At 42.1% G+C, this 131826-nt stretch overlaps 4 protein-coding genes and 2 long non-coding RNA genes across 10 annotated transcripts in view; 4 read left to right on the forward strand and 2 right to left on the reverse strand.

The window, feature by feature from the left end:
• LOC123774778 (uncharacterized) overlaps window positions 1-12217 on the forward strand; it is a 285909-nt gene extending 273692 nt beyond the window's left edge. For both annotated transcript variants that reach the window (XM_045769374.2, XM_045769373.2), the window contains 7 exons: window positions 4949-5126; window positions 6012-6628; window positions 7012-7273; window positions 7863-7934; window positions 8583-8712; window positions 10027-10283; window positions 11180-12217. In XM_045769374.2, the coding sequence (XP_045625330.2) occupies window positions 4949-5126; window positions 6012-6628; window positions 7012-7273; window positions 7863-7934; window positions 8583-8712; window positions 10027-10283; window positions 11180-12139 (2476 nt within the window). In that variant the 3' untranslated portion in view covers window positions 12140-12217. The remainder of the gene's footprint in view (window positions 1-4948; window positions 5127-6011; window positions 6629-7011; window positions 7274-7862; window positions 7935-8582; window positions 8713-10026; window positions 10284-11179) is intronic.
• Window positions 12218-24502: 12285 nt separating this feature from the next.
• LOC123774777 (uncharacterized) lies at window positions 24503-61808 on the forward strand. 4 transcript variants are annotated; one of them, XM_069310806.1, is made up of 10 exons: window positions 24503-24786; window positions 55388-55582; window positions 56134-56250; window positions 56462-56594; window positions 56860-57064; window positions 57261-57452; window positions 57574-57770; window positions 58358-58492; window positions 58687-58819; window positions 59278-61808. In XM_069310806.1, the coding sequence occupies exons 2-10, from the start codon at window positions 55390-55392 to the stop codon at window positions 61531-61533; spliced, it is 3561 nt and encodes a 1186-aa protein (XP_069166907.1). In that variant the 5' UTR covers window positions 24503-24786; window positions 55388-55389; the 3' UTR covers window positions 61534-61808. The 4 variants fall into 4 exon arrangements, with proteins under 4 accessions (XP_069166907.1, XP_069166906.1, XP_069166905.1 ...); XM_069310805.1 differs by lacking the exon at window positions 24503-24786 and adding an exon at window positions 45607-45725; XM_069310804.1 differs by lacking the exon at window positions 24503-24786 and adding an exon at window positions 47771-47919 and having other exon boundaries at window positions 56137-56250.
• Window positions 61809-65602: 3794 nt separating this feature from the next.
• On the forward strand, window positions 65603-85918 carry LOC123774776 (godzilla E3 ubiquitin protein ligase). The gene is made up of 11 exons (XM_045769371.2): window positions 65603-65951; window positions 68170-68328; window positions 68960-69112; window positions 70786-70978; window positions 73274-73385; window positions 75850-75955; window positions 77919-78093; window positions 79524-79708; window positions 81359-81560; window positions 82299-82439; window positions 83169-85918. The coding sequence occupies exons 2-11, from the start codon at window positions 68305-68307 to the stop codon at window positions 83336-83338; spliced, it is 1461 nt and encodes a 486-aa protein (XP_045625327.2). The 5' UTR covers window positions 65603-65951; window positions 68170-68304; the 3' UTR covers window positions 83339-85918.
• Window positions 85919-87745: 1827 nt separating this feature from the next.
• LOC138355556 (uncharacterized) lies at window positions 87746-101108 on the forward strand. The gene is made up of 4 exons (XR_011223966.1): window positions 87746-88083; window positions 90971-91134; window positions 92384-92482; window positions 101010-101108. It is a non-coding gene; the product is annotated as an uncharacterized lncRNA (long non-coding RNA).
• LOC138355557 (uncharacterized) lies at window positions 100934-104016 on the reverse strand. Its single transcript, XR_011223967.1, has 5 exons — window positions 103854-104016; window positions 102582-102802; window positions 102377-102430; window positions 101639-101700; window positions 100934-101077 (listed from the first exon to the last, which is right to left on the reverse strand). It is a non-coding gene; the product is annotated as an uncharacterized lncRNA (long non-coding RNA).
• A 3997-nt stretch (window positions 104017-108013) lies between these two features.
• Window positions 108014-124189, reverse strand: LOC123774775 (replication factor C subunit 4). Its single transcript, XM_045769369.2, has 10 exons — window positions 123997-124189; window positions 122473-122597; window positions 121230-121308; window positions 118919-119016; window positions 117567-117665; window positions 115030-115226; window positions 114475-114666; window positions 113110-113225; window positions 111281-111364; window positions 108014-109710 (listed from the first exon to the last, which is right to left on the reverse strand). Exons 2-10 carry the CDS (start codon window positions 122580-122582, stop codon window positions 109615-109617), a joined length of 1071 nt encoding a protein of 356 aa, XP_045625325.2. The 5' UTR covers window positions 122583-122597; window positions 123997-124189; the 3' UTR covers window positions 108014-109614.
• Window positions 124190-131826: the final 7637 nt, after the last annotated feature.

The following is a 131826-nucleotide window of genomic DNA, read 5'->3' on the forward strand; positions in this document are numbered from 1 at the left end:
GACCTGACAACAGGCAGACTGGACAAGGAGCAGGCAACAAGGAAAGCTATCGCAAAAAAATTCTTTCGATTGAATAAGCAAGAAATTAACTTCTCTTCTAAAAGTGTTGTAGAGCAGCCGGTCCATCAGCAGGAGGACCACACAAGCCGGGATCATCTGGACCAGCAAAAGGGCGCGGGATGCAGTATAGATGACTGGTGGCGGGGTATATATAGCGTTGAAGGTTCCCGGGCCACCCAGCGCTGTGAGGGGCGCCGCTCCACCAGACTCCCGCCATGCCCACACACTGCCCCGTCATCCCCCGCCATGCCCCGTCATGCCCACACACTGCCCCGCCATGCCCACACACTGCCAAATCGTCCAAAAATTACATTCTTGAATGCCCTGCCATCTATACATTCCCTTCGATATTATATTGTACAATGTACTTGTTTGACTAATTTCCAGTCCACTGATTTAAGAGAGTTGGTGAACCCCATAAACATTCTGCATTCTGGAACATTTGAATGACACCTGACCTGAGTTTGAGTCATAATAAAAGCGTCACTTATATAATAATTAAAGAGTTTCCACGCTGTGAGAGGGGGGGAGGGAGGGGCTCATGTTGCAAGTTTGTACCCAAGTACGAAACTACGCCTGTTTGTACGTAGTTATCTAACTTATCAAGTCTGATGACCATTATGTCACTAAAAACATACATTTCCTAATTGTGATATATTCATTAAATACCAATTATCTTTTACGCGTGTATCCCTTAGCGTGCAAAAATAGATAACCTTTTGTAATTATGCATGATTACCTGCACTCGCTCCCAGGATATTTGTACAGGAGAATGTCTGCGAGGCTCACTGTGTATTTTATATCCTGCTGTATCAGCATCTCTTTGTATCCAGCTGACTCAGCATCTCTTGTATTCAGCTGGCTCAGCATCTCTTGTACTCAGCTGGTTCAGCATCTCTTGTATTCAGCTGGCTCAGCATCTCTTGTATTCAGCTAGCTAAGCATTTCTGTTGATACGAAGCTGCCAGGCAGTCTAGTGGTTAAGCTTAAGATTAGCAAACTACAGCATCTTTCAGTATTCTTACAGCCCAAGCTGCTGCTACTACTCGCAGCAGCAGTTTGGTACAGACGAGTACTACACTGTGAGTACAGCCGAGTACCCGTCTGTACTCATATTGTGGGACAAGCTCTTACGACCTTTGGCCATTTCCATGACCTTTAAAAGTATTAACTATCCCCCCCACACCCCCCAAAAAAACTACTTTGGGGTTGCTTAAACTAGAGACCAAGGTTAGGCTATATTTGGCCTCATTTTAAATACTCTATGATCATGCAGCCCGTTCTCCTAAGGTTTCTCAACGTCTAGAAAACGGTCAATGTAAAGTGACCTCTCGTAATCTACCAGAGGACCCAAAACAGAAAACGGGACAGTACGTCACTTTCGCGAACCGCTTCCATTTTAGAGTACGACCATTTTTGGCCTCGTGTAACGCATACGAGCGAAAAGCGACGTTCTTTGTAGGAGGACAGGTTGTAGGAGGACAGGTTTTGGGAGGAGAGGTTGGATCATAATACACTAGAAATGGAAGGGACGACGACGTTTCGGTCCGTCCTGGACCATTCTCAAGTCGATTGTGATGAGGACAGGTAGGGACAGGCATTAAATAGGCAAGAGAGAGCTGAGGAGGAAAGTCAAGTGTAGGGGATAGTAGTAATGAGAACTGCAGCAGGCCTATTGGCCCATACGAGGCAGCTCCTATTATAACCACCGAAGGAGATAGTAATAGGAATAAGAAGAGGATAGCAAGGGGGCGTAGAAGACAAAGAACAGAAAAAGGGAGAAGAGAGAAAGAAAGGGAAAGAGAAAGAAAGAAATGGAAGGGGGAAAGCTTATGTTAAATCACGTTTGTTAGAAAGATTAGAGCATTTGAGTATATACTGTGAAAGGGAAGAGTCCACAGCAACAAAGCCAGGACTCAAGTTCATGTTGGGTACATTGTTAATAAGAGCCGATTCTACAAGTTTCTAGTGTGTGGTCTGGTCAACATACTTCAGCCACGTTATTGTGACTCATCGCCTGCATATGGATCATAATATACAATATGATGAGGAGAATGAATGAATAAGCTTCTTCAAATTTAGAGAAAGCAGCACAAGAGGACACAGATGGACGCTGGAAACGCAAATTAATCGAAGGAATATAAGGAAATACGCGTATCCCGTTCAGGGAAAGTAGAAAGTAGAATGCACTGAGAAAAAGAAGCTGTGATAGCCACCTCCATCCTCAACTTTAATGCCAGATTCGGCAAAAAATCAGAATGTCAGAATGGTTAAACTGTAACCCAGTATGCCCCCTTGCCTACTAGTACAAGGCTAGTACGCGGGCAGCATGAGGAGCTAGACTTGACTTCCCCCATAGACATTCTTAGGTAAGTACACCACACACCACTACACCCCAACGCCACACACCACTACCACCACCACCAACAACAACAACAACAACAACAACAACAACACTACACTACTCCAGCGCAATCAAATAAATCAAAATACAAGTACTAAGAGGTCGGGAAGTGGGTCAGATAGAGTTGTGGTGAATGTTGTGAAGGAGGGGGAGGGGGGGGAGGGGGAGGGGTAGACGGGGAGGGGGGGTGGAAGGGGGGAAGAGGATGGAACAGAAGAAATAAATGGGTGGATGAAGGAGAGCCGATAACATAAAGAGGAAGGACAAAGTGAGAGTAGGTTAAAGGAAGAATGAATGGGGGGACGACGAGAGAGAGAGAGAGAGAGAGAGAGAGAGAGAGAGAGAGAGAGAGAGAGAGAGAGGGAGAGAGAGAGAGAGAGAGAGAGAGAGAGAGAGAGAGAGAGAGAGAGAGAGAGAGAGAGAGAGAGAGAGAGAGAGAGAGAGAGAGAGAGAGAGAGAGGAGAGGGCAAAGAGAGCAAAGAGAATGGGAGAATAACAGAGAAGAGTGAATGGCAGGGAAGGGAAGGGAGCTATTAAAAAAACTGTCCCTATATTGTTTTTCCTGTTGTTGTTGCTTACCATTCAGTAACTACGGGGAAGTGAGGTGTAGCTCTGCATGCCCCGCCTTCTATACTCTTGATGTACCTGATCTGTTATAGCTTAACTAGTTAATGCTGTAGTTCCGTTAACTAGGAATAGCAACAGAATTCCTTCTGTTGCTATTGCTAAGCAACAGAAGACAGCGAGTCACTGTAAGGGGTGAGGTCTCAAAGTGGCGTGACGTCACCAGTGGAGTCCCACAGGGATCAGTCCTTGGACCTATCCTGTTTCTCATATATAAACGATCTTCTTGAAAGTCGACTCATTCCTCTCAATAATTGCAAATGATATGAAAATTATGAGGAGGATTAAGACGGGAAGACACCAAGAGACTATAAGATGACCTGGACAAACTGAAAAAAATAGTCAAACAAATGGCTTGAGTTTAGCTCAAGTATATGTAAGGTAATGAAGATAGGTGGAGGGAGCAGGAAGTCAGTCGTAAGGGACCAAATAGGGAAAGAAATCATATAATAACGAATAGAGAGAAGAATCTTGGGGTTAGTTATCACATCGAACCTGTCCCCCTGAAGCCCACATAAAAAGGTTATCATCAGCGAGGTATGCGATGCTGGCTAACATCAGAACTACCTTTAGAAATTTGTGTTAGGATTCATTTAGGGCTTGGGGAGTAGAAGACCTCCCAGAACCCCATCCAGGAACAATCAAGGTACAGGTCCACAAGAGACGCACAGGAATATCTGAGCCGGCCGGCAGTGCGAACACCATCCTCCTGCCCTCGGAACACATCTCTGAAAATACCCGAGTACGAACTGGATATAAAAGTCTAAAATATGCATTAGTAGCTGACACATTGACGTCTGGGGCTGACGCACCCGGCCCTCGTCGGGTCGAACACCCACTTCAAGATGACTTCTCAGTATTCCCCACTGTTACCTGTTTCTTCTGTAACACTGTATTTGGCGTCCTGCGGCCTGTAGTGACCCCCATCCCCTGAGAAAGGGGCCAAACGGGGTGTTATATATATATATTGACTGGTAATATTGTTATTGTTGTGGGTGATGTTGGAGTGCAGCGGCGAGGGGTGATGATAGCGAGGCGCAGGGGGAGGCGGGGTGCAGAGATGACTGTGATAGAACACGACTGTCGTTAAGGCACTGTGGCCTGTTGGCGCCGCAGTGCCTGCGTCGTGGCTTGCTGACGCCGTAGTGCCTGCGTCGTGGCTTGCTGACGCCCCAGTGCCTGCGTCGTAGCCTGCTGACGCCGCAGTGCCTGCGTCGTAGCCTGCTGACGCCGCGGTGCCTGCGTCGTGGCTTGCTGACGCCGCAGTGCCTGCGTCGTAGCCTGCTGACGCCGCAGTGGCTGCGTCGTAGCCTGCTGACGCCGCAGTGCCCATAGGACCATAGAAAAAACTGATGGCTTCAAATTAGAGCTGAGGTTTAAATTGGCAAAAAAAGTAGAATAAAATTAGGGGGGGGGATAAGAATATCTAAGACAGTTTGAAGGATAACGACATGAGTGTCCCGTGAGTATGAGGAAGACACATGAGTGTCCCTGAGTATGAGGAAGACATATGAGTGTCCCGTGAGTATGAGGAAGACACATGAGTGTCCCGTGAGTATGAAGAAGACACATGAGTGTCCCTGAGTATGAGGAAGACATATGAGTGTCCCGTGAGTATGAGGAAGACACATGAGTGTCCCTGAGTATGAGGAAGACATATGAGTGTCCCGTGAGTATGAGGAAGACACATGAGTGTCCCGTGAGTATGAAGAAGACACATGAGTGTCCCTGAGTATGAGGAAGACACATGAGTGTCCCGTGAGTATAAGGGAGACATGAAGGTCAGGTCATCATTCCCCGGAGTCACCATAATAGCACCTCATCATTCCCAGCCTGAGTGTGGTGTTGTGTCTCCTGCAGGAGTGGACGCGGCAGCAAGAGGAGTCTGAGGTCGCCGCCCGTCCAGCGTCAGCGGTGTGTGCAGCTGGAGGGCGGTGAGGAGGAGGGGGCGGCGGCCACTCAGCAGGGCCGCGCCGCCCCCCGCCCGCACGCCCCTCCACCCGACCACAGAACCCACTCCAGGGACATTGTCCTTGAGGTAAGCATTCTCTCTCTCTCTGTCTCTGTCTCTCTCTCTCTCTCTCTCTCTCTCTCTCTCTCTCTCTCTCTCTCTCTCTCTCTCTCTCTCTCTCTCTCTCTCTCTCTCTCTCTCTCTCTCTCTCTCTCTCTCTCTCTCTCTCTCTCTCTCTCTCTCTCTCCTCTCTCTCTCTCTCTCTCTCCTCTCTCTCTCTCTCCTCTCTCTCTCTCTCTCTCTCTCTCTCTCTCTCTCTCTCTCTCTCTCTCTCTCTCTCTCTCCTCTCTCTCTCTCTCTCTCTCTCTCTCTCTCTCTCTCTCTCTCTCTCTCTCTCTCTCTCTCTCTCTCTCTCTCTCTCTCTCTCTCTCTCTCTCTCTCTCTCTCTCTCTCCTCTCTCTCTCTCTCTCTCTCTCTCTCTCTCTCTCTCTCTCTCTCTCTCTCTCTCTCTCTCTCCTCTCTCTCTCTCTCTCTCTCTCTCTCTCTCTCTCTCTCTCTCTCTCTCTCTCTCTCTCTCTCTCTCTCTCTCTCTCTCTCTCTCTCCTCTCTCTCTCTCTCTCTCTCTCTCTCTCTCTCTCTCTCTCTCTCTCTCTCTCTCTCTCTCTCTCTCTCTCTCTCTCTCTCTCTCTCTCTCTCTCTCTCTCTCTCTCTCTCTCTCTCTCTCTCTCTCTCTCTCTCTCTCCTCTCTCTCTCTCTCTCTCTCTCTCTCTCTCTCTCTCTCTCTCTCTCTCTCTCTCTCTCTCTCTCTCTCTCTCTCTCTCTCTCTCTCTCTCTCCCTCTCTCTCCCTCTCTCTCTCTCTCTCTCTCTCTCTCTCTCTCTCTCTCTCTCTCTCTCTCTCTCTCTCTCTCTCTCTCTCTCTCTCTCAGAGGTTGATGTAGGAGTTTCTACTAAGCTTGGCTTCGTTCCCGCAGCTTGACGCCATCCGCGGGACAACGGGCGCCTCGTCAGAAGTGCCGCTGGTGGTGGTAGCGACGGCTGAGGGCGGCACCCGCACGCACGCCCTCAGCCGCACGCGGAGCCGCCCCGCCCACCCGCCCACCTACGCCCACAGTGCCTCACCCGGGGACCCTTTGCCCAGGACCCACACATATCACAAATACGGCAGCGCCAGCTTCGACCTGGCCAAGCCCTACGAGGGAGCCCGCGCCGCCTTCCACACCTCCCGCAGCAGCTTCGAAGGAGACCGCCGGCTCTCTATGAGTGCCGCAGGCGGCAGAGGAGGGTGCGAGAGTGTCCTGCCGCCGCCCACTTGCGACAAGAGTCCCGGGTCAGCGCGGCGGCTGCCCGCCATGGAGGCGGGGTCGCCGCCCTGCAGCAGCAGCAGCAACAGCGACAGGACGCTGCAGGAGAACCTCCCTCGGGGAGGCTTCCGCCGCAGCAGGAGTGAGAGGGCGGGAGGCTCCTCGGTAGGAGCCTCTCCCGCCCGCAGCGAGTCTCTCAGAGTGAGCAGGAGCCGCGCCCGCCACCAGGATGTGGAGATGACGGAACTCTGCTCTCCCAGAAGACTCCACTCTTACGACGAGTACAGGTGAGTGTCTGCTGGCAGGCGCAGACTTCCCTCCCTCCTGCAGCCCTCCTCAGTGTCTCGGGGTCATGCTGTGTACAAAGTTAATATTGTTATTGTTACATTAGTGTATATATTGTATTAACATACGGCAAGATGGAGTCTGAGTGTCTCCCACACTATTCTCCCACAGTGTATGTCTGTCTCCCACATTCCCATACAGTATCCTTCAACCATCCCTCTTTCCCCACCCTACACCCCCTTCCCAGTAAACTCCTCCCCTCCCACCCCTCTCCCACCCAATCTTCAGTCCCCCAAGTCCCCCAACCACAACAGAACCTTTCCCCACACTCACAGTTACCTCACAAACAGCACAGCGCTCCCACACTCCCACATTTCTCCTGCAGCAGCAGACTAGCGCCGGAGGGGAGCGTCAGCCCTGTGGGCGTACCTGTGGGCGTGACGTCTGCGGCGAGGTGGAGATCGGGCGGCCTGGCGGGGCGGAGGCAATCTTCCCTGGAGAGTTGTGAGCTGGAGGACCTCATGGAGAACAGGAGAAATGTGGAGCAGCGGCGTCTCCTCCTACAGGCGGACTCCACCACGCCTTCTGACGAGGACGAGGAGCCCAGGAGCAAGGTCCGCTACAACGACATGGGCTCCCTCGAGCAGGTGAGGCGCCTGCACCCTGTCTCACACTGATACAGCGCTACATCACACTGAACCATAACATCACACTGGTCTAACTCTTCATCACACTGGACTAACTCTTCCTCACACTGAACTATAACATCACACTGGTCTAACTCTTCATCACACTAGACTAACTCTTCCTCACACTGAACTAACTCCTCATCACACTGTACTAACTCCTCATCACACTGTATTAACTCTTCATCACACTGAACCATTTAGAAACCCTTCGATCCATTAATTCACATACTTGATCAATTTAAAATTGAATGTATATTATTTTATATTATTTCAAATAGCTTTTTTGTTGTTAATATATTGAGCGCTTCGTCTTAAAACACTGAATTAAATATTTTGTTCAATTTCTGTATTAAAATGTTCTTTATAGTGTGATCAAAATTATATATTGAAGGATTATACTTTCAAAGGGTATCGTTCATTATATAAATTGAATGTTCAAACAAATTTTGATAGTGAAGGAAGTTGATGAATATTGCCGTTGTAGAGAAGCAAAGGTGTCATAGGTGTTTGTGAAGAGTTGTAAGGTGATAGTGGCGTGTCCCACCAGGTGAACGAGGAGATGGCAGACCTCCTTGACGACTCTAGCGTCGCATCTTCAGACAACCAGGAGAAGATCAAGGTAAATTGATCCCATTGCCACATCCTCCCCCTCCCCCTTCCCCACACGGGTCAACATCTTCACAACTCCCACCCGGGCCAGCACCCTCACACCCCCACCTGGGCCAGCACCCTCACCTGGGCCAGCATCTTCACATCCCCACCTGGGCCACTTAAAGCTGTACCTTAGACACCTTCCGCCCATCGCTTCATCCCTCTCCTTTACGCACCTCATCTCACATCACATCCCTCATGTCACACACCTCATATCACTTCCTCACACACCTCATCACCAGCCGCTTTCTTGAGGAAATAGCAAATATTACATCTTTATAACGTTAGACAATCAAACCCCAAACTCGTTCTTGAGGTGAAGTTGATGAAGGTCACTGAACACTTTCCCCTTCAGAGCTGATCTGCTCAGCAGTGTGTGTAGGCCAACGACTGGGTGGAGCGAGATCTGTACATTGTAGTGCTGTAGAACACTACTCCATCACACCCCCCGCCCCCTACAACACCCCCACAACACCCCCACAACACCCCCTACAACACCCCCTACAACACCCCTCGGACACAGAGGGGACACTACCTTCTGCTCGCTCCTTCCCCTGCTACTTCAGCACTAACTGCAGCTACTCGCCTCAGCCACTAAGTGCCACTCTTTCCTCAGGTGCAGTGCCGCGCCTTGTGGCAGCTGAGAGCCACGCTGGAGGAGGAGGACCCCGAGGAGCCAGACTCTGACTCCACCAGGATGGAGATCCACAGTTCACCGGACCATCACTCCCCGGGAAGAACGTCTGGTGGGTGGCTCTCTGTGGGTGCCTGTGGCACTGGTTGTCATGTGGCACTGGTTGTCACGGGGCACTGGTTGTCATGTGGCACTAGTTGTCATGTGGCACTGGTTGTCATGTGGCACTGGTTGTCACGGGGCACTGGTTGTCATGTGGCACTAGTTGTCATGTGGCACTGGTTGTCATGTGGCACTGGTTGTCATGTGGCACTGGTTGTCACGGGGCACTGGTTGTCATGTGGCACTAGTTGTCATGTGGCACTGGTTGTCATGTGGCACTGGTTGTCATGTGGCACTGGTTGTCACGGGGCACTGGTTGTCATGTGGCACTAGTTGTCATGTGGCACTGGTTGTCATGTGGCACTGGTTGTCATGTGGCACTGGTTGTCATGTGGCACTGGTTGTCATGTGGCACTGGTTGTCATGTGGCACTGGTTGTCATGTGGCACTGGTTGTCATGTGGCACTGGTACTTCACAATCAATGAGTGTACCTTGTACATTCATGCCATTATCAAGTGTTATTGTGATATATATACTCCATAAGATAGTAATATACGAGAAATCCTTAGGAGCCGTGAGGAGGGATCGAACCTATGCACTGGGTACTCCCAAGCACGCTCTAGACCACTACACCACCACCACATGGTCAAAGGTATTGCAACCTGAGATTCTACCGAATCCTCTAGGGGTACTCGAGTCTTCCATTGAAGCCTTAAGGGTTTCACACAATGCCCCACATGCTCTCTGGCCTGGGGTCTAGGGATGCTACCTCCTACGCTTCTCTTCAAATACAGAAAGAAATCGTGTTGCAGTGGGGGAAAGTGTGTCTGGGAGTAACCTAGAGCACAAGTTCGAAACCCTCCTGATGACTCCTACACATTTTCTCAGTGATTCATCACGTTAATGTGATTTCTTTGTGTAATAATCATTTATATAAAAATAAATTTAAAAATATACTTTTCCAAACTAATCATCATATCAAATATAACTTTTTATGTCATTCTAAATGTGAGAGAAATCGTTCCCAATTTTGCCTGTGTTTGTAATGAAATATTTCCGCCTAGATCCATGACCATTTCAGATGCTTAGACATTAATTTCAAACACAACAGTAGCCCGGGCCAGCACACCGCTGGAGTCTGGACACTCGGGGCCCAACACGACACTCCCTAAAAATGACGTGAAAGTTACCTTCTTGTAGGCGATGAGTCACAATAACGTGACTGAAGTATGTAGTATATTTGGTCCAGGACGGACCGAAACGTCGTCATCCCTTCACCTTCTAGTGTGTGGTCTGGTCAACTTACCTTCTTGCCTCTTACAGACCTCGAGAACGCCACCAGCGCCACCAGCCACACCACCTCCTTCGAGAGCAACACAGAGGCTACCGTGGGCGGCGAGACGGGCGTGGGCGGCGAGGCGGGAGAGACCGAGGAGGCCGAGGCTGAGGAGGAGGAGGAGGAGGTGGAAGTAGTGCAGGACAGAGGCCAGGAGGCGGAGCCCCTGAACTCAAGCCTCACTCTGCCGTCGTCGGAGTCTAGACGAACCTCGTACAGGGCCATCCTTGCTAATAGGCTGAAGGTAAGACATTTTTTCATAGTTTTGATTAATGTGAGGTTATTATTATTAGTATTATTTTGACGTTTCTGAGTTGCAAGATTGAGCAATGTGCCTAGCAACATCCTGGCCTGGTGGGTAGAGCGACGGCATCGTGTCCACACACTTCAGCTCAGTCGCCGAAAATCCAGATGAATTCAATGTGATTCCCTGTGATTGTTGATGAAGGGAATCACAAAATTGTCTTGTTATAAAAGACAGTGCACCCATCCCCGGGGAAAGAATTGCCCAGAAACAGGTATAGATTAGCTTAGAATGGTCTGAAGAATTAAACGGTCAGAGAATAAGTATGAAAGATCAAAGAAAAAGCCTCATTGATCACACACATAATATATGATTATAATATTGTAATGAGATATTGTCATCTTTTCCGATGTCATTTCGGAAAGGACATCTTTCTTTTCCGTTATATATATATATATATATATATATATATATATATATATATATATATATATATATATATAAATATATATATATATATATATATATATATATATATATATATATATATATATATATATATATATATATATATATATATATATATATATATATATATGCAAATAACCTCAAAAATTATAACAAATCTCTGAGCATTTTTGTGTTCTTCAATTAACCATCAGAGGCTTACTGTAAAATATTAATATGTAACAGTAAGTATAAGAGAAAATAAATTTATATATTGTTATTTAATTGTTTACCAACTTTACATGTAAAGAAAGTATGTTTCATTTTACTTTTTTTTTTTTTTTGAGATATATACAATAGTTGTTACATTCTTGTACAGCCACTTATATTAGGAATTTGTAACTATATATATATGACTGGCCATGACTTAGTGTTTCCTTACTCCACAGCACCTGGATGCCTCCTCGCGGCCGCCGTTGTCGGCAGAAAACAGCTTCGACTCTGTGGACACTGAGTGTTCCTCCACAACGGACCTGAGCCGTCCCGAAGGTCTCACCACCAGCTTCGACTCAACCACGGACTGCCCCACTGACTCCACTAGTGACACCCACTCCAACCGCCTCCAGCAAATGAAGGCAGACAGCGGCTATCGAAGTCTGGAAGTCAACAACAGTCGTCCTCCCAAGTTGAGCAAAAAGCAAATTCACTTCGTAGAAGATAGTTTAGAAGTAACAGACGTGAACATTGAGCGAGATCGCAGTCGGGAGAGACACAGAGACCCCGACTACTTGTTTGACTCCCAGGATGATGTCTGTGATCCACAGAGCAAGAGAGAGAGGCTTCGAAAGAGTGTCGCACAATTCGAGAGACGCTGGGGGAAGTCTCACAGCAAAAAGCGAAGAGAAGCCCTTCGGGAAAGACATGCTTCACTTGACACTGTACTGGGAGGTTCGTTGAGCGGTCCATTCATCGGTATTGGAGGATCGCTGGAAACCGATGCCACCACTACCGACGAAATAAGCGGGAAACGCTCCGTTCTGGCAAGATTCCTCCGCACTCACCGATACCCAGCTGCTCATTACCGCCTGCTTCAGCGAGATTACTCTATTGACGAGAAATCGGATCGTTTATTTAAAGAATTCAGTCGCACAGAGATTCCACTTGAGTGGGAATCGGCGAGTAGGAGATGTGGTCGCCTGTACACTGGGCGTCGTCTCCACCGTCACCTGGAGGCGGAGGGCTCGCCCAGATCACACCGCCGCAAACTTTCCCCCCAGGACTCTATCGAGGAGGAAGACCAGGTGGCAGCGGCGCTGTGGGAGAGTGAAGTGTCGAGACCAGAGTCTCTCGCTGGGTCCATCGGTGGCGAGGACGTCCCTGCCTTTGCTCTCACCGAAGAAGTTGAATGAATATGTGACTCCCTTTACTCACGTTAAACATTAATCTCGATGATTCTGAGCCAAGGGTACCGCAAAATAATAATCAAATGGAATAATATACATATATATATAAATATATATATATATAAATATATATATATATATATATATATATATATATATATATATATATATATATATATATATATATAATATATATACTGTACAGTGAAAACTGAACACTTTTATTTCTTACGTAAAGGTTAAATAAACCATGTTATAAAGTAATGGACCCAGCCTCAAGAGAATGTCCTAATTGTTGCGACCGCTGGTGAGGGACAGCGTGTGAGTGGTTGTGAATCCTCTTTGTATTACTGAAAGATATACAGCATATCCTTCTCCTAAGAATCTCGTCGACTAGCCTATTATCATTAGTTCTTCTTCTTTACGATTTATGAAAATGTATGAATGGAGGAGTAAATATGTCAAATGCCTAGAAGAGAAAGCCACAAATAAAACAGTGTATCGCACAAAGGGACTTTCTCTTTTGGTAATATGAATCGCTGCTTTCGAAAAGGACGAAAGAAGTAGAAAAAGGAGTGAACATTGTTCTTCGAGTGAGTGTTATTCATAAGGCTTATGACCCTTGCTAAGATAACATTACCTTAGCTCTGACTCCCACTCTCTAAACCTTCAAGTGTGTTCTTGTTGTCTCGAACATTGTTAATGAGATGGTAAACAATAATGCAAAGTAAGTATTACGACGCACTGCTGACCACAGTAGACGGAAGCAAAATAGTAAATGTAAAAAAAAAGTTAGATATCAGTAGACTTAGAATTAGCGTATGGAATCTGGGGGCGGAAAAAAAATAGGTTCAAGAATGTACAGATTCAGCCTTTTGACTTCGAGAAACAAATCATTACTTATAAGTCTAATTAGTACACATAGAAAAGTACTGCATAGGTCCCAATTGTAATTTTAACCATACAAACTGCATCTGATAGACCTTATGAGAGTACATGCGCCGCGGGACCGCAGGAGTAGAGTAGTCCTCCTTCAGGTGAGGTACAGGTGTACTCGGCAATACACATTTGTGATCAATTATAGGGTTAAGAGTCTGTTTTAAGCGATAGATTTTTAACCTATTTTTAGGCCTATATGTAGTGAGAAGAGAGTATAGAGAATCTAAGGCCGAGATTGTACAGAGTCTTATTAGCAAGTTGAACAGCATCCGCCTCATCGTGACACCTACATTTTTTTTTTTTTGAAGTTAGGAATTGTTGGTAAATTGGTTGAGTATCGTGGGTTACATCACCTCGCAGTAGTTCTCTTAAAACAAATCGTATTTTTGTTTAGTGTGTTAGTTCTGCACCATCAGACCCATCTTATTTTATAGACAAAACTGTGATTGCTCAAACTCTACTTTGTATGCGTTCGAAAAGTCCCATATTTTGTATTTTTTTTTTTTTTAAAGATTAGGATGTTGATGTTCTAACCCAAATTTACAATTCCCAATTTGCTCACTCACTTTAGATTACTTTATTGATCAGAGACCTGCGACTGCACAAAACATTATTCACCGAGCTCAGTCGAGTGCGTGTTCTGCCTCGCTCAGACCCATCCACAAGTCTGGCAGCAACACGGGACTTTGAGTGCAGACTCACACATCTCTGATCAATCGGCTGCTGTCTCTTGCGTAAGATCCAATTGAAGAATTGAGGCCTTTATGCTGCAGTTAATTTGTTCTGGTTAAAGAAAAATGTATCTCAAAAACTCTAGATTTATAATAGGAGTGTGTAGAAAGGTGAGGGTGTTGACAGCTCGCAAGTGTGAGAGGTTTGTTACAAGTGCAACATGTATGGAAGAGCTCTGCAGGAAATGCATTATGTGAAATTTCATCTGCAAGAGCCATATTGGTATGAAAATTGTTAACAATTCGTTGCAGTTTATATGTAATTTATATGGAACGAAGATGTGTTTTCTTGGTTTTCAACAGTCAGAAGTGTAGAACAAGTAGTTCCTGAATGTTCCATATATAATGTTAACTGTATTGAGGTATTCGTCGGCAACTGGTACGATAACAGAAAAGTAAGGAAGATATAAAATGAGACGTAAATGGGGAAACTTTTGGGAAATACATCACAAAAAAGCAGCAAGTAGTATCTGTGTCTCAAGCGATTGTAGTTAAACACTTCCTTAAGTCGGGTGTGGTTCATAGCAGCACAACAACTCCATAGTCATTACACTCTGGACATTCTTAAGCAGAACAAGTTAGTCTACAGTATGCTAACTAAGATATGTTAGAGAAGGTTAGGTAAGATGCCTGAATTATTGATGGCTCCTTGACGCTCGCTACAGCTGTGTGGTGGACATAACCACGGAGTTCTATTTTTGCCTGTTGTCTGAATTAGTCATTTACAATAGAAGAACTTTTCTTAACTATTCATAATAATTCTGCTCATGTTTCATTAAGAAAAGAAAGGCATTACTAAATAAGTGACCAAGCAATAGAATTCCTTGGTTGTGTTGACTTTAGTTAGATGTAAGGAACAAAGCCTATCCGAAACAGTAGGTCAAAAGTCATCCACAAAGTAACACTAAGTCGAGTATTTTACTTACATGGCGGAACAAAAGTAAAGCTTGAAGAGCTTGCTGGGTGACGTCAAGCGGTTCATTTACGTAGCAAGAATCCTGAGGATTTACGGGTTTATTCTATAGCAACCTTGTCAGTCCCACCTGTAGATGGCACCACAACATTGCTTACATCTCCCACAAACGACCTTATATAAAGTCTCCGGGTTGTGCATGTAAGGTTTATATGTGCGGACACTACGTCTCTCCGAGTTCCAACACTTTGTTGTTGTTGGTTGAGGGGCGACGACGATCGAGGGATCGGCTGCGCCCCGGCTTCCCGATCAACACTTAGTTTAATGACTCGTTTAGAGGTGCGTCTCCTTGTCAGAAATTAGAATAAGCATGCACCGTAACCTATTTTATTTGAATAACTCAAAGTGTAGGTAATTAGATTTGGAAGGCCTGCCTTCCCCTCCTCCCCCCCCCCCCCCCTCCTCGTGAACCCAGCAAACAACGGACGACTGTGAGTAACGGACCTTAGGTAACGTCTCGCCCTTGACCAAAGCCGTCCTCCTAAAAATGATAGTACTTATAGCAACTCTTTGATCAGAGGTGAAAAAATGTACCATGGAACCCCCAATTCCCAAACGTGTTGTATTAATGAATTTGTCAAAATTGGTTAAAATGACATTCTCAGAAAATAGAAACGTAACTAATGAACCTAATCTGTCCAAATTATCTTAGGCCTAACGCGCGCTATCTTAGATCTAATATAGTACATGTGATATACTAGTCCTAAGAATATTTAAATTAGTTTTTTCGTGCACTCAGAAAAATTAAAGGTGCAAAAGGGGCTTTTGGGGGATCCAATAGTTCATTTTTGTATGTTTGACTAAATAGTTGCTGCAAGTACTGCCATTTTTGGTGGATGAGTTGTTGACAGTGTTATGTATGTGGCACTGGTCAGGCGACTGTGAAGCACAAGTCAGGCGACTGTGAAGCACCAGTCAGGCGACTGTGAAGCACAAGTCAGGCGACTGTGAAGCACAAGTCAGGCGACTGTGAAGCACAAGTCAGGCGACTGTGAAGCACAAGTCAGGCGACTGTGAAGCACAAGTCAGGCGACTGTGAAGCACAAGTCAGGCGACTGTGAAGCACAAGTCAGGCGACTGTGAAGCACAAGTCAGGCGACTGTGAAGCACCAGTCAGTCGTTCCTTTCGTGTCAGGCTTGGTACCACTCTCTCTGCCTCTTTTCAGCAATACGAAGGTGTGCCCCAAGATAGTGTTCTGAGCACTACTCTTTTTCTGGTTGCCCTCAATGGTCTTCTTTCCTCCCTTTCTTCTGACATCTTCTCCGCTCTTTATGTCGACGATCTTAGTCTTTGCTGTCGAGATGATGATTCGCCTTTCCTTCAACGACAGCTTCAACTTGCGATTGATGCCGTGTCATCTTGAGCCACCAATCATGGCTTCAGGTTCTCTACAACTAAGACTTGTGCTATGACTTTTACTCGAAAGCATGTCGTCCTCCGTCCTTCTTTGTCACTTTATGGTCATCTCCTTGTGTATAAAGATTCCGCGAAGCTTTCTGGGGTTAATCTTTGACACTCGTTTGTCTTGGTCGCCCCATATCTCTTACCTCCGTGTTAAATGTTCTAAGCTCCTTAACCTACTTAAGGTTCTGTCACATACTTCTTGGGGAGCGGATAGGTGAATGCTCCTCTTTTTGCACTCCTCTCTCGTCCTGTCTAAAATCGATTATGGCTGCCCTGCTTACTCTTTTGCTTTTCCTTCTACTCTCCGCCGTCTTGATCCTTAGCACCATACTGGGTTGAGCCTCACTCTGGTGTCTTTCGTTGTACTCCTTCCCTCAGCTTGTACGCTGACACTGGCTTCCTGTCTCTCTAGGACCGCCGAGATCGCTACTGTCTTCGTTACTTTGCGCGATCCTTACAGCATCCTCACTCTCGCCTGAGTCGTGCTTTGACTTTTCCCCTTCCTGTAGTTCCTGTTCCCCCTTCATCACCTCCCTCTTTCTGTCTGGTTGTCTTGCCTGCAACATTCTCTTTCGGTTAGTATTACTAATATTTCTCCTCGTGTTGTTCCGTCCTTGCCCCTGTGGAGGGTCCCCCTTCCTGAATATTGCAAATCCCTGACCCACATCATTGAAGCTTTTACCCCTCCTACAGTTTTGAAACGCCTTTTCCTTGAACACTTTTCTTCACATTCCCGCTCAGTTTCCATCTTCACCGATGGGTCTAGGTCTGTGGACGGTGTAGGCTACTGTGTTGTTTTTCTTGACCACAACAATATGTGTCGTCTGCCTCCGGAGACTAGCATCTTCACGGCATATCTTTATGCTATTATCTATGCTCTTCGTCTCCTGCTTTCTCGCTGTCAAACCTCCTTTGTGGTTGTAGTAGACTCTCGCAGTGCCCTCATGGCTCTGGAGTCCTTTAATCCAGTCCATCCGGTGGTCGTCGAGATTCAACATTTGGTTGTTTCTTATCTCCAGTAGATTTAAGACAGTCGAGTTTTGCTGGGTTCCCAGCCATATTGGTGTCTCTTTAAATGAGCGTGTGGATGCTGCCACTAAGGAAGCTATCCGCACTTGTCCCATCTCCCGTAAAGGTATTCCTTACTCCGACTTTTACCCAGTTATTCATTTCTCCATCCTTACCCGTTGGCAGGGTTGGTTGTATTCTGTTACTGGTAACAAACTTAAGAGTAGTGTGTCCCCGCAGCCTTCCTCCTATCATCGTAACCGGCGGTGGGAAACAGCTCTGGCAAGGCTGTGTATTGGTAATACACGCTTAACTCACGGACATTTAATGGAGCGCCGCCCTGCTCCTTATTGTCCTAACTGTATTGTCCCTCTTACAGTTGTGCATATCCTTGTCGAATGTCCTGATTTCCAGGACGAGCGTGTATCTTGTTTTCCGATCGTCACCCGCGGTCATTTTTCCCTCAATAGAATTCTTGGTGAATCGGATACTTTTGATATCGTTCGCCTTATGCGTTTCTGTTCTCATATTGGCATCCTTGGTGATATTTAGCGCCCTCTGATTATTCCGCACATTTGATGGTGCTACATAGCCTTCCCGGCTTGGTGCCTTCTTTGATAATTACTTACCAGTCAGGCGACTACGAAGCACTAGTCAGGGTACTGTGAAGCACTAGTCAGGGTACTGTGAAGCACTAGTCTGGTACTGTGAAGCACTAGTCAGGGTACTGTGAAGCACTAGTCAGGGGACTGTGAAGCACTAGTCAGGAGACTGTGAAGCACTAGTCAGGGGACTGTGAAGCACTAGTCAGGGAACTGTGAAGCACTAGTCAGGGGACTATGTAGCACCAATGCACTTCAGTATCATTCAGTTCTATAACACGTAGTTCTAATTGATAGTAAGATCCAGGTGATATCAATGACTTAATGGAGAGTAGAGTAGAGCTACAGCTCGCCCTGAATTTTCGCACTAGGCTCTGGCCAAGCTCCCAGTAGGTCGTCTCTGCCAAGCTCCCAGTAGGTCGTCTCTGCCAAGCTCCCAGTAGGTCGTCTCGGCCAAGCTCCCAGTAGGTCGTCTCTGCCAAGCTCCCAGTAGGTCGTCTCGGCCAAGCTCCCAGTAGGTCGTCCCGGCCAAGCTCCCAGTAGGTCGTCCCGGCCAAGCTCCCAGTAGGTCGTCTCTGCCAAGCTCCCAGTAGGTCGTCTCTGCCAAGCTCCCAGTAGGTCGTCTCTGCCAAGCTCCCAGTAGGTCGTCTCTGCCAAGCTCCCAGTAGGTCGTCTCGGCCAAGCTCCCAGTAGGTCGTCCCGGCCAACCTCCCAGTAGGTCGTCCCGGCCAAGCTCCCAGTAGGTCGTCCCGGCCAACCTCCCAGTAGGTCGTCTCTGCCAAGCTCCCAGTAGGTCGTCTCTGCCAAGCTCCCAGTAGGTCGTCTCTGCCAAGCTCCCAGTAGGTCGTCCCGGCCAAGCTCCCAGTAGGTCGTCCCGGCCAACCTCCCAGTAGGTCGTCCCGGCCAAGCTCCCAGTAGGTCGTCCCGGCCAAGCTCCCAGTAGGTCGTCCCGGCCAACCTCCCAGTAGGTCGTCCCGGCCAAGCTCCCAGTAGGTCGTCCCGGCCAAGCTCCCAGTAGGTCGTCCCGGCCAAGCTCCCAGTAGGTCGTCCCGGCCAACCTCCCAGTAGGTCGTCCCGGCCAAGCTCCCAGTAGGTCGTCCCGGCCAACCTCCCAGTAGGTCGTCCCGGCCACATCTTTCTTCTCTGGTTATTTACTTTATGAATTATAACAGATTTTCGCTTATTGCTGCCATAAATATTTAATTAGGGCTGCCATATTTATTACATAATAAATAATTTACAGTATGCAATAGCCAGATTTACCTCACAATCCGAATTTTGTTTTATATACAACTTTTCCAATACTTTATTTCATTATAATATATATTTTTTTCTTATTTAGTGTGTGTGTGTGTGTGTGTGTGTGTGTGTGTGTGTGTGTGTGTGTGTGTGTGTGTGTGTGTGTGCGTGCGTGCAGAAGCACCACATTTCCAATGGTGAAAATATTGCAATATTTTCACCTTTACAGATGTGGTTATTCTGCATTAATGTAATAGGTGTAACGTAATGTAGTAAATCATACATAATTGTGTACCGTTACATATTAACTAGTCATATACTACGCAAAATACCCATGGAGATGTGGAGACTGGTGTAGAGGTGGGGCTGAAAAGTGTTACTGTACTTGCTTATTAGGTCGGGATTCTCACATACAGAAGTTTAGGTATACACACATGTGATCACTTCAAGCTGGAGAGAATGAGACGTTGAGTACAACACCTCAACCGGACAGCTTCTTCACCGTGTTCGTCTTTCCCTTCAACATCTCCGAGTTTACATCAAAGACATCATTTTATCATTCAACTCCCAGTGCATGTGATTATCATGTTTGTGTTTGTGTGTTCTAGTCATTCAAAGAATTCTTCAGTTTAGAGGGGCATTCCGAGTCGCATCTAGAGTCAGATTCAGCAGTAGGCTCTGTTCGCGTCTGCCACTATATACACAAAACTCTTGCATCCCTATAGATTCTCCCCCGCATGGTTTTCGTATTCCCTCGACTCTCTTCAGTGGCGGTAATAGCGGATCAGAAACCCTATTGAATGCGGCAGAGCAGCTGGAAACAGCTTCAAAAACTTTCCCAGTGGGCTCAATATCCAAGAGCAACTCCGATTCATCATCATCAATGTTGAGTCGACGTTGATTTAGCGTGGAGCCTACGCCACTCTTGGATATTGTGCCACCGGGTAGAAGCTCATTTGTACAGCTATTGATATGATCGCCTGTTGCGAGGAGAAAACATTATGCAAAGTGCAAACACAACGTTTATCTCAGCTTGGCCAATATTGAAGCTCATTGTCAATTGCGTCTACAAATTAAGATGAAGCACTTAAAAATATAGAACAAATAATTGTTGTGTGTAATTATAAAAATTATTATTCATTTAAATGCTGTGTTTTACAAAGCAAAAACCTTTTTGTCATTCATTACGAGGACCACCTTCATGAGGAGTAGATTTGAGATCGTAAAGGCAGCCTCTTGTGACTAGGCTGTGGGGCCGTTATGAGATTCTCAAACGCTTCAATATTATTGGTTTCTCTCGTTTGCTTAAAAAAAGTACCGTCTGAGTATTGATCCACAAATGTTATCAGTCGTGCTGTAAGTATCCCACAGATCTGATTTAACACCAAGACGCTAAAACGACAATAAATACATAAGAGCTCAGACTAAAAACATTTAAAAGGTCGGACATTTAGCCCGACCCAAGTTTATTAGGCGAGTGTAAGTGTCTTCTCTAGACCCAGTGACTTGCCTATACGTGCCAAAAAATATCGGGTCTTAAACTTCCTCTTCAGTACATTCATGTGCCAGTTATGAAAACTATAATTTATTTTATATTTCCATGTTAATTATCATTTTTCCTAGAAAACTAGTCATAAATCAACTCAAATCCTCACCATGCATGATAGTCCGAACCCCTCAATCTAGCAGCTTTAGCGGTTGTCATAAGCAAATATTCTTATACTGATATATACATATATATAGATATATAAATATACAATGTAATACACCCACTTCAGAATACCTGTATACCACATACTCACACAGGTTAATCTTTCCCATTACGTTTTCATTCCAAAGGAAACGTGACGACTCGTTCATGAGGAAACAGGGGTTAATGTGCGCGAACCGGATTTTTTGTTTTTTTATTCTTTATTGGATATTTAATAAGGAAAGTGAAATTCAGCATCTTTCCGTGATCCTCTGCTTTCTCCTGAGCGAGGACGGTCAGCATCACCAGGGATGACGAGGAAAGGTTACAAATAAAATGTGTAACATAGCAATCATGTCTTTCAGCGTAAGTTAAAGCCTATAGTCTCCAGTGACGGTCTGTTATAAAGAGATTTAAGGTAACGTAGTTCTCGACTCTCACCATTACGACGCCTTAAAAACTTCATCTCTGTTTTAGGTCTTTCCGGTAGCCTCCTTACCCCATCTCACTTGTCAGTCTCTGTGAGGCTCGTCTCTTGCCACCTTCAATACATTATGCATCTATTCGCGTAGTTTATTATGTAGAATCATCTTCCATGCAAAGATAGAACAAATCATATATAAGAGTTTTTTAATAAATGTTCCAAATGTATTATATATCCCTCCTGTTTTCTGATAGGCCTTCAGCAGCAATATTTTATTGGTTTGAAATGTTAATGTAACACGTACAGAAGTCTAATAGGCTTAAATTTTCATTTATGCAATGAGACATGTTTTTATTTTACTGAACATAATGAAACATTGAATATTACTGTGATATGTTTCATATTTCCAGCTTTTCTCATTGTTTCTAGAAGGAAACTTTTCTAGAATGATCTCTCTCGTTTGAAATTTTGTTCCATTGTTCTCGGTAGATAATAAAGACAAAATACTATACAATCAAACACAACCTGTATCTAGGGGGAAAAGCCAGAGGCATCAAGCTTGGTTCACGGCAATGGCCATAGTGCAGACGTTCACGTGATAAAATCATACGAACTTCAGCCTTATAGACCAATGTGCGTGTCGGCTTTATTATTTTTGTTTTTACCTGCCTCGACCTCCGTATCTCTCCTGCCTTGATTGTTGAACTACCTTGTTAGTACCTTGGAGCAGATGTTTATATATAGATTTATAGTGAATTGATTCTCTGGTGAAATTGCATTCATTTGAAATAGCAGAAGCGAATGAGGTAGTGTAGTATGAGCCCTAAGTCGACTTAGCTCTGCCCCTTAGAGGTGGGGTGATGTCGCACCTCAGCCCATCCCTGTATCCCTTGTGACCGCTTGACAACATCACTCGCAGGCATACACTACCATTCAGTAATACTTGTATTCACATTTTATATGCACGATTTACCCTTCATTTTCTGTTACGTTTGTATATCGAGTCATATCTTAGGTGTTCACCTTCCTCGATTGGTTGTTGACTCCCAGCGTCATTTTAGGTATTAATACAACGTGTCCACCATGTAACCTTTTCGAAGTTTTAAATCGCAGCATAATATTTATATAAAAAAAATTATAAATGAACTCGTGTCACTCAAGAGAAACAAATATGCATAATACGCACACTACGTATACTGAATGTTTGCTTCTGATGATTTGTTTTCAATTTATCCTAATGCTCGTATACAAGTAATGTTGTGATTCCAAGCTTCTTAAAGATTTCGTCTGACGGTTTATTATTATTATTATCAACTGCCTCGAGAACTGTTGTTAGCGGTCATATGTGCAATCAAACTACAAACATTTATATTTTGGATCCTTTTTGTACCTTTGTTGTATAGCCAAACAAAAAAGGGTGAAATAGGATTAGATTTGTTTGTTTGTTTACTTGAAGCCTAAGTTCGGGGATACGATGACATAAGAATTGAAACTTGAGCAGTTGGATTCTTCTCGCTGTGTGACAATACATATAAATCGTGTATTCTCTCTTTTTCAAGATATTTATGTATATGTATTCACTGAATGCTCATATACATGTATATATTCACTAAGTGATTTGTATGCATAAATGAATAACGAGTGGATTTGGATTATACACATGTATTCACTAGATATTAGTCAATGTGTTCGCTGAATAGTGATATGCATGAGCTGTATATACTGGTGATACATGATATATGTATTCTCCCATTACTGATGAAGAAATGTGTTCACAATGATGAATGATATACATAAATATGCATTGATTTTATAATACATATTAAGTGTGGTTATACACATTAATTAAATGATTGATTGGTTTTATACATGTACATATACTACAAACCTAAATGGTGGTGATTTGCAAAAAAGTATTCGTTCACTGGAGGTAATATACATCATATATGTGTTCACTCAACTTCCTAAGCCACTATTGTATCGGCATTTATTCTGTTGGGCTGATAAGACTTGCTAATTCTCCGCCACATTCCTCAAGCTGTCTTCTGTTTATTCCCCCCCCCCCCCCCCCATAAAAAATCCTTCCCCACTCATCTCAAAAACTATGCGGAGAAATAAACCCAACCGTTGAGTACTCTCTTGTTTTATTGGACCAGCCTGAGAAGTCTGTAACAGTGACTGGAAAACAGTTATTGGACAACCACATCTGAAATGAAAGTGGCGAGGTACTGAAGCGTCCTGGGCCGTTACCATGTCACATGTGTGGACTGAAAGTGATTAGGTATCGGGGGCCCCCTTGGTGCCTTATTAAGTCACATGTATTTGTTTTTCTTTCGCTCTTTATTGAGTAATATGCAATATGTCATATATACAACAATTTAAAAGGGAAATACTACAATTATATGAATGTATATAATAAGTTGGTGGATTGGCAGGCCTAATATATAGATTCGTTTTGAATCTGTTGGGAATTAATAACAAAATTATTCCTCCATTGTTCTTCAGTGCGTTTGTGCCATGTTGTAGTGCAGCTAATTTTGCATGTGTGGAGCAAAGCGAGTTATTCAGTCTTACACACTTGTGGTCTGTGTACATATGTTGTCTTTGTATATTCTACAGGCTGCTGCAGTGCTCCCGTGACTCGAATGGGACGTGAGCGAATCACTACTCCAGGAAAATTAGAATGTCATCAGTGAGTCGTGTGTAAGGTTTTTCATTCATGAACAGAGGAATTGGATGGATGAATAACCATTTAGTCATTGTTTGAGGTCGAGTTGCATGAACACTGGCCAAATGCTCGTTAATCAAACCGCCTGTTTATGAATTAAAAACGTTTTACACACGACTCGCTGATGACGTTGGAACATTGCTTCTATTTCGTTCTATATTTGAATCACACTTCTATAAGTGCTTCACCCACGTACTACAAATACAAATAATTGCCAGTTGAACCTAAACATCTAACCTCACCTACGCTTAACTATACTGAAATATAATAGTAGATACGAATATGTTGTCAAATGGGAAATTAACTATTTTAGAAGGCTGTAATAATCACTTGTAAAAAATTGTCTAAAGTGTGTTATTTGCCTCACAGTTTTCGTATTGATAAGAAAATTGCTATGGAGAGCTATACACAAAATTCTAGTATATAATAATATTAATTACTATTTGAGAAAAAATATATTGATACCCAGTACGTTAAAATTGCAGTGTGTTTATTGTATTTTATTGTATGTTGGTCGTTGTTTGTACGAGCCTAATGAGCGGAATTAACGACCATTTGATCAATGTTTATGGGGAAACGAGGTGGCGTAGGCTAAAGTTTAGACGAACAAGAACAGTCTGAGGACGGGTTCTGTGACGTGAAGACGTCATTGTGGTGAGTCCCGCCGAATAACAGGTTGACAGGTGCTTATGATAACATTACTTATATCTAGAAACCTATTGTTTGTGATTAGTGACATGATAATTTATCACTAGAAATTTATTGTTCGTGCTCATGTCTGCTAGAGCAAAACAATTTTGTTCTGGTGCGCATTGTGAAGTGTGAACTCACAAGTGAAATGTGAACATAGAGGAAGAAACGGAGCTTCAATAAGCAGAGTTGAACCAGCAACCCATCCTGGAATGGGGGGAGGGGTAAGTGAACATTTACAGTATTGCGCCAAAATTGGTATTGATTTGAGCTTCATGATTAGGGATCAAAACCATACATAAACCCAGTGTTCTAATATATGTCGAAACCGCAGTATTTGTAAGAATAAATGCACTATTGACTGGCTAGTGACTGGTAGCCTCAATTCAAGGCCAAGTTGAAAGGACTTGACGAGGGTTAAAAGGTAATGGTAAACTTTAGGCTATAGGGATAAAGGGTAGGCTATAGACCACTGTTTGGAACCTGGGTGTCAGCTGGTCTTAGCGCTTTATTAATAGTATTATTATTTATTAATATATTCATAATAATAAATGCATACTAAGTACGACACATATATTGAGGCTACGAGCGTAGCGTCATCCTGTAACTACACTTGAGTGAATACTTGAAAGGAAGACACTACTGCGCAAAGTGTTTCGGGCAGAACTTTCTGGTTCGGTTGAGTCTCTGTGAATATAAAAAATTATTTAGAAGGCACTACTTTGGTCTACTATGCAAGGCCCGATCACTGCGGCTATCAACCGTAACTAACTGTAAATTGTAAATTATATCACTCCAGCTAAAACGTATTGAGGGGAAGAGACAAGGGAGGGAGAGAGAGAGAGGAGGGATAGGGAAGAAAGAAGGGAAAGAGAGGGAGAGATGGGGGGGAGAGAGAGGTCTACATGACCAAGCTGACCGTTACACTCTCACCCGTCCACTCGCCTTCCCCAGCCCCACTCACCTTCCCCAGCCACCCCCCCCCCCCCCCCCTCACCCGTCCACTCACCTCCCCCAGCCCCTTCACCCGTCCACTCACCTTCCCCAGCCCCACGCACCTTCCCCAGCCACCCCCACCCCCTCACCCGTCCACTCACCTCCCCCAGCCCCTTCACCCGTCCACTCGCCTTCCCCAGCCCCACTCACCTTCCCCAGCCACCCCCCCCCCTCACCCGTCCACTCACCTCCCCCAGCCCCTTCACCCGTCCACTCACCTTCCCCAGCCCCACGCACCTTCCCCAGCCACCCCCCCCCTCACCCGTCCACTCACCTCCCCCAGCCCCTTCACCCGTCCACTCACCTTCCCCAGCCCCACGCACCTTCCCCAGCCACCCCCCCCCCTCACCCGTCCACTCACCTCCCCCAGCCCCTTCACCCGTCCACTCACCTCCCCCAGCCCCTTCACCCGTCCACTCACCTCCCCCCCCCCATCACCCGTCCACTCACCTTCCCCAGCCCCCCTCACCCGTTCACTCACCTCACCCGTCCACTCAACTTCCCCAGCCCCCCCCCCTCACCCGTCCACTCGCCTCCCCCCTCACCCATCAGCGAGCCACACCTGCGAGTGCGTTAACATGTGTGCTGAGCCTAGCTGCGCCCCGGTGTGGTGAGCACTGAGCGCCGGTGAAACGCTCAGGCGACCTTTACGGCCATATCTTATTCATGCGACTGTGGCTGGTGGTGGCGGGAGCGGTCACCCGTCCAGCCAGCCTTCATTACCCGCACGTGGCCGCGGTATTTACATATAGCAGGTGCCTGGTCCGGGAGAGAGGGAGAGGGAGAGGAAAGAGTAGTTTAAATGGCAACGGAAGTGGAAAGGTGGATTGAAGAGTCTTGGAGGTAGTAGAATAAGTTCTATGAGCAAGGAACAAAAGTAGTGGTAGAGGCAGCCTTCGATGTGATGATGAGGGTCAGGGGGTAGATGGTGAGGGAGGTAGATACCTCGGGAGGCAAGGTTTGGGTCAGCAGTTGTAGGATCAGTAGAGGTGAGCTGATAGATTCACTACATTCTCTGGCCCCCATGCCAAAGAGATCAGTGACGATGTATAGCTACAATATCCATCTATACTTTGCTTTAGTTGTAAGTGTCGACTGTAATCCCCAGCAGGAAGAGCCAACCCGGGGCGGACACGGATCTCCGGCCCACCAGGTCACCAGGGTTCATCCTTAGAGGATAGGGCATGCTTTGCCTTCAATCCACTGATTAGTAAAGGTCTTTTACCAGTCACTTTCGACTGTTGCATCAGAGCAAGCACTCCGCCGCCCTGGTAAAGAGGTGTTCCAACAAGAGGGAAGACTGAAAGAGCCAAAGTCAATAAGGTGGAAAGAGCTAGAGTTGAAGAGAAAATATTGTTGATTAATCCCGTGTCCAAATGGTTTATATGTCTGGCAAATAACCCAAGTCCATTACGGGCTATTCATGCCCGTGCCACCTCTTAGGTGGCTTAATCTTTATCAATCACAAGTCCAACAACACAACCTTGGAACACCACTGTTAATGGGGTCCCACTCGGACTTAGCTCCATTAATGCTTGATTCTGATTTCCATTAGCAACACCATAATCCAAATTACGATAATTTCCACTAATACCATGTGGCTTTAACTCGCTAATGAGTCTCTCGTAAGCCAAAGTATCGTAGACTTTGCTATAGACAAGATATAAAATGTCACAATCCTTCTCACTATCAACTGCTTGAAATATACTGGGAAAGAATAAGTTTTTTAAACAAGAACGGCCCTTAGTAAAACCACATTGTAAAATCTTTATTAATCTACTATATGTTTGTCAAGATGTAAACGAATGATTTTGCGATTATCGATTCAAGTAATTTTCCTAAAATATACGTAAAGGTAATTGCATGATAATTTGACTTAAATGATCTCTCTCGATTCTTAAAAATCGGCACCACATTAGCAACCCTCCATGATTCCGGTACTCTGATCGACTCTAATAACATTGTGTAAAAAGTTTTTTAGTCCTTGGGTAGTAAATGTTCTTTTCCAATCGATTCTACCTTCAAAGTGTTGAAAATGGTTATTATTTCCCCTCAAACTTTGCTTTGACCTTTCCTAAAGACACCTTAGGGAAGATGTATTGTAGGTTCTTAAAAGCTGTCGACTTACGAAACTGTAACAGCTCTAGGTAAGGGGTCAAGAGGCTTCAATTACCTTAAAAATGTCTACACTAAGCAGTCTTAGGCAAAATTCCCAGCAATGTTTGGGAGAAATAATAGCCATATTTTATACTTAGGGTGCGAAAGTAATCAGAAAAGCACATTTACTACTTGAGAGCAAAAAAAATTTCATTGTGTAGTTTATTTAATATGCAAAATAAGGGGTCACTACTATTTGCTTTGCATTCTTTAAGAAACTTTGCAAATACTTCACCTGACCCCTGGGGATTTGTTTGTCTTTATTTTTCTATTTAAGAACTTCCTCCCTGGTAAACAATAAATAAGCCAACTTGTACTCCTCACCACCTGCAGAGATGTGTTCAGTTGCAGGGATAATATCACATTCTTCTCTAATAAATATAGTCAAAGTACCTGTTTAAAATGCAATTAATTTCCTTGTCATTATCAATTACCTGTCTCCATTTTTCAATGGCCCGGTCTTCTCCCAATTCTTTCTCTCTTTATATATCTAGAAAAAACTTAAGAATTTGCCTTTGCTTGCCCTGCTATACAACACAAACACTCGTACACAAACATTCCAGAGGCAGAGAACGATACGGATTAAGAAAGATCAAAACCAAAAATCAGAATCTTTAAGCTAAGAGATAAGAGCACGCTACCTCTGCGAAAGCAGCAAATGCCATCTAGGAAACTTAATCGGAAAGGCAACGTACACTTACTTTTGGGTGCAGGACCACTAGGTTCCTGGCTATACTTACCCGTAAAGCAACCCTTTCCGCGCCTGCCTACCGCAATGTGCTCGTCGTGAGGAACAACAGGTCCTGCTTCTGGAAAGAGAGAGAGAGAGAGGAGGATTGTGGTATTGCTTAGAGGTTAAGGCTGTAAATAGGAGAGGCGTCGCAATCGTCGGCTAGCGGCGGATAACTAGCGTAGTCACAGCAGGACCTCACCAGATGATAATCACCATGTAAACATGTGGGTGCCAGGCCAGCAATTAAGACGCCAACGTTCTGCACGAGGGGTCGCAGCCAAGATGGATGGCGACACCTGCATCCTTGTTGGATAATTAGTACCAGTCTTTTTACTGCTACTGACCCACCCAGCCAGCCTCTATTGTACTCAAGCTCCTGTTGAGAGTGAGTGTTGCCGCACTAGTACCAGTGTTCAGAACGGAAAATACGCGCATACAACAATCTCGTCTAGTTTTCCGATAATGAGGTGTTCAAGTTGCAAGTCAGATATTTACAAGGTGGGTACAGTACTTGTAGCGTGGCCAGCCCGATGCCCCCGCATCCGCCGGGGGGAGACGACGCACGTCCTGGGAGGAAAGGACACAACCAAGGCAAGATATGGACTCCCCGCTGGGACTGGGAAGGACATACCCATGGAAAGGAAAGGACGCACACACATGGGATAGGGACGGACATGGTGCAGACGGACGGACATGGAAGTTTATAGCATTACCAAAACATCTAACCTATCCTTGGCCTAACTATACACAGACTTATAATATACATTAACCTTTGTTCCCATAGCGTCTGAGACGCATGGCCCCTGGGGTAAGAGTGCCTTGGGATTTCTCAAGTAATTGGGCTCCAGGCTCATTGACGTCATCAGAGACCCAAGAGCTGCCGGTTTTTTGTTTCAGCGCCTCAGTGTGGCGATCCAGCGGGGAAACGCCTCGCCTGCGAAGCTCCTCCGCGTTCCTGTCCGGAAACGGAGGAACTTCAAGAGATTCATAACCTTTAAGCACTCATTGTATTATTAATGTACATCTTGTAACCTTTAAATATATAATAAAGCGCAAAAAACACAAAAGGAAGGGGGTGGTTGGAGAAAATCATACAGAAACTGTATTGGAGGGGACCTAAACATTCCCTCTAATGCGTTATGTGTGGTTTCCTCCGAGGCTAAGGGTCCCCTTCTTCTAGCCAGAGGTAGAAGGTCCCCTTCCCTATTTAAAAAAATAATAATATTAATATATATTGGAGAAAATATAGTTTTGGTTACACAGTATGTAAAAAATGTGTGATTGCATCTTCGAAGTTCCAAGCAGCTTGTAAGAGCACAGTGTGAGGATGTTTTGAGCGGGTCTTCAAGCTGGGGTGTCATAAGTGGAAGCCGGCTACTGGAGTAACTAAAATTTGAACAATGTTTTGAGGAAATAACTCTAAGAGGTAAGAGTTTGGACTCCGAGAATGGAAGTATAAAACAAAGTTCAAAGTCTCGCTTTCCTCTTAAAAATTTATTTGTAGTTACAGGCCATTGTGAGCTTCAGTTTGACGTTTCATCCCGAAAACTATTTTCGTATTTTTCTCGTTAAACGGACGTTCGATGGTATCGTCGAACTCTGATGATACCATCGAACTCGAGCATGACCGGTGACTGTGTTTACTCTTGCCATTTCCTCTCCTGCTTGGTGATATTCACGATGGAGCTTCCAACGTTGTGATAGTGGAGTAGACCAGATGCCCGAGTCGAGACACGGGAGCAACAACGCCGACATTTGAGACGGTGTCACAAGTAACACTAAGAAGTGTGTGAGAGAAATTCGCCGTGTCGTTAGCCTAGGATATGTTGAGTAAATATTATAATATTAAGCTACAACTTTGCACGACTGGAGTGCTGTGGGCGACTGCATTTTTCTCTGGTTGCTCTCCCATGATCAATACACTGCAGTTGGGCTCCCCAGAAAAAACAAACGTTTCTATTATCTTTAAGCAAAACGATTGTATTTTAACGGAGTTGCAAATGAAGAGAACGGTGTGCCACTTCTTATATGACCAGAGCTGCAGTGTGGCTTTAGGCAGTGCACTTTGCTTCAAGTTTAGGCGAGGAGTGATTTAAAGTATCAGCTTGTGTTGTAAATCTTTTACGTATTCTAGTCAAGTTGTATTGTGTACTATTCCAGTCAAGTTGTATTGTGTCTTTGCTTATTCTTGGTGGATTTTCTAGTGGAAATTATTTATAGTTTTATTATTTTGTGTTAATATTTTGTTTTGTTAACGTTATTTTATGTAGATCGGATCATTTGTTTCTCTGAAAACAGCATTTTGAAATGTCTCCCTTATTATTTACTTATTTAAATAATTTTTGAAGTCACTGGTAATCTTTTTTCATGTTCTTAATTAAAATCCTGAAAAGGCATGTTCACACCAACACTGTTCTCAGTTAACTGCGGCAGTGTTCAGACTGGACAACAATACCAAACTTGTGTTCGAAACAATGGTCAAAACATTGGAACAAATAATAAATAAACGCAAATGAAAAGCAAGTCGAAACTTCGTTGCAAATTGGCTTTAAATTTTCATAAAGACAAAAAAGAATTAGAACTTAGTTATAGAGCGATCAACGAGGCTCTGCGAACAACATCTGAGGTGCCTGTCGCGAGGTGCGCCTGGCGTGAATACTGAGGAACCCATGAATACCGAGGATATGAAACTGTCGGGTCTTTAAGATTATACGGCGGGCTGTGTCATACATATTCAAGACGATTCGGCAGAGATACTTGACGTACCGGAGCTCAAAGAAGCGTGTCTCCCGTCTGGCGGCCGGCCCCAGGTGCAACTGAATATTGTAAATTATGAGTCTAGTCAACCCAACTGCAGGGGCCCCCCTATGAGGGAAGGAGACACTGACTCTGGTGGCAACCACAGGGTACTGTTGGTACAAGGGAGGGGTCCACGGGCGTGCTGCTGGTGTTGGTACAAGGAACGAGTCCGAGGACGTGCTGCTGATGTTGGGACGAGTCCGAGGGCATGCTGCTGGTGTTGGGACGAGTCCGAGGGCGTGCTGCTGGTGTTGGTACAAGGAACGAATCCAAGGGCGTGCTGCTGGTGTTGGGACGAGTCCGAGGGCATGCTGCACAGAAGCAGGAACAGAAGCAGCCAGAAGAACTTAAGCTGCCAACGTGTCACACTCTATGTTGATACATTTAATACCTTATTAATATCCCCCATGTAATGTCATTCATCCATTTGTCACCTAACCACCTCACCATAAGAGGATATAACCAGGTGCTAACACAGTAGAATTCTGTTTACGGGCTCGCAATAGCCCGTGTTACATGGACACTTCGTTTTGAGTAGCTAAATCTGAAACAACAACAAACAGTAGAATTTCTAACTAACTAAAATTGCTAACACAGCTGTAATTTCAAGTTACAGCCCCGCTCCTGTGCCAGGTAAGTCCACTACGGGATCACCATAGCCCGTGTTACTTGGAACGTTTTGTTCCCAGTAACTGAATCTTAAACAACAGTAGAATCTGTCTTTGAGAATGTGAGGTGAGACCTTACGAAACGCATCACTAGACGTCAGACCCAAGTAAAAAGTAAAAATGAGCTTTGGAGAGTTAATATTTCAACTTCCTGTTTCAATGTAGAAAAACATAAGGAATATCGAGAAGATTCGTGCCTGAATCATAAATCTGAAATTTTCTGTCGTTTTTAACGAAATATGTTCAAAAGAAAGACTGCAACCAAAATATAATATATATATATATATAAATATATATATATATATATATATATATATATATATATATATATACATATATATATATATATATATATATATATATATATATATATATATATATATATATATATATATATATATATAATATACAGGCCTTGGTTAACAAATTGAATTAAAGAATCATTTAAGGAAAGCCGAACACTTTATAGAAGGTACTTTAAGAGGCCCATCACTCAGAGCACGATGAAGAATGTCAATTCAATTTCTTCTTTATTATGCACCCCATACCCATCCCGTGGGCGGTGGTGTAAAGGATTACAGAGGCACATAATCGGTTCAGGAACTGAACAAAGAAATATTTAGGGATTATACACCCGCTTCTGGACACATTAAAAAGGCATGGAAATAAGTTAATGAATATCTCGTAAAGAAGCCAGGTGACACCATGAAGGGTTGTTTGTTGACAGAGTTGCACCAACAGCTGCTAACTTTCACCATCTCTTGCAGTTAGTTCTGTGGCAACCACGCTGTTGCCACAGGCAGTTTGCCTGGGAGCGCCTGGGACACTCGCCCACGTAAAGCATCATCTTCTTTGTAACATTGGCATCACCATGGGGTCAATTATAGGACATTTTATTACCACTGTGCAGAACCAGAATTGACAAAGTCTGTACAGAAGCAAAACTCATAGTTTTGCTGATATAATTTTATATATCACAGTCTATGGAAGACTATGGCTTCCATAAAATGCTAAAAGCAGAGTTAAACAGCATCAGTGGTCTCGCGCCATGAGACTTTCTCTTAACAGTAACAATACTTAGTGATAGGTAATGTGCAGACGTTGCTACAACTTCCCAGGGAGCAACTTAACAACGAGGCCGCCGTTACTATTGTCCTCGCACACGTTCCCTGTTTGACGCCCACCTCAACTGGAAGCTTTCCCTAACCATCTTACAGGCTAAACTGTTACAATTGTGCGCCGCGTGTTACATGACTGCTCCTTGACTCCTCGCCTTTGTTCACGCAGCAGTGGGAAGTGAGAGCTGTAATCCTACTCAGTCAGAAGTCGTCTAATCCTGTACTAACTAATGGGGAGAGAGAGAGAGAGAGCACCAGCTAAACACGTTGAAAACAGCATGGGGGGGGCGCTCTCGCTCCTGCTTGGGCGCCGCCATTTTGTTCAGCTGCCGTGGGCCGTGGGCTCCCCGCATGCTGTACCTGAGCTCTTTACTACCGCATGATCCCGCCGGCCTTCACCACCGGCGACGCCTTCCCCTTCACCATTGGCGACGCCTTCCCCTTCACCACCGGCGACCCCTCCCCCCTTCACCACCTGCTGTTCTTCTAGGTCTACGGGCTGCTGTTGTCTCCAGGACGCCCTTAACGCGCTCCCTGCTCCTCTGAATCGGTCCTCATCTACCTCCACGACACCAGGTAACACGTTTCTGCGCTCCCATGCCCATCCAGTGGGCGGTAGTGGGCCCGCATGCCTATCCTGTAGGCGGTAGTGGGCCGCATGCCCATTCTGTGAGTGATCATGGGCTCGATTCCTAATCCAGTAAGTGATAATGGGCCCCACGCCCATCCTGTGAGCGATAGTGGCCTTAATTATTTATATTGTATATGGTTGTATGTTGTATATAATCGTGTACGTGTGTATCAGAGCCCGTCCTCAGGATGAAGTGATTACCAAGAGACACCAAACCCATTCTCAAATCACCTGGAGAGTTATCTAGATATTTGTGATGATCTGAAAGCATATTACGGTTCCAGGGATAATCTTCTTGTAAATTGGCAAGAAAAGCTTTGTCCTAACAGATAATATTCTCAAGTTATAACTATATTGTATTATAAATCGTTCCCTTAAAATATAAAAAGTCACGTGTTTCCAAAGAACGTCCAGGAAGTGATTTTGCAGGTGGAGACAAATTATAAACGATTTGACTTAAAAATTAAATATAATGACTAAATCTAATAAATAAATATAATAAAACGTACAAATAAATCTAATAAAACCCCATAGCTGTACACGTCTTCCCCTTTGTCGAATTTTGTCGAGAACACCATATTCTTCCCATATAAATATTTCATCAATTGTCAGGTTTTGTGCTTGTATTCCTTGCGTACAAATACGGGGGAATTAACGTTTCATTTAGAGCTGTAATGCGGTAATCTAAAACATAATTGAAACTTACCCAGATCAACTTGGAATTAATAGCAATGTTTCGTATCTCTTGAGAAGGAGAGAAATATATAAACTTTGTTTTGGCTTCTTTCCCCCCCCCCCCCCCCATTAAACTTTTAGTATTGGCAACAAATGCGTCTTGTTTTGTGTATTACAACGAACTGTTCTGTGTTATAGCGAAGTGTTCTATAACGAAGTGTTCTGTGTTAAAATGAAGTGTTATATACCATAACGATCAAACCGCGTGAAAAATGGCTTTAAAAATGTCGCTACTTCAAGACTTCTTCACTCCTTAAAGACAAACTTTCTACACATTGAAACTACTACGAAATGCGAGAAAAGATGAAATCCTTTAATATATATATATATTTATTAGACTAATTTATTTTTTGTTTGCATTTGGCCTTTAATTCACGAGTATAGAATTGATTTATGAAATAATCAGTGTTTGTTTAAACTGTTTACAAAAAAAATAACACTTGAGAACACAGGATGACGCATGTACACCTGAGATGTACACCTGAGATGTACACCTGAGATGTACTTAGTGTTGCAAGAATAATCACAACAAACACGTGATTCAGTTATGCCTAAGTATCCGCTAGGAAAATGAAACAAAAATTCCGGACGTTTTCGTTTCATTTTCTTAGCACCAAGTATGCCTAAGTATTCACTATCGGGCAGAGAAGATCCCGAGGTCGATGCTCGGGCAGGACGAGACATATGGCCGTATTGTCGAACACCTGATACCTCTGTTCACCTAGCAGGTGAGTAGGTTCTGAGAAATTAAATAACAGATTTGGCTTGCACCCCGGGTAAGGTCGGGCGCTCTCCTAAGGGGCGGAGGGAGGGCCTCGATAAGCCTTGTAATGAGGGTGGGATGTAAGGATGTATCAACCAATCAACCAGGGGAAGGGGGGGGTTATGGACGGGGTCTGGAGGAGGAGGAGGGGGAGGGGGTCATGTGTCTGGTCCCGTGCCTGTTGGGTGATCACCGCTCACACAAGCAGAACAGGGACACTTCCTCTGGGAATCAGTAATCAGGCCCCGCGGAAGGCCCCACCTCCCGCGTCTCCCTAATTAAGCTGCAGGTGTCATCGCCCCCGACCCAGGTGTGGAGGCGACCACCAGCACCCCTGCAGGGCGGCTACCAGGTGAAGCGGGGGGCGCAGTGGACATCTCCAATGGACCTTCATGGCATGGGCGGGGGGTATGCGTGTCAAAAAGCCGCCCGTGGCTTGGGCACAGAGAGGAGGGTGGGTGTGGGCGTGTCTAGTAGCTACACCCCGCCCATGACACGGGAGGGATTGTAGTGGGGGGGGGCGCCCCCCGTCTCCACCTGCACAAACATGCACGTGGTCACACACATTAACAAAGTGGTCCTGCCCAGCGTGCATAGTTGATCACCTCAGCCCTGGCTTCTATATTCCATTCCTCAGCCACCTGTGTTCTGCACGGCGACCAGCCTGACGCGGCGAGCTTCCTGCAGCCCCCGGCGCACCGATGGTACCCAGCTGGTGGTTCCAGTACACAGGAGCCATCCAGACGAAGGGCTCTGGTGGTAGAACCAGGTGGCAGCCAGCCGTAGTGCTCTCCTGATAATATAGGTTTTAGGCCGGTGTTACTGCGCCAGGAACGCCCACGTTCGAGCGATGGATCAGAGGAGAGTTGGGAGGAACCAAAGGGCAGGTGGGAGGGATTAGAACCAGAGAGGAAGGTGTAAGGGGGACCAGGACCAGAAGACAGATAGAAAGGGACCAGGGGACAGATGGGAAGGGACCAGGACATGTTGCAGGTGGGAGGGGGAACTAGGGTGTAGATGGGAGGGATCGGGACCCATAATTCAGGTAATCTAGAGCAAATATTGCTTGAACCTCGGCATAATTACTTCAGAAACGTTCCAAAGAGTTTCCAGCTCAGGAACCATTACGGAATAACGTCTGCGAAATCTGACAAAAATCACATCGTGGGAACACCCTTAAAATTGATTTCAAAATGGCGGACGGGCTCTTTCCTGCGAGACAACACAAGATCTGATTTAGGCTTTGTAACGAGAGACGATGATATAGTTGCAGGTTAAATGGTTTACAACAAATTATCTTGCTTTAAATAACTTACATGACACTACAACTTGAAGTTATGCTGCGAGTAGTCGACTGTGACTGATAATTTTGTGTTTGAAATTTCTGCTGGGCGCTCGCTGGCCGTTTTGCGCAGCTGCGCTTGAAATTATATTTCAAATTCTTCTTATTGGTCATTTCCAACCATGCAACACAAGGTTTTCTTTCCGTGTTTCACACTGGAAAGTTCGCCTTTAAGAATGCTGACCTCTGAAGAATTGTGGGTGATTTGTAAGTAGAAACTGGGCAGCTGACAGGAAGTGGTTAACCTCTCACAAGAAGGAGCAGATGGTAGAGATGAAGCTACAGCCGTGGAAGCCAAGATGATGCAGCAGCAGCAGCTGGAATAAGTGATCACGGTGTATGTCGGAAAAGGTCAGCGTATAAGATTATCCACTTTCAAACAAATACCGAAATCAGAGCATGTAATGGAACTTCGGAGGGAGGGAATTATCAGGAGAAATCGCGAAGTTCTTACGACTATATAGCACTTAGAAGGGGACAGGACAAGGATTTGGGAAGGGACGGGGTGGAAAGGAATGGTACCCAACCACTTGGACGGTCGGGGATTGAACGCCAACCTGCATGAAGCGAGACCGTCGCTCTGCCGTCCGTCCTGTGAAAGCCGTTGTTCTGACTGGTCGTTTAAGGTAAGAAGCCGTATGAAGTATTACCTGGATGTTCTTTATGCTGCGGACTGCGTCTACCACCACACCGGCAGCGGTAATCTTCGAAGCGGACAAAAACATTCGTCGCCAATACTCTTCCGTCGCGCAGGGCTCCATGACGGGGACCAAGTAATGCCGAGAAACACCAAGAATTCCTTCACACATGTACTTGGAGGAGCATGACGACACTCCCGCTGATTGGTAACTTAAGTTCGAAACTGGAGGAATATCTTCAAGAAAGTCAGAGCATCTACAAACGCAGGCACACGAAGAGAAAGATTTGAGAACATTACGGCGAGAATACCATAATACCGGGTGAGAGTGGGAAGGCGGGTGTAACAACGCCAGACGCTGATGAAGTTCTTCCAGCGGCAGGCGATGAGTCACAATAACGTGGCTAAAGTAAGTTGACAAGTCGATCACAATCGACTTGAGAATGGTCCAGGACGGACCGAAACGTCGTCGTCCCTTCACCTTCTAGTGTGTGGTCTGGTCAACAAAGTTCTTCCAGCTTATCACCGTAGGTCGGGACAAATGTGATATTGAGCTGGAGAAGATTTACCTTGTAGCTGGGCAAGAAAAGGTTTTTTTAATCGGAATTATTTAAAGAAACACGAAGGATGTGGTGGAAGGTCACTTCTTACACAGATTCACTGATTATCAACATGATTTAGAAAAACTGTCACCAGTCAATCTAAGCTTGGATGTCGGGACGCAAGAGCTGAAGCTCAACTACCTCAAGTCTAAATTGATGAGAACACACTAACACCGGCGGCCCAGCCCGTCCTCCTAAGGTTTCCCAACGTCAAAAAATTGTCGTACTAAAGTGCCATAACCTAACCTACCAGAGGACCCACGAACAGAAAACGGGACAGTATATCAATTTCGCGAGCCGCTACCATTTTCTAGTACGCCAATTTTCTTTGCCTTAGAGTAAAGTATACGTCACAATGCAACGTTCTATTAGGAGAACGGGTTGCCTCGGTACCCACCTCACGGGACCTCAGACTACCCATTTAAGGGGTAACTCCTAGGATATGATTCTTAACGCGCGGGAGTCGCAACACCGGTCGCCGGGTCTCATTACAACACTGGCTGGACTTGACACGTGCCTCGTCATAAAGCTCACTTTACAGTCCCTCAAACTCGAAGTGACTGCCCGTGTCAAGGGTCACGACGGAGGTGACTGTAAGTGTCAAGAGTCGCAGGACAGACGACGCTTAAGTGTTGTGTGTCACAGCAGTGGGTGTAACTGGTCACAACAGAGATTGGCACAGTCGCAAGCTACAACAGAGGATGTAAGGTGTACGTGTAAGGTAATTATGGTGTACATGTGAGGTGGATGACAGATGATTAGTGCCAGAATTGTGACCCCTGGTGCCGGAGTGGTGACCCCTAGTGCCAGAGTGGTGACCCTGGTGCCAGAGTGGTGACCCCTGGTGCAAGAATTGTGACCCCTGGTGCCAGTGGTGACCCTGGTGCCGGAGTGATGACCCCTGGTGCCAGTGGTGACCCCTGGTGCCAGAGTGGTGACCCCTGGTGCCAGTGGTGACCCCTGGTGCCAGAGTGGTGACCCTGGTGCACAATACACAAGTTGGTTTATTTATTTATAAGCTAAAACTGGAACTGTTATAACTGCTCTTGAGAAATGTTGGACCATTAGTATCCGTTACTTCCTCTGTGTGTGTCTGTTCAGCCACACCCTCCCTCTCCCACACACCACCTCTCTCACACCCTCCCATCCCAGCATCCGAACCCCACCCCTCCCAGTCTGTCTACCCACTTGACCCCTTCCTCCCACCCTCATAACCTACCATCGCCAACGTTCCCACCCTTTCCCGTAGCACAGTGGTCTACGTTCCTCGTCCCACAACTGAGGTACTAGAGTTTAATCCCCGGCATGGATAGAAACGGTTGGCATGATATCCTTTCACCTGATGCTTCTGATCGCCTAGCATAAGTCCAGGCTTACCGTCCCCGAGACAAACGGGAATTACAGGTGCAGGGACGGGTCAGGTCAAAAGTATGCGGGAGTCGGTGGACGCAGGTGTGGCCAGGTGTTGTGCAGGTCGGGCACGTGTGATCCCTGTTGACCTCTGGGTAGCCGAGCGCTCCATTACGGCCTACTACCTCCATACTGATCACTGGCCAGGGGCACCGCAGCCCCTATAGAGACACGCCGCCGGAGACCCGCACCATCCAGGTGATAGACGGAGCATGATAGATAAACTGGCAGATATATTGAGGTATCGGGAAGGATGAATAGTGAGAGCAACCCCTAGCCAGCGCACACCCAGCGCATACCCCGCGAGGCTGAGACAAAGGGGATGGACTTTGTTACCCGTTTGATAAACGTGTTAAATAATTACGATATTAGTGTAACCTAATACAATAATCTAGTATTATAAATTTATATTAGTATTATATTAATTAGGAGCATAAGGATGTTCGTTACACATCTGTAGACTGTCGGCTTACAGGTTCCGGAAGATGAGAGGAAATGTCAACACTGTGGAGAAATGCCCGACAGACCACTGGAACATTAAATAAATAAATAAATAAATAAATATGTTTATTCAGGTAAGGTACATACATACAAGTGATGTTACATTAATGGATTGACATCTAACATTATCTAACACAGTGCACAGTTACAAACCCATTAAGATTTCAACTTAGATTCAACAGAGCAGAAGAAGTTGTTAAACAAATATGGCAAAATCTTACTGAAGCGATCATACGAGTCATAAATACTCATACTCCGCCCAAGTAAAACAGAAACAAGCAACACTTGGTGGGCCAGCCAGAGTCTTAGGGCCCGCGCAGGAATATCCCTGCAAAAGAGAAAAGAAAAAAATTTGTAGGCTTGTGGAGAGAATCCCAGGGAAGGGATTCTCTCCACGAGCCTACGAGTTTCCAGGAAACATAAATCTCACAACTCTAGAAGAGAGAAGAATCAGAGAGGATAAGTTGGGCAAGGATAGTTTGTTTAAATTGATAAATAAAATAGAGGGCGTGGACATAGGTAGATGCTGGAAACGCAAATATCTATGAAATATAAAGACATATTCATTCAACATATTTGCAGTGAAATTCACCGAAAGAAGAAATTGTGGAAGCCACCTCCATCCACAATTTTAAGACCAGATTCGTTAAAGAACTAAAACGTCATTATTCATAACGAAATGGGTACATTAAGGGCACGACCTCGCCTCTCCCCATAGTCTCTATAAGGCAAGCACGGGTAGGTAAGGGCGTTCCGTTACCATAGGTGGTGGTGGTGGTGACCTCATATAGTCAGCACGCGACAAACAGCCAGGGAGAATGCTAAAATAATGCCTTTAATGGCTGGCGGGGGTCATAGAAGCGGCCGCCCTTCTCCCGCCAGCCCCGCTCGGCGCCGCTCTGCAGGTGGCCTCCAACAGGAATGCGAGCAGAGATGCCAGCGTCTGCCCTCAGATCGTGACGTGAATGTTGGTGGGCGTCTGGACGGGGATCTTGACGAGAATATCATGAAGACCAGAGATTTTTACGAGTATGAGTGGATGATATAAATCCAGCGTGATTTATAAATATAGATATCTATATAAATTAGAATGTGTATGTGTTTGAAGCTGGAGGCCAGATGCGGTGGGCTAGCCTCACCCGATTGTTCAGCGTAATTCAGCTGGGTACATGCCCAAAATGGCTGGGATGGAGTTGGCATCAATCAAATGAGTTCGGCATGACACAGAGCCATTGGCACCCCTGTGAACCTCTTGACGACTCTGGGACCTGCTGGACTTTTAACTTTCTAGATACTAAATTCTTCCTCTGTGTGTCTGTTCCGTCAGACCCTTCCCTCCCACACACCACCCTCCTTCGCACCCTCCCATCCCAGCATCCGAACCTCACCCCTCCCAGTCTATTCACCCACCCTCATAACCCACCACTGCCAGCTTTCCCACCTCTTCCTGTAGCACAGTAGTCTACGTGTTTTTTTTTTTTACGTAGTACGTACTACGCGCAATTTCCTTTTTCTACCACATAATAAAACATTAAACACTAACATCCACAAAATTGTCGAAAAACTCTACCTGTCATACTTTGACCATAAGTAACAGTGTTCATGATGCCACCTACACCAGGTACTCACCTAGTGTGCTTGTGGGGGGGGGGGGTTGAGCTGCGGCTCTTTGGTCCCGCCTCTCAACTGTCAATCAAATGGGGTACGGATTCCTGATTCCTCCTCTTCCTCCATACGCACCTTCCTTCTACCTTCGGAGTCAATCGTAATCACGTGTTGTAAATGTGTGCACACTGTAATGTGTGCTGACATGTGCTACATAGACACGTGGTATGATACACACTGACACGTGTGATACTGGTGTTGTACTTACTGATGCACGATACATGCTGACAGATGATATACACACGTGAGACATACTGACAGATAATATATACACATGATTCATGCAGACAGATAATATATACTGACAGATGATCCATACTGACACACATATAGTTCATACCGATACACATGGTGCATACTGATATGTGACTAATACTAACCCATGATACACACCGACATGTGATACATCTATACATGTGATACATCTATACATGTGATAGATCTACATCTACACATGTGACAGATCTATACAGGAAACGCCAGTATTTTATACCCATTTACACCTGCTAATGCACTCAATTATGTGAACCTTCCAATCTGTAAGGAAACTCTGCGACCAGTCTGTCTGTCTGTCTGTCTGTTTGGACAAGTACAGCAGCCATGATCTTGGTAACGTACAAGTTTCTCATGACGATGATAAACAACTGTTGTGACTATTAATACTCGCAAGGACACGCAGTGTGTGTGTGTGTGTGTGTGAGTGAGTGTGTGTTTGTGTGGCCTTGAGCCAACGCGTGTCTGTGAGGGCATTACAGACCGTTGTTTGGCTTCCCCCCGTCTCTTCCCTGTCGTTGGCACTTCGTTACTTTAGGCTAATGTGACGCAAGATCATTTCCCCAGCTTAACGACTGTATATATATCGGAAGCTCTGTTCTCCTACTTCACGGGAGACATCTCCCGTCACGCAGGGTGCAGTCGCACCTCCACAGATCTCCAGTATCATCTATTGATACTATTGATATCATCTATTGATTTCCAGTATCATCTATTGATACTGGAAATGGCTCAAAAGGGCCACCACTTATGGGCTATTCATGCCCAAGCCACCTTTTGGGTGGCTTAATCTTCTCTCTTTCTCTTCTCCTACTTGGAAAATGAAAATGAAAACGGATGAGTGAACTCACCACCCAGCTTGACATTTTTGTTGGTCATGTGTCAGAATGGTACAAATCTTTTGAACCTTCTTCGGTTCTTGGTTAACTTGAGACGGTTAAGCAAGTCCCAGTTGTGTCTGGATACAAGTGACAGGATGAACAACCCAGCGTTTCTTCCTATTTGGGGGAGTGTCTTGGGAGTGAATTATATCATGAAGTTAATATACATTTCTATGGCCATAAGAAATGTTCTGATTACTCTAATTCCTAAGTTATTCCAGCAGAATGCCTTCCACACCATTCCCTCTTTCTAGATGTCTTTGCAAGACTTTGAATGGATGGACCTGAACTGTCTTCCCTGTGGAGTTAAAGACTTTACTCCTCCTTAGATATAGTGCTTCAAGCATTCAAGAGGTTAAGGTAATTACCAATAGAAAGCGTTAAGACAATACAACTATATAGCACTTGAAAGGGACGTGATGACAGGGAGCTGGGATAGGCTGTAGGGAAGGAGCGCTGCCCAACTACTTTGACAGTCAGGGATCGAACGCCGACCTGCAAGAAGCGACGCCGTCACTTTACCGATCAGTCCTTGTGAATGGGGCCACGCATGCGTGGAATAGTGTGTTCATGGTTGCATTACCGCCTCCCTCACCCTACACACTGAAAAATCATTTACCAAGTGTATATTTTACATTGCAAACAAGCGCGTCATCCTGACTGTGCTCTCAAGAGTGAGTGTTGAAGGTGACTTCCCCTGGATAAGAAGTTATTTGTCCAACAGGATGTCCTCTGTCATCTCCCAAGGATAGTGGAGTGTAACTAAGGACCTTGAACTGGCCAGGCCGGCGGGAGGTGTCATCTCCTCCCTATGAGGCTGTCCTGAGGGCTCATTAATTAATGAACTAAAGAGTCTTCTGTTAAATTATGTTCTTAGTAAATCCAACGAGGCCTCTTGAGTCACTACGTGTACTGACACAATATATATACTCGGCCGTGTATCAGACACGAATAAGAGAGCTTCCTTCTCAAGGTTGTGTGGGGGAGGGAAGCTGTCAAATTACCCCACTACGGTCAGGCAGTGTTGTCTTCTCTCACTCGTATCCTCACACACCTCGCCAGGGACTCCACCCGGATACATTTTGATTTATATTACGGTGCCTGGATGAGTCTCTGTAATGAGACTCATATTAGCGTGTCTACGTATTTTGCTGTATATTTCTGGGAATATGACATGACGCTAGATAGAGTTCTGGCGTCATTGCGCCTCGTCCAAGTCATATGTAACTTGTTGTAGCTAATGCAAGTTGACGTCACGCGTCGGCGATACCGAAAATGATTGGCCGAGGATCGTCACTGTTTGCTGACGTGATGGTGAGGTCACCCCTCCAGCTCACTCGGCCCCCACACACTGGTATGAATAATAATTTTAGCATCAATGGTCACCGGAGACATAGTCACGCGTTGGACCCACTCTCTAGCAATATTTGCCGATGGCAGAAGGTTGTCCATGACCTCAGCCGGCCGACAGTGGGAGCTTTGCTGGGGATCAAGGAAGTAATGTACTGCCTGTTTGACAACTGTTCATCATGTTCAACAATGTCGGCGACCTGGTCAATCATCCAAGGTTCAACAAAGTCTTCACTGGTGTCTGATCAGCACAGCTTGATCTGTGACACTCCTGTAGTTCTGGCCAGGCACTCGGCCCTCCTGGGAACCGCGACACGTGACTGTACTCTCTGTAGTGTGGTTGAAACGTATTACAAGTGACCTGTAATAGTGACTTCAGTCTCGAAACCGAGACTGAAGCTCGGTCTCGATCTCTTGAAGAGACCGAGAGAGTTCATACAGCTTTATCTTTCCTGTATCCCCTTCTGTCTTTGCTCTCCCTGCTGCTTCTGCTGCCCCTACATCTCATGCTACTTCTACATCTCCTACTGCCTCTGTTGACTTTGTTTCTCTTGCTGAAATCACCTGCTGCTTCTACAACTCCTGCTTCAGCTGGCTTTGGCATTTTTACTGCTGCTTTCCTTGTTGCCCCTCCAGCTTCTTATTGTTCCTACTGTTCCCCATTCCCGTGACGAACCTGTTGTCTACTGCCTCTTCTGCCTTCCCCCATCCCTCCCCTGCTGCTCAAGCTATTGGTGTCAGCTGACCCTGCCGATCTGCTGATTTTGCTGAGCTGTTGACCCTGGCGCCCCTGCCGCTTCTGTTCCACACATCAACACAATTATAAGAGCATTAGATCAGGGGTGTCCACAGCATTACCAATGGCCTCCTCGCCCCTCGTGCAGAATACGAAACGACGCTGCCTGTGGCATTCACGGGTAGTTAACAGGAGCAAATAATCCAGCAATTAACATCACTAACAATTGGCAACTAATTAAAATAGGAATTTAGGAAGCTTGCTAATCTGTGTAGTTGGGTTGTTGGATATCCTTGGCAAGACTAGTAATTTCTGGGACGTGTGGAGAGGGAACTTGGTGGTACACCACCCCTGGGGGACACCATGCTTTGGAACGATGTCCCTTGAAGCTGAGGTTAGCGTGAAGACCCTTGAAGCAGAGGTTAGCGTGAAGACCCTTGAAGCAGAGGTTAGCGTGAAGACCCTTGAAGCAGAGGTTAGCGTGAAGACCCTTGAAGCAGAGGTTAGCGTGAAGACCCTTGAAGCTGAGGTTAGCGTGAAGACCCTTGAAGCTGAGGTTAGCGTGAAGACCCTTGAAGCAGAGGTTAGCGTGAAGACCCTTGAAGCTGAGGTTAGCGTGAAGACCCTTGAAGCAGAGGTTAGCGTGAAGACCCTTGAAGCAGAGGTTAGCGTGAAGACCCTTGAAGCTGAGGTTAGCGTGAAGACCCTTGAAGCAGAGGTTAGCGTGAAGACCCTTGAAACTGAGGTTAGCGTGAAGACCCTTGAAGCTGAGGTTAGCGTGAAGACCCTTGAAGCAGAGGTTAGCGTGAAGACTTAGGAGAAGAGTGTTTATTATTGTGGGTTGATGCGTGTTCCTCCGAATGATAATATTAGTGAAATGAATAAAATCTATGAATAAACAGTGCGTGTGTGATGCCAATATGCACGTATGGTTGTATTATGCATATTTTTGTACATTTGCGTCATTATGTATCTAGGAATATATACGTTTACATGTAGATTAGATATGAAATTGTGCGTGCGCGTTATCTGTGCTTGAATGAGTGTGCGCGCAGGTGGAGGCGCCGGGTACGGCGTCGGGGCACAGTGACCGGCTAGACTCCGCTGGGGTCAGCTGTGTGAAGGAAGGTGGTGGTCGCTATACCGCTGTGGCCGCTGTTACCCAGGTAAGACCCCCTACCCGGCAACACCACCCTCTCTGGCTACACGGGGGTCAGGGTGTTGTCCCATTCTCGGGAACTGGAAGCCCGTGAGAGCGGTGGATTGTTTCAAGCGCAGGTTAGACATATATGTATAATGTAAGAGATTCAGTGGATATAAATAGGAACTGCCTCGTTCGGGCCAATAGACCTCTGCAGTTTCTTGTACTCTTATGGTCGTATCTTCGCTTTGATATTCACAGCGGCCATCCAGCACCTTCCTCGTGTCGTAATGTGGCACAGTGCCTTGTGGCGCTCAATATATTATGGCCCAGAATTCACGGAATACATTTGTATGCTCATTTCCATTTCCGAAAGAGGTTACTATTATTATTCCCCAGTGTAGCCAAGTGCTAGAGGTATCTTGAGGTTTTCTTGAGATGATTTCGGGACTTTAGTGTCCACGCGGCCCGGTCCTCGACCAGGCCTCCACCCCCAGGAAGCAGCCCGTGACAGCTGACTAACACCCAGGTACCTATTTTACTGCTAGGTAACAGGGGCATAGGGTGAAAGAAACTCTGCCTATTGTTTCTGGCCGGCGCCCGGGATCGAACCCGGGACCACAGGATCACAAGTCCAGCGTGCTGTCCGCTCGGCCGACCGGCTCCCATAAACACTAGAGGTGCTCCTTGGCTTCAACGCCGTTGAAGATTTCAAACAAGAAAAGGCAATTAATAAATTATGATTGGGGGGGGGGCGACATGTTGCCATTTGATAACAATTGCGCAGTATTTGAGAGACTGTTATCAACGGCTGGTGTGGTTCACACGCCTTCGGCTTCCAACCCCAGGGAGCCCGGGTTCAATCCCCCCTCGCGGGACAGAAACGATTGAGAAACTTCTCCTTTCACCTGGTGCCTCTGTTCACCTAATAGTAAATAAGTACCTGGAAGGTAGCCAGCTGTTAAGGATGCATCGTGAAGATGTGTGTGTGTGTGTGTGTGTGTGTGTGTGTGTGTGTGTGTGTGTGTGTGTGTGTGTGTGTGTGATATCTACTATTCCATATATATTCCACACACACACACACACACACACACACACACACACACACACACACACACACACACACACACACACACACACACACACACACACTCACCCCTGTTGGAGAGAAATGTTAGTTAGAAATTTGCGTGTGTTAGAGAGAAACATATGTAGTAGACATAATAAAGGACAAATAAATAGGTTAGAAAGGCGGGGTCCAAGAGCTAATAGCTCAATTCTGCAAATACAAATAGTAAATACACCTCGCCCATGTGCACTCTGGAGCTTCGTGGCTGAGTGGACAGCACTCGGGAGTTGGAGAAAAGGATTTCCCCAAATGTCATTCATATCTGTTCAAGGTTGACTAAAAGAAAAAAAAATTAACTGTATTATATATTGTGCTTTATTATAATTGTATAGAACGTTTCCAACTTACAAGTGAGTGACAATCAGATTCAAGTTCATTATCAAGTGAGTGACAATCAGATTCAAGTTCATTATCAAGTGAGTGACAATCAGATTCAAGTTCATTATCAAGTGAGTGACAATCAGATTCAAGTTCATTATCAAGTGAGTGACAATCAGATTCAAGTTCATTATCAAGTGAGTGACAATCAGATTCAAGTTCATTATCAAGTGAGTGACAATCAGATTCAAGTTCATTATCAAGTGAGTGACAATCAGATTCATAACATTGAGAGATCAGGTACAGACAAAATTAAATCAGAAGAAAATGCGAAAGAAAAAAAATAGAGGTAAAGCATACAAGAATAAGTCAGGTGGAAAAGTAATTGAAACCCAGGTGACCGTAGCGTTTTGGGCAGTGACGTCATGATTTGGCATTATTCGCGTTCCGTTCTTGTTCTCACTCATCATGGTGAGTAGAGTGAATAATTCTGTTACGTTCGTATTTATGGTGGGTTGTTCTGCTGTTATGTGTTCAGCTTCAAGAATTTGTAATCTTACATCTTGGCCTTTAGCTAGTACGCAAGTGTTCTTATTCATCATTTCTCTCCTTTAGCGTGATGTCATGGGCTTGTCTCATGTGAAGTTTAGGGGCATCGGATTGAAGATAACAGGTTAAACGCCTCGTCAGCTTGGTCGACGTCATAACTATGTACTTGGATTAAAGGTTACATCCTTCATGTTGAGAGGTGAAAGGAAGGTTGCAAACAACGGTATATGATAGTCAAGTTACAGCCCCGCTCATGTGCCAGGTAAGTCCACCACGGGCTCACCATAGCCCGTGCTACTTGGAACTTTGAGTTCTGAGTAGCTGAATCTTAAACAACAACAACGGAAGGTTGCACAGCGATGAAGAGACAAAAGTATTTTAATTTGTTACAGTATTTACTTATTTCTTTACGTTTCGTTATTTCGTTACGTTATGACGTTTCCCAACGTCAAGAAAACGGTCAATGTAAAGTGTCCTCTCCTAACCTACCAGAGGACCCAAAACAGAAAACGGGTCAATACGTCACTTTCGCCAGCCGCTTCCTTTTTTTCAAGTACGACCATTTTTGGCCTTAGGTAACGCATACGATCGAAATGCGACGTTCTTTGTAAGAAGAGAGGTAGTTCAATACCCGGTGGATGGGGTAATAGAGACTCACCACTTGTGCCACCTGAATATCTCCCGCTACACAAAAATTAGTCACGTGGCGGTGAACAGACATCCAGGTTGACCACATGTACTAAACACGAATATTCTATAAGCTTGATATTCTAATTAGCGCGCAGTTGTTTCTCAAATACATTAGGCACGCGTCACGGGGATGTAATTAATTCCCCTGGTGTAAAACCACCAGTATTATTCAGTGGGCGGTGACTAGTATGCGATGAATAATTCCCGGGAGAATGATGAGTACTTCAGTGTTCTGCCTGTGTGGTTCTGTACCCGGTGATGAATCTACCCAAGCTTACCACTTATCATAAGATCATTGATCACTTGATCATTGATCATTGAATAAGATCTCTTATTGATCATTGATCTGGTCTCGGTGGACGGCGTGTTGGTGTCCTATCTTGAGGTTATCTTGAGATGATTTCGGGGCTTTTTAGTGTCCCCGCGGCCCGGTCCTCGACCAGGCCTCCACCCCCAGGAAGCAGCCCGTGACAGCTGACTAACTCCCAGGTACCTATTTACTGCTAGGTAACAGGGGCATTCAGGGTGAAAGAAACTTTGCCCATTTGTTTCTGCCTCGTGCGGGAATCGAACCCGCGCCACAGAATTACGATTCCTGCGCGCTATCCACCAGGCTACGAGGTCCTCACTATGATGTGTGTAGGGAAAGGGAGGAGAAGGGGGGGGAGGAGCTTAATCTACAGCCAATAATAACACTCCAACACCAATCAGGTCAGAATTGGCACCAGAACTAGCCAATGGTAGGTAGCGAAGACTGGTGCCCCTTGTATCAATTAGCAGCACATTAATCGTTAAAATATTATGACAGCCATTACTAAGTTATCTAACCATCAAGTAGATACTAAATCTACCACAGTTAATCATTATATCTCGCATGCTTTATATCCATTTATAAACATATATCTTAATGTCTAAACATAAGGTAATTAAATATTCATTTTTCATGGAGAAAAAATTGTAGAAAAAGAGTGAGGAAATGTCTCTAGCGTGAAACATACAGTAAGGGGACACTAAAGTAAATGTTCCCTCGAGTATCCCATTGTCGTCCAGGAGACTGGTAATTGGTTTAGCGTCGAGGGTGAAGCCGTAGGGCCATCACCCGTGGCGAGCCTTCAGGGGGGGGGGGCTCCCACGCCTGTGTTGTGGGTCCTCAGTACCCGCCCACCACCTACAGGTCCCACCCGCACCCTCAGTACCCGCCCACTATCAACAATACTCGTCCAGATTCTTCATTTCCCGCTCATCTTACCTCATACCCGCACACCACCCTCGGTGAGCCCGTGTTGGTGCTCTGTGGCAGTGTCAGCACCTGGAGAACATCCCCTTACTGCTGTTGCACCACCAGCACTTGCAAGACTCGACTGTGACAGTCAATAGACAGTAGCTGCATATGGAGAGTAATTAAAATATTTAAGTTTCCCCAACCCTATCCCCCCCGAGCTGTGAGCTCACAACCCCGACAAAGGAAGCAGCGCTACTTCCAACAAAGACCACTTAGCATTGTTAATGGAGTGGCGAGGTTGGCCTCATTACCATGGCGTGTTGGGTGGCTTGAATACACTCGCTGCTGAACGACCTATAGCAGGAGTCGATGCTTTGTAAGCTCACACACCTTTGCTGTAATGTAACGCACACACACGCTGTCGGCAGAAGAGTTTGTTGTGCTTGTCTACGGTGTGTTGCAAGCACAAGGGTGTGATGCCTCGCCTGCGCTCCTCTGAAGGTGTTGATCTTGCAAGCTTCTATCGGTGCAGGGTTTGACGAGCAGGACTCCTTGTATACCTTGTCAGAATATGATTTTATGGACGATTAAGAAGAATACTGTTGTAGTATTCCTAACGTTATCTATCTTCTTGGGCAGCGTCTGGGTGCTGCAAATGTAGATAGCTAATGTGATAAATGGAGAGAGTGACAGAGGCACAGGGGAAGCTTGCTTGTATGCATAACAATGGAAACGTGCTCCCCGAACATGTGTGTAGCCAGGTGTGGCAGGACTGGCGAGGTACTGACTATCAGAACAGGGACTACCTCCCCGGGGGAAGGCAAGAGGGGGGTCACCACACCGCGAGCGTAAGAGAGGAAGGAGCGGTCAACGTGCCGTGATTGGTGCCCCAGCAGCGGAAGAGGAAGCATCAAGGCGTAGAGCAGCCAAGACCAGTCGTAGGTCGGGAGTCGACCCATACACACGAGCAGGAAGCCTCAAAGGGGGTAGCCGGGAGAGCAGCCAAGACCAGTCGTAGGTCGGGAGGCGACCCACACGCACGTAGTGAACCACACAGCTCGGCGAGGCTCCCCCCAGCCCTTCGACAAGGCATGTACCAGTTGCACTCCGGGGAATTGAATCAGTTCTTACACTCACGTTAATAACAGCGCATCGACAGGCCGTAGACGACGGCCAGGTGGCAAACCATTACACGCAAGAAAAAGCTGACAATCGACTTGAGAATGGTCCAGGACGGACCGAAACGTCGTCGTCCCTACACTTTTTAGTGTGTGGTTTGGTCGACACTGACAGCGATATATTGGTCGTAAACTCGCTTGCTGTTCATGGAGTCGTAACGTGGCCAGAGAGTGTTGTGTCCGAAGTGGCAGGTAGCTCGCTCAAGGATTACTATACATGCGGCCCAGTTTCCCTTGTACTTGTCACTATACGTATAGTGAGTTTCCCTTGTACTTGTCAGTATACGTATAGTTAGTTTACTTTGTAATCGGTATTATTCACGCAATAGTTTTATCTTATAATAATCTCGTCATACGTATGACTTAGTATTCTTAGTAATCTTACATATTATACGTACAGTAAGTTTACCTCGTCATCTTCATTATACGTACAGTGAGTTTACTTCGTCATCTTCATTATACGTACAGTGACTTTACCCTGTCATCTTCATTATACGTACAATGAGTTTACCCAGTCATCTTCATTATACGTGCAGTGAGTTTACTCCCGTCATCTTCATTATACGTACAGTGAGTTTACTTCGTCATTATATGTACAGTGAGTTTACCCTCGTCATCATCGTACGCACAGTGAGTTTACCCCAGTTATCTTCATCATACGTGCAGTGAATTTACCCCCGTCAGCTTCATCACACGTACAGTGAGTTTACCCACGTCATCTTCATCATACGTACAGTGAGTTTACCCCGTCATCTTCATCATACGTTCAGCGAGTTTACCCCGTCATCTTCATCATACGTACAGTGAATTTACCCCGTCAGCTTCATCATACGTACAGTGAGTTTACCCCGTCATCTTCATCATACGTACAGTGAGTTTACCCCGTCATCTTCATCATACGTACAGTGAGTTTATCCCCGTCAGCTTCATCATACGTACAGCGAGTTTACCCCCGTCATCTTCATCATACGTACAGTGAGTTTACCCCCGTCAGCTTCACCATACGTACAGTGAGTTTACCCCCGTCATCATCATACGTACAGTGAGTTTACCCCCGTCAGCTTCATCATACGTACAGTGAGTTTACCTCCGTTATCAATTATTCGCGCAGTGAACTTTGCCATATTTTTAAATTGTTTTCTTCATCCGTTTTCTTTTCCTACTTGAGCTGCCAACAGTCTTCAGGGTATGGTCATTTCGTACATAAGACAATTCGACAAAACTCGTTTTCTGTGTGTTAAATCCGTATAGGGTAGAATGTATTAGATTAGGTTGGGCTCGATTGGGTTAGGTTGATTTCGGTTAAGTTAGGTTGAGTTGAGTTGGGTTAGGGTTAGGTAGGTTTCAAAATCCATTGAGGAATCGTCTTGTGTACGATGTGACTTGCATCCGTGCATTCCATCCAGCGGCCAGAATGAACAGATGTAGCAATTGAACATCATTATTTACCTTTTTATGTGCATCTTTGATTTATCTTTATCTTTAGAGCTGTCTCTGTCCGAGGCTGGAGGCCAGATGCTCGGGGCTAGCCTCACATAACATGGGTGAATCGGGGATGAGCCCATTTGCTCCGGATACAGCCGGGCACGGTCCCGCGTGACGATTCTGGCCGTGGCTACCGATCGCCAACAACTCATCCCTCTAAAAAAAAAAATATAATTCAAAATTATTTTTTCTTACCAAATCATAAAACATTACCCACTGATCTCGGCAAAATTGTTAGCAAAGTTCTATTTGTCATGCTTTACTTTGAGCAAAGCAAAGACATTTTTATTCGTTTGCTTTGTTCGGGGTAGAAGGTAGACACAGTAGTCGCTTCTGTATATATTTATTGACTGAGATAGCAAGGTATATATCTGCCTAGCCGAGGTCCTTCTACTCTGAGTCTGTGAGGAGAACTGCGGCTGCTGGGAGCATGCCTGATGCTCCTCTGTCTGGCATGACGTCAGAGGCCTACTCGCCTGTGATTGGTTACATTTCAACTGACAGAATTTGAGTATAACATTTTGATGATGTCACTGCGAGGGGTCATGCGGAGGTGTATTTTTTTGTTTTTGTTTTTATATATATAAAAGAGTTCTTACATTCTTGTACAGCCACTAGCACACACAGGGGGCCTCGTAGCCTGGTGGATAGCGCGCAGGACTCGTAATTCTGTGGCGCGGGTTCGATTCCCGCACGAGGCAGAAACAAATGGGCAAAGTTTCTTTCACCCTAAGTGCCCCTGTTACCTAGCAGTAAATAGGTACCTGGGAGTTAGTCAGCTGTCACGGGCTGCTTCCTGGTGTGTGTGTGTGTGTGTGTGGTGTGGGGAAAAAAATAGTTAGTAAACAGTTGATTGACAGTTGAGAGGCGGGCCGAAAGAGCAAAAAAGCTCAACCCCCGCAAAAACACACAACTAGTAAACACACACATGGCATTTCGGGCAAGTCGTTAATCCTAATTTTCCCCGGAATACGACCCGCCAAATCGTTTAACAACCAGGTACCCATTTTACTGTTGGGTAAACAGAGGCTACAGTTAACGATTGGCGCCCAGTCAATCCTCCCAGGATACGAACCCAAGCCAAAGCGCTCGCGAAACGCCAGGCGAGTGTGTTACCACTTCGCCACGGGGGCTGTACAGGGTAACAACCCCCCCCCCCCCCACCCCCACCGCCCACCAGTTCTTCTATACATCTTTCATATCTTTAGCAGGATGGCGTCACTCCGGCGCTTAGGAAATGAGGTTGAAGAACATTTACAGTGACCTCATTTTCCGTTTCTTTGTTTCGCTGTGTTGTCTGTGGCGCAGTGTTGTTGGCTTATATATAATTGTTGGTAGAAGCAATTATATTTACTATGGCTTAGCTGGTGAAAGGTTCAGCAAGCAGCAGCAGCAATATTAACAGCATGCAGCAGCATCAGTATCATCAGCATCAGCAGCAGAAGCAGCAGCAACATCATCATCATCAGCAGCAGCAGCAGCAGCGTCAGCAGCAGCAGCACAAGTATTCCTAATACGTGCTCGTCCTCAGATGTGGTAACCAGGAACAACAATGTATATGTTCAGATTTGTGTATTCATGAAGTCTGTTGAACCTTTTATCAACTTTCATGAATGCTAACAGACATGAATAATAAAACTGAAACACACACCTTTAGGGCCTCGACACGGCTGAGTGGACTTGGGAGTCGTAGCCCTAATGGCCCCCGATTCGATTCCCGGCGGAGGCGGAAACAAATGGACAGTTTCTTTCACTCTGATGCCCCCCTGTTTACCTAGCAGTAAATATGGACCAGGGAGTTAGATAGCTGGTACGGGCTGCTTCTTGGGGATATGTAACAAAAAGGAAGCCTGGTCGAGGCCCCCGAAATCATCTCAAGATATCCACAAGAAGGAACCCAAACTTATGGGAAGAACTGAAAAAACACAACGTTGCTCTCCGCCGTAATCCGGCATCAGCATCAGCAAGACTTTCTGATGCAAGACTTTACCAAGTAACAAGACTTGGTAAACCAAGTCTTGTTACCACTTGATAACTTTATTGTATTTTCATAAGTGTAGGTTTATGTTACTTCCAAGTGTCTTTGACTCGCCTTCCTCTCATTTGCTTGGAATCTACAAAATCCATTTTTTTTCCTTACTGTCTGCTTTCGCTGCTGCTTCGTTGCAGCAATGACTAAATGCAACTCTTCTCCCAGCCTGTGCAACACCACACGCCACCGTCACCAAGCATTTCATGGATTCATCCCACGTATCATTGATATTCGTTTATAAAGTCAACCGCTCCAAGCTTACTAATTGCTCTCCCGTAGTTATTATCAAACTCTAGCACTTTCTCAACTTGGATTATCTCGACTGGATCTCTGTGAGGTGCCATCATCCCTCTACCACTAGATGTGATCTTAATTACATCTGTTGTCAGCCGTTCCTCAAGCTATTCATCTTGCTGTTGTTGTTTTAGATTCAGCTACTCGGAACAAAAAAGTTCCAATTAGCACGGGCTATGGTGAGCCCGTAGTGGACTTACCTGGCACAGGAGCGGGGCTGTGTCCTCTTGCTGTTCTAGCATTATATATATGCTTTAGATATTAATTCTCCTGCTGTTGTTGCATCATATGTTTCAACATGTTTCTCGTTACAATGTCATTGTCACCGGGACTTTTCTCCGTGGTCATTATTCACACTGTATCATCATAAATGAATAAATTATATTTACATGTGTGTTAATGATAAATTATTTAGATTATTTGTATATTTCGCATAACAACCAGTGTCATTTATTCTTTTAACATCATGGCGTCATCGTGTTAAACCTGGAACATCGTGTCCTCACCATGTCATTCCTGGAATAACATGTTTCCACCTTTCCATTCCTGGAACATCATATAAACATTCCTTGACCAGTATCACGAGCCGGGAGGATCGAGTGTGGCGTTACATATACGCATGTCTTCATTTCACGTTATCTACCATTTTCTAGTACGACAATTTTTGGCCTTAGGTAGAGTTTACGTCAAAATGCGACGTTCTATTAGGAGGACGGGTCGTAATCTCTGTTCCAGGTCGGGTATGGATGGTATCGGTTTTGTAATTGTCATTCGTTTCCTTGCCCCTCAGACATGAAAGTCGAAAAGAAGATGAGTTGTGATGAGAGCCAGCAAACGAAGGACCTGCCAGAAGGTGAGGTGAAAGACCTGCAGCAGCAGGAGACATCAGCCACCACCACTACCAGCAGCAGTGGCATCAGCGTCGCCGTCGGTACGGATGACTTCCATTCTGATGAAGGATCCATCTCCGATTCCGATTCACAAGGTAATTTACAGTTGTGGACTGTATGTAAAAGATTCCCTCCTCTGTTTGTATGCTTTTCTAGTAATATTCTCGGCATGTGTGATAGCTATGATGATACTCCATTTATCCTTTCTGAAGAAAAAATTAATATGCGTGGCGCCGAAATTGTAACCATGCACCTTGATGGTGTTCTTCGACCTTGTGTATTGTAATCTATACTTAATCTTGCCATAACTCAGTGTTTCTTTACACTGTCGAGTGTTTGCTCGTGTGTGCTGCTGTGTGTCGGTGCAGTGTTTTTGTGTGCTGCTATTTGTGTTTTTGCTTTTGTGTGTCCAGCGTGAATATGTGTCGATTTATTCCTTGTGTAATGTCGATTTACTGTAACCCACGGTGTGCAGACTGACAATCAAATATTTCTATACGCAACCAGTTCATCTATCAGTAGCTCGACCACCTTCCATCTCATAATCTCGACCTTCAAGCACTGATAATTTATTAATGGCAGTAGCTACTATAATCTTGCATAGGCCAACAGTATAATCTAATTTACGCTTACGTATTGCTTGCAGCAGCCCCAGGGCAGCCGTCCAACTCCCGCGCAAGCTCCGACGCTGAGCAGGGCGCCAGCAGAAGCTCCAGGACCTGCAGGGTGTGCGGCGATAAGGCCAAGAGCATGCACTTCGGAGGTCAGTACACAGCCGTCTTGGCTGCCTGCCACACTTCGATGTTAGCTTTATAGTGTCCCTTAAGTTTTCACCATTGGGCACTTCAGCCCCGATCTTAGTCCCGTGGAGTCGTTAGCTGTGGGGCCAGGCAGAGCCTTGTTTGTTATTTTATCCTCTTAATTTCACACTGTGGTGTCCACAATCCCACCTCAATACCCTCTCATCCTCTCAGGTCTGTCGTGCGACTCGTGCAAGGCGTTCTTCCGGCGAGCTGTCCATCACGACGCGTTCGTCAACTTTTCCTGTCCGTACGATGGAAACTGTGTCATCAACATTGCCTCCAGGAAATGTTGCCAATACTGCAGGTATGTCTGCTCATATTTAGCTGGTTTTACACCGCATCTGTGAAATTACACGCTAAACAGATTGCAATTTATTTTGCATTAAAAAATGGTTAATAATAACCAGTCATAAAGCCCTCCGTGATACTATATTTGGCTACTGATTTATGACATGCGGCGGATGTTTTAAAATGGTTCCATTTTCTTTAATCATAAAGTAAGGAAACTGTCAAAGTACTCCTTCTAGTGCACTAAACAGAGCGAACACGCTTGTCTCCTGCACCTTCAGGTACAAGAAATGCACGTCTATCGGGATGGAGCGATCATGGGTGATGTCGGAAGAAGACCGCGCTCAAATGATGAAGCACAGGGCGGAGAAGAAGGCCAAGATGGCGGACGACACAGGCAGGTCGAGAAGCCTCAAGGACGGCAAGAGGGAGCTCTTGCCATTCGAGCCAGACCAGGACACCATGCTCGAGCACATGACAGCAACGGTTAGTGAACCAAACACTCCAAAACATAGTCTGAAGAAGCTCTGTGAGGGGCTCTACGACAGTACTGTCTCAAAATGTAATGTGTCATGGATTAGGTAGTTTTGCCGCATCTCCGAGAATGCGCAGATATGCCACATTTCTTGAATGTATTTTGAATGCCATGTCAGTCAGGCTCTAATGATTTGGCCCCTTGCAGGAGCGGGATGAGGTGGAGCGGGCGGTGCTGAACTACAGACAGGCGTACACCGAAGTTCCCTACCGCCCCAACCTGAAGGAGTGCAATATAGGCCGTCCCAGCGTTCAGATCATCAACATGTTTACCACCATCGTCAGACGCTTCGCTTATTTTGCTAGGCTCTTTCCCGAGTTCTGCGACCTTCCTCCCCAGGTACAGTAGCTTGTCTCCCCCCCCAGGATACAGTAGATTGTCTCCTTAGATACTGTAGCTTGTCTCCCCAGATGCAATAACTTGCTTTATCTCTCACCTGTAACGTCTCTTCACACTGCAGGACCAGGAGAACTTGCTTCGCAGCGGCATCTTGGAGATGTCACTGATCCGAGGCGTCCAGAGCTTTGACACGGAGAACAACCGCTGGCCCAACACCAGCCACCAGCTCTACAAGGACGCCCCAACGCTCAGAGTCGAGGACATGAAGAAGCTCGTCTCGTGCGAGCTCTACGAGATGCACATGAAGTTTATCCACAGGTACTGTGGGTACAGTACCACAGTACTCTGGTACTGTGGATAGGTACTATGATATATTATATGTATCCATCACTGGATAGTGAGATGGACAACTACACCCAATATTGACCTTTTCACACTCATAATATTTCCCCCCCCCCATGTCCTTCGTCATATAATGAGGCACTAGAAATTATAAATATATTGGCCCGATTGAATATATGAGATTCATTCATGGTTTTTCATATACAGGAAACCTACCCTTTATTGCCAATAAAATCTTCCCTGTATTGACTTGTTCATCTCAGTCACACACCTCATTGATGCCAAAATTTCTAAGATGACCATAAATTATGTTTCGCACCACTTTAACAAGTCATATATCTTTACGCACACACTTAATCATTCATATTAATTTAATACTGCTACGCTTTTGACTTTCTCCAGTCGTATTGACATTTTAAATAATATTTAAGAACGTAGCTTTTAGTTGAAATCTGAATAATGTTATCCAACCTTAGTGCTTTCTTTTATTTTGGTAATTATTTGTCTACTTGCTCTCCTTCGCCTGGTCCTTCAGCACCACTCAGTCTACTTGTCTCCTACAGCCTGAAAGACTTGAACGTGGACGAGCCTGTGATGATGCTTCTACTGCTGATTGTGCTCTTTACCAGCGACCGCCCCGGGCTGGTTGCTGCCCCTACCATCCAGACCCGCCAAGACCACTACCTCCAGCTCCTCAGGTCAGCCCTCTAAACCTCCCCATCTTTGTGTCTACCAAATCACTCTATCTAATCTGCCATTAGAAACATGTAACTCTGACTTAAATACAAAATAGTATCAGCAAAATCACTATTTCAAAATCGTTTTCCCATTAATGACTTAATTCTGGAGAAAAAGATTGGCGAGATATTAATGGATTGGTGTTTGTGGTCAGGCAGTACCTCGGGTGGCGCTACGGGCCCCACAACGCCCCCATCCTCTACCCGCGCCTCCTCGTCAAGCTCACCGACCTCCGCGAACTCAACGACCAACACACCGAGTACAACCTTAAACTGGCCAAGAAGGAGGTGAGTCGCTGCTAGACATCGAAATAAGAAGCGGGAGGGAGGCGAATGGGAAGAGAGAAAGGAGGCAAGTGAGAAGGGAAAGAAGGGAGAAAGGGAAGGGAAAGAAGGGAGAAAGGAAAGGGAAAGGGAAGGGAAAGAAATGAACGATGGGTAATAAGGGATGAAAAGAGATATGAAAGCAGTAGGTTTAGTGGGGACGCGAAGGAGAGAGACATGGGAACACTGACAAGAAATAGAGAGGAATGTTAATAACAAAAGAGGACAAAGACAAGAACAAGGAAAATAAGATTAACTTTGAAACATAAATGTTCATGATAAACATACGAGAGAAGAAAGACAAAAATTTAAATTTATTCAATGCTTCATAGCGCTTCGTAGATTAAAATATATTGAAATAGATACTAGTATTTACATAAAGCACCCGACATGACTTGCTTAAATGACTCTTCTTCTATCAGATTGCAGAGATACAGTTGCAACTCGGCCAACTGAACCTCAACCCTTACACTCAGTGGCCCACCATCATGCACCAGCAAAGCGGATCGCCCTCTCTACCAGTATCTTCTCGGAGAGATGTAGGCTCCTCCGCAGGTCCCGAGGGCAGCGTTCCTCCGCCAGTAGTCCCTATGCAAGTGAGCCTGAGCCCGGACGCGCCCAGCGCCCCCGGGGAAGCCACCGTGGCGGGAATGGTCCCTGGTGCGCCGCTCGCTGGCAACATCGGGGGTACATTTGCTTCTGGAATTGGCGGGCTCTTGGCGTCGCTGGACTTGGAACAGTTAGCGAATAACCCGACCTTCCAGCGGCTAATAATGCAACAGTTCCAAAAGTCAATTATGAACGTCCTAAGCTCTCCCAACTTTGGTCTGGGCAATCTTTTCCCTGACGGGCGTACAATGTACGAACACCAGCAACATCAGCAACAACAACATCAACAGCAGCAGCAACATCAGCAGCAACAACAACGACAGCAACAGCAACTACACCAACAACAACAACTTCAGCAACATCAGCAGCAACAGCAGCAACTGCAGCAACAACAACAACAACTTCAGCAACATCAGCAACTGCAGCAACAACAACTGCAGCAACAACTGCATCAACAACAGCAGCAGCAGCAACAACAGCAGCAGCAGCAACAACTGCAGCAGCAGCAGCAGCAGCAACAACAACAGCAGCAGCCTCTGCCTAACGAGGCACATCCAAATTCGCCACTGATGCCTGAACAGACATCACATCCTCCCCACACATCATCGTCAGAGTTTATCATGCAGCAGCAGCAGCAGCAGAAGCTCTCATCTCAGTCACATGGTCAAGCAGAGCATGTTTCACTTCCTGCCCAAGACTCGGACCTCATGACGCAGCTGGACTATATCAGTTCTAGCCATCAAAGCAGCCTACAGGGCGTCCCGCAATCCCAGCATGCTCTTATGCAACTGGAGCCTCAACCCATGGATGGTGTGGGTGAGTATGGCGATTTTGAAGAACAGAACCACCACCATCAACGGCAACAGCAGCTTCAGCAGCAGTACCAATTTCATTTGCAGCAACAGCAGCAAGCCCTATTTATCCAGCACCAACAGCAGCTGCATCAACAGCGGCTACAACAAGAGCAGCAACAGCAGATGCATCAGCAAAGTATGTCAGGATCGGGTTTGATCATTCCAAAGCAGGAGCCAATAACGCCTACGTCTCCCACTGTACACACTCCGCATCCCTGGATGGAACACCCGCTGCTCTACGACGACCCTCACAGTCCTACCCATCTACATCAGCAACATTCCCAACCTCACGACCCCCACTTCCCTCCCCATCAGCATTCCCCGCCTCACGACTCCCACTTTCCTCCTCACGAACATCAACAACATTCCCCACCTCACCAGTCTTCCCCCTCACACAGTGGCTCACGAGAAGATTGTTCGCGTCTAAGGCGCAATTCGTTGACTGACTACTCTGGTCTTACTCATTTTCGGAATATGTTGGAAGAGTTCGCCACCTTAGACAACCCAGACCATCTTCGGCAAGTGAAAAAGATACTGGGTGATGATTTAGTATCATCTTTACAGCATAGGTTAGTGGGATCAACAGTGCAGTCACGACTTGACTTCCCACAGCAGCCTCTTCCACCATCACCATCACATTCTCTGTCTCCATCACCACCACACACTCTTTCTCCATCACCACCACACCCCCTGTCTCCATCACCACCACACACTCTTTCTCCATCACCACCACACCCCCTGTCTCCATCACCACAACACCCTATGCTTCCATCATCACCACACCCCCTGTCTCCATCACCACAACACCCTATGCTTCAACCACCACACCCCCTGTCTCCCTCACCATCTCACCCCCTGTCTCCATCATCACCACACTCTCTGTCTCCCTCACCACCACACTCTCTGTCTCCATCACCACCACACCCCTTGTCTCAACCCCACGTCTACTCACCCCCAGCTACTTACCAGTATTTTCAAACAGGGGATTACCCTGAAGAGGTGACGATAAGCAGTGTCCCTGCTAACCTCTGCTCCCCCGACCCACACTACAGTCTTGCAGACACCTCGTCTTTCTGCAGAAGCCAACATCGAATTTTGCCGCCACATTTAAGCCTTGGGTCCGCCCCGTCACCCTCCATGGCTGCCGCCAGTGTCCCCAATACGGGGTTCCGGTACAACTCAGACCTCCTCAATAATGTCTCCTCCACTACGTGATTTGCAAATTAACTTTAAGTATTTGGCTTTAGTGTATTTTTCTTATTCCTTCTTATCGTTTGTACATTATTATTATTGTTTTTACTGATTAGTTCCGACTGTTTTAAATACGAAAAAACCCGCCTTTGTGGCAGAGTAATCAATAATATTGATAATATTGTTGCCTTATACGTTAAATGAAGATTTCATTTTATTTAAAGTATACGAGCGGATGATACTGTTGCATTTTGATAATGTATTATTCATATTTACACTAAATAAAGTTTTCAGCTGCATCAATGTTAAAGGTACTTATACAACTCGTTCTTTGTATTCAACAATTACAGTTTTTGTCAGCATTACAGCTGTATCTAATTGCAACTTCCTGTGGACAACATCGATGCCTTCTCTTGCAACATCTTGAATGCAATACTATTGTAGGTTCGTCTGGAAGGAACTTGATTATTATCAGAGTCAATGGACTAGAAGGAATGTAATTTCCAGTTCAAGTTAGTGTTTGAAAGTACTTGCTCAGGATAAATTAATTCATAAGCTGCCATTGTTTTTCAAATCGTATTCATTGCAATCAAATCTTGCAACTGATCAGACCTGTCCATTCCCACCACGTCTATCAGCGTTATTATTCCATTGAATAATATGCCATATGAGGTTCATCTTTCTAAATCTAACTCAAAAATATAACACTCAAAATCCAACAAAATATATCTTATATTTTTAAAGGGGGGTTTGAGGGGGGTGAATATTAAATATATCAAACCGTTAAAGCCTCATATAAGAATTATTAAAACTGTGATATATTGCTTACTAGAAACACATTTCAAACTAATTAAAAATAACACTGAAGTTATTTCAGTATTATTTACACTGAAATAATATGTAAATGTTTTATATTTAAAAAAATTGCATATAAAAATGTAATGTTTTAATAAAGGCTAATTTGCAAGGTCATGGTATAATTTATGGTGATACTTTCCCAAGGTCAATGGTGATATTGTTCGAGGTCAATGGTGGTACTACTCCCAGGTCAATGGTGATATTGTTCGAGGTCAATGGTGGTACTACTTCCAGGTCAATGGTGATATTGTTCGAGGTCAATGGTGGTACTACTTCCAGGTCAATGGTGGTACTACTTCCAGGTCAATGGTGGTACTACTTCCAGGTCAATGGTGGTACTACTCCCAGGTCAATGGTGGTACTACTTCCAGGTCAATGGTGGTACTACTTCCAGGTCAATGGTGATACTACTCCCAGGTCAATGGTGGTACTACTCCCAGGTCAATGGTGGTACTACTCCCAGGTCAATGGTGGTACTACTTCTATGTCAATGTTTCCGTTCTTGTTCAGTCAAGCGTTCATTCCACTGTCAATCGTACCCATGTGAATAAATGTGTACCATCTGTTCCAATTATCCCACTCCACGTGTTAAGACTTCTCCTCCCAGTCTTAAACACCTTTTAGACTCGCTACCTGAACCTGTGCTCATTTTAGGTTAAATTAACCGTGGGCGATGTCCTCACTGTTTAATATAGGTATTTTGCAATACAATGCGCCATGCCCAGCTTGTGGGCGGTAGCGGAAAAACGTTACAGAGGCACATAATCGGCTCAGGAACTGAATCCCAATTACGGGTTATTCATGCCCGTGCCACACACACTCTACACATCTCCTGTGCAATGTGTGGTTTGAAATTGAAATTGAAATTGAAATAAGTTTATTGAGGTAAAATACACACAAAGGGATGAGGTAGCTCAAGCTATTCTCACCCCAGTTAAGAGTCCCCCATATTTACTACCTACAGTTAGTAAACTGAAGATGTTTGGTTTAATTTCTGGTAGTAGATAATTTTGAATGAAATAGTTACACTTTTTTAAACACTTCTTAAAGAGCTGTCTCTAAATTCGTGCATCTTTTGCACTCCATCACATAGTGACGGAGGGAGTGAGGGAGGGAGGGAGGGAATTATCAGAAGACAGCGCCAAGCCGTTACGACTATATAGCACTTGGAAGGGGTCAGGATAAGGATTTGGGATGGGACGGAGGGAAGGAATGGTGCCCAACCCACTTGGACGGTCGGGGATTGATAGTGACGGAGGGTGTATGAATAATGTTAACAGTTTACATTTGATCAGGTTTACATCAGCAGGTAATGAAAACTCCCAAAGATACTTATAGCAGAGTCTAAAGCCGAGTAGCAGTAACATCTAGGAGTCTGCTGATTTTATTGGATGTGTGGCTCTTCTTTCGTAATAGTATGACGAGAGATGGAATTGCTAGTGTAGATATCACTCTGCCTCATATCCGCTAAAAAAATACCATAATCCACTAAAGATTTAATATATGCGAAGTACAACATTTTAATAATTCAGACATTGGCACCATACTCTACTACAGCCTTGAGAGCTCTGAGCCTCTCTTTACACTGGTGACAGAGTCTGATTACAACAGGACCACACAGTGGGACCTCAAGGCCAAGGTATATGAATCTGTTTACACAGTCAAGCTGGGGAACCATCATACAGTTTGAGCTTGCAAACAGCTCCTCCCTGCCTGGGTGGACGTCGATTTAGTGTGTTATTTCTGCAGTGAAGACTAGGTCCTAGGTCCTGGCAAATCTAATACGGAGTTAAGAGTGTCTTGCGTGTTAGCATACCCAATGGTATGTATCAGTATATCAGCCAAATGTGTTTGTTGGGTCTGCTAGGCTCAGAGTTTAATAGCGCATTTATTTAAACATTAAATAAGGAATGCTGAGGACATCTCCCTGGAGGGGTGTCGACCACCAATATTCATTTTCATTAATTTTGCCCCGAGGGGCGAGTTTATTGGGCTCACTCGGTTTGCAGTATCCAAGGCAGACTTGAGATCCAGTAAGGTACGTGGTGTATATATATATATATATATGACTTTTCAGTGTGCAGGGCGAGAGGAAGGTGGTTATGCACACTCCTTCCATATAGGCCTTTTGAAGTTTCTTTAATTCTTATGTTTTTATTCGTTAGATCCTTCCCCACAACCACCACCTCTCATTAGTCTAATCCCTGAAACTACGTTTATCTCAGAAGCTAACCCCCAATACTCTGTAAGTTCAATTCCATCCTCAATATATTAATCATGACATTTCTTGAGCATCTTTTAATTATTCGTATGGCTTTGTTTGTACCGTCTCTAACTTTAGTCTACTTTCATAAAAAAAATATTTACTACAGTTATTTACCAGCAGTTAGTCTGTCTAGTATCCTCATTTCACAGGATGGTTAGTCTTAACATGGAATCAGGAAGAAACATGAGATGTGAGTCTAGTCTACTACCCAGCACTAGCAAACTCTGGGTAGAGCACAAGAATATCTCTCAGTACTTGTGAGTGTATGAAGTAGTTACAGAGCTCAAAGTATCTCATGCCATTTGGCCTGAAGCCATTGATAACAGGACATGACTTCTTGAACTGAATGTACAAATTCGTTAATCTAATCACAGAAGCTAAATTTATCTCAGAAACGCTTAAGTCCTGTAGCTAATACTTTTTTTCTTCCTAAGAGCCCTACTAATCATGATTCCCAGATCTTTTACGTACCCAGATATTATCTTGTAAGTTCAGAACCCTATATCTGAAAGCATTAAACTGCATTTGTTATATTTCATTATATTTAGACTGAATTTTTAAGTCTAGATAGCCTTGAAGCTATTTTTAGTCTTCGAATTTATTTCCGGCGTTATTCTCTTGGGGGTCTGCAAATTTGCAAATGTTGTTATTTATCTCTGTGTCTAAATAGTTTATATATCATAGGGATTCTCTCCAGCTTATAATAAATTTGGCAGTCAATGCATTTAATAATAAGTCATTTTAAACAACCCGCCATTTTGAAGCCAGGCTCAAGTGTCAATCGCCTAGATACGGATTATAATCCAGCAAATATTACACCATATTTTTAAACACTTTATAACATTATATTTGTGTGGTTAATATACATAGTGTAATGTTAGTATATAAATAAGTTTCCGGCATACATATTTATAAACAAATTAATTTAAATCACTAAAATAACTATATTCACGCAAGAGTTCCGTATGTAATTTCCAAGGCTGTAAATGCGCAGTGAGAAGGAAAGAATATTAAGCCTTATTGGTGTAGTAGAAGCAGACAAATTCTGGCTCTTAGGCAGTGCTTAGGCCTTCCCCCGAGTCATGATATCCTCCCGAGTGTTGTGAGAGAGGAGCGAGAGGAGGAAGAGAAAAGGCCCAGGGAGTCTGAGTGAGTGTGTGGGGGTGGAGTTGACTAGGAAGGCCATTTACTCTTGAGAGATCTCGCGCAAGAGTCTATAGACTCACTACTACCACTACCACCACTACTACCAGCTCCGACCTCTCGCCTGCTATCGTCTCCTGGAATACCCATACCCAGTGCACCTCCTAGATAAAAGGTATATACAGTGTGATAATGTGGGATATTTGGTCACGGGGGGGGGGGGATTTTTACCCCTCGGTGGTGGTGCTGATTCACCCTCACATGGCTGGTTCCTCGCTATTGTTTCATGTACTCTACACTTGACCTGGTATATATATATATATATATATATATATATATATATATATATATATATACTTCACATGACCTGGTACAGTACATATACTTCACTCGACCTGGTACATCATTACATATGTGGGCTCGTTGAATTTCAGTGTGTTGTATTGTTCTTCAGAGTTTATGGGGGAGTTACTGTGTTATATTTAAAAAGCTTGCATTTTGGTTTTATTTTGGAAGGCCTATGCACAATTGGGTTACATTTAGTGGGAGTAATAATGCTAGGTGACCTAATGTTTAGTGAGTATAACAGTAAATGTGTAGTGTCAGCCAGGAAAATGTCTGGGTGGATTGAGAACCTTCAAATCCATGGATATCACTATAGTGCTCCTGCTTTTGGATTCAGGTGTGCTTTCTCATCTTGAATACTGTTCGATAAATGCCTTCCTATTTTATGGCAAGAGAAATCGTTGAAATAGAAGGAATACAAAGAACATACAGTATACTAACTAATACAAGGCCAGTAACATGCATAGCATGTTATATAATATGCTATACCAGGTGCATAGCATGATAGCAGCTTTGCAAGAATGTAATAATAATAATAATAATATGTAATAATAATATTTTTATTATTATTATTTTTATTTTTATTTACAAGAAGGTACAATGGGCTTGTGAGATTACATAAGATTGGTATTTTTACATTCTTGCAAGGTCACTAACGTGCATAGCATTTTGGCCAGAAATGCTGTGTGTGTATTGGTAAGATACAATACCAAGAATGGTATAGTATATTGTATCTTATATTGGTAAGATACAATACCAAGAACATTGGTAAGAATACCAATGTTATGTACTCTATCTCAATGTACCTTCTTGTATATAAATAAAGTAAGTAAATGTATAAAATAAATAAAGTAAAATATTTAAAATACTTGGATCATCTTAAAACACTTAAAATGTATTCTGGATATGAAATGAAAGGTATCATAATATATATATGAAAGATACTCGAAGGTCAGGTCCCATACATGCACAGTAAAATATTAACTTACTATAGTGAGAGAGATGGTAGGAAATGGAAAATAACCCAGTGAAAAAAAATATAGGTGCCATACAGTCAGAGAATACTATATGAGCATCGTAGGCCTGCTGCTCATCAACTACCTACAGCCAAAAATAAGACCTACTGCCATAACAAAAGTGGAAAATTAAGAGGCACTCAATCAATTTCTGCAGGAAGGGTTAGATTAATTAGTTGTAGTGAATATATTGGTTGTGTGGTCTGCTTCAAGCAACAGCCGGACTGAGCAAGTTATCACTAGAGAAACCTGGCCTCGGTCAGTGCTGGGAAAGTACAACTCTTGAAGTTGATGAGGTAAACTTCTGGTAAACTCACTTGATGAGTTAGGCACAGCAGGTGGGGGAAGTTTCAGGCTCACTTGATGAGGCAGTTCATTGAGTGACCAATAATTTAAACTCCATGCGCGATTATTATATAGTACTCACTCATGGCATACTCACTTACCTCTAGCCAGGATTTTAACAAAAAATATATATATATTAAATATAAATATAAATTATATATATTAAATATAAATTATATATAGATATAAAAATAACCAGGATTTTTTATAATGGAAAGGATACCATTATGGAAACCACCAATGCAGTGAAATAGCAAAACGAAATGTTTATAAAATAACACCACAGTCATGTTTGTAGGTGAATATGTGATGCAGTAAATAAATGTGGTATGTATAGGCAACTGGATATAAATTGAAGAGTGGTGTCTGGCTCTCCGGGTGCCAATATCCCAACACTTACACTTGCAGTACTGTATCACCGATCTGTGAGAGAATTTTGCCAATATGGTACTGTATAATCCTTTATTTTCAGGTCTATACTATAACCCCCCTTCATTTCAATAAAATTATGCAATACTCCAATAGTAACATGTAGTACAGTACTGAACCTGGTTCTTAAATGTTTGGCCACAAAGGGAGACATGCTGTGCTCTCGACTATTTTACTGATTATTTAGCTGCGCATGGAATTGGGGTATGATTTTATCAGGCTGCAAAATAAACTACATATACGTCCTTTATTTTTCAGACTAGAACATGAGGCAGTGGCCAAAATATTTATTGCCAATCTTCATTTGATGTTAATCAGGACATCAATGAATCTGAATAAATTGCAACTACAGTCATTCTGGTAGGAGCAGTGAAACATCCTGATGCCCTTGGAATGGAGGCTGGTACTAGACAGAGGGTAAGATTAAATGTCTATACAGTGCAGTATTTTTGTAAATTATTTAGTTAAAATTGTTATTGCTGCTGTTCTAACTAATTCATAAGAATATTAATGAATGTACAGTTTTATTATCTTAATGCTTAATTATTCAGTATATAGTATATAAAATTTATCTTATCAGATATGTAGAATGTGCTTTATATTCCAAGAGCTGGTTTTGGGGGGTTGATATCAGCTGTTGTCACTAGTTGTTGCCTCTTTCTCCATGGCAGTTTTGTTTCTGACTGGGAAATGGTTTGGGTTCCCCCTTTTATCCCCTCTACTTGAGCTCCCCCCCCCCCCCTCCACATTCCATCGTTTCCCATCCCTCCCAGTACTGGTCAACTTTTGGAGCTCTTGTCCAGGGTCTCGGTTTTCTGCCTGCACTGTCTTTTTTGGCGATGCTCTGGTCTGGCAGCTGTCTCCTCCTTTTCTGGTGAAGAACAAGACGGTGGCTTTCCGGAGGGGCCCTTGGGTCATTGGTGCTTGGTTGGCCAGGTCGGGGGTGCATCATGTGTTGTGTCCGGTTGCGGCTCTTAGCCATTATTATAATTATTTTTAATTAATAATTATAATTATTTAATAATTATTTTTATTTCACTGCTTACAGATGATTATTTTGGCAGCATGGATGTTAGCAGGTCTTGCTCACTGGTGCCAGGCAGATGTGATTATTATTTCAACACTAACCAATAAAACATTTACGGCAGTTGGGGATCTTCCTGCACTATTTGGACCACCTATTCCTCTAACAGGCTTCAAGGTAACCTTGAAACCCTAATAATACCTATGTTCTAGAAATGTGATGCCTGCATTAATGAATGTGAATGGGTTGAAAAATGTTGATTGTTTCCATAAGCCTATGTAAGTGGAAAAGTAGAAAGAAGTGGTTAAAAAGAGAAAATGTAAATCTGCCTATACAGTATTCTCTCAGGTAAATAAATAAATAAATAAATAAATAAATGTTTATTTAGGAAAGGTACATACATACAAGAGATTTTACAAAGTTTGTTGGATTAATAGATAGAGCTAGTACATACAATGCCTAAAGCCACTATTACGCAAAGCGTTTCGGGCAGAAACGCAGGTGTTGCAATCGGTCATTCCTTCAAAGTATTATTTTGCCTTTGTTAGTCATTCACAAACCATTACTTTTGTTAACAACTAGCAAGGAATATTTTATTTTAGTTAAGATGCAGTTCATTACAATGAGGAATTTTTATGGTTGTTAGTTGTCAGCGAGCAGTGCAAAGAATTTTGTAATTTTAGTGGTTCTCGTTCTTGTCAATCAACAAGTGTGCCAGCCTGGTTAAAGAGGTGGATAATGCTATTTATTTGTGAGAAAACAACAGTTGTTTAGGTAAACCTTTATTTATACAGAAGGCATTATCACCAGAGGTGTTACCATTGATAGTCAATTTCTCATCTACCTAGAGGCTACCGGTAAATATAGTGATAAGGATATCCACAAATAAATAAAGATGGAAAAAGACATTCAAACTTTCTGCAAATATATGCTTATAGTGATTGTTTGAGGTAGCTGATATTCCAAGTCACGGAGGAAAATTCCTGCTAAAGCAGCAAGCAAAACACGGTAGTGCGTGCAGACGATGAGTCACAATAACGTGGCTGAAGTATGTTGACCAGACCACACACTAGAAGTTGAAGGGACGACAACGTTTCGGTCCGTCCTGGACCATTCTCAAGTCGATTCAAATCGACTTGAGAATGGTCCAGGACGAACCGAAACGTCGTCGTCCCTTCAACTTCTAGTGTGTGGTCTGGTCAACGGTAGTGTGTGCTGGTGCTTTATGTGATAAGTGTGATGGTACTTATCAACCATAAATTTGTACTGTCATATATAAGCCTCTCATCCTGTTTAGATAGTACTTGTAGTAACAATGTGGCCCATCGTAGGCCTCGGATAGTGTGTATAAGGCCTAAGAGGGTTAGGTTAGATTTCTTTAGCAACAAATACAAAACCTTTCCCGGTTTGTCCAAATTCATTTTTACGAAATTCTACTTTCTAATTGTCCATTTCATCAATATGTGTACTATGTTCCACATAGTTACAAAAAGTACTTTCTTAAGAGGAGGAAGGTTGTTTTTTATATATATATATATATATATATATATATATATATATATATATATATATATATATATATATATATATAAATATAAAATGTGTGTGTGTGTGTGTGTATGTATGTGCCAGTTGTGTTTATTTCAAAAAGTAGAGAATGTGTAAGAAGGTTATACTATTACAGTATCATTAACATACTATATCATGACATAAATATATATATATATTATATACATATTAGTAAGTAGAGTAGATAAATTAGTTGAAAATGCATTAGTGGTACCTAATTAATTGCTTACTAAGTGTATCTAGTCTATTTTTATAGTTTAAAATTTGCTTAATTTTAACAGGGTTATGCAATTTATGTGACGCCTCCTGATGCATGCTCGAAGGTACGACCACCACCAAAGTCCAAGAATATTACTGGACCGTGGATTGGAATTGTGAAGAGATACAACTGTGCATTCGTTGAGAAAGTACTAAATACTCAAATTGCCGGCTATGATGCTGTTATTGTTCACAATGTTGGTTCAAATTCCATACGTAAGTCTTGGCTTTTTTTAACCTTTGCATTACAAAAAAGAGAAATATTGTACTGTAATTCACAAGTTGTATTGTAATTGGAAAAGGCAATAGCCATGCTTTCCAGCCCCATGAAAAAGGGAAACTGTGAAATGCAGTTGAATATGTAAAGCTACTCGCATAACTCTTGTTCATCATCATCATCATCATCATTACCTCCTTTCACATATTCGTAGGGTGGAAAGGCATTGACCCGGAAAAAACTATTACCATGTCATTGACATATATGAAGGAACAAGGACCTCCATTCTCCAAATTATTTGAAATAGCACCCCCTCACCACATCTTAAAATTGTGTGTAGATCTCATGGGTTGTTACACAAATTAAAAACACATTCACTCCTCATAGATTATCACCAAGCCTTGTCCCTTACCATGTCCAATGCACTGTTCACGCCGAATTTTCACTGTCTGATACTTTCCATGTTATGCTCATTACCTTGGCTTTTCTCTCCCACTATTCTTAAATTCACTAATTTTCTCTGCCAGTCTTATCATTATTTATTTGTTTATCAGCGCAGACCATCGTGGTACACTCCTCAATCTTGAGATATATATACAGATTTTTCTGTGCAGAGCTCCGGAGGCTACCTGGAGCTATACTGGGTTGATGTGTATATCTTAGACCATGGCAACAGGCAATTGATGGAGTTCTATGCTTACCGGGGACCACGAGCCAGAGCCTGGCCTCCTCGGAGAGGCACGAGGAGCAGTGGCCCATAGACACCCCTCCATGTGGTTGAAAGCAGCCTATATCTGCCATCAACCAGGTCAGGCATCCAGAAAGATAGGAATCCCAAAACAAACTGCATATGGTTAAAAATTTTGCAAACCGAAAGCTGACAGTGCAAGCAGAACTCCCCAATCAGAAAACAAGCAAACAAGCATGACTCATCACAGATGCCACAGCAGCACCGCTGTCTATGCAGCTTCCCCCTCCTCGGGAGAGGGAAGGGAGGGCTCCAAACCTCCCGTGCTGGCTACCCACCCCACTTCAAAGGCTGGATATCAAAAACTAGAAAAAACACTGACCAGAGGGAGGGAAGGATGCCGTGGAGCCTCTGGGTATCGCCCAGAAAATGGTGTTTCATTACATTCAATGCTGGTTTGCTGTGGAGAGCCCCTTTGGCTTCCTGGAGCTACCTAACCAAAGATAAAGGAAAAGAGGCACTTACCCGGAAGGCAGCCGGCACTCGCTGCCTAGACAGCCCAAGACATTGACAAAAACAGCAGCCAAAGCCACGAACTTTCAAACGTTGTCCTGAACCGAAGGGGTTACGACAAAACAGTCCTTAACCAAAGGGGCTACTACAAACCGAGAAGAGAGAAAAGAGAGCACTTGGTCCAACGTCCAGGATGGCTCCGGCGGTGCATGAGCAGGCTGGAGGTGAAACAGTGCCCGAGAAAGCTTGCAGAACAGAGCAGAAGTGACCTCCAACCCGAAAGCAAGCTGAAGAGGCTCTGCCAGTGCCGCACAATACGAGGCGACAGTATTCAGCATAAGATGACAGTCCTAAAACAACCAAGAGAGAAAGGACAAAACAACCTGATCAGAAATCGAAGACAACCTAGGAAGAGTCAAAAAGTGCCGAAAGGACCATCAGGAAACGTCATACTGCTGCCGAGACGAAACTCGCAGGTAGGACACCATCAACGAAACCACCTGATCACCATTCAAGTGGTGATAAACCTGCATCAAAAAGACCAGACGTGAAGAGCGGAGAAGATTGAACCAGCCACTACTGAACCAGACTGATCATTGAAAGAGGCGGAGCTGCGGGAAGACCTTTGAGTTCAGACACCGAGCAAGCAGCGCCTGAAACCAAGGCTGGGCTTGGCACCAAAGGGGCCAACAGGACTAGTCTTCCCTGGTAAGTCTCCAAGCGAGCTAGGACCTGGAGCAACAACCGAACCCAGGGAAAGAGGTAGAGATTGTTTTACTGTTCTGTTTTTTTTTTTACCATGATCTTTCTCGTAAATCCATCCATATTTATGCTGAACCAAGTTGACATGCCACAATCCTATCATATATTTGTGTAAGTATGAAAACAGTCTCTTTGCATCATTAACTCTTGCACATATACTGCTTCTTCATAAAACTTTTAACATAACATGACTTGGCAGATTCCATGTATGCTCATTAAACTGTGTGAACATTGTCAATGTAGGAAAGAAATTTGTTTTTCACTGTAAACCAAGAATTATATATAAATATTTTATATTTGAATGTAGTAATTGTTAAGTCTTTCTTTGCAGAGCCCATGGGTTCCGACAACCAAAGTTTGTCAGAGAAAGTGAATATACCATCAGTCTTCATTGGGCAAGATGATGCATTTATGATTATTGAAAACTTCCTCTATGATAAAGGGTAAGTTTGTTTCAGCTGAATACATATGCAGATCAGGAAGACTTGTCTTATCTCTTGTACTAGTCTCATCATCTCATTTTTGTTTGTATCTTAACAGATGTGAATTTTTGGCCCGGCTTAATTTTCTCTGTCTAACATCTTGCTTTAGTTTGTTTTAATATGCTGCTGCTGATCAGTTTGTGTGTGTCTCGTGTTTAGACTGGTATTATTACATGCCCAGGTCTCTTTCCTTACTTGATTCATAAACAGTTATTAACTTCAGTGGCCCCATCTTGCAAAGCAAAGTGGGCCACTACCAAAGTTCATAATTGTAAAGACAGTCAAAATGCCTAAAAATTGTGACGTGCAATATAGTTTGTGCGTGGCATCGCTAAGTGTACAAATGTCTATAAACCTTTCAACATTCCACGTTTTTGTTTTTTCTTTTTTTCTTATAAAGACGTGTGCCCGTGATTGATACATAATGCTGTGCAGTATAGAGAAAACAAATAGTTAAATACTGGTGGCTCTTCAGAAATATGAGGGGGGTATGGTCCTGAAAAGCCAATTGTATAGATAATTGAAAGTTAGTAATATATGCCCACCAAACACACGTGACGAAACTACGATGTTGCTACAATGTTCGAACACGTTTTAACACCTAACAATTGTAACAACCAATATTGCAAGTTGTAACAATGTTCTAATACGTCATAAAAAAAACATTATAACAAGATGTAACAACTTTATTACAAGTTGTAACAAGGGAATCATAGGGACAGTTACGTTGTGTGTTTGCAAGGGTGGGAAGTCCACTTTATAATCATGGATATTAAATACCAAAGTTAATATATGTTATATGTTACTGATTAATACTGATGTTAATATTCTCTATGATAATTAACAAGAAAGTCGGTACCAATGTTGAAATCAACATATATATGATAGACACATTGCACATGAATCAACGTATGATGATAGCTGCACTGTAAGTGTTAATTACCTTCCATCATCAACCCACAGACCCCCCCCCCTCCTCACCCACAGAGTAAACACAATCTGGTCTTGTTCGTATCGTGAGTTTGTGGGTCACTGAGGACTTGAGCGCTGTCACACTCAGCATTGTCATCTTCCCAGCAACACCATTTCCATAGACATCCAATGCTGGTGCTCGACTTTGTTGACGCTTCCTGTCTTATCCTCGGATGTTTCACTGATTGTTTTATCACTTGTTTTTTTTTATTTACGTCCACAGAGAACTTCTATATCCATGTTTGCATCATACATGTAAAACCCAGACAATAATTGTTTAAATCGTCATATGACCACATTTCCCTAGTAACATTCATGATGACAACCGCATTCGTACCATGAAATGGTGGTAGAATTTTTGTCGTGGATCTAGGTAAATCTATTACATCCACATAGACCTATTATGCAGACTATAATTATATCAATATTTGCATCATACATGTAAATCCCAGACAATAATTGTTTAAATCATCTTTTGATGATAACCTCAGACTCCCTAGAGATTGTCAATAGCCTATAATCACAGCCTAGGGGTTAATTTAAACCTTCTTACTCATTTGATCAATGTGTGACTGATGTAAAATTCTTGATTAGGGTGAAAATATTCTGAATATAATGCTAGCATATCAGTCCCATGTGTGACAGTCTGTTGACTTCAGACAGTTAGGCGAGTCCCCATTGCATCTGGGCACAAGGTGGGGGTATTTGCTGCTATGCAGTATAGTCAATTGCAGGATGATTGATACTGCCCAATAAACTTGTCCCATGGGACAAAGTAAAAACAAAATAATTGTAATATACTCCCACACTTTCTGTCCAACAAAATCACAGCCAAGTGACTTTTCATTCGCTTCTGTACCAGTCTCTAGGTCAAGACATATTTGGAACATGTGTGTGAGGCAGTAAAGGATACACATTTTCTCTCTTATTCTGTCTCTAATTCTCTTTCTCTTGCTCTCTATAATTCTCTTCCCTTGTGCTCCCCTCTTATCTGTATCTCTCAGTACATGCATTTGTTGTTCCCTGATATTATTTTTAACTTCAAAATGCTTCTTTCATAAATAACTATTAATAGAAATAAGTAATAAGCACTAAATAAAAGTAATATTTTATGAAAATAGTTGTGAATAATATTTTAGTTACAAGGTATGCTAGTAAGGTAACTAAAATGTATTCTTTGTTTTCGACCTTGCAACCCAGTGATAAGCATCTCATAACCCGTTACTAGATCACGACCTGTACTTTGAAGAACCCTACTTGTTTCTGCTTATTTTGCTAATGTTGTATAGTGCTAGATTAGCTGCTGCTATTAAATTTTTATTAAAAACTGTGTAATATGCTAAACATTAACACAAGTTGCATTCCACGCCTCCCTTCAGAATCTTATTTGACCAATATTCATAAAATGAGAGACTCCTCGTGCCTCACTAGTAATACCGACTATTTCCTGTAGGTACATTCTGGAGATAACTGATGACCTTCCCTTCAACCTACAAAACTACTTGGTACCCTTTGCCATCACCATTGGTATCTGCTTCATAGTTATGCTCACGTTTATGGTAAGTTCTGGCTTGTTCATTATCTGTAGAGCTTGGCCATACATGTATGTTTTGTATATTCGGTGCTTCCTCAAACATCCCAGCTCTACATGTAGAGGATCCCTCTAAACAATGAATCTCAAACTAGTCCACTGGATTGCCCTTTCAGATTTCAGATATGTTGGAAAAAGTCTGAATTCCAGAGGGTGGCTGTGGTGAAATTTGAATCCTTAGGTAATGTAATTTCCTGGAAGCCGTGTTTTCTTAAATTTTAGCCATTATGCTTTGTTTAGTTTTCAGTTACGGTCCAGAGTTTAGGTAAATGAAAGTGTTAGAAATGTTGCTCTGAAAATAGTTAGTTATGAAGTACAGTACAATAATATCTCTTAAGTTATATTAAGCCTATTTATCTAGGGCTGGGGTTATTGCTGTTGCCAACTCGTTGGAATCTGCGGTTAGAGGGGTTTGTTTGGGTTTAAACTAGATAGTGGTATGGGAATAGATATGGGGAAAGTATGAGTTGGTGGGGAAAAAAAATTGTTAAAGGAACAGGGAAGGAGAAATGCCTCATATAGCAATACCCCCATACACTTAAGATATATTACATAGATAAATAAATAAATAAATAAATTAAAATCAATGCTTATTTAGGTAAAAGTACATATATATACAAGATGAGTTACAAACAGAATGTTAAATTTCTAGATAGAGTAAGTACATACTATGCCTAAAGCCACTAATACGCACAGCATTTCAGGCAAAACGGTAGGGGTTGATAGCTCGTGGGCATTTGGTTTTGGTCTTGCACTTCTTTTCTCTTCTCGAGCTGTCCTCGGACTGCTCCTGGTAGAAAAATTGTAACTTGAGACCGGACAGAGGCTAGAAACTCCTCTAAAGAAAAACAAGCAACACGTCATCACACTGTGAGCTGCTAACCCTTAAAGGACGCAAAACTATTCACCATTATAATTCACAATTTATAAGATTTTGAATTATATAACAATCTCAAAACATATGCTTGCAAAAATATAAAAAAATAGATTTTAAATTTACTAGAAACTTTTATAAAGGGAAAATCACTGTAATGTGCAGCATGAGTTTTGAGTCATGTGTAAATCCAAATTTAGCAGTCGATGGTTTTAAATGTTTTAATTGATTATTCAGTACAACATCTGAAGTACACAATGAAATAATTAGCAGTCTAATAGCACTACTAATTATTAGACAAGGTTTGTCAAATTTTAACTTATTTCTGATGTAGTCAGAAGTTGGGATATAAGTCAGTTGGTGCTTATAATTTAACTCTTTATTATGTCTGTATTTTCCTTACTGTTAAATGTTAAGCATTTTTTTTTTCATGCTGTAAAGTGACTATGAATTGAAAATAACTCCTACAAATGGCTCCATTATGAATTGGACACCATTTATATTGGGGTACATTGCTCTCCTGTTGGGCATGCTCTTGTCCTTCTGCATAACTATGGTATGGAACGACTGCATATTAGTTGTCGTGTGCTGCCGAAATAGTTTGTGGTGTAGAGTTCATCCCAACATGTAGAGTAATTTTGTATCGTTATTGTACCTCTGCTTTCTTGGGTATGAAATGTAGTTTTCTTGTTATGATGAACCTGCAAATTATTCACTTTGCTTTGCTACACAACATGGTTTATTGCTGTAATAATTCTAAATGTTGAAAATATCTTGTTGAGTGATGAAGAGCGCAACTCAATTTCCCTGTATTTTGATACACTAGAAAGTACAGTACTCTACTATTTTTGGCTAAAACGATTATGACAGTTGTACTTTAAAATACAGTATTGTTTAATTCCCGAGTTTGATTATATGCTTGAATTTTTAGCTAATGATAAATGGCCTCTCATGATTTAAATTTTGTCTTTAAAAAATGTAAGCATTTATAAGTTGCAGTTTTAGTATATAAACCAATTGCATGTTGCTTTTTTGATAGTGAGCTTTACTTTTCTAGGTTGTGAAATGTGTCCGTGATTACCGGCGCTCTCGTCGTCATCGTCTGTCATCCAGAGCACTTAAAAAGCTTCCCGTTCATAAATTCAAGAAAGGAGACCCGTACGAATGCTGTGCCATTTGCTTGGAGGATTATGTAGATAATGATAAACTACGTATACTGCCTTGCGAACATGGTAAGTGCAGTGTTGTAAATGAGTATAATGTTGGTTTTTTATTGTAAAATCTTTATAACCTAAAGCTTGGAACTATACAAAACAAACTGTATAGAGGTGGATATCATCAGCTTGCTTGCAATATTCTTTACATAGACTAGAATATCATGGAGGTACTGTACATTTCCAACAAGTTTTATTAATTTTTCAAACACATTTGTCACGGTCCAATGTTCAGAAATTTCACAAAATGATTAGCCTAACTTTGGAAATACCTTGAAAAAAAAATCCTTTCATCATTACCTGTGCAGTACATTACCAGCAGTACAGTACTAACTGTAGAGTAGTAAATAATGTAAAAAGAAAAACTCCACGACTCGGATGAATAATGGCATTAAAATTGAAACCTACAAACAAAATTAGATCCTTATTGCATTCAGTACATTACAAACGATAATCCATGTGAAAATCACATACTGTGCCTCAGTCAACAATATATAGCCCATAAAATGTTTACATTGAAATGACAATCTACTATTGTGTAGAGAGAAATCAGACATTGAAAAAATAAATTTTTCTGAAATCATCATGACTTTTCATAAAAAAAGTTCAAAATTCTCCTTAGTCAAAATTCAGTTTAATTTAAAATTCTCAAAAATTCTAAATTTGTAAAATTCAAAATATTTGAAGTTGCAAAATTTATACAAAAATTTTAAAAATTTTGAATTTTTTCAAAATTCTTAGATTTTATCAAAATTTTTTTTTAATTTAGTATGAACAGTTCAAGTACTGTAAATAGAATTGTGGTTGAATTTGAAGTTGTCCTGTTATTTGTGGGTGTAATTTCAACCAACATTTGTAGGCAGTAGAGATTTTCATGGGTGTCAATGTTTGATGACCCTCTGAGAGCTGGCAACCTTGCCCTTCTTGAGGTTATCTTGAGATGATTTCGGGGCTTAGCGACCCCACGGCCCGGTCCTCGACCAGGCCTTCTTTTTGTTACACATCTCCAGGAAGCAACCCGTAGCAGCTGTCTAACTCCCAGGTACCTATTTACTGCTAAACTGCCCTAATTGGATATTATTTAAAAGAAACCCCCTAACCTCAATGCAACAAGGACCAGTTATTTATACACATCAGTAGATAATGCCTGACTACAAATGTATGTACAGTAGGCTAGTTTGTAAATTAGAAGTCTTCAAAATATTTTTAATGGGAGGACGGGCATGCTCCTACCAATTGAGAACTGCTTTAGCGACTGCATAATATGAAGTGTTGATTTAAAAATATTATGATTTTAATTAAATGATAATCTGAATGATTTATGCAAAATTTAATAGTAGAAGTTACATAGCTTACTAGTCTTAACACTGTCTGATTTACATGTGATTTATAGGCTCAAAATTTAGCTGTATAAATTAGCAGCTACAGTTCTATTTTTTTATTTCTAGCCTATCATGCAAAGTGCATTGACCCATGGTTGACGAAGAATCGTCGTGTGTGTCCTGTATGCAAACGAAAAGTGTTTACGGGGGACGAGAGGCCCTCCGATCTGGAAACAGACTCGGAGGATGAGAATAGCCCTTTGATCAACTCTGAAGGTGGCACACAAGGGGGCACATTCGACAGTCAGAGGGTATGTTAAAAGTTTTTATTCTGTATTGTTTTACGTTATCAAATGAGTGTAGTTCTTAACTGAAGGTAAGTAGGATCTTGCGTTGGGAGCAATCAAGTTTAATTAAAAAAACCAGCATTGAATATAATGAAACTGCAATTTCTGGGCGAGTCCTGGTGGCTCCCTGAAGCTATCTTACAGAGATGACTCCCAACTTCTAGGCCACATCAGCTATAAAGTTCTTAGGCCTTCCAGGGGGCAGACAGAACCTGGCCCCCCTTTAAGAAGAGCAGGGAGAAGATGACACTCACCTTACCGGGGAAGGGATCCAGAAAGTAAGAAAACCTAAACAGCCAAAGCCGGATACAAAAAGAACCCGCCCTCAGACCAGGTTCATTCTATCCAGCAGTCGACCTCAAAGATGCATTCATTAATTTTAACATGCTCTTCATTTTCCTGTGTTAAGCATTTTAACATGCTTAACTTGCAAATTCAAAATAAGCATTTTCTCAAATATAGATTAATGTTATATATTAGCATTCAACCCTGTCTTATGGGGATTTGTTCTTCCAATGGGATTCTTCTTTCTGATGAGGTTAGAGCTTACCATGCAGTTACTGCTTTGCTTATTTGTTTTGCTAGGTTGCAGTGGTCTAGGTATTGAACCTGGGGACATATCGGTTATATCCGGGTTGGATGCCGCCACAGCTGACCTATTTGGTGTTTTGGGACCTGGAATTGGAGATGTTAGTGAATTCCATCTTGGTTCCATCTACACCACTTCTTCCTTTATCTTAGGGCATGGTTCGTCATGTTTCTGATCCTCCCTCCCCACCCATTCCCTGCTTCCAGCCCCAAAACATCTGAGGGTTTCCAGGTAGGGGCAGGGTTTTAGTTCGGGATGTGGCTCGGCCAGCTTCAGGGGTTGCCTCTTCTAAATCAGACATGGAGGTAGTTGAGACGGTTGTTCCATCGAGGCTTCTTCATTTTCCAAACTGCCAACCCCTCCTTCCTTTTGAAGTCCTTTCCTTTTGAAGCCCTTTCCTTTCCAGCACCCTTTCAGGCCTTTGTCCTTGTGTGGGCAGCCATATGCCACTGTTTTTGTGGAGGGCAGCCTTGGGCTCGTTCCCTTGTTACGTCAGCCTTTTGCCCATGCCCAGTATTCCACCTTCCTGTGGTGGCTGCTCCTATGGGTCATAGGAGCAGCCTATAATGTAGTTTGCTTAGTTATGCCTCATTCCAGTGGCATAGCTTTGTGCTGTACTGCCTTCTTGGTTTGCTTGGGAGAGGTATCTTCTGCTTTTTGCTCGTTCCACAGCTCCTATTGTCCTCTTTTGTCTGTATCGACTTTTCAGGATTTTGCTCCAGCTGTCTCTCTCTCATGGTTGGTGGTTTGACCCATCTAGAATAGTTTTTTTCAGGGGTATCTGATTGTGTTGACCATTTGTATAGTAACACAGACAGTGGTAGATCTAGATACCTCCCTAGATTTGTAATTAATGTGGCCTGGACTTACATTTTTTAGTTAATTTAAGATTAATTTGTATGTTTTAAGGTAATAATCTTTAGCTATTATATATATATGTAATAATATTACAGTACTGTATAATATATTTGTAAACAATTTCTTATTAATTAGCATCCGGTTAACCAGTGCACTCTGTTGTTCAGGAAAATCCTTTCCAAGAAGCCCAACGACTAGCAGACGAACGCAGGAGAAGGCGTAGGCTTAGAAGAAATGTGTCCCACAATGTGGAATGTGGACCGGAAGGCTATCAACGTTTGGCCGAGTCCACAGATGACGAGGAGGGGGAGGGGGAGGAGGGTGAGGATGAAGAGGAACAAAGAGAAGAAGAAAAAAATGAAGTCTCTGGTAAAGATTAAACTGATGGTCAAGTGCATAACTTAGAAATCTGTGCATCTTTCACTATTTATACTGTGTATGTGTATGCACTGTGTATAGTGTGTGCATCTGCACTGTGTATACTGTGTATATCTGCACCATGTATACTGGATCATCTGTGCTGTGTTTATACTGTGTGCACCATATGTAATGTGTTATATCTACACTGCATATACTGTGTACATCTACACTGCATGTACTGTGTGTGTCTGCACCGCATATACCACGTGCATCTGTACCGCATATACTGCACGCAGATGCACATACAGATTAGTAAACTATTCATGAAATGTTGTTTTTCATGCCTGTCTTGTCTCCAAATTCTCTTTGCAAGGGATGCCAAAGAAACTGTTTCCAGTTATACTGTGTTTGATTGTATATAACCTATGTTCACTATAATGATTATATATAATCCCGTGCAGTCCGGAGTATATATGATCATATAAACGTAAAATTTTATCATGCTTTGGATTTCTACCAAACACACAAGAAATATAATGTACATAGTTCAATTAGTTTTGTATGATAAAGTTATTCTCATGTTTTGTCTTTCAAGTAAGCCTGCCTGTCTGCCTCTGACTTTTATAGGCTTGACACTCAACTTGCACAGGATCTCATTCGCTGCTAATGAACTGCTTTGTAGAGGATTGAAATGGCTACATGCTACATGCGATAATGTATGTTTTAGGGCTATAATTTTTTTGACAGGAAACAGCGCCCAGGTTGTAAGTGGTAGCCCGGAACACGCAGTCTGTGAGGGGGAGGTTAATTCTCCCCAGTCGTCACAAGAGCCGCCAGCTACAGTTTGTGTCATTGTTCACGACTCTCCCAGACCTATCAGCATTAGAGGCAAGTTGTAATGTACTGTGTGTGTGTGGTGTGTATATATATATAATATATATATATATATATAATATATATATTGAATGTTCATAGATTCCTTGTCTGCAAAGAAAAACACTAGTACAAATATAGAAGATGCATGGAATATTTTGCTAAAACACGAAATTGTGTCCCGTAGACTCCCATTTTACTTTCTGAGTAACAGCTGAACAAATTGGTTTTACATGAGAATGCATAGAGTAAGTTGTCAGTACCAAGGATAGAAATAAATTTAATATCTTTGCCATTTTTTTTTACCACAGTTCATCCCAAAACACTGCCTCAATACTTTTTTTCTGAATTATTATTATTTGTTTAATTATTTAAAGACAAATGTTGGTAGTGTAATCAATATATTTCTTAGTTCCATACACAATGAAATCACAATAATGTGATAAGTCTTTGAGTAAATCCTTGGATTGAGACAGCAGGATCGAACCAGCATTATTGCTTAATTGTTTTGATAGCGTAGACTGTAGAGCATCCACTCTACACAGCATTTACTGTACTGTACATGGCACATTTGTATACTAGGTTGTGTACCCAAATTCCTAGATATGACCTAAATGTAAACTAAAAGAATTTGGTAATTAGATGCTCAAATATTTACCAGTAATCGGGGAAAAGCTCTGAACCACATGTGGGTTCAGGCGGGAAAACGACTCGGTATTATAACGTGCATCCCTTTTTCTTTAGATTCAAGCAGCTTGTCGAGGAATAGCAGCTTATCCTCCCACGGCACCCCTCCTGGTCCTGTACAAATTGCTGTTGATGTTGTCAACTCCCCAGCGTCTGGCTCCTCACTAGTGCCACAACCTTCTCAGTCATATGGAGATGCAGGATCTGAACGCGATTATGTTGTGTGAACGAAAAAGATTTACTTTGATGTCTATTTGGTAGTATTTTTGTTTATGGTAACTTTTATGTTTGCTTGAGAACATTTGTAACCAATAAGTTGCTTGAGTAATCTACATCACATACAACTAGGTACACTTTACTGTAGTTATTTTTATTATGACTTAATTGCAGAAATACATTGCTACTTGAAGAAGAAGCTACATATTTAAACTTAGGTTTCTTTGTAAAGATATTTTTATACTGTATATATAATGTAAATTATTATTAAGTGACTTACTGAAGTTGTGCTAAAAATTTGTTTTTGCCCTAATGTGGGTATAGCATATAAGTATTATGATAACCAAAGTAATATGCAGTTAAACAAAATTGGTGAACAAAATTTACATTAGACAATTTAGTTAAATAGGAACCAAAATTACAAGCAAATTTGCAAAAAAAAGTCATTAATCCTTGCAAAGTTACGTTCGTTTTCACCTTGAATGTTGTTGTTTTCCAGATAAGCATTATGATGCTCACTGTGTGCCCCACCAAGACTACAGTGGCTGTGAGCATTTTAGTGCTTAAATCTCTGACTTTCCCCCCATGACATCAACTTCAGTTCTCTGCATGTCAATATTCTTGTTACCTGTTGGTTATGAGGTCAGTAGTTCCTACCTCATTAACACACGCATGCAAACGCCATTTGTTTTTGTTTTTTTAAATTGTAATATCCTTGATTAGATGCTACAAGTTAGACGTCTTCTAAACTTAATATGCCACATACATGTTGGCGATGAGTGATCACTAACATGTAATCACTGATCACATGATGATTAGTCAGTGTTGGGGATCATCATGTGTAACTTTTGTACAGTATTCTTTGGATTATATATATGAGGAGTTACGTTAAGACATAAATCTAGTGCCTAAACCACTGTTTTGTATAGTCTTTAAAAAATAGTCTTGCTTAATTGATCTAACAGACTACCAAAGTTGAAATTGAAATGCTTGTACAAATAACATGTTGTACATTATTATGCAGTACAGTACTGAAGATCATTTTAAACCACATTTCTTGTTACTGTACTGTCGGTCTTCCTAAACCTTACTTTCACAGTATATTCTACATTTGGTTGTGCCAGTTGTTGATCACGAAGTTTCAGCATTAAGAGTGAATATTATAGAAGGTATTTCATAACAGAGAGCGAGGGGAGTTGAAACTGTCCAAAAAAAAAAAAAGAACGAGACATAAGTTTTTAAATGTTATTAATCTCCAGACTGCACAGAATGTTATGAAGTGCTGTTATGCTTCTTTATAGTGTTTATTATATACATGAATATATATTTTCTTTGCTGCGGCTTTATTAATTACACACATGTATTTTTAGTTGATAGAACAAGGACCTAATGATTGGTAATGCATTTGTTGTCTCAAGAGTTTTAAGGTTTGCTCCTAGATATATATTTACATAGCAGTTGTGATTTCCAAAATATACTTGAGCTGTCGAATTATTGTATTCAAAGCAAAAGGCTGATACGCTAATACTTGAACAAATGTTTAAAATATAAACTAATTATGTGACCGTCTCTCATGCCCGCAGATGATACTTAACCTGCATTATAATAAGAACCCGCTCATTTATAGATTAATATATTTGACACCAATATCCAGCCAGTATGCATACTCTTCCTGATTTTCTTATTCCCATTGTCACATGCGGTGTGTGGTGCTGGTTCCCCACACTCCCTGGTGTAAGACAGTGTTTATTTTCTTAACCTTTTGTCAGCATTGTCTGTTTCTATATATTAATTGGTTTAAGAAGCAAAAATAGGTTGTATACCTAAAGTGATTTTTATTGCAATACAAGATGCAGTACTTTGCTTTTCTTTAACTTGGTGCACTGTACTAAAAAAAAAAAATACAATAATGTAATTACTCCTAAGTAGAGTTTGAGAGATGTGTTGATATATTAGAGTGCATATTTTTTAGGGAACATCACCTACAGTTGTAAATTTGAAGGGGTGACTTTTTTTTTTTTCCTAGTGATGGTTAACTAGAGAGTTTTTGTATGTATAGTATATGTCTGTGTTTGGAAACTAGATATTAGCAACAAATGATAGTAATATATATGTGTACTGCTTGGTGTAAGTAGATTATTACGTAAAGTAGGAAACTAATATTTTAAATTATACTGGTAATTCCGAATTTTTAAGATCATGACATTGTAAGTTGTTTAGCAATGAACTTTTATATTCTTTGTCATTGGAGATTAATTTCCATCAAATGTTACATGATATATTAGCAGGTTGTCATTTGGGATGCTGGGGCACAAATGGAAGATGTGTGTGTGTGTGTCTGTGTATATTCATATAATGGATTGTTATTTTTCCATTATGTAATTTCTAACCTGTAGGCTTTTTGAGGTTGTCAAAGAATCCATTGACAACTGATGAAAGTGTTTAAGGATTAATCAAGTTTGATGCTTTTATAAAGAATGCAATGGTTCATATATATCGTGTCCTTTGTGATATGTATAATATGATACTTATAAGATAATCCCACATATGGGTGTTGTATAGCCTGAATATCAATATATGCTCTTATACTAGATATTTATTTATTAACCTGAAAGAGCCATAACTAGCAGTATAGATAGTATTACTTGCTATACTTGGCTCTAGACAAGATGAGCACCTATTTGTGCTTTGCTGACCTACATGAAACTTTTGACACTGTATTACTATTGAATCTGGTCGCTTGACACCGTCTACTCTTAATTCAGTGAGAGATAAATGGCCCTATACTCTATTGTATTCATCAATGATGTCCCAAAACCTCCAAATGCGTTGAGCTAATAGTCTTCCATTTACAAAGGACTTGACTTTCATTTTCTTACAAATAAGGATGCATAAAATATGTATCTTTAGAAAGAGTCAAAAAAAGGTTTAAAGAAAGTGAATGCAGATGACTAGGCATAAGGATATGATAGCCAAATATCCCCAGTTTGCAAACTGTAGGTAGTAACTAAGTAATTGTAACCTATCCACCGCTGCCCACTGGATGGGGGGGGGGGGCCCGTGTGCAGGATAAACATGTCAATTATGACACTAGAAAGTAAGCAAGTAATTATCAAAAGAAGGCACCAAACCGGGAAGGCTATGTAGCACACTTATGACACTAGCTCTCCACATATATCATTTGCTCAATTTAGAATCTGCACTTGTGGTCGATCTCGAACCTATTGATGATGTGACGACTTATACTGAATTTTGTAACTTGCTTAGCTAAATGAACTGTGGGGTTCAGTCCCTGAGCCCATTATGGGCCTCTGTAACCCTTTCCATTACTGCCCACAAGATGGGTATGGGGTGCATAATAAATGAACTGAACTAAAATTGACTTAAGATATTGCTTATTAATGACAAATTGAGTGATTTTAACTTATTGAAGTGTGAACATTTATGCTTTATAGTAGCTATTAACGTCCAGGATAATTGTTCAGAATATTATTCTGCACAAGTGGCGTCCTCGACGATCATTTCGTGACGCCAAATGGATCCTCGGCGCTCCTCTAGTCTTCAAAACAAGACCGTCACCTTCCTCGCTCTTCCTGTCTTCGTCTCCCCAAGGTACTCCTCGAGCGCCTGGAGTATACATCTCATGACGAGACTTACAGTATGTCAGGCGGTTCCCAGCTCCAACCTCTTCAGTTCTACCTATTAGATCTGTATGTTTACCTTGTTATTTATAAGCTTATAACCGTCTTATTGTAACCTCCACCTCAGACAGTAATGAAGGCAACTAAGACAGTCTCAGGGTACTGTCTCAGACCCTGTTGGAATATAACCAGTCTGTCAATCGGGTCAACCCAAGTGTTGCGTTTCCATGCGTTTCCAAAAGGGTCGCCCATGTTGGAATCGGTGAACGCCCTAGTAATAGTGTTGAAAACATCTTAATAACTTATTAAACCAAAGGTCTTTTTATGTCAGAAGAACGGCAGAAACTAGATCTGTATATGAAAACTCTTTCAGGACAAAATTTAAAGTAAAACTAGATTATGTAAAACTAGATTAAAGTAAATTTATGTTTCTATCTTTCTTGAGACGTATAAAAATCTTACGTTTATTAACGATTCTGCGTGAAATAAGCATTGTTCTGAGATGAATATTGCGGATTTCCGGCTCTACGACCGATGAAAAATGCAACTTTTATACAACTACAAATATCTTTAGTTTTACTTTAAATTTTGTCCTGAAAGAGTTTTCATATACAGATCTAGTTTCTGCCGTTCTTCTGACATAAAAAGACCTTTGGTTTAATAAGTTATTAAGATGTTTTCAACAATATTACTAGGGCGTTCACCGATTCCAACATGGGCGACCCTTTTGGAAACGCATGGAAACGCAACACTTGGGTTGACCCGATTGACAGACTGGTTATATTCCAACAGGGTCTGATATATTTACACTGGCGGGCGGCGTTCTTGCCAACTATATGGCTGTTAAGTTGAAAATTGTAACTGTTAAGAGCATTCTATTGTGGTTTTAATATTGAACAATTATACATATACGAAACAGACAAATCTGGTGTCCGAAATAGTAAAAATATTAGTGTGCGATGTGATCAATGTAAGGGGGAAGGGGGATATTGGGTGTGCCTCGTATCCCCTACAACAACAAGAAGTTCGAGAGCGATGAGGCCGCCACCTACTAGCTTCAGGATGTCGTCGAATCTAAATCAACAATATACTACCGCCGCTACTTTCTCGGAAACGTAAGTACCTGCCGCTTTACTTCTCTCACCCTGCCTAGCCTGGCCTGGCCTGACCTGGCCTAGCCAGACCTGACCTGGCCTAGCCTTACCTAGCCTAGTCTGACCTGGCATAGTCTGACCTGACCTGGCCTAGCCTTACCCAACACTAATCACCAAACGTGACAGCCCAAACGAATCGCAAATAAGTACACGTAACAAGTCATATGCCCGGACACTCTTTCACCTTGGGGACTGATTGGTAACTATTGTATAGAAGAGCCGGCTCCCTGAGAGTGGTAAGAGGGCGTGATAAGAGGCTAACGTGTGGTCTTGAAGGAAGTCGATAAAGCAGACAATTTTCAAAAGGAAGGGCAGCATAACGAGCAGACAGGAATGGACAGACAGTCGGTTATCCCATAATGTGTAATACGCCCCGCACAGCATGGGTGGAGTGGGGGGGGGGGTTGTAGCAGGGCACAGTATGGTGATGGTGCGGGTGAAGTACACACTCACTGAATTCCTGCCATCAATAATTGTTTTCATAACCATTAGAACAATGGCATCCCTCCAGCCACCATCCTTCCACTGACCCCCTCCTCTGGTCCTCCATCTCAGACAATAACCCCCCACACCCCCTCTCCCTTCCAGACATCAGCATGTCAAAATCAGTACTGTAATGTGTTTAAACTATTTAAACTAAGTCATTGTGTATCTCAAGATATCTTAATTCATTTGAAAGTGTACATGTGCATTCGTTCATATACTCGCCTAATTGTGCTTGCTGGGGTTGAGCTCTGGCTCTTTAGTTCCACCTCTCAACCGTCAATCAACAGGTGTACAGGTTTCTGAGCCTATTGGGCTCTATCATATCTACACTTGAACCTGTGTATGGAGTCAGCCTCCACCACATCACTTACTAATGCATTCCATTAGATATAATCATATATGATTACACATAATCATAATCATTCCATACACATAATCATATATGTGTACGTCAACGTATACATACATGCGTATATATACCTCATATTAAAATACTGATAAACGAATGACCATGAACAAATTAATTTATAATTGTAGCATTATATATAATTTTAATAGACTAATTACGTGTTTATACATTTGAATGGTCCAGACAGGTGGCCAGCCTTGGACATATACACTTCTGGTAGGCACAATGACCTCATGTTAGACCCTTGATAGATTATGTGAGAGAGAGAGAGAGAGAGCTGGGGCAGGGAGGTGTGTGCCCCAGGGAGATAATCCATGCCCATGCCCCGCCTCGAGGTCAGTTCTCGAGTCACACCAAGAATAACAATCGAGCAAGTTGTCCTGACCAGGATGTGGCATATTAGGGAGGGTTGAGGAATAGGAAGCCTGTCTGATAGGGCTCTTGGCAAGCAGCTCTCCCTCAGTCTACCTATCTATATGGAAGAAATGTATCTAGGCCCTCCTCCCCCCTGCCTATTCTCTCTCTCCCACCTTTCTTCCTTCATTTCCTCCCTCCTTCCCTCCCCCTCACTGGTGAGAGAGTAGGAGTGTGAGAGTGGTTAGAGAACTCGTAGTTCTCACGCTCGTGAAATTGTCTGCGACCCTGGAGGAGTAGAGCGGAGGGGGGGGGGTGAAAGTAGGTGACGATGGAGGAGTAGCGGGGAGCATTATATGCAGTGAACGTAGGTGTCTATGGAAGAGTACATCATAGAGGAGGGTGAAAGGAAGGTGACGATGGAGGAGGAGAAGGGAGGGGGTGTGAAGGTAGGTGATGATGGAGGAGTAGAGGGGAGGAGGGGGGCAAAGGTAGGTGTCTATGGAAGAGTACATCATAGAGGGGGGTGAAGGTAGGTGGCGATGGAGTAGAGCAAAAGGGGTGGGGGTTGAAAGTAATCCTGAGTTTAATTTTTTAGTTATATATAGTGACACCTCGGCTTACGAATGAATATTTATGAACTTTTCGGGTTACGAGCCTAATTTCTTCGAAAAATTTGAATCGGGTTACAAACTTTGCCTCGGGAAAGGAGTTTGTTGATATACGTATGGGCTGACCTAGCGCGTGGTGGCATGGTGATCGCGCCTCAGTTTACCAGTGTCTCCTGCCTAGTAAGTATCGCGCCTGAATTCTTTGTAAAGCATTACATTTGTTTTGGGATTTTTGGCTATTTGAACATAAAATTTGTTATGATATATCTTGCCATGAGTCCCAAGAAAGCCAGTGGTAAGGTTCAAGCCAAGAAAACACATGTGAGAATGACCATAGAGGAAAAACAAGAGAGCATTCATAAACATCAAAATGGTGCACAGGTTGTTGAACTAGCAGGCAGTACAACAAATCTATGTCAACAATATGCACTATACTTGCTAAGAAAAAGGACATTATGAGCATTAAAGTGGCAAAAGGCATATCAACAATCCCGAAACAAAGAACACAAACACTTGAGGATGTTAAAAAGTTTTTATTAATTTGGATACACAATAAGGAGTTAGCAGGTGATAGCATTTCAGAGGCCATCATTTGTGAGAAACCAAGGCATTTGCATGAAGACCTTTTAAAGAAAACCCCTGGAACGAGGGGGGGGGGGAAAGATGAATCAAGTTTGAAAATGTGAAAAGTTTGTGTGACAATAGAGCCTCGTGGAAAACTTTTGCTGTGGTCATTACCTGGTGGAATGCACCCAGGATGGAGTATTAGGGTTATACATCTTTTAAATCATAAAAGTAATAAACATTTCCCATCAACCTTACAAACCATATTAACCTATTTTCATGTATTTCCCCCATGTGCATTTTAACAAAGTTACTAAATTGCCTTTATCATTCTGTAAAATTTCAATTACAGTATACTGTATATAATTTTGTTAGTATAAATGGACTGAATATTCTGAAATCACTATTAATTTTACAATTTCAGATTCAAAGGTGGTCTGGACACCCAATTTGGTCAGACAGGTGAAGAGAGCATTTAGGATAGTTCGAAGAGATGAAGATGGTCACAATTGTGTTTGAAGAGGCAAACGCCCCCCTTTGCTCCTGACATTATGTTCAGCCTATTGACCCCTGCACACCTAACACAAGGTAGGTTGAAAACTCCTCCTTCATGTCATTGGTTCATTAGCCAGAAACTTAGGGCCCATGCAGGAATATCCCTAAAAAAAAAAAAAGTGACCCCAACAATGCATCCTCCAAGTCTGGAGGATGAGCAGGAGCATTGTCGAGAAGCAGGCCCTTTAGTGTCAAACTTTTCTCTTGCAGATATTTTTTGATGGCAGGGCAAACCACTCTACATCACAGTTTTTCTGCACGTTATATATTTTTTAAAACTCTTGGATTTTCGGAATGATACACGAGCAAGGGTTTAATTTTCAAATCGCCACACAGCACAAGAGTTAGCCTATCCTGACACAAGTTAGCCCAAGTTAGCTTGTGTCCGGGCAGTGACGTCTCCTCTTGGGTAATGTATGTCCTCTTCGGCAATTTTTTCCAGAATAGCCATGTCTCCTCACAATTAAACACTTGTTATGGAATATATCCATCAATACAGTTTCTACAAAATCTTGAAAATCACGAACAAATCTTTCAGCCCCTACTTTGTCTGAGCTGGCACCCTCACCATGCCTCACAACACTATGAATACCACGTCTTTTTTCAAAATTTCTCAAACCATCCCCTACTCACCTTAAACTCTTTCGTATCTGCAAAACTCGTTCTAGGGGTTTTCTTTATAAGATCTTGCATGAAGATTTCATTGTTGACCAAACCACACACTGGAAATTGAATAGACGACGACATTTCGATCCGTCCTGGACCATTATAAAGTCGATTGTGATGAGATGAGGGAAGCAAGAGCATTAAGTAGGCAAGGGAGAGAGAGGTGAGGAGATGGCAAGTATGTACGTATGTACATGAATAAAACATGTACATACTTATACATAACGTGTGTAAATAGTGTAATAAACACAATAAGAGTATTTTGGGAGGAGGAATGTTGGCGAGTAATGTGTTGGAGGAGGGAGGGAGGACTGGCAGGGTGTGGCAGCTCATTCATGTTTTTTGGGCTCACCATACCAACATAGTGGATCGTTATGGTGAATACATACGTAGATGGGTATATACAATGTGTGTATATAGTGTAATAACAGCAAAAACACTGTTTGATTGTAGAATATGTCGCATATATGAGGCCCATAATTTTGAGCATAGCGATGTTCTATACTTTGAATTATATAAATTCCACAAATTACACACTTTTAAATAATATTACAGCAAAAAACAGGAAGAAATGAATGAGAAACTTCAAAATAATTGCTCAACATTTTATTCGCAGCAACTGCCGTCGCACGGGGTGGCGGGGCCGACAGACACCCATCGCTCCAACGCTCAGCGCCTATAATTTGCTCAACATCCCAGCTCCATCGCAGCTAAAGTAAGTCACATACAATATTTTTTGTTTAGTTTCCCCGTGATCAGACTCTGCATTTTAACAATATAAGAGAAAAAAAATTTTTGGAAAGAATTTATTTCTTGTGCACCAGGGTGTTATTTGGAGACAGAGCAGTTCAGTGGTTAACTACTAAATTTTTTTTTCTCCCACACACGCACCCCCCTAGGAAGCAGCCTGTAACAGCTAACTCCCAGATACCTATTTACTGTTAGGTAACAGGGGTCATCCCCTTTTGTACAAAGAATCTGCTAAAGCTTTTAGGGCTAATCTTTGACACTCGTTTGTCTTTGTCGCCCCATATTTTTTACGTCCGAGTTGAATGCTCTAAGGCCCTTATCTAACTTTAGGTCATGTCCCATACTTCTTGGGGAGCTAATCGACACTGCTCCTCTCTTTACATTCCTCTCTCGTTCTGTCTAAACTCGATTATGGCCCTGTTTACTCGTCTGCTTCTCCTTCTACCCTTCACCATCTGGACACACTGCATCATACTGGGTTATGGCTCAGCTCTGGTACCTTTCCTTCAACACCTACCCTAAGCCTGTATGTTGAAACTGGCGTCCTGTTTCTACAGGATCGCCATGATCGCTACTGTCTTCTCCACCTTGCACGGTCCTTACAGCACCCTCACTCTTGCTTATGTCATGCCTTGACCTTTACACATCCTGTGGTTCCTGTTTCCCTTCACCACCTATCTCTTTCTGTACGGTTGTCTCTCTTACAAAATGCTCTTTCAGTTTGTGTTACCAATATTTCCCCTCGTGTCATTCCGTCTTTGCCCCTATGGAGGGGTCCCCGTTCCTAAATTCTGTAAGCCTTGACCCACATGACTAAAACTTTTACCCCTCCTACAGTTCTAAATCACCTTTTCCTTGAACACTTTTCTTCACACTTCCACTCTATTTCCGTCTTCACCAATGGGTCTTAAGTCTGCAGACGGTGTAGGCTACTCTGTTGTTTTTCCTGACTGCACCTTTGTGTCTCCTGCCTCCGGAGACTAGCATCTTCATGGCAGAACTTTATGCTATTCTCTCTACTCTTCATCAACTCTTTTCTCGCTGCCAATCCTCCTCTGTGTTTGTAGTTGACACTTGCAGTGCCCTCATGGCTCTAGAATCCTTTAATCCAGTCCATCCTTTGGTAGTTGAAATTCAACATTGGCTGTTTCTTATCTCCAGTAGATTTAAGACAGTGAAATTTCGCTGGATTCCCACCCATATTGGTGTGTTCATAAATGAGCGTGCGGACACTGCCGCTAAGGAAGCTATCCATACCTGTCCCATCTCCCGTAAAGGTATTCCTTATTATGACTTTTACCCAGTTAGTCATTTCCCCATTCTTGCCCGTTGTCAGGGTTGTTGGTCTTCTGTTACTGGTAACAAACTGCGTGCTCTTAAGAGTAGTGTGTTCCCGTGGCCTTCCTCCTACCACCGTAACCGGTGGTGGGAAACGGCTCTGGCGAGGTTGTATATTGGACATACACGTTTAACTCACGGGCACTTAATGGAGCGCTGCCCTGCTTCTTATTGTCCAAACCGTTGTCTCTACATGTCCTGACTTCCAGGACTTACGTGTCTTGCTTCCCGACCATCCCTCACTGTCAATTGTCCCTCGATAAAATTCTTGGTAAATTCAATACCTTTGATATTGTTCGCCGTATGCGTTTTTGTTCTTGTATTGGCGACGTTAGTGATATTTAGCGCACTATGATTATCCCACACATTTGATGGTTTGATAATTACTGTACTGTACAGTACTTTGGTTTGGAATGTATCAAATAAAGTTGTTTCATGTATTCAAATGTGTGAGAAAATCCACTGGGGCTGTGAGATGAAGCGAACCTGTAACAAAGGCATTGCCAGTTGCATACTCTACCACCACTGATGGTAAAAGTCTTACAACTGGATATCTTGTGTGACGGGTTATGGTATCACAGCTATACTGAACCAAGATGGTATGGCTCTCCCTCACATAAATGAAAGAAATGCTGCTATTGGCCTTGCAGTGTGTAAGTTGCAGGTGGAAACAAATGAAAATTATCAAATAAATAATTAAACAATTTACTGAAATAGTAATGAACAAAAATAACACATGACAATACTTGACTATCATGTAATGCAAAGGTGAACAAGTTAGTATGACCTTAAATGCAAAAAATAAACTATAAGCAATGAATAAAAGTATGAAGATATACTGGTGTTCTGAAGACAGCTACCATACCACCATGGCATCAGTCACACGACGTTGGCTGGAAGCGGACGACGGGTTAGAGACACGAAGGTGATCCTAGAGCACTAAGGGAGAGATTGCCTCTCCAGGGAGGCAGCGCTCTTTATATAGTCCGGCGGTGATGACTCATCCAGTGTCAACACGAGGTGGACATCTGGTCAACTAGCAAACTGCTCGTTGTGGCTGGCAGTGCCTTTGTGTTGAGCTGTACCACTGTCAGTTGAAGGCGGCTAACTGCTTGTTTGTGGGGACAAACTGCCAGTTAGCAGTGGCGCCCGGCTTGCCTCTGAGTCGTACCAGGCCGTGCCAGGCCCTGGGGGGTATGGAGAGGTGGCAGGACTGATGACTCTTCTGGGCTGGTGTAGATGTATACTTCCAGTGCAGAGGCATTGAAGGTGAAGGGAAAAGGCAGTTCCACTGCTATGCAGGGGATTCACGTGACACTTGTGAAGCCACAGAAAGTCTGGAGGCCCTACTGAAGCCAGTCCAAGTATTAAATAAAACCTCTGAAGTACGCCGGTGAAGGGTGAAGCAAGACCGTATGCCCCAACTTCAGGCACACACAGAAAATCACGTTTTGGTCCCGCCTCTCAACTGTGTATTTGAAGTTGGGGCGTATGGTGTTGAACTGCTTCAGCCTTCACCTGAGTGCTTGTAGGGCTTACGTAAGACGTTGATTCAAGGACTGGCCTCAAAACTTGCTGTGATTTATGGGGAAATCCGGTTGTAAGACTTTTACAAAGTCAGTAATATAGTGTGGTAGAGTATGCAGCTGCCAGTGCCTTGGGCAAGGGTTTATGTCGCCTCACAGCTCCAGTGGATTTTCTGCTTGGTGTATATCAGGTTGTGATTTTGTGTGTGTACCGTATTGTCATGATCGCCGTCTGATAAGTCCTTTCTGGCCTCAAGAGTCATTGTTACCCACGTAGAAAGATTGCAGATGGCCAAAGCAGTTATTTAAGTTAAAAAGGGACAAGTCTTAAACAGAATTTTGCATAATATTTGACTGTAAAGGGGTAAATTGAGGTAGATTGAAAAACAAAATGGTGAACCGGGCAGGCGGTACTCACAATTAGGCGAGTACACTCTGGAACTTTTAAAGTGCAACCAAACATGCTTTAGGCTCTCACAACAAGAGGTGAGTGGTGGTGGCTCAGGTGCTCAGCCAATCAGAGCACCTAAGGAGGGAGGGCAGGAGTGAGAGGGGGGTGGTATGTGGAAGTTTGGTGACAGTTGTGTGTAGTTTGTTCATATTCATTGTAAGTTTCATGGCTTGGTGTGCATTTCCCTAGTAAATTTAATTAGGGAAAAATTCAGGTGTTTGATTTTTTAAATCAACTTTTTAAATGTTGAGTTGTTAAAGCCTCAAAGTGCATGGAGTTGGTTTGGGAGTATGGCATCCTCATGCTGTTGCGTGCTCGCGTGAGGTAGCAAAGGTGATGTAAAGTTGTGGGGTGTACATGCTTGGGACGTCCTCTCTCGGGATGGCTGGTGTTAGACCTGCGTGTTTGTCGGTTGTTGAAAAGCCGTCATCCTTTGCTGTTGTGGTATTGATTTTACATTGTTCATCTTGTAATTAATACTGTAGTGCGATATCTAGGGCTACCATTTGTAGGTTTAAAATGTCTAATACAAACAGTTGTCCAATGAGTTTTAATAGGAAATATCATCCACCAAGCACCATTGTACAATTATATTAATTGATAGTATATGGATTGTGCAGAACTGCTTAGAATGATCTTTAACACTTGGCTATATTGGTCATGTCAAATACCTGCACGGTGAATGCTCAAAGACCCTTTCTTTATTCAGTGTTGTCACATACTGTACCTCATGGGGGTATGGATAGGCAAACACTCATTCGGTTAAACTTGCCTTGTAGTACTGTACTTTCAGAGCTCAGTAATTTGGAATCTGGTTAGCACTTTCCAAATAAATTGACCTTTAAAGTGAATTCCTATTTAGGTTTAAAACATTATACCGAGTGAGAAACTCGGATTATATAGCCGAACACCAGAAATGTTGTTATTCAATTTGGTTGCCTAAAGCACATTCAAGGACTACACATTACATGGCATTCCAGGATTCCTCTATACCTTGCCTTATGCTGTAAACATTGCCACAACCCTGTGTTTTATTGATTTAAATGGCCACAGGGAGGCATACAACACTGCAGATTATGATGTCATTAGTTATCCACTGTGCTGACAAGTGGGCTGACTGATGTTCGTTGACACCTGTATCGTGCTTCAATTTAATCGCCAGGAGATCACCCTCTCACTAGACTCGTCTGTAGGAAGTACAGTATAGTATCTCAAATTACCTTGGATCATAAATAGCATAAGACTTGGGGGTAGGAGAGGGTTGCAGTGTTTGTCATGGCTCTCAGTTGTTCCTGGTATTAGGCAATTTAGTTCCGGAATCATTTTTGTTGGCCAATGTTAAACTTTTTCGAAAGTAGATGTTTTTCTGAAAGGGAAGGGGGGGGGGAACCTCTATGCTTGGATACAGTTATCTAAGTGAATACTTAGATTTATACAGTAGAATAACTACCTTCTTTTCCTTAGTCAAAAAGGTTGCTTTTTTATTTCTAGGGACTTGTATTTTCTTTTATTTTTAACTGCAGCAACTTTCAGTGAATGATAGATTCTTACTGAAAGGACCTTTACTTCATTGTTGTTGCTTTATGGTCATCTCATTGTGTACAGGGATTCCGCGAAGCTTTTGGGGTTAGTCTTTGACACTCGTTTGTCTTGGTCAGCCCATATCTCTTGCCTCCAAGTTGAATGCTCTAAGGCCCTTAACCTCCTTAAGGTTTTGTCCCATACTTCTTGGGGAGCGGATAGGCGCACGCTCCTCTATTTGCACTCCTCTCTCGTCCTGTCTAAACTCGATTATGGTTGCCCTGCATACTCTTCTGCTTCTCCTTCTACTCTTCGCCGTCTTGATGCTTTGCACCATACTGGGTTGCGTCTCGGCTCTGGTGCCTTTCGTTCGACTCCCGCCCTTAGTTTGTATGTTGACACTGGCTTTCTCTCTCTCAGGACTGCCGTGATCGCTACTGTCTTCGCTATCTTGCAAGGTCCTTCCAACATCCTTCCTCTCGCCTCTGTCGTGCATTGACTTTTCCTCCTCCTGTGGTTCCTGGTCCTCTTCATTGTCTCCCACTTTGTGTCCAGTTATCTCGCTTACAGGATTCTCTTTCTGTTCATATTTCTAATGTTTCTCCTCGTATTGTTCCTTCATTACCTCCGTGGAGAGTCCCCCTTCCCAAGTTTTGTACGTCCTTGACTTGTATTACTAAAGCCTTTACCCCTCCTACAATTCTGAAAAGCCTCTTCCTTGAGCACTTTTCTTTGCACTCCCACTCTATTTCCATCTTCCCTGATGGGTCTAAGTCTGCGGATGGTGTGGGCTACTCTGTTGCTTTTCCTGACCGTACTTACATGTGTCGCCTCCCTTCGGAGGCTAGCGTCTTTACGGCAGAACTTTATGCTATTCTCTATGCTCTTCGTCTCTTGCTTTCTCATTCTCATTCCTCCTTTGTGGTTGTAGTTGATTCTCGTAGTGCCCTCATGGCTCTAGGGTCCTTTAATCCTGTCCATCCGGTGGTCATTGAGATTCAACATTGGCTGTTTCTTATTTCTAGTAAATTTAAATCAGTAGAGTTTTGCTGGGTTCCCAGCCATATTGGTGTTTCAATGAGCGTGCGGATGCTGCCGCTAAGGAAGCTATTCGTTCTTGTCCCATCTCCCGTAAAGGTATTCCTTATTCCGACTTTTATCCTGTTATTCATTCTTCCCCGTTGGCAGGGTTGTTGGGCCTCTGTGGTTGGTAACAAGCTGCGTACTCTCAAACTTAGTGTGTCCCCGTGGCCTTCCTCCTACCACCGTAACCGGCGGTGGGACACTGCTTTGGCACGGCTGTGGGTTGGTCATACCTGCTTAGCCCACGGTCACTTAATGGAGCGCCGCCCTGCTCCTTATTGTCCGAATTGCGTTGTCCCTCTTACAGTTGTGCATATCCTTGTTGAATGTTTTGACTTCCAGGACGAGCGTGTGTCTTGCTTTCCGACCGTCCCTCGCAGTCACTTGTCCCTCGATAGAATTCTAGGTGAATCGGATACTTTTGATATCGTTCTCCTTATGCGTTTTTGTTCTCGTATTGGCATTCTTGGTGATATTTCGCGCCCTCTGATTATTTTGCACTTTGATGGTGCTACATGGCCTTCCCGGTTTGTTGCCTTCTTTTGGTAATTACCTTACCTTCATTGTTGTTTCATTTTAATGTCATAGTTGTGATATGGATTGTTCTGGCTCACGTGCAAGGTCTTGGATTTTTTTCTGTTTTATACAGGCATACCTCAGTTTAAGAGTTTAATTGGTTCCTGGAGACGCCTCGTATTCCGAAAACTCGCATTCCGAAGCTAATTTTCCCATAAGAAATAAAGGGAAATGAATTAATCCGTTCCTGACTACCCCAAAAACCCCACATCAAATTAAATGTTTATACCTAATTCATCTAAATAAACCTACAAAACTATGTTCAAGTTATTACTTGCCTTGCTGTTGAATGCTGTAGGCATATGGAAGATGGTGAGGAGGTGGGAGGAAGAGAGGAGTTACTGTTTGGAAGGGGAGTCCCCTTTCATTATCACATCAGGCAGTGAGGACTTCACTGATATGCACACTCTGGCACATTTTGCCTGCATACCACTAGGACTTGCTTGTTTTACTAAGAATTTGTCTAATGACACTTGTTTTTCCCTACATTTTAACTCTTGTCTGTAGTAAGACATCACATTATCATTTAAAAGGTCAATGCAACGGCCTGCTACAGCTTTATCTGGGTGAGTTTTTTCAACAAAACTTTGTAGTTCTTCCCATACTTCACACATTTTCTTAATCAAGAAGGGACATCCTCTACTGCCTCTACTCACAGCTATTTTCTTAGGTAGAACCTTTCCAATGGCTTTCTTGAGACCCATGGCAAGATATATAATGACAACTTTTATGCTCAAATGGTCAAAAAACCGATAAAAAACTGTAAATCCTTGTGAAGAATTCAGGTGGGATAGTCACTGGACACGAGACACTGGTAAACTGAGGCGCGATCGTCATGCCACCACGCGCCAGTCGGCCTGTACACGTATCAACAAACTCGCGTTCCGAGACGTATTTTCCGAGGAAATCCTGCTCGTGTTCCGAAAAACTCGCATACAGGGACAATCGCATTCCGAGGTACCACTGTATTAAGAAATTGCCAGTCTTGTTACTATTTGTAGTTAGAGATCTGCATTAAGGCTTCAATATTATATTCTTTATAACATGTTATCAGCAATTTTTGTGGTTGGTAATATTTAGATTGTCAGTGATGTATATGACAAGGGTTAAGACCCCTTGTGGTATGACAGCATTTTTCCCAGTCATTTCTTTAACAAATGAAAGAGTCCTCATAACCATTCTTTTGTCCTTTCTACCATGTACCTGTTTGTTGCTTCTTGGTCTTTCATTTGGTACTTTGGCTATTAAAACAATGGCCTTTGGTAATGTTGCAATTACCATTTATAAAAAAAATGCAGGTTCATTAGGCAGGGTTTGTTTTTAGGAAACAGTTTTAAAAAAAAAAATTCCATTCCTTCAGGACCTTGCAGATGTTAGATCAAACTCATTGACAGTAATCTGTTTTGCCCTTTCAAACAATGATGGTTTTAATCTAGGTAAAATATTTCAGAATATCTGAAGAGTTTGGCAGACAAATCATTTAAGAGCTTTGATTAAATTTAAGTTACCAAAGACTTTGTGAAAACCATGTTGTATAGATGCTTCAGTGTCACTTTTCTAGTGTTTTGTAAATTTAGAAATGATCTTTAGTTAATTTAATCATAATTTGTACAAAGCTTGTGTTGATTAGCTTTAAATTTACTTTCAAATATGAAAACTAAAATATTGACTAAAGTTTCTTCCACTTTAATATTTCAGACTAATTTGCAATATTTGTTTAGTTTATGTAAATTGAATAGGTAGTCCAGTTTTACATCTTTTCAATGCATTTTGCATGCACCTAGGTAACAAGTTACAAATAGGTGTAAATTTTACCAAGTATTTATTTTCAAAGTAAACAAATTTCAGATGTTTAAACATTGCATCAATAGTAGTAAACAAAAATTTCCAGCATAATTTCAGGATAAGGTATATAAAGTAGTTTCATTAAAATCATTTTATTTAATAAGTTTTACATATAGTATTTATAATACATCTAATATTTATTACTGTTTCAGGTTGTGGGACAGATGCTCCTAGATGAACAGAAGATCCAAAAGCCAAAGACAACTCCAGAGACAATCACCTGTAAAAGAAAAATAAACATTAAACAGGGACACTACTTTTATTATCACCAATGCCTAATAATAAGCCCAAATAATCCTAACAGCCTATCTTTTAAGATAGGCTCAGCAAGGCCTATCCCTTCCTCTGATTTTAGTGCAGCACTTGTTCCCTGAATGGGTGCATTACATCCACCACTTTAGTGCCATCAACACATTGTACATATGCTTTACCGAAAGCACAGTACAATGCATGCCAGGCACTAAGGTTTTAGATGCATCCACCCATTCAGCAAACAAGCCCTGTGAGAATTAACAATGTAACCATTGTTAAGGGTCCCTAAACCTATGCAAATCTAGTCCATCTATTAGATGGGTAGTAGAGCAAAGCTCTGAAAAAGCCAAGCCAGGGAAATCTGCAGGACTGCCTGGTCCCCTTTTATGAAATGGGGTAGGATCAGTACACACTGCATCATCCCCTGTGGGTTGTAACAGTAGGACATGGTTACACACCTATAAATGGACTAGACAAGAGAATAAAGATTAGGTCATTGATATAGCTAAAACATCAAATTCAAACTCACCCCCTTTTGCAGAGTAAAGGACACTCACTCCAAGCCAGTCCATGCATCATAATCACTTTCACCTGAAAAATATTTCAACAAATTAATTTCAGATTTAAAGCCAATCTTTCTTTACTTTTCAAATTAGCATTCAGTAGTTTACAAATTCAGATGGAAAAAATTTCTTTAAGGAATTTACCTTTCCTACATATTCTAGTAGCAGTAGTAAAGATCTAATTTAGAAATATAAATATATATGCCATCAATTTGCAAAGTTTCAGTAAATGTCATTTGAGAAACTATCCACAACTGCACTTCAATGCCAATTTATCTTTAGCCAATATAAACTATATAAATTTAAAACCAAGCTAAAGTAAACATTGAATATTTTTTTTACTTTCAAGGGAAAAATGCCATCACTTAGAACAAAACTTTTCCTGCCATTAACTTTACTTGACTATTACCCTTAACAGTTACACATTTATAGATTAAAGCTTATTTAACATTTAATGTTAACTAAACAAGATTTATATTTCATTAAAATTTTATTAATAAAAACACCCTCAACTATGCTGTTTAAGATCTAATGCCCCACATTACAATTTCAACATACCATTCTATTCAATACATTCCTGAAAGGACTAAACTTGCAGATATGGTACCCACTAGCCTAAGCCTAGACTTCCATACCCTAATATTTAATAGGTTTTTAGCAATTAACTTCTACCCTCTAATTCCAATGTACACAACACTACTTACTGTAGATCTGCAAGTATTTTCCTGCAGCTCTTTGTTGCCAGGACCTTCCACAACCTGTCATGTGAACAGTAAATATTACTAAAAAGAATATTGAGAATAATCTGTAGCAATAGAACTATAAGCCACACTTTCTCCCCCCCCCCCCTTCCTACCAACTGTTCAGTGTCAAAAGGGAGGGGGGGTGTCCATTTACTGTACCACTTACATTTTAGTGTGGGCTTCATCCACTATTCTGATGTTAGCTGGAACATTTGTGCCAGCTGCTGGTTTGAAAGGGAGGCATACCATGTGCCAATTCAGGAAGCTTTCCACGTTCCTCACTGCATGTCAGCTCAGGACCTCACTACCATGTTGGGAGGCAGTTGAAGACTAACCAATCAACATCCCAGGCTGGAGAGCAATGCCAGCTCGGGGAGAATTTACCACCTGCAAAAAATTTAATATACTCTTAACAATCTACACCATCTATCTCATCTTTACCTAGCCCCCAAACCTTACATTTGTCAGCATTAAAATGCATCTGGTAGTCTTAACCATTTCAAAACTATAGGGCATCAGTATTTTTTATTTACCAATTCTGCAACTATTGCAGTTTAAACCATAATCTTGCGAATAACCGAGGTCCAAGGAGAGCTTTTAGGCACTACTTACAACACTTCTCCCAACTTAACCCCATTTATACTAATTTCCTTTGGTATAGCCATGACCTAATCAACTTCAGTCAGCATTCCCAATGATCCGAGCCCCTATCAAAATCTCTGCTGAAGTCAAGGTACACAAAATCACAAACCTTATCACTATTTCCTCAACTATGCAACCTAATCCATGAACATTTAGTAATAAAACTATGCGATTCGTGTATCTAGTCATGTTTCTCAAAAAGAGTAGAGAAATGGCACTTGCAATGTTAGATTCTAGTAACTTAACTCACAATAGACTAAGCTAATGGGTCACTAACAAGCGTTAAAGTTAACTCAAACTTTTCCTTTGAAACTTGCTATATTAGGAACTTTCCACGACCGGCCTTTACCCGACATAATTAAATAGGGTAAAAACGGTATATTAAATGCAGTAAAACTACGCTAAATTCAATATGATAAACTTGCATTCTAGCATGGGCTGCATAGTAACTGAACTAAACTTAATGTTAGGCACCCTGGCAAACCACTTCGTTCTATTCAATTTCTTTATTTAATCACTTTGTCCGGCTAGAATTTTTAGGTTAGATTAAAGGAACACCCTCTCTGGTAACGGCTGAACTAGTTAACCAAATACAAATATTTAGGTAAAATACTTTCATAAAACCCGTCTACTTCCCCCACCAGCAGACTTGTTCAGCTAAAGGCAAAATGTAATGTTCCACTTTAGTAAATAAAGACTTAAAAAAACACTACCCCATCTGTGTAGTTACCGGTTACCTGACATTCTACGCTTAAAATAACCCATCTATTCCCCATAATTGTTCGATAGAACTTGCCTCTCACCCGCTGGTCGAGTACACAGCAGTATATATCCTCCTCCACCACTCACCGCGTGGATACTATTTCACTCTGGCCGCAAATTGCCTCAAATCACCTACGTTGTCCATAAACATATATAGAAGAGCAACTGACCGTAACACCCGTATAGCGATCATCACATAACGTGGGAACATTAGTAGTACTGCTGTCAAAACATAGATGGCGCCAGGACATACGGTAATTCCTATGGACTCGCCTAGTTATGCGTAGGAAATTGAGCTTCAGCTGTTTGGTCCCGCCCCTCAGCTGTATTCACCTAGTTGTACTCACCTAATTTGTGCATTATTTGGAAAATATGTATATGTCACCAAAGCATGAGTTAAATCACACAAAAAGCTAAAGAACTACATCGATCACTAGCCGTGAGTTCCAAACAGCGACGAAATGTTTTTATTCTTTTCAGGGTTGTCAACTCCACACTTATCCTACAGCGTTAAAATTGGTATCACTGTGATCGCAATTAAATTCCCTACACGGACATATGCATATAAATGTAGAATCATGATCGCGTCCCACACCAAGAGTGTGTGAAGTGGGCGATTGCACTCGCCTTGTCAATAATACAATAGTCTTTCCACTAAGTTACAATACATTGCCGTTCTCCCAAATAGGCCATGTACCTATTAGAGAAAACGGAAATTTAATGGCAAACATTTTCATACTATACCAAAGTCGGTTGATTTAGATTTTATACAAATATTTTTTAATCGCGCGTAAATTTACGACGCTACAGCAACTAGTGGTCAAAATACCGGTATTTACGCGTCGTTTATTTACGACCCAGGGGCCGGATTCAGGAAGGTACTTACGAAGGTTTTTCCTCTTAGCTAAGAGCGTTTTCCGTCTTAGCGCCTTCGTGGCGGCTACGTCCTATTCAATTAACTACCCTAAGTGGAAAAACCTTCGTAAGTTCATTCCGGGATTTAAGTGTGGTTTCGACCACTCGTAGCTTTACGTAAACTGGATATAAGTCATTTTTTCTCTACTACATAACACTGGGATCGATTTATGATATTGGAACATGACCAAAATATTATAGCTGGTGAATCTAGTGAAGAGGAATCCTTCGTGTTAGTTATATATGCATTCTCTGCTTGAAACTTGAAGTAAATATGTGTTTGATGATAGTAGAATTAGTTTTATAATAGCAAGATATTATACCAGTAGTTATTAAGTAAATAAACACTGGTGAACATGAAATATGAGAGAAGGTGATGAGCCCTGCCTGATGGGATCATTTACTATCACCAAATGCCCCTGTTCACCTAGTAGTAAGGGTGTACCTTAGCTATACATACCCATTTCTAATTTATTTAGTTTGGTTTTATTTTGAAATTAAATCTGGGTGAGACATAAAATAAAAATATGCTGCACAAATGATGTTAGGTAAGGAAAAGGGTAAAAATGTCAAAAACTTTATTCATTGAATACTTAAAGCTATAATTATGACTAGATTATTAAAAAAGAGAGAGGAAAGTAGGGGTCCAAGACCTCTTCCTGTTATACAATTTGGGTGTGGAACAAGTAATTATCAAAAGAAGGCACCATGCCGGGAAGGCTATGTAGCAGTAAGGCAGTGAGGTGAGGCAGCTACTTATTTGAGAAATGCTTATTTTATTTACCTTATAAGCTGAGGCAACTTATTTTATTTGAGGAATACTCAGCTGATTCCTCTACATTTAGCATGGAACAAAGTGTCCAAGACCTCTTCCTGTTACTCAATTTGGCTGTGTGTAACCAAACTAGAAGTGCTCTACAAATCAAGGGACCCAGAATGTGGAATGACCTCCCGAATCATGTCAAAGGCTGTACCTCTCTCAACCAGTTTAAGAGTTAAACCAAGTACTGCGTAATTAACTCCATGTAACCTAACTTACCTCCTAAATGTCAACCCATGTCTTGCTATTTTTTAAACAACTCTGTTCACCAACATGTGCAATTGCTGATTTATGCTATGTTAACCCCCTTTTTGTATTTTTTATTCCTTCTTTCAACACAATTTATACCTAATCCCGATTACTATTAATTTAAGTTTTAGTCTGTGTTTTTTTCCCCCCACACCTTGCCCGAAATGCTATGAGTATTAGTGGCTTTAGGTATTGTATGTACTAGCTCTGCCTATAAATCCAACATTATGTTTGTAAATCAACTGTATGTACTTTTCCTGAATAAAATGTATTTATTATTTATTTTTTAATCAGTAAGTATTAAAAGAAGGCACCAAGCTGGGAAGGCTATGTAGCACCATTGTGTGTAATAAACCAAATTTTTTTTAACAAATAATGCACCTGTATGGGAAAACAAATCCTGTCAGCTGTAAAAATATTGATGCAGTTATTTAAATGAAAAATATAATGAAAGAAATATTACTGGTTTATTTTTATCCTATCTTTTTGTACTGTACAGTACATCCAAGGAAGTGAAAAATTGAGACATAATGCACAATTTAATGAATGATTAGCATGGATTAGCAGTTCAAAAGAAATATGACTTGTATTACATATCAACATGAGATCTTAATGATCCATGGTCAACATGATTTAATAAGGATAATACAGTACTGTATTTGTAATAATACAAACTATAATTTAAAATCTTTATTACTGATTTTTTTTATTAAGAAGATTAGGTATACACAGCAATGTGCTGCTACCCTATTCTATATGGAATATTACACAGTGTAGATAAAAAACTAGCTATAAGTTTATCTAATACTCCCATCTCACAGGATGGTTAGACATACTGTACATGGAATCAATTTAGAAAATACCAGCCTCAATACAAAAAACAAATCAACTCTGACTAAACAACTCTAAGCAATTTTCACAAGAGGTAAGCACTGAATCATGAAAACATTATATTATAATTACTCTTACCAGTTTCTACAAAACTCCTCTCAAACAATGTATTTTTAAACATGTTTAGGTATACACAGCAATGTGCAGCTTCCCTATTCTGTATAAAGGACCACAGTGTAGATCAAAATCCAGCTACAAGCTCACCCAACATCCTCACCTCACAGGATGGCCAGTCATACATGGAATTAGGAGAGAACAAAATACTTAATGCTGATCTATTAGCCTCCACTGGCAAAATCTGGGTGCAGCACAAGAATATCTTCCAATATTCCTGAGTGTATGAAGTAATTACAGAGCTCAAAATACCTCATACCATTTGGTATGAAGTCATTGATAACAGGACAATCACAGATATAGTGTTGGAGAGTATGTTCTCTCAAGTAGGACTGAAAACAGATGTTTTTTTCCACCAAGAGGGCTATAAACCCATGGAACCGCCTACCCGCTGAAGCCGTAAATGCCAAATTCCAGCTAAAAAAATATCATTAAGACAATTGGCGGGCCCTTTAACAAGCCGCCGGCTTTCTGTCCTCTTCGAGGTCACTAGATAGTTAGTGGCCCTTGGGTAAATTCAGTAAATATATACAATAATTGTCAGCGCATCTTCCGAGCAACAAGGACAGCTACACAGTATCTCTTAGAATTACGTAGGTAAACAACAAATGTAACATATTTGTTTACTACAATGTCGGTGCTGGCTGTAGAAGTTGAAAAAACATTGTTTTACTTCGAAATATACTAATTTTATAAGAAAATTCGACGTAAATAGGAGGCAGTAGAGCTCCGATAAGCCAGCGCTAAATCTTCAATATGAAGAATGTTGCTGCTCTCTGATTGGCCAAACGAAACACACTAGTGACCTCTATCGGCACGCAGGTGAACCAACAATTTTCTTCCTAAGTATACCTTATTGAATCGCACCTAAGCATCTTCTTAGGGCGCACTTAGGAACCTTCGTAGCAAACCCACTTACTAAGAAATACACAGAGCTTCCTGAATCTAGGTCCAGGTGCGCTTTAACTTTTGCCTCAAATCAACTAGATTTTATTTTCTCGGAATATTGCTGCCCTCAGACTGCTCAGAGGCAATCAGAAATGGTAATCAATTGTCTCCTTATGCAGTTGCAGTTGGCAACTGACCAACATGCTATGTTGCACTTTGATTAAGAAATTACCCCATCCACCACAACTACTTTGTGGTTGGCAATGGTACGTGAAAATATAGTTATATATAAAGTGTGTATACATGTTAATAATAGCAAAAGGCAGTATGTTTATTGTTCTATGAATATAATATGATGCACATTAGTGACATGAATATATGTATTGAGCATTCCAATGTTCCACATTTTATTACATAAATCCTTCAAATGACATACTGTACAATTGAATCATATTACTGTGAATAAACTATTGGACATTGCAATATATATATATGTAAAACTATCTTTGCTGCAATTCCCGCCCCATGCTAACCCAGGGCAACCTCCACGAGATTACTCCATGAATGCTTGTGACTCGTGACATCACAAGATTTCCTTGCTTCACCACTACCAGTCACAAATTTTATCCCCCCCCCCCCCCAAGATGAAGAATGCATTTTGACATCAGAAGGAAATTTATCTTCCCCTGCATACCAGGACATTGTCACCTATAAACAGGGGCACAGGCCAAAGGTTAACTTCTTAAAGTGCAGCTATAGATTTGCTGCATGTTACCCTATGCATATAAAAAAAATCCTTATAGAATGTCTATAAAATCCTTGGTAAATCTGATATCTTGGATATTTCTAATCTTATGTAATTTTGCATTTGTATAGGCCCGAGGTGACGGACGATTCTAATCTTCCAGGCTTTCCAGCACCCTTTGAAAATTACTTCTTTATATACATTGTCACGTGAATCCCCTGCATAACAGTGGAACTGCCTTTCCTACTCACCCTCAATGCCTCTGCACGGAAAGTCCACCTCTACACCAGCCCAGATGAGTCATCAGTCCTGCTACCTCTCCACCTCTCTGTACCCCCCAGGGCCCGGCAAGCCGAGCGCCTCAACTAACCGGTAGTTTTCCTTCACAAATAAGCAGTTAGCCGCCTTCAACTAGCAGTGGGGAGCTTCAACACAAAGGCGCCGCCAGCCACAAACTAGAAGTTTGCTAGTAGTGCTTGTTACCACCTTGAGTTGACACCGGATGAGTCATCATCGCCTGACTATATAAAGGTCAATGCCTCCCTAGAGAGCCAGACTCTCGGATCTCTTGGATCACCTTAGCCTCCTGCAATGCCATCTGCCCTCAGCCTACATGTGTTCCACCTGTTGGCATGTTTCAATCTGGAACAAGCCAACAGGTGAGAATGAGGGGGCTGGCATTCCAAAATTGCTACTGCCTCATGTGATACAACCCAGGAAATGATTGTTTACATACTAAAGGTGCAGAGTTGCCAATGGTAATCATGAAGCTGTCTGGTTTGGTGTGCTCTACTTTTCTGATAGTTATCTCTTGAGTACTGTAGAAGGTAATATACTGTATTCCCAAATTTCTTTGCTTCTATTGAGGGGAGCCATATTCTGCTCTTGGTGTAGTTTGTGTGTCAGCTAGCTAGGTGGGTAGTTTGGAAGGCCTACCAAAGCAACCCTCACAGAAAAAGGTATAATTTTGTATTTAATTTTTCACTCAAAATTACAGTTTATTAATATATTGAATGTAAACAGAGCCAGAAAGGTTAAGCAAAAATACACACAACAGTGCAGCAAAAATTTGAAAATGTACAGAATATATTTTATCTTTTAACAGTATGTGTATGCTATCTGTGGGAGGAACAGCAAAGTTATTTAGTCACACTAATTAAATCTGGTTTTTCTTCATGTAGCATGACAGAGCTGTGTCATTATAGTACAAGAGAGGTCCAACACTTCAAGATACTCGTCCCCACCATCCATGAGTCGATGATCACATATCTGAAAATATAGTTACTGTTACTTCACATTAACTATCTTGTTAATCCCTCTTTCTGGTGTTATTGGTGATATTTGACTATTGTGATAATTACTAAATGTCACAATATGGTCAAATGTCTGTAGCATTTACCTAATACATATATGTAATGAAAACAGCTATCTATATTTTCAACAAGATCACCATCAAAATCAGGTAATTCATTCATATTAATACTCTTTAATATATAGTAATGGGTCTCATTTTACAAAATAGAAAAGTGTCTTTTGATCCCAGTCAATCTCAATCTATGCCAGGAACATTTTGCAATACAAAAATATATTATGAATACTGTTCAAGTATTAAAAAAAAAAAAAAAAAAAAAAAAAAAAAAAATTAAAGGCAATTTGTGAATCGTGCACATTATTAATTATTTATTATTTTATTAGCATTTATTTATTATTTTTGATTATTAGTGAATTATTTAACAGTCATAAATTACAAGAAAAAACTTTTTTATACATTTTACAAAAAACCCTATCCAATATAGTGGAACCTCAATTAAGGGAATTTCTGGTTGTAAAGCACATTTTCCAGGTCAGATTTGCTCGCCTGATTCAACGAACAAGAGTTCTTTGAAGTCTTAAGACAGAGTTGCCCATCATATCATAGGTTAAAATTAAAGATTCTCTTAGTTAAATTAGCACACAGAGCATGGGAAATATGAGGGTATGAATGGTAACACTCTTAATAGGGCTAAAATTACATTTTTAATGATTTTCATAGAAGGACATGAGATCAGACGAGTCGAGGGCCTTAGGAAACCATTGAGCATATTAATTTAAAAACAAAATTCCACATTTCTGTTTTGTTTCTAGTTGCAGAGGTTTTCGTTCAGTAAAATATGGACTCTTCTGCCTTTGAAAATGAGATTTTAAGGTCAGGGCATGGGAAATATGCTAGATGGGGTTTAAGGCATCTCCAGTTGCAACGAATTGGGGTCAGTCTCGTATAGTTCATTGAATAGAGATTGTACTGTAGTCACAATTTTGAATTAAATTAAATTTCATAGGGCTAGTTACAAAGTGAAATTCAATGCTTATAACTGCTGAAGATGAGATTGTCAATACTGTATATATTTTAAGATTTTTCTGATAAAACAAAATCGGTCAAGATTTCTGAGGTTTCTATTATAATGTTGTTAACTCAAAACTCCAAAGTTTTGAGGGAAGGGTTGATGCACAGGTGAAAAATTACTTAAATGATTCAATGAAAGTGACTGAACTCGCATGTTACAGTAATCATTTTTAATTTTCACCTAAAGTCAATTGTTGAGACTATAGGGGGTATAAATGGTCTTAAAACCTGGCACCAATAAATTAACATTTACCAATTACAAAAGAAATATTATACCATCATATGTAAGTGATGCAAGTTCCAAGCTGATAGGCTGAGGCATTCTGCAGATATCCCAAGGTATCCCTTAATAAATAAAAAAAACAAAGTTCTGATGGGAAAATATGCTTTATTATCAGTGCTATATAGTTAATTATGATCAAATTACCCAAGACAAATAAAACGATTCCTACTTACAGCTAGTCTTTCGAAGATGGCAGCTTTCTGAAGGTCACTTAATCTGTCATGTGTGACAATACGATCATGTATTTGATTCATTATCTGTAATTACAAAAATAATACAAAGCTTAGTAAAGATAACAACTTCCTGTATTTCCATTTATCCTTCACTACATAATATGACTTCACTGACTATAATTTAGGGCACTGCAAACATTTAAATGACAAATATTGCAGAGAGAAGGATGAAATAGTTTAGATGAAAAGCTTCTTTCTGAGTAAGCCACTCGGTCACTTCTTTGGACCATGTTTAGCTGTAACAAAATGACGACATCACACCAATCAGACATGCAGGCGATGAGTCACAATAACGTGGCTGAAGTATGTTGACCAATCCACACACTAGAAAATGAAGGGATGACAACGTTTCGGTCCGTCCTGGACCATTCTCAAGTCGATTGTGAGACAATCAACTTGAGAATAGTCCAGGACGGACCGAAACGTTGTAGTCCCTACATTTTCTAGTGTGTGGATTGGTCAACACCAATCAGGCATGTTTGACTTTTACTTCCTGATGTAGGGATCCTTTCAAACAGTTTACTTTGGGTCATTAATCCCATCTTTGGGTAGATGGGAGACACTGGGGATTTCTTATCCCATACAAAAATTCCCTCCAAGTGATACTTGTTGTCAAATAGACTGCAAAGTGTTGCTCTGCTAATTGCTAGGCTGCTGCTTGACCACTATCCTAAACTAGCTAGGTGTCACTACCTATGTAAACAATTGCCTCACTCCCATTCTGACTTAAACCCCAGAAAGCATAGCACTAGCAAGAGGCTACAGGTAATAAGATGAACCAAAGCCCTTAAGAGTCACATGCTGAGATGGAGAACAGAAACAAATATACAGTTCAACTTCCAAACTCCCAGGTCCTGGGAGTTTGGAAGTTCATTCTTCAGATCATATGACATGGCCTGAAGAATGCATAGATGCTAATGAAATTTGAAAGGTCCAGGGAAAAGGGAATAAACTATAGGCTAATTGAGCTTCATCACCCATCACAGCAGCTGGGAGATGAACAGTATCTATGGACATGGGACTATAGATACTGGAAGAGCTTGGTAATCCGAAATCTGGTAACCCAAATCTTCGAGTAACCCGAATAAATTCACTTTTGAGTTCCTGACTCAACCCAAATGGGAATTTGGTTAAAGGGTTATATGCATAATTTTCAAATAAATGGTGTGACTTACACAAATTTTGTTGGATGTGGTGATTTTTGGTCATTCTTGATAAGAAATGTGGCCAAAAAACAAGTCGAATGTTCGGCTAATTTTAATAGGGAGGGACTCCTTATGATTAAGATTACCGACTGTAGATAACATATGTATGATAAACGAGAATGAGAAAATCAGTAGGAGCCATGAGGAGGATTCGAACCTGCACACTGGGTACTCCCAAGCAGACGTCCTAAACCACTTGGCCACGATATGCTAAAAAGTAATGCAACCTGGAATTTCAACTGAATCCTCTTAGGGGTCCTGAGGCTTACAATCAAACCAAGTCAGGGTTTCATGCATCACCCTTGATTTCAGTGGATGCCTGAGGACCCCTAGAGGATTTAGATGAATCCCAGGTTACTTTACTTTTTTAGCATATTGTGGCCTAGTGGTTGAAGGCATGTGCAGGCTTCAATCCTCATGGATTCAATTAAAACAATATAGATGGGCAACCTTTATTCAATATATACACCTTACAAGTAAACATTTTCAGAACCTATTTGTTTTATAACACTAACACTCTTAGAAAGCAAGAACTGCATTGAAGAGATATAATGAGGCTCTTACCTGGCTTGCAGAGAAACCTTCCATCATCATCAGGGTGATGAAATCAGTTAATTTTTCATAGGAGTCAGTCAAGCACACTTCAAAAAGTTCATCCAACCACTTCTCTGGAACAACTCCTGGGGAGAAACATTAAGAATGAAGGTAGTAATAACCAATTTATACCCTTGTTTCATGTTCTGTCTTGTGCTGATACTTTTAACACCCTTTTAATATCCCCCCTTTGTTATTTCCATTCATCCACTTGTAAACCTCTATCATGTCACCCATAACTCTTCTCCTTTCCAGTGAATGCAATTTAAGCTTTGTTAATCTTTCTTCATGTGAAAGATTTCTAATTTGGGGAATTAACTTTGTCTTCCTACGCTGTAGGAACACACAACAACACACCTACCTGACAAGTACAACACACCTGAAAGTTGTGGAAAAAGCCACACTAGTAGCAAATGATATAAGGTCAGAATTACTGATACTTGATTTTATACTTGATGATTTTAATAAAAAAGAGATAAGTTTGATGATAGACCCTTATGGAGGGAATCTCGCAAGAGTAAAATTCATAGGATGCCAGTATATTTTTTGTAGTGTGGTATATGAAGAGATGAAGTGATAAACTACCTATAATTAAACCTAGTGTTCACAGAAAGAGAAACATACATAATAAAATATAATTTTTGATATTCATAAAGTCAGAATGTAGAAAGATGATGAGCAAGATCCCACAAGTATCAGTACTGGGCCACATTTTGTTCCCAGTTCACAAACAACCTACTAAAGAAAGTGAATTAATTAATGTCAAGCTTATGCCAATGTCAAGCTGATGAGGAGAATAAAAAAATGAAGACTGCAAAATGCAGGAGAGCCTAAATAGGCTGCAGGAGGGAGGGGAAGAGAACTATCAGAAGAAAGCCAAGCCATTATCACTATATAGCACTTGGAAGTGATCAGGATAAGGATTTGGGATAGGATGGGGGGGAAAGGAATAATGCCCAATCATTTGAACAGTTGGGGATTGAATGCCGACCTGCATGCAGCAAGACCGTCACTCTATCGTCCAGCCCAAGTGGTTGGCCAAGGAGGGAGGGGAAGGCAAATTCAGTAATAACTACAACTCGACCCATAGCAAATGTTAAGTTGTGGGAATGAGAGAAGTGAATAATTTAGACCAGAAGAACAATACAGAATAAGAGTATGGCATTACTGCACTTTTTGCACAAGAAATGCAAAACACAGAACAAGACTATCAATTTACACAAAGTTATGTGTAGTGCAGACATATAACATTGTGGTTATGCGTGATGTCAGTGTAATACCTATACACTCATCAAAGTTGAATTTTACCATTAAGTATTAAAAATTCATACATACCTGTAATTTCATAAACATCTTGCTGTTGGATTTTTTCACCGCTACGAAGTCGAGCAGCTGATTGTAAAGTCGTAATAGCTCTTCGCAGATCTCCTTCACTAGTTTCAACAAACGCTTCCAAAACACCATCTTCATATTTGACATTTTCTTCTTCACAGATGTAAGACAGTCGCTTCATCATAATTCCATGTGCTGTAAAAAATAGTACAGTACCTATAGTTATGCCATTCAAAAAGCTAGATGTAAAATGTTTACGGCAAACACACTATATATCTTAGCCCATATTTAAAAGTAAATTTAAATGGTTGAATCAAAGTTATCACCTTTATCAACTTTCTGATGAGGAATTTTTATATAATCAATAGATGCAACAAGGACATTTATATTAATCTACTGTCCTAGTCTCAGATCATTTTGCATGGCCCAAATCAAGATTATTTTTTTTAATAAAGTATACCAAAAAATTATTAAATAACTACTTAATATTTACATAAATCCAAAAGTATACTTTTCACTCATGAATGCATAACTCTGCTTTACATAAAAAATAGTTACCAAGAGGTTTAAAACGAAACTTGGAACATCTTGATGTAAGAGGCTCAATAATGCGAGACACATAATTGCAGATCAGACAGAAACGGGTTGTCCGGGACTGTTTTTCCATAGTACGCCTGAGGGCTGCTTGGGCAGGATTAGTCATCGAGTCAGCCTCATCCAGTATAATGATTTTGTAAGGTAGACATGGTTTACCACTGCAGGAATGATTCAACAATAGTTAAATCAATAAATAATAAAATGAAACATAACAAATCACAGGATAACAATACAAGGTTGACAAGTAAAATTACTACTGGATGACAAAAACCATTTTTATATTATTATTCCAATTGAAGCAAAGGCAATATAAGAAATTACATTGAACATAAGAACAAAGGTAACTGCAGAAGGCCTATTGGCCCATACAAGGCAGCTCCTATCTATAACCACCCAATCCCACTCGTATACATGTCCATCCCATGCTTGAAACAATCGAGGGACCCCACCACCACGTTTTGCTTTAACTTTAATTTTAAAATGCCAAAAAATAAAATGAATATGCACCGAGAGCGTGAGAGGAAAGAAGAGAGAGACGAGGGAAGAGGAAAGGAGAGAGATAAGAGAATAAATATGAAAAAAAAAGAGGAAAGAGTAAAAATAACGAGAGAAAAAGAGAAACAGAAATCTAGCACTGAATGTAAAGAAATGCATCTTTCTGGTGGTTCTTTGGAGCAGCCTGTCATAAACTTAGATTAGTTAGAAGTGAACATGTAAAGTAATTATGAGGCAAATGTGCTGAGCAAGCATGACTAATCACTTGAAAGGAATATGAGGACAAGGAGCGAGAATATGAGGATTGGCTAAAGAAACAGTGTCCAATCTCTTGGAGCATCAGAGATCAAAGCTGGCCCTGAAAGATAAAGGCCATCCCTGTACCAACCAGTCCAAGAGAAGAGAAAACCAAATACAGTATGACTATAAAGAAATGAAACACTTATTCTTAATGGCAAGGAACTAAAATACATGAAGAAAGAAGTATAAATATCTGGTTGTATGTTGGATGTATGCATGAGAGCACAAACAGAAATAAATTATTAGTACCTTATGTAAAGCTAAGCTGCATCCTCAATGGGTGGTAGCATATTCTGGTAAAGGTGATGGAGTACCAGTCTTGCAAGTGCTATACGTAGGCACTAGTAGATCCTTGACAGACCATGCAGTGTCCCTTTTATCTCACACAGGTTGGAACAAACTAAGCGAGAAAGTGGTGGAGGCCAAAACTGGTAGAGGTTTTAAAACGTTAATGACAAACAGTACTGAGAAGACTGGACACCATGAGCATAGCTCTCATCCTGTAACTACACTTAGGCAACTACCAGTTGACTGACAGTCAGAACAAAAGAGCTAAAGCTCAACCCCAACAAGCACAACTAGGTGAGTACTTAATGATGCTCTTGCACAACTGTGAGAAGGACTCCTGACATGCTAGCCCCAAACTCAAAAGAGGACTAACCAATTCCACAAAAGGAAGGAGACAACCCAAAAGGCTCACAAATTGTGGAAGCAGGTGCTGGCAAATCAGGCTAGATCCCTCCCTCCCTCCTGCACATTCAAAAGGGCTAATTGTAAAAAAGGCCTGGTGCAAACCACAAGCATTATCATCCTTCTGTGACAGAATGTCACTCATGAGTAGAAGAGGACACTACAGAAGGAAGCGCAAGAACCTATAAATTTGACTCCAATTGCCTATCCTAACAAATGGCAGGCGTAACCCAAAATTTTCGGTTCTGCCTCTGAAAATCAGAGGCAGAACCCCAATGAAATGACAGCTGACTGAGTAGGGCGACAGGCAGCAGAAGCAGTCAAAAGAACATGAGCAGCGGCATCCTTAGGAAAGTGGAGTCAAAAAAGGGGAGGTGGATAAACAGATTAAGGACCAGGCTGAACCTAAAGACTGGGCCTTGACACACAAGGCAAGCCAAGTAAAATGCTAACTCTGCCTCCTGTGGGACTGGGGCAAGGAAATTAGGCAATGCAACTGAGGCTGTCATTACAGGCAGCAAGGCCTCTCTACCAGTTATATGCATTTGTACTTAGTTATAAAAGTATTTTAATGCATTTATGTGCAATTCCAATAATATTACTTTTCTACAAGAAGATACATAAATGTTCATCACCCAGAATGGGAAGTTGTATATCAATTGCTTGTGATGTCTGTCTTATTATATGGATAAGTTATCTTGAGCGGGGTGAGAGTAGCTTGAGCTACCTCATTTTTTTGTGTGTACAATATTTATACCTCAATGAACTTATTCCAATTTAAATTCACAGACTAGGCAATCACCAGGGATGGTTAGCCACAGGTCAGGCTGTGGGAGTAGAACTACTCTCGAAATCATCAAAAGGTAATCATACATTCCAATATGAGAAGGAACAAATAAAACTAAAGTTGGAAAATATAATCAACCATGAAGCAGAAACATATTATAACTTCCACTTTTGGGCAGCAAAGATAGTATATGATTTATACAATATATGAAAAACTCCCTACTTACTCTGGTCTGGTGCTGGACACAGTTGTCTGGGCAAATCTCTTGACCTTCTCTCTTATAACCTGAATTCCTCGCTCATCAGAGGCATTTAACTCTAAAACTCTGAAAAGAAGATACAGTACTGTGTAAGTTATCATGTACATATACAGTAGTATAAATGTAAAACTTTGCCTCAAAGAACATATGCAGGGAGAGGGGGGGGGAGGGGGTAAAGATTGATACTCAAAAAGAACATGAAACAGGTTATGCCTAAAAATTGTCTTGACACTGCGTGAAAACATGAAGTAAAATAGTCAACATAACTGATTACTCTAAAACAAATCCATAATGCCTGCTGGTCCCTCATGATGCATATTCCAACAGAAGTATGATAATTTTTTTAAATCATGAAAAAAGGAATTGGACAAGTCTTCAATTTGAAACCATTTGTATTATTGTTGATGTATTTTTACAACTTTTTAAAAATTATTCAGGAATTTAAAGATAAATGGAAATTAAAAGGCCAACACGCAAAAAAGGAACACCAGCAGAGTGAAGTCAATCAGGACCATTCTCAAGTTGATGTTGACTTGAGAATGATCCAGGACGGACCGAAACGTCGTCGTCCCTTCACCTTCTAGTGTGTGGTCTGGTTAACTATCTACATTTTTGTACACCATAAACCACTAAGTTGGTCCGGTGAGTTCAAACAGCATTGCACCACCACACATTACTTAACTGATGATGCTATCTCACTCTGCAAAATTCTTCCTCTCAACATACTATGCACATCACTAATTTTAAGCTCAATGCTGCTATTACCAGAAACCGGAAAATTAATCATTTTTGGTAAGTATTTTGTAAAGGAACATGAGCTGTCGTTTCATAATGCTTGGATGCACGAAGCAATGACAGAGTGCTGTGGCTGCCTACATCACACGTTTAACATCATAAACAGCATTGTGTTCACTGATATCTGAATATTATACATAGTCTATCACAGTCAAGATCTTCTATCATTGCAAAATATCAGCAGTTACTTATATCTTCAACACTTAAGTGATGCATTAGACACAAGCTGAACAGCAGTGCTGTTAGCAGCTGTTAGCTCATGCTGCATGTGCCACCTTTGGTTCCTCACTCTGTACCTTCACACCCAGGAACAGTGGCCACAATTTTTTTCAAAACAGCATCTGTTTACCGGAGGCCTGAGAAAGTTGATGCAGAGCCCCATGGAACTTTTAAATCTTTTTATATCTTAAAACATAAATCTGGCAGAGAAATTCATGGGCAAATGACTTCCTACCTAATTCTTCCCTGAAAAAGAGAAAACCAAAACTTTCTTGCTCCAGTTTAGTCATCACCAACCAACTCACCTCTGATGGAAAAGGTCTCCAAATAGCTGTCTTGCAGCAGCCAAAATGGTTGAAGTTTTGCCAGTGCCTGGAGGTCCATAAAACAGCAAATTTGGCAGCTGTAAAAATAATGTTGAATCAACATGAAAATCATTTTTTCAGAGCTAAATCACTAGGTTCCTCACTAATCTGCTCTATTATTGTGTATTGCTCTATTATTGACCAGAATTGTGTAGTCAGACATGAATACATTCTGGACCAATACCAAACTCTGTACCCCTTTAATAGAAGCAGCAAGGGGTCTTTGGGGTACTAGATCATCACAGTAACCAGCAGAAAAACACAACAGAAAGGTAGAGTACAACAAAACAGGTAACTGCTTGAAAACATCTACAAACAATGTACATCATCCGATCCAGAATCTCTGAATACCACTGTAAGAAGGGAAGGAAAGTGTAGAAACAAATACAGAGGGAATCTATAAGAAAGAGGTACTTCATTACATGTAATACTAAATTTCTGGGAGGGCTCCCCTCTTTATCAACATGGAAAGAAAAACAACAAGGCCTACAATGACCAAATCGCAAACGCTGTCATTTCATCTTTTGGTGTGTGGTTTGGTCATTATATCTTCAGCCACGTTATTGTGACTCATTCGTCTGCAACAGGGCCTACCGTGGTGGAGGGAGGGGGCAGAACCAGAAGATGTGAACCCAGAGCACCCACCCAGGCCCCAAAAACCATTGATGAAGACAAGTCTGCAAGCATTGGATAGAACAGGCCTGCAAAGAGCAGGAATGATGCACAAAGCCTTCCAGCAAGCACCAGCAAGCAGAAAAGCCTCAAAAGCCCTGCAAAATCTCACAAAACCCAAAAGTATCCAAACACCCCTGTGAACTAAGAGTGGTACAATGGTCAAACACACCACTCAAGAATACAGCCTACACAAAACAAGAGACAAGTGGGTAGCACTGCTGGTAAACATAGGGCATATCACAGAAATGCCCTAGCAACATGTCAAGAAGCATGACAAAAACTTCAGGGTGCCAAAGCCCAAGAAGGGCTGCCAAAAACACAAGCACAGAGAAGCCCAACATAATAACGACAATCAAAACCACAGCTTCAAAAATGGGCACAAACAAAATCTGAAAGGAAGAAGTCTTCAACCCAGGAGTAGCAGAGATGGAAACAGATGGGTGACTAAAGATCAACATATCCTAGGCCAAGGAATAACTTGAAAAGCCTCAAACAAAAATAACAGACCTGGAAGGAAACAAATGGAATATCCCGAAACAAGAACCGCAGGGCGACCTCAGCTTCCAACCCCGCACATACTGACATGGAAGTAGAGTACCAGGAAGGTACACACAAAACCACACCAACCCAAAACTTTGAACTCTGAGGAAAAGCATAGCCCTCTACAGGACCCGAGCCGAACACTGAATCTGCAACAAGCAAATCACAGCAAAACCCAACCACCAGACCCTGCAGAAGAACCACAGCACATGCTCTTGAGGATGATTTAGCCCCCACTGACAGACTCCTGAACTTTTTCAAGGGAAGAGAACTATGACCGAAAGCATGGGCAATGCCAGCAGCAACCAGAGAAAGCAACTGGAGCCACATTCAGCCTTGGCAAACAAGTAATCAAGGCACTCACATGTCAGCATAAACTCACACAAAATAAAAAAGAAACACACAAGCACAAGTTCCTTGCACAGGACAGACTCCAAGAGATGGCCAACACTTAGCTACAAAGCTGGTGGATTTTTCTCATTGATTATTGTGGTGGTCTATTACTTTAAGATACTCTTGCCTTTACTGAGGGGGAGGGGTCAGATTTTGGTATAGGTGTTCTGTACCAACATCTGGCACTTATATGTGTAGAGCCTAATGTGATACCTGGGTCTGGAGAACTATGGGTAGGTAGCTAGGGGAGTCACAGAGGGGTCCTCATAGAAATGCATTATGCAAAACTGATTGGTAATCATAAATACTGAGCTTTAAAACAATTTTAAATCAAAATCAAAATTTTATGAAATGCATTACTGTTATTTCTTACTTTCTGAGCTGACACACAGGTACAGAGGTGGTGGGAAGGGAATTATCAGGAGGTGCCAAGCCATTACACCTACAGTATATAGCACTGGGAAGGGATCAGGATAAGGATTTGGGATGGGACGAAGGGAAGGAATGGTGCCCAACCATTTGGATGGTCGGGTATTGAACTGTCGCTCTAGTGTCTAGCCCAAGTGGCTGGACAAATGTGGTGGGAAGAGAAAACAAAATTAAACCCTTCCTCATTGAAAGCTTATAAAAGAATCAGACTTACATCAGCACCCATCAGTGTGCTCTTCAGAACAGACACCACCTCATCTTGGTAAGCAACATCTTCTACCGTCTTTGGCCGGCTGGAAAAAATTATTCCCAAATAATATGATATATTACAAATGTGATATTACAAAAGTTATGAGATTTGATACATGGAACTTGATTGTGTATCCACATATTTGATTTTTTTTTATGACTGCTATATTGTAATAATTGTAAATGAACAGTACTGTATTGAGTTAACATTTATGAAAAATTATAATAATTTTTTTTTGCTTCAGCATTGAACATGTATCAAAAGATTATACATATCAGCTCTAATTTTATTACAATATATTAGGACTCAGATCGATGTATATTATTATTAACACAAATCACATTAACGTAATATATATAAATGAAAAAATCTCCTAGGACTATAGGTGGGTGCGAACCTACGACCCCGGCATTGCCAGTTGCGTAGTCTACCACTACAACCCTGCTGATGGCCTAGAGGTAGAGTATGTGACTGGCAATACCGAGGTTGTAGGTTTGCACCCACCTACAGTCCTAATGGATTTTATCACTTATTATTGCTAATAGTCATTGTTTTGAACTAATTTTTAGTGCACTATATTGTAATAATAATGTTTTATGATAGAGTAATATTATAATTTGCAAAAATATTATGAAAACATACTTTCTAGGCTAAGTACATTTTAATACAATACTTTATTGTTATTGTGAAGAAAACAGTTCAGAGCAAGTTATTGAACATGAGGAGACATTCTAACTTCTGAAATACTGTAAATTAGTTATTTTTTTTATATCAATAAATGCTCGAGGTTTTCTTACTACAAATTAAAGAATACACCACTATGTACATTTAAAATCTAGCAATGAATGCAATTAAATTACTCTTTCTTTCTGTATCCCACCTAGATTAGAGTCAATACGATTTTCTGTATCTCATCCTTCCAATTTGTCTTTTGGGCCTTCAGGCTCAGTGTGTGAATCTACTCATCTTCATGAGGCTCGATCTCTTTCAGATATCAAGATCGAACCTGTTTAATACTGTTTAATAACATGATCGAAATACTGTTTAATAATATATTGAATTTAATACTGTATTTAAAAGTTTGTTTTATCAAGGACCAGATTTTTGAGATGCCATTGTATAATATTTAAAAAACTATGCAAAAACCATAATGTATTTCCAGAGATAAATTTGAAAAATGACATTCCCAAGCTTCACCAAAACATACTATTTCTCAACCCAAGGTGTAGGTCCCTTCTTCCTGGGAACCTTTTCTTTGCTGGGTCCTGCCGAGCTAGAGCCTCCACCAAGCTTTCCAGTTTTGAGGAAGGCTTGCATGATGACTTATGAAGTCTGAAATATAATAATTTCTAAAATTAGTAAATACTGTGTTACTTTTAAAAGCAAATTATCAGAAGCAAGTACTGAACACTGGTGGAAGTGAATTACTGTAATTCTAATTATAAAAAATTAATATCCCTTACTCAACACAAGTACGCAACATACCGCTTTAACAATTAAGATGATTTGTGACGATAAGTCATGGCACTTTTCTAGCAGCAATATTTTTAACTAAGCTAAATACAACAAATTTCAATCTAATAATAAATTGTGACTGGTTGTTTTTCTTATGTCAAAAATTTAAGGTAATAAAACAAATCCAGAACCAAGTCAACTTTCACACCAGAAATATTCGAGGGCCACAGGGCTAACAACACTGCAAACCAAACATGACAGTGCCAACATTATCAAAACTTTTAAAATACAGGTACTGAATTTGAAGGATGGTGATGAAGACAACTTTACAAGGTCGGATGTAACACAGTAACAGTTTCAAGCTCAACAAGGCGCAATGAAGGATTGAAAACGGGAGATGCATTTTCACCCAGTGTTATAACCCGATGGAACTGCCTACCTGTCAAATCCTTAAATGTCAAAACTCTGTTGAACTTTAAAATCTAGCTTAAAAATATCAGAACAAATGGAAGGACTTATGACAAGCCACCGGGTTCCTGTCCTCGTCGAGACCACTAGTGTTAGTGGCCCTCGGGTAAATTCAGGCAAATAAACAGTTTTGATATTTAGAAAACGAGCTAATTATTACATTTAATTTCGAAACATATTCGACCAAATCAAAAAACCTAAGCTAAACTAACACAGCCTCACCTAACAATATATAAAATTTTGACAATTAAAAATTGAGCTTTGTTGAAGCACTTGTATAGATGACCATACTTCTACAGGATACAATTCACATCGTACACAGGATGTGCTAACAAAATTTTAAACCTACCTAACCTAACCCATCTGTGCCAATTACAACATAACTTAAGCTAATACAACCTAGCACAGCAATATATATATATACGATTTTATCAAACTGAAAACGAGCTACGTCGAATCATCTTATGTCCGAAACAGACATACCCCCTTCTATAGGATGTTACACTGTCTACACAGTTAAGACCATACCGAAGTAACTTCACAAGTTTAAACACTGGAGAGGTAAATTTATCCATCGCATTTACATATAATCATTGCACAGACAAATATTATTGTGCGTGATATATTCAGTATATCTTTGATATATTCCTTCATATAGAATAGGGTAGCATCACAGTGTATATATAAACTTCTTGTTAATAAATAAATAAAAAGGCATGGTCTTATTTATATAATAAATTACGGTATCGAAACATTTTTAAATTTGTTAAACTCCAACCTGACCACCAGTGATGTCTGAGATACACACCTCTTTATATATTACGGACGTGGTGTGTGTGTGAAGGTGCTCTGACTGCCGTAGGTTCACGAAGGTGCTACTACTGCCACTGGCTCATGAAGGAGGTTCTCCCTCTCCCGTTGCTTGCAGGAAGTAGTGTTGTCTGAGGTTTCTCCTGCAGGTAGTACACAGGTCCCGGGTCTTCCCGCCAAGGATGGTCAACAAACAGTACGGAGCAGTGTTGCCGGGTCCAAATTGCTAAAAGTAGCGAGAAGACGGTCTAAAAGTAGCGAATTTGTAATAAGAGTAGCCCAATTCTTTGTTTTGTGACTGATACGGTTTTCAAGATAATATATTTTGATATATAGAGTACACTACATAATGATAGTTGTTTTATTAATATTATTTCTGCACACACACACACACACACACACACACCACCACAGGGTTCCACAGGGTTGGAGTACCACAGGGTTCAGTTCTTGCACCAGTGATGTTTATTGTGTACATAAATGATCTACCAGTTGGTATACAGAATTATATGAACATGTTTGCTGATGATGCTAAGATAATAGGAAGGATAAGAAATTTAGATGACTGTCATGCCCTTCAAGATGACCTGGACAAAATAAGTATATGGAGCACCACTTGGCAAATGGAATTTAATGTTAATAAATGTCATGTTATGGAATGTGGAATAGGAGAACATAGACCCCACACAACCTATATATTATGTGAGAAATCTTTAAAGAATTCTGATAAAGAAAGAGATCTAGGAGTGGTTCTAGATAGAAAACTATCACCTGAGGACCACATAAAGAATATTGTGCAAGGAGCCTATGCTATGCTTTCTAACTTCAGAATTGCATTTAAATACATGGATGGCGATATACTAAAGAAATTGTTCATGACTTTTGTTAGGCCAAAGCTAGAATATGCAGCTGTTGTGTGGTGCCCATATCTTAAGAAGCACATCAACAAACTGGAAAAGGTGCAAAGACATGCTACTAAGTGGCTCCCAGAACTGAAGGGCAAGAGCTACGAGGAGAGGTTAGAAGCATTAAATATGCCAAAACTAGAAGACAGAAGAAAAAGAGGTGATATGATCACTACATACAAAATAGTTACAGGAATTGATAAAATCGACAGGGAAGACTTCCTGAGACCTGGAATTTCAAGAACAAGAGGTCATAGATTTAAACTAGCTAAACACAGATGCCGAAGAAATATAAGAAAATTCACCTTCGCAAATAGAGTGGTAGACGGTTGGAACAAGTTAAGTGAGAAGGTGGTGGAGGCCAAGACCGTCAGTAGTTTCAAAGCATTATATGACAAAGAGTGCTGGGAAGACGGGACACCACGAGCGTAGCTCTCATCCTGTAACTACACTTAGGTAATTACACTTAGGTAATTACACACACACACACACACACACACACACACACACACACACCCCTCACAATTAGGTGAGTACAAACACACACACACATTATATTTATTATGTATGATTTCATTTTTTTAAATTTGAGTTAAAACTAACGTAGATATATAACTAAACCTAACCTAACTTATCTTAACCTAACCTAAACTAACATAAAAAAGTCAATAATATATGTTCCTAATATAATACTATAATACTAATTCAAATAAACCAAATGGAAAAGTTTTTTGGAAAGAAAATGACTTAATTGGCCTATTAGGCAAATTGGGCCTTGCATAGGTAGGCCGAGAAGTGCATTCTGGCTACTAGGTACAATAATAATAGGATAAGTTACCAATATTTACTGTATGAAGCATAATGGCATAATGGGTGCAGTGGAGTCCTTCCACGTCTTCACAGTTGTAGATTCTCAAGATCTTCGATCAAAATCGCATATATGAAACACACACATGCGCTGGCGTGTGTTCGCTTCGTTTCTCGTCTGCAAAGAAAAAATGTTCAATACAAATTGTGAATAAGTTAAAATTGTGAATAATAAGATGGCACACGAGTGCCATCTTATATAATATGCCATATAATAATACAAAAGTATTTTACAGGTATGCGAGATGATTTATACTTATACACTTGAATGAATTAAATAAGTTTGTCTTAACTTCTTTCATATTGCAAAATCATATCAAAATATCTACATTAAAATCATTGTAGGTAGATGCCCGAAATGCTGTGTGTATTAGTGGCTTTAAACAGAGTATGTACTAGCTTTATCTAGAAGTCCAACATTCTGCTTGTAACTTTTTTAATGTATTTACTTTTACCTGAATAAACATTATTATTATTATTATTATATTAAATGAAGGCTGACGTGCTTAGCACACTGCTTATACTGCTATATATTATTATCATCATCTATCAGCGAGGGCTTTTGTCTCTTATTACAGAATGAATAGACTCAAGATGGTGCAAACAATACAACTGCAATAATCCATTGGATTATTTGCAATGTTTGCAACTAGACCGTAGTTGCACACTTCTTTGATTTTTAGCCGGCAGAGGTGGAAAGTTCATTAAGCATCCCTTATTCAACCAGCGATTAGTAGTTTATTGTGCATCCCGAAGCCCGACCAGTTATGTAACTGCAATGACACCCAATGACACCCCCGGAGCCCGACCAGTTGTGTAACCGGAGCCCGACCAGTTGTGTAACCGTAATTGTGTGGTAATCTCACAGATGTTAACAACTACAGACCTATATCTATCCTGCCAAACTTGTCAAAAAATTTTGAAAAACTAATCTATAAGCAGCTTTACTCATATCTAGCCAAACTCAATATACTTAGCCCTTGCCAATATGGCTTCAGACCCAAAAAAAGCACTAACGATGCACTTATTAGTATGCTTAACTCGATTCATACAGCTCTTGATAAAAATGAGTTCTCTGTTGGGTTGTTTGTGGACCTGCGTAAAGCTTTTGACACTGTCAACCACCAAAACCTTCTTCTTAAATTACATCATTATGGAGTCAGAGGACACTCCCTACAATACCTCAAATCCTACCTTACTGACAGGCTCCAATATGTTTCTGAATAATACAATTTCTCCCACCCTACCCATCAACATTGGTGTTCCCCAGGGCAGCATACTTGGCCCTCTCCTCTTTCTCATCTACATTAATGACCTTCCAAATGCCTCCCAACACCTCAAACCAATTCTATTTGCTGACGACACAACCTTCATTTACTCCAGTCCTGATCCCCTTGCTCTAAATGCCACAGTAAATACTGAGCTAAATAAAGTCCATCTGTGGCTAACTGCCAACAAACTCACCCTTAACATTGACAAAACCTTTTATATTCTGTTTGGCAATAAATCCTCTAATCAAATAAATCTCAAAATAAACAATACCCAAATTTGTAACAAATTAGATGGCAAATTCCTTGGCATTCTCATTGACCACAAGCTTAATTTCCAGGGACACATTCTAAACATATCAAAAAAAGTTTCAAAAACTGTGGGCATTCTTTCTAAGATCAGATATTATGTACCACGCCCTGCCCTGGTGACTCTCTATTACTCCCTTATCTATCCATATCTCAACTATGGTATTTGTGCTTGGGGCTCTACTACCCAAAATCACTTACGTCCTCTAATTACTCAACACAAAGCTGCTATTAGGACAATATCCAATTCTGGCCCCAGACACCACTCGGTACCCCTACTTAAATCTCTGAATATGTTAGACATTAAGTCACTGCACATTCTCTCATGTGTATTATACATATATAAAACGCTAAACTATAATGCCAATCCTGATCTCAAAAGCTTCATAGAAGGTTGTATCAGAACCCATGAGCATCACACCAGAAATAAATACAGTTTTGATATTCCTAGAGTACGACTTAATCAAACTAGAAATGCTCTACAAATCAAGGGGCCCAGAATGTGGAATGACCTTCCCAACCATGTTAAAGACTGTACCTCTCTCAACCAGTTTAAGTTAAAAGCGAAGCTATACCTAATAAATTCCCTGTAACCTACCTTACCCTTCTATTGTCAACCAATGTCTGTTTTTTTCTTTAAAGAGCGCTGTTTGTCGACATAATTGTATTTGTGCTGCTTTTTCATCTATGTTTTCATTTCTTGTTTTCATTCTACTCATTATGCTCAATTAGTATTAAGCTTGTCATTTAAGTTTATCATGCCCGAAACGCTTTGCGTAATAGTGGCTTTAGGCATTGTATGTACTAGCTATACCTATAAGTTAAACAATCCTTGTAAATATTTATTGTATGTATGTACCTTACCTAAATAAAATTGTATTGTATTGTATTGTATCGTAAGCCTAGTAAGAACAAACTGAACAACCTGTGGAGCACAACCATACATGAACCAAAGCCCAACCAGTCACACCCCCAGAGTTATGTAACCGAAGCCCGAACCAGTTGTGTAACTGCAAGCCTAACATTGACAAACCAAACAATATCAAACAAACAACATGTGAAGCACAACCATGCACGAACCGAAGCCCGACCATGCACAACCAGTAGCCCAAGTGACACCCCCGGAGCCCGACCAGTTGAGTAACTGGAGCCCGACCAGTTGAGTAACCGGAGCCCGACCAGTTATTTAACCGGAGCCCGACCAGTTGTGTAACCGGAGCCCGAGCAGTTGTGTAACCGGACCCCGACCTGTTGTGTAACCGCAAGCCTAGCATGAACAAACCAAACAACCAACCTCTAGAGCACAACCATGCACGAACCGAAGCCCGACCATGCACAACCAGTAGCCCAAGTGACACCCCCGGAGCCCGACCAGTTGAGTAACCGGAGCCCGACCAGTTGAGTAACCGGAGCCCGACCAGTTATTTAACCGGAGCCCGACCAGTTGTGTAACCGAAGCCCGACCAGTTGTGTAACCGGACCCCGACCAGTTGTGTAACCGCAAGCCTAGCAAGTATATATATATCTCATCCTACCCCAACAAGCTAAACAGCCCCAGAGCCCAACCAAACTCCATTCCTAGCTCGACCAAACAAAAATCTAATTAGCACTACCTAAAACCCTCCACTTGCCCTAGAAACCAACTATGGAGCCATAGCAAACAAAAAATTGAGCTATGTACGAAAGAAAGAAACCTGGATTTCTAGCAAACATAACCACAGAGCCCTAGCAAACAAACCTGGAGCACAACCATACATGAACCGGAGCCCGACCATGCACAACCCAAAGCCCAACCAGTCACACCCCCAGAGCTATGTAACTGGAGCCCGAACCAGTTGTGTAACTGGACCACGACCAGTTGTGTAACCGCAAGCTTAGGATGAACAAACCAAACAATCAATTCAAAACAAACATCAAACAAACAACATCTAAAACACAACCATGCACGAACCGAAGCCTGACCATGCACAACCCGAAGCTCAATGACACCCCCGGAGCCCGCCCAGTTATTTAACCGGAGCCCGACCAGTTATGTAACCGGAGCCCGACCAGTTATTTAACCGGAGCCCGACCAGTTGTGTAACCGGAACCCGAGCAGTTGTGTAACCAGACCCCGACCAGTTGTGTAACCAGACCCCGACCAGTTGTGTGCCGCAAGCCTAGCATGAACGAACCAAACAACCTCTGGAGCACAACCATGAATGAACCAAAGCCCGCCCATGCACAACCCGAAGCCCAATGACGCCCCCGGAGCCCGACCAGTTGTGTAACCGGACCCCGACCATTTGTGTAACCGCAAGCCTAGTAAGAACAAACCGAACAACCTCTAGAGCACAACCATGCACGAACCGAAGCCCGACCATGCACAACCTGAAGCCCTAGTGACACCCCCGGAGCCCGACCAGTTATTTAACCGGAGCCCGACCAGTTGTGTTACCAGAGCCCGAGCAGTTGTGTAACCAGACCCCGACCTGTTGTGTAACCGCAAGCCTAGCATGAACAAACCAAACAACCTCTGAAGCACAACCGTGCACGAACCGAAGCCCGACCATGCACAACCCAAATCCCAAGTGACACCCCCAGAGCCCGACCAGTTATTTAACTGGAGCCTGACCAGTTGAGTAACCGAAGACTGACCAGTTGAGTAACCGAAGCCCGACAAGTAGTGTAACCGGACCCCGACCAGTTGTGTAACAGCATAACTAGCATGAATGAACCGAACAAACAACCTCTGGAGCACAACCATGCATGAACCAAAGCCCGACCATGCACAACCCGAAGCCCAAGTGACACCCCCGGAGCCCGACCAGTTATTTAACCGGAGCCCGACCAGTTGTGTAACCGGAGCCCGACCAGTTATTTAACCGGAGCCCGACCAGTTGTGTAACCGAAGCCCGACCAGTTGTGTAACCAGACCCCGACCAGTTGTGTAACAGCACGCCTAGCATGAACAAACCAAACAAACATCAAACAAGCATATGAAGCACAACCATGCACGAACCGAAGCCCGACCATGCACAACCCAGAGCCCAAGTGACACCCCAGGAGCCTGACCAGTTGAGTAACCGGAGCCCGACCAGTTGAGTAACCGGAGCCCGACCAGTTGAGTAACCGGAGCCCGACCAGTTGAGTAACCGGACCCCGACCAGTTGTGTAACCACAAGCCTAGTATGTACAAACCGAAGAAACAACCTCTGGAGCACAACCAAGCATGAACCAAAGCCCAACCTGTTACACCCCCAGAGTTATGCAACCGGAGCTCGAACCAGTTGTGTAACCAGACCCTGACCAGTTGTGTAACCGCAAGTCTAGCATGAACAAACAATTGAAAACAAACAACATCTGAAGCACAACCATGCACGAACCGAAGCCCGACCATGCACAACCTGAAGCCCAAATGACACCCCCGGAGCCCGACCAGTTATTTAACCGGAGCCCGACCAGTTGAGCAACCGGAGCCCGACCAGTTATTTAACCGGAGCCCGACCAGTTGTGTAACCGGAGCCCGAGCAGTTGTGTAACCAGACCCCGACCAGTTGCGTGATTGCAAGCCTAGCATGAACAAACCAAACAAACAACCTCTGGATCACAACCATGCATGAACCAAAGCCCGACCATGCACAACCCGAAGCCCAAGTGACACACCCGGAGCCCGACCAGTTATTTAACCGGAGCCCGACCAGTTGTGTAACCGAAGCCCGACCAGTTGTGTAACCGGACCCCGACCAGTTGTGTAACTGCAAGCCTAACATGAACGAACCAAATAAACAACCTCTGGAGCACAACCATGCATGAACCAAAGCCCGACCATGCACAACCCGAAGCCCAAGTGACACACCCGGAGCCCGACCAGTTATTTAACCGGAGCCCGACCAGTTGTGTAACCGAAGCCCGACCAATTGTGTAACCGGACCCCGACCAGTTGTGTAACTGCAAGCCTAGCATGAACGAACCAAATAAACAACCTCTGGAGCACAACCATGCATGAACCAAAGCCCGACCATGCACAACCCGAAGCCCAAGTGACACCCCCGGAGCCCGACCAGTTATTTAACCGGAGCCCGACCAGTTGTGTAACCGAAGCCCGACCAGTTTTGTAACCGGACCCCGACCAGTTGTGTAACAGCACGCCTAGCATGAACAAACCAAACAAACATCAAACAAACATATGAAGCACAACCATGCACGAACCGAAGCCCGACCATGCACAACCCAGAGCCCAAGTGACACCCCGGAGCCCGACTAGTTGAGTAACCGGAGCCCGACCAGTTGAGTAACCGGAGCCCGACCAGTTGAGTAACCGGAGCCCGACCAGTTGAGTAACTGGAGCCCGACCAGTTGAGTAACCGGACCCCAACCAGTTGTGTAACTGCATGCCTAGCATGAACAAACCAAACAAACAACCTCTGGAGCACAACCATGCATGAACCAAAGCCCGACCATGCACAACCCGAAGCCCAAGTGACACACCCGGAGCCC

The sequence above is a fragment of the Procambarus clarkii genome, chromosome 68 (genome assembly GCF_040958095.1).
Source record: "Procambarus clarkii isolate CNS0578487 chromosome 68, FALCON_Pclarkii_2.0, whole genome shotgun sequence".
Taxonomy (NCBI): Eukaryota; Metazoa; Arthropoda; class Malacostraca; order Decapoda; family Cambaridae; genus Procambarus; species Procambarus clarkii.

Coding starts and splice junctions, on each gene's coding strand:
- LOC123774777 (XM_069310803.1), top strand. CDS start 47,886: ATGTTGAGAGGTGAAAGGAAGGTTGCAAACAACG. Junction 56,251..56,461: donor CAAGAGCATGCACTTCGGAG/GTCAGTACACAG, acceptor TCATCCTCTCAG/GTCTGTCGTGCGACTCGTGC. Junction 58,820..59,277: donor TTAAACTGGCCAAGAAGGAG/GTGAGTCGCTGC, acceptor TTCTTCTATCAG/ATTGCAGAGATACAGTTGCA.
- LOC123774776 (XM_045769371.2), top strand. CDS start 68,305: ATGGAGGCTGGTACTAGACAGAGG. Junction 69,113..70,785: donor TTCCTCTAACAGGCTTCAAG/GTAACCTTGAAA, acceptor TAATTTTAACAG/GGTTATGCAATTTATGTGAC. Junction 82,440..83,168: donor CAGACCTATCAGCATTAGAG/GCAAGTTGTAAT, acceptor CTTTTTCTTTAG/ATTCAAGCAGCTTGTCGAGG.
- LOC123774775 (XM_045769369.2), bottom strand. CDS start 122,582: ATGCAAGCCTTCCTCAAAACTGGAAAGCTTGGTGGAGGCTCTAGCTCG. Junction 121,309..122,472: donor ACACCTTGGGTTGAGAAATA/GTATGTTTTGGT, acceptor AATTTTTTCCAG/CCGGCCAAAGACGGTAGAAG. Junction 109,711..111,280: donor CCATCTTCGAAAGACTAGCT/GTAAGTAGGAAT, acceptor CTATATTTTCAG/ATATGTGATCATCGACTCAT.